Here is a 143,148-nt window from a genome sequence, read left to right as displayed (position 1 = left end):
AGAAGGAAACATCCAAATTAACGAACATTTTCCTAGTTTTTGGATCAAAACACTTATACCCCTTTTTGTTAGTGAGTAGCCCCAAAAAAACACATTTGACTACCCGCGGATCAAATTTATCTCGGCTATGGGAATGTATATGGACAAATAAGATGCACCTAAATATTCTAAGTGGTAAATTAGAAATCAGATGTCTTATGGGATAGATACTTTGAAATACTTCTAGGGGTCTTGTACCCTAAACCCGAATAGGTATCCTATTGATAAGGAATGATGCAGTAAGTATAGCTTCCCCTCAAAAAATTTTAGGCACGTTAATGGTGAACATCAAGGACCTAGAAAATTCTAGTAGATGCTTATTTTTCCTTTCAGCCACCCCATTTTGTTGAGGGGTATCCACACAACTACTCTGATGCACAATTCCCTCACTTTGAAGAAATTTGCCTAAAGCAACTTTAAAATACTCACACCCATTATATGTTCTAAGAATTTGAATTTGGGTTTGAAATTGAGTTTTGACCATTGAATGAAAATTTTTAAAGACTTGTTTTGTTTCAGATTTTACTTTCAAGTAATATACCCAACATAGTCTAGTATGGTTGTCAATGAAGGTAATAAACCATCTAGCTCCTGAAAAATTTTTAATTCATGAGGGACCCCATATATCACTATGTATTACCGAGAATGGTGTTAAATGTCTGTATGATTGAGATGGAAAAAATACACAGTGATGTTTGGAGAATTGACAAATTTCACATTGAAAGGAAGAGAAACCTTTATTATTGAAAAGAGATGGAAACAAATTTTTCAGATATAAAAAGCTAGGGTGGCCGAGCTATAGTGCCACAACAAGATATTGTTTTCACATAAAGAAGCACAAAAGAATTTGCAAACTAGATTTTGTCTACATGAGTCTTCTTTATCAAGATAGAAAATTCCTCCACACTCTTTGGCATTGCCAATCATCTTCCCCGAAGCCAATTCCTGAAATTGACACGAAGAAGAACTAAACTTAGCAACACAATTTTAGTCATGTATGAGTTTGCTAATGGATGAAAGGTTTCATGAAATAGATGAAAATTGAAGGACAGACTTTAGAACCAAATTTTTTAATAAAATTGTTGAACCTTTCCCTGTTACTGTAAGTAACGAACCATCAATAATTTTTACTTTCAAGTTGTCAGTACAAGGAGTATAAGAAGAAGAGAGTAAGGAACAATCTGTCATATGGTCTGAGGCACCAGAATCTATAACCCATGGAGTTTTGTCTTCAGTTAGCACACTGAAGGACTAAGGAAAATTACCTTTCTAAGCAATAGAGGCAGATGGAAAGGATGTTCAATTCAGGAGTTTCATAATGTTTTCCAGTTGCTCTTTATTGAGGGAAACAGGAGCACTTTTGGGTGTTGATTCCTTAGAGGTCGTTTGAAAAGCTCTGCTAATCCCTTGATTTGGTTGTCCATTCTTCAAATGAGGGGTTTTCCATGTAATTTCCAGTAGGTTTCATGAATGTGTCCAGGTTTTTTACAATGGTCACACCAGGGTCTATTTTCCTTTTTATTTCGAATGTCATTTCCACCATTAGAGATATTGGAGAACCGATCGCTTTTGGCTGTAAGAGTTGATGATTCTGATTCAATGACAGAAGCCTCTTGGATTTGTTTTCGCAGCATAACTTCATGAGTGGATGGCAAGACTTCACGTCCAAGAATTCTCCCATGAACCCCATCAAGCTCATTGTTAAGCCAACTAAGATTGCGAAAACGCATTCCTTCTCAATCATTTTTTTGAATATGACACTGTCTTGTGGATAGTGCCATTCATAATCATAAAACAAGTCCAACTCTTGCCATAAGGTTCTAAGCGTATTGTAGTATTACAACACACTCAGATTGCCTTGTTTCATATTGTGGATCCGCATGACAATTTCATAAACCTGAGCAGAATTTCCCAGATCTGAGAATGTCTCCTTTGCAGCCTCCCAGATTTCTTAAGCAGTGGCAAGAAACATATTAGTCTTGCTAATCGATGGGTGCATTGAATTAATCATCCATGACATGATTCAGGCTTTCTCAGATTCCCAGGTCGCAATGGATTCGAGACCTTCTTCTAGTCTTTGCGTAGCTCCCGTCAAAAATCCAATTTTTCCACGATCCAGGATGAATAACTTGACTGACTAGCACCATTGTAGATAATTTTCTCCATTAAGTTTATGAGTGGTGATTGGTTGAGAAGACTTTCTCATGAATATTTGACAGAGAAGTAGATTTTGAAGATGATTTCGCTGGTCCGGAATCACCTACACTGGATGTGCCAGACATGGTGGTTTTTTATTAGAAGAATGTTCATGCAAAGCACTGTTCATGCAAGAAGGTAGGAACCTTGCTCTGATACCATGTGGAAACCGGTAGGTCTATATGATACCTAGCCATTAATTTCATATATTCACATAAGAGGTAAGAAGCCTCTTTTATATACAATTAGTAAGAAAGAAATAATGGAACTACAAAACAACAACTAATTTTACCATACAAAGATTACACATATTTTCAAAAATAGAATTTCCTAAACAGTAGGAAATAAATATGCTTTTTCAGCAATAGGTTTGATCACAAATTGTATTGTTTATGAATATGATGCTAACAATTGCCTTGTCTTTTCTCTTTTAGATGAACCATGAAGATTTTTACCATATTGCCTCTGTCTGTTCTGAGCAAATAGGCTAAAATGTCGATGCTTTTTCAGTGCTTTGAATTTCATGAAATTTGAAAAGAATGAATCAGGAAGAATTGCCATTCTGCCCTTTTACCTTTTATGTAATGCGAACGGTGGGCATCTTCAATAATTAACTTATTTCTTTGTTTTTTCTTTTATCTGATTAAAGAATTAAGTAGCTACTATATTTATTCTCTTTCTCTTTTCATAAATAAATATTTATATATATATATATATATATATTTATATATATTGTTTGGGGAAGGTGTGGATCTCAGTTTCTAGATCTCCCGTGTTGTAGTTACCATATTAATAATCTAATTCATTGATAAAGAATGTAGTTGGTTTGTCGTCTGATGTTCTTTTGGTAGTCCATGAGTCTTTTAGAGACTTCTCTTATTTATTTTCTTAAAACATACAAATGATAAAAGTGGAACTCATTCAATTAGTTGCTTTAGGATGTTTTCAAGGTTGTACTCTATGATATCATTGTAACTAAACATTTTTCCTAAATCTTAAATGAAACCATAAACCTTCTTTGATAATTTTTTTTAGACCTACAAATGGAGGTTCAGCACAATTGCTTGATCCTATGCATCTCTTTGTTTGGTCAGTTCAAATTGGATGAGCCTTATTCGTTTACTGAGGCAAGGATGAAATTTCATTTACTTGTTGTGGTTGTTGAACAACTAAATCCAGGACTTATTTCCTTGTAGTACATATATTCTGGTAAATGCATTTTGTATATGAGATTGTGTAACAAGATTGCTGCTTAGGTCCCTTTTTTTTTTTTTCTTTTTTCCTTTTTTCAGGTATCACTTACCCAGGCCAGGAGTCATGTGAGTGAGCTTGATGAGGATTCTAATGGTTTCCTTCAGCAACGTGTATTGACTCCTTGCACTTTTGGCTTTGTTTAGAATACCAAGTCTTCTTGCTGTAGTAATTTTGGTTAATGCTTTTATTCCTTCGTATTAGTTTTGCATATAAAGTGCTAAGCTGGCTTATTTTTAAGGAGATGAAGTCCTATATACAAGGTTATATTCCTAATCTGGCTAAACTATAGGACATACTTCCTGCCTTGGTTCAAATATATTGTCGCATAGTTGCACATAATTCTTCTTCTTCTGTGACCATCATAGATGTGGTTCTCTATTGCTCAAGTACTAGTTGCAGCCATAGTTGATTTATGTTTTATTCACCTTCTAACTTTGCCTTTTTTGGCTAGGAGACTTTAACAGTTGGATTTATGATACGAAACTAGGTCAACTCACGCCTAAATTCGTATTATATTAGCCCGAATCTCAATTAAGTTCAAGTTCTTATGGGAAACCTTAACCCCTAATCAACTTGTGACTAGGAATCTTTTTATAATGAAGACGCCACAATAGGTGATGGATATCCTATTGATAAGTCAAAACTAAAGCACTCACTCTCTAATGGTGTTTTTAGGTGTTCAAAGGGAATAAAGAGAATTATTTCTCACAAAATAAATTTTTGAACATTATTAAAGGTATGCTCTTCCTCAAAAGTAAGCCCTTAAATAGGCTAGAGTTACAAAACAAAAAACCTTAGAAATTTAGGTTAAAACCTGATGTGATTCCACCCGAACCTGCTCAACCGACAACCCGCTGGGGTGCCGACCCGATACAGATGAAGACCGGGCCAATCACTAGGGCTCAAGTTAAGAAGTTTAAGGACAACATTGCTGCTTTTATCCAGGGAATAATTCATACTTAAAGGGGCTTTTTCATATCCGAAGAGCCAAGACCTATCCTAACCATACAAGTGGTGGAAGCCGATACGACCCGGGTAGCATATTTGGTGCAAATATGGACAACGGCCAACATGAAATGGTTCCAACTCCTTATGGATTCAATACATAGGTCTAAGAGGATATGGAATCAAGTCAATCCAGCTTCAAAGGCATTCAAAAAGGGGTTGTACGGACAGCTTCAAATTTGGCCTATTTTTTACTGTATTTTGTGCTGGGTTTACTGTATTTTGTTGAGTTGGCTTTTTCTTCCTCTTCCAAGCATGAGAAACGTGTGGGACTTCATATTCAGCTCATTTGGCATCCTAAAAAGCATATTGAAGCTGATTTGGAGTTTAATTTGGTCAAAGATTGGTCAAAGTCAACTTAGTCAAAAAGCTAGTATTATAGTTTCCTAATTTGATTCTACTTTTGTTTTAGGAAATTACCATTACTTTTTAGTTTTTATTTATTTATTTTCTAGAACACTAAGTTTAGGAAATTTATTATTTTATTATTTTCATTGTAAATTAATTAATTCCTCAATCAAAATAAAGGAATTAATTAATCCAAATTAGATTAAGAAAGGAGTGAGAATTTCGGCCACAATAGGAAACTACTTTGTATGGCCGGTTTTCCCTTTGTTTTTAGGGTTTTATTTTGTGGATTTGTAGTCTATTTAAAGGCTTATTTTTCAATAACAATGAAGCTTGAATTTTATACAGAAAATTATTTGTGAGATTGAATTCTCTTTGTTCTTTTGAACACCTAAAACACCATTAGTGAATGAGTGTTTTAGTTTGACTTATCAACAGGCCTTCCATCACCTATTGTAGCGTCTTCATTATATACCAAGGTTTCTAATCACAGGTTAGTTAGGGGTTGAGCTGACCATTAGAACTTGGACATAATTAGATCCGGGCTAATATAATACGGGTTTAGGAGCAGGTCGTCCTAGGTTCGTATCATTTGGCATCAGAGCCAAATTTTGTTCAGGTTTGATCTATCTTTATTTGCTTTATTTATTTTTGTGTTAATCTGCAATTTTAGCATTAGGTTAAGATTGCTTCTATCATCATACACGTTCTGCATCATTAAAAAAAAAACAAAAAAAAATTTCATTCCTAGTTGAATTAGGTTTCCTAGTTTTATCGTATTTTTGTTTCCTAGTTTGTTGCTTGTTTTTCATCATTGTTCTTGTTAATTTTAGTTTTTGTTGATTTTTATTTTCTGTTTTAGTCTTAAATATTTGCATTCATTTATTCAAAAAAAAAAACTGCACATTTGTGTTTATTTGGAGGTCACGGGTTTGGTGAATTTTTGGAGTTGGAATTGCAAATTTGTTGTCTATTCTTGCTACTGCAGTTGTGTTTGATATTCAGTGAGTGAAAAGAAAAAAAAAAAAAGAAAGCCGGATATAATATATATATATATATATATGTTTGTTGAAAATTGGTGTTGAAGTTTGTTGCTGGAAATTTCTTGTAACTGCTGCTTTGTTGATTATTTATTCCATATTTGGAGTTTCTGGAGAGTTATTTTTGCTGCTGGATATTTGATTTTGAGTGCTAAATTATTGAGTGCTAAATTATTTGGATTAAAATTAGTTGAAGGATTTGATACAAAAACTTGAATTACAAAGAACAACAACCAACACTTTTCTATATTTTTGTTCTCTTTGATTCTTGTTCGTATTTGAATTTCTTTTTCTAGAATTTTATTCTTGAACTCATAATCTATTACGATCTGGTCCAGTTCTTCACAATTCCAAAGTTTTCTCATTAATTTGCTTTATTTTACCTAAAAAAAAATCGAAAATAAGTATTTTCATTCCGTTCGGTATTTGTTTATTTTTGCTTACTGTTTTGTTGATAAGTTTAATTAAAACATACTTGTGATCTAATTGCTGTGTTGAGAGTGTTTTAATTAGAACTTTGAGATAATTCTTCGAGTGGGAGAAGGCAAGAGAGTGTGCGCTTAAAAGAGGGTAAAATCTGAAACTAGTGTGCAAACACGAGTGTCGAGACCTTGTTTGAGTGAAACACGTGAGGAAGTGAATATTGAGAGGATTTATTTTATTTTTGCAGTATTTTACTAACATGGCAGATTCTAGAATAAGAAGAGGAGACACACCGCTGAGAATTAATGAAGAAGAGTCCGTAGGATTTCATGGTGATCCACGAGCTACCAGGAGTGGTGAGCAAACGGAATTGAAAGCTGTTTTGGAACAATTACAGCGGGTGAGTGCTCAAGTTGAGCACATGAATCAAAGGATGGGAAGGCTAGAAGTTTACCAAGGAATGCCAAACACAAGAAATAGGTAAGAATTCCATGAAGGTGGAGGTCGAGGACGAGGAGGCCGTGAGAGACCGAGAGAGGAATTTGAGGAGGAGAATTTCGGTGGAGACTTTGAGGAAGGCATGGACGAAACCTTTGCTCTCCAAGAGAGAGCTAGCCGAGGAAGGTATGGGCGGGAAGAAACAGATGACAATCTTAGCAATATCAAGCTCAACATCCCACCATTCATGGGAAAAAGTAATCCCGAGGCATATTTGGAGTGGGAAGAAAAGATGGAGATGATATTCGACTGCCATAATTATTCGGAGGGTAAGAAGGTGAAGTTGGCAGCAATGGAGTTTGGCCATTATGCACTCCAATGGTGGACAAATGAGCAAGGCACCCGAAGGAGAGTTGGTGATGACTTGATCACAACATGGCGACAAATGAAAGGAGCCATGAAAAGCGGTTTGTGCCATCACATTACCATAGGTTGCTGCATCAAAGGCTTCAATCTTTGTCTCAAGGAAGTAGGTCCGTGGAGGATTATTACAAAGAGATGGAGATGCTCATGATGAGGCTGAATATGAATGAGGATAGGGAGGCAACAATGGCAAGATTTCTTGGTGGTTTGAACCGTGACATTACCAACCAGCTTGAATTGCAACAATACTTGGAGTTTGAGGAGATGTTGCATGTAGCCATTAAGCTTGAACACCAATTCAAGAGGAGGGGTTCAAGCTCACGGTTTGGAAGGGTTTCATACAGCGAGTGGACGAATTCAACTAGTTGGAAGAACAATTCAATGTTCGAGCCAAAGATAAAACCGAATCAAGATGAAGGAAGTGTTACTCGGCCAAAGAAAGATAATCAAGCCGACCTTGTTCAAGCACACAAATCTGATCCTAAACCTTCAAGATCAAGAGAAATAATTTGTTTTAAGTGCCAAGGACGAGGACACATCGCAAGCCTATGCCCGAATAAAAGGATCATGGTGTTGAAAGGCAATGGTGAGCTAGAATCTGAAAGCGAGGAAAGTGAGGATAAAGCCGAGCAAGAGGAAGAGTACTTAGAGGATGAGGCCGAAACTTTGAATGTGACCAATGCCAAATTCAACTTGGTTTCTAGGACAGTACTTGCTGTCTACAAGGATGAGGATCAAGTCCAAAGAGAAAACATCTTCCACACCTGATGTGAAATCCAAGGTAAAATTTGTAGTATGATTATTGATAGTGGAAGTTGTACAAATGTAAGTAGTAACATTGTGGTTGATAAATTAGGTTTAACAACAATTAAACATCTCAAACCATATAGATTACAATGGCTTAATGATAGTGGTGAAATGAAAGTGAATAAACAAGCCAAAGTAAAATTTAGTATAGATAAATATGTGGATGTTGTTTTGTGTGATGTTGTGCCTATGCATGCCGGACATATTCTATTAGGTAGACCATGGCAATTTGATAAAGATGCTACTCATTTTGGTCAAGAGAATTGTATTGTTTTTAAGATTAATGGCAAGAAGGTTAAGCTGGAGCCATTGTTCCCAAAGAAGGTTTTTAGAGACCAATTGCAAATGCAACAAATGACGGAAGCGGAGAAGCTCAAGGAGAAGGCTAGTATGGCACCAACGGTTCCACCATCCAATCAAGAGGGAAAAGGTGAGCTTGCTCTCCAAGGTAAGTCTTCTAATACTCAAGTTGTGTGGAAAAATTTTAATAAAACCAAGAGTGAGAAATTTGGTGCAAAAGCCAAGAGTGAGGAAGGTGAGATGGCCGTGAGTGAGAACAGAAAAGGAAAACAAGAAAAGAAAAATAAAATTTTTTATCTTAGCTTTGGTAATGTTAATAAATTAATTATGAATAAGAAATCATTGCTAACCATGAATTTTAAAGATACTTATTTAAAGATGTCTTTATTGCATAGAACTTTATCTGCATTGGTGAAAGCTTTACTTAGTGGAAAAGATTATTTACTAACTTTAAAGAAAGTAATTTTTGCTATAATGAGCATCTATTTTTAGTTGTCGTTGTGATAGTGTTTGATCCAGGAGATTTGCGCTTGAGGAAGGAGAGGTTTCCCGAGCAGCAGAAATCAAAAATTATGCCGCGAGGAGATGGATCTTTTCAAGTTTTGGAAAGGATCAATGAAAACACCTACACGCTTGATTTACTGGGTGAGTATAACATGAGTGCTGCATTTAATGTTGCTGATTTGTTCCCTTTTTCTGCAGGTGAGGACAAATCCTTTTCAAGAGGAGGGGAATGATGTGATTCCACTCAAACCTGCTCAACCGACAACCCGCTGGGGTGCCGACCCGATACAGATGAAGACCGGGCCGATCACTAGGGCTCAAGTTAAGAATTTTAAGGACAATATTGCTGATTTTATCTAGGAAATAATTCATACTCAAAGGGGCTTTTCCATATCCGAAGAGCCAAGACCTATCCTAACCATACAAGTGGTGGAAGCCGACACGGACCCGGATAGCAGTTTTGGCGCAAATATGGACAACAGGCAACATGAAATGGTTCCAACTCTTTATGGATTCAATACACAGGTCTAAGAGGATATGGAATCAAGTAATTCAGCTTCAAAGGAATTCAAAAAGGGGTTGTACGAACAGCTTCAAATTTGGCCTATTTTTTACTGTATTTTGTGCTGGGTTTACTGTATTTTGCTGAGTTGGCTTTTTCTTCCTCTTCCAAGCATGAGAAACATGTGGGACTTCATATTCAGCTCATTTGGCATCCTAAAAAGCATATTGAAGCTGATTTGGAGCTTAATTTGGTCAAAGATTGGTCAAAGTCAACTTAGTCAAAAAGCTAGTATTATAGTTTCCTAATTTGATTCTACTTTTTGTTTTAGGAAATTACCATTACTTTTTAGTTTTTATTTATTTATTTTCTAGAAAAATAAGTTTAGGAAAGTTATTATTTTATTATTTTCATTGTAAATTAATTAATTCCTAATTCAAAATAAAGGAATTAATTAATCCAAATTAGATTAGGAAAGGAGTGAGAATAAAGGCTTATTTTTCAATAAGAATGAAGCTTGAATTTTATATAGAAAATTATTTGTGAGATTGAATTCTCTTTATTCTTTTGAACACCTAAAACACTATTAGTGAATGAGTGTTTTAGTTTGACTTATCAATAGGCCTTTCATCACCTATTGTGGCATCTTCATTATATACCAAGGTTTCTAATCACAGGTTGGTTAGGGTTGAGGTGACCATTAGAACTTGGACATAATTAGATCTAAGCTAATATAATACGGGTTTAGGAGCAGGTCATCCTAGGTTCGTATCATTTAAAACCGGCCACCAAAGAGGAAAGGCAACATGTTGGTCGATTCTCACACTACTTTCCTAAACTAAGTTGTATTAATTAATTCCTTTGTTTTGAATTGGGAATTAACTAATTTATAATGAAAATAATAAAATAATAACTTTCCTAAGTTAATTTTTCCAGCAAATAAACAAATAAAAATCAAAATAAAAGCAAATTTCTTAAAATAAAAGGCAATGTTCAAATTAGGAAACTAGTTGACTAGTTTGACAACTAAACTAATTTTGACCAATCTTCAGCTTGTTTGAGCTCCAAATCAGCTTCCATATGCCATGTAGGATGCCAAATATCATTAATAATGATTCCCACACATTGTCTCTTGATTGGAATAAGTCAAACTTGCTTGAACAAGAAGAAAAGTCAAAGATAACGGCTAAACATCACATTTTTGGCCAAATTGAGATGTTGTTCGTACAAGCTGGTTTTAGGTGCTTTTGATTCTGCCTTGACATGATTCCATGGCCTCTTGGTGATATCCATTAAATCCAGGAATTGTTGGATCCATTCATTGCTGCTCGGAGTCCATATTTGCACTAAAACAGCTACCTAGGACCGTAACGGCTTCCACCATTTGGATGCTTAAAACAGGCTTTGTATCGTTCGGGTAATGACAAGCCCTTTTGAGAATTGATTACTCCCTATATAAAGGTAGCTAGTTTTTCCTTGAATCTCTTGGCTTGACCTCTAGTGATTGGCCCAGTCTTCATTCATATTAGGTCAGCACCCCAGCGGATTGTCGGTTGTGCGGGTTCGGATGGATTCTCATCATTTTGTTTTCAGGAAAAGCCTGTATAAAGAGGGTGCTGCTAAGTAACTGTCACCAAGAACTTTATGGAACTACACCAGCTAGGTTCTTATTCTATCTAAAACTTCTTTATTATAAACTTGACCAACTTCATAAGATAGATACTTCTAAGGAAATGGCGGTTTCTATGAAGAATTGAATTGCACTTGTGGTTGTTATGAATTCTAATGTGCACTAAATATATTTTTTAATCTTTTAAAATAAAATAACAGGAAAGTCAGGAAGAAGTCACTGACACTGAACAAGTTGAAAACTAGTTCTCTTTGACATCTACCCAGTTCATTTATGATGGGTAACTTAGCAAACCTTGAAAATCCATGGGTTGTACATGCCATTTTGGTTACACTTAAGAAAAAAATTCCTTCAAACCCATTTTTTTCATTTTCGGTAAGAATTTTTACACTTTCAACGGGTTTCCAAGCAATAAAATAATGCACATCTTGATGTTAAAGAAACCTTTGAATCTCCATTGAAGTTTCAATCCTTCCTCCATATTTATATTATATATATAGATACATATAAATATGTTTATACTTATATATAAATATATTCCATACCCTTTTCCTCTTCTCAAAATTAGGAGTTATCTACTGTAAAAAAAATGACAAAAAGTATTGTCAGCTTTCTACTAGATAATTTGGCAAGGTTACTTACTTAACAAGTAGATTTGCTTCATGGGTTGAAGATAAAGTGAAGATTATTCAAAAGGATCTCACCATGATTAATGCTTTCCTGAAAAACTACAAAGCAGTATAGAAGGACAATGTCGAGGTTCAGGATATTGTTGAATAAATCAGGGACGTTGGTATTTACATAATAGTTTTGAAGACCAAAATTACTGGGCACTTAGATGGTATAAGCCCTAGCAGTTAACCATCACAAGCAAGTTTGTCTTCTGTAAGTCCTGCCAGACCGTGGGATGGATGCACAATGAGCTTCCTCAGTTATCTCCAAATAGTAAAAAGCAATGAGTGGGGACAAATTGTATTGCTTTGACTTGTAGTTTCACATTATACTCGTGCTCCTTAACTGCATATAAGCTCATTCCATTAGGTTACAAGTCACGTTGCAGGTAGGGATGGGGGATTCCAAAAGAAACCAGAAGCACTACTCATGGGTACCTTCCAACTCATTACCAGAAGATCAAGATGCTCCTGAGTGACTGCTTTTTTGGTTTCTATGTGATCCCTAATACCGTTCCATGCAACTACAACTTCATAGGAGTAAAACATAACTTGGAATCAGGTTCAAAGTCAAGTTCAAGATTCAATGAAAGTATTACCATGAATACCACAGACCAGCTATGATGCGAATCCACCCGAGACTGCTCGACCAACAACCCGCTGGGGTGCTGACCCAATACAAATGAAGGTGGGACCGATCACTAGGGCCCAAGCCAAGAGGTTCAAGGACAATCTTGCTGTCTTCATACAAGGAATAAGTCATAGCCAAGAGGGGTTGGTCACATCTAAAGAACCAAGGCCTGTTTTACTCATACAAGCAATAGAAGCCAAAACAGGGTCGGGTGACGTTTTTGGTGCTAATAAGGAGGCCGGGTTGTATGAATTGGAACCCCATCTTTATGGGTTCAATTCATATGGAGGATGAGTCATAGAAACCAGCCAAAGCAGCTTCAAAGCCGACCAACAAGGTGGTTTGCGCACAAGGAGAAGGAAAGGCCGGATTTGCTGTATTCCTTGCTGGCTTTACTGTATTTTACTGTATTAGCCTTTTCTCATACTTCCAAGCAAGGGCAACGTGAGGAACTTCACAATAAGCTTATTTGGCATCCTAAAAAGCATATTGAAGCTGATTTGGAGCTCACTTTGGTCAAAGATTGGTCAAAATCAAATTAGTCAAAAAGCTAGTATTTTAGTTTCCTAATTTTATTCTACTTTTTGTTTTAGGAAACTACCATTATTTTTAGTTTCTATTTATTTATTTTCTGGACAAATAAGATTAGGAAAGTTATTATTTTATTATTTTCATTGTAAATTAATTAATTCCTAATTCAAAATAAAGGAATTAATTAATCCCAATTAGATTAGGAAAAGGAAAGTTTCGGCCAAGGTAAACTTCTCCATTGTATGGCCGGTTTTTCCTAGGGTTTTTAGGGTTTATTTTGTTTCTTTCAAAGCCTATTTAAAGGCTTATTTTTCATTAATAATATAACTTTAAAACTTGATTTGATTAAGAAAATACTTGTGAGATTAATTATCTCTTTGTTCTTTGAGAACACCTAAAACACCATTAGAGAATTGGTTGTTTTAGCTTGACTTATCAATAGGTTTTCCATCCCCTATTGTGGCGTCTACATTATACCAAGGTTTCTAACCACAGGTTGGTTAGGGGTTGAGGTCCATTCCATTAGAACTTGAACTTAATTAAGATCCGGGCTAGTATAATACGGGTTTAGGAGCAGGTCGTCCTAGGTTCGTATCAAGCTACTCCTTTTCTGGATCTCACTAACCTAGAGGAGGGATGTAGCTGGGTTGACTATTAGAATACTTTCTCCTCTACCTTAGGATGTCTTAATCTATTCCTCTCTTTAAACTTATGTTTGTCTCATATATATTCGTCTGCAGTCAGGACGTCCGAACCAAAAGCATAGTCCTTTTGTGAGGAGATTTCTTAATCGCTCAATTAAATGGATGGCCCATATTAAATTTGGCCTATCTCAACTATGATGCACAAGCTTTCCTCCCTTCCTTTCCCATCAGGAGCCACCATTCGGAGGAGAAAGAGAAAGAGTCGTCGTTCGTCCAAGAAAGAGCCACCATTCATCCTAAACCAATGTCCATCTGAAACCCATCGCCCAGAGCCACTGTTCACGGGGGAGAATCACCCATCAAAGAAGAAAGAGGAAACATCCATCAAAAGAAGAACCCAGCAAAGGAAGCTTTAACTCTAAGAAGAAAATCGAAGAATAAGGTAGAGGACCATTTTTTGAGGTTAGATTTTTCCCTTTTTCTCCTTGTATTGTATGGGTTTTCTATTTTGCATGGGTTTTTTTGTTTGTCTGTATGATATAGGTTTTATGTCTTTATTTTTCCTCGATTTTCTTAATGTGTTCGAATTTTGAATGGTATTTGCTAATACCATTTGATGTCATCAAGCTTCTCGATTCAGTAAATATGTAACCTATTTTCGGTATTTGATTATTTTTTTTTTTAACAAGTTTACCCTTACCCTTTTCAGTTCCTTCAGAAAACCTTAGTTTTTGCATAACATAATCAAAATAACTATAGGTCGTAAAAAAAAAATGTGGGCTTGCTATTTGGTCCATTATTCATCTTTTAGTACAACCATTGAAAAGGGTATCTGCAAGCAATTTAAGACTCAACTCCGTAATTTCAATGATAAGACTTTTGGGAAGCAAGCTGGTGCCTTTAGCTTTTCACCATATGGGCAAAGGATAAATGATACCCTTTTTTTTTCAATAAAAAAAATGGTACTGGTAATTTGGTACTTCAACAAATTTTGATTCTAGTCATTTTAAATATTTTTGAAGATGTAAGTTGTAAGTTGTTAAGATGTAAATGAAGCTGTTTGCTTAATAGATCATGTGTTCAAGCCAAGCCAAGCCATGAATGCCTAGTTAGCGATAAATCCTACTATCTTCTTCCACTTGATAACAAAAATATGCTTTTGCAGCAATGGGGTCAATGAAAGTTTTGAAGCAGAGTGGATGAACATGGATATAGCTTAGCCTAAGACTGCTAAGAAATCATCATATGCAACATCGAAACTCATGGGGCATTTGTCAAATGGACCTGCTTCTGAGGTCCTTCCGTCCAGTGGATATGGTGTTTGGAAGGTGAAGTTGATGATTGATACTAAACAGGTGGAGGAGACATTTTCAAAGCAAGGAAACACAAAGGCTTTGATTGAGAAGATGAGGATGGTGACAAGCTCTGCTAGTCTCAAACCAAGGCATGCCAAGAGCTTCAGAGATGGGGGTTGAAGGCCTAGCTTCTTCAACTTGTTTTAAGGTTCCTAATTGATAATTTGGAAGTAAAGCAAAATTACAAAATGGCTTTGAAAAAGGAAACATGGCACTTCATATCTCTCTGTCCCATGGGGATTTCCTCGTTGGGGGCCTATAAATACATCTAGGAGCTATAATCTTTGGTTGTTCTTTATGTTTTTAACAATATTTTGGTAATCAATGTTTGAGTGTATGTTGCACATATAATGGAGGAAAATGAAGGTCATCGGCAAAAATTCCATCTAAGACATTGTATAACCTATTATCGTCCCTAAACGTACTTTGTTGAGGCACAAATTATGGTAGTAGATTCATCCATTTTTTCCATCTTTACGTATTTTGGAACATTTAGGCCAAAAGCTGATAAAATAACTTCTAATTAGATAGATTTAGCAAGTCAAGCAAAAATAAAAATAAAGGCAAAGTGCATTTTAGTATCTTCTATTTTTAGCCTTTTTAAGTTAGGGGTCTGTAAAAAAAAATTTTACCGATAATATCCTCTACTACCCAAATTGTTAAAACAATATGGGTTCTGTTAAAAACTAGTCATGTGAGTTGCACGTGGCAACTAAATACAATTTTTTAATACTTTCTTGTTTTTTCTGAAAAATTGAAAATGGAAAAATGTTTTTAAAATCAAAAATCTAAAACTCATCATTTCGACAGAAATGAACCTTGCACACCTAGGGATTTAGGGATTTTAGTTGCTGATCTCGATTGAGTTGAAGAAGAACAACATTGGGCTTTGACATGTATGTATGAATATTAACATTGGGATTTTGGGATTGATTTGCTAATCTTGATTAATTTAAGGAGAGGGTTACAAAATCGTAAAGCTCTGTATCTACAAAAAAAAAAATGCAGGATTGTGACAAGACGTGGTATGTATGAATATTAGCTTAACTTTATGCAAAAATAAAGGTGCTGGTTGAAAATGTAATCATTTTCTTTCATGTTTGCATGTGGGTTGTTTGGAAGGCGTGATGATGTTTGATTGGGTCGTGTGGGTCACAGTTTATGGAATGGGTCTAATGTCTAATTGGGTTGTGTGGGTCACAGTTCGTATAAAGCTTTGCTAACACCATGTATTTTCACGTATCATTTTAATTTTTTTTTATTTAATTTTTTTTTTGTTTGTTTGTATTTTTTTATGAATGGATGGTCACACTAATGATGATAGTTATTGTTTAAGTCATTTTGATAGTAAAAGCATGACACTGTGGTATGTTGTTTACAAATTACAAGTTAAGATGTCTATATACATATGTGTGTGTGTGTGTGTGTGTGTGTTGGCCATTTATTAATATTGTGTTAACAGCATATGCTATTGGAATAAAAAATGCTACAATAGTGGTACTGGTCCCATTATGTTTTCTTTAAGTTAGACATGGGTTGGCAACATGTAGTTAAATGTTGAAAAATGATAAGAAAAATGTGCTGGTCCCCATCAATGAAGCGGTTGGATGGGGCCCTTATTATTATTATTTTTTTGACTACTAGTGGCAATATTAGTAATTTTACTAAAATATTTGGAACTTATGTATATTTGTTATTTGAGTAATATATTTGAAACTTATGTGGCTGTGTATTGCATTGTATTGTATTGTATTTATGTAGGTTTAATGGATTTGTTTTCAATCCATATATGGTATGGTGGTTATTTTGGCTTTAATCCAGTTAGAAAATATAAAGGTGGGAAGGCAAGAATATTTGAAAAGTTTAATCCTGATACAGCCAACATAATTTACTTGAGAGACATGGTAAAAGAGATGTGGTACAATAAGTTTAAGTTGTGCTATTTACAGTCTCATAGCATATTACAGTGGGGTGTGAAACCATTAGAAACTGATGGAGATGCATTGAAGTTGGCTGAGTTGGGTAGTAAACATGGAGCGATTGATGTTTACATCGAGCATAAAGATATAGATGGAAATGAACAAGCAGATGGAGCAGTACAGTCACCATTGGATGAGCCAGTTCTTTCACCATTGGATGAAACAATTGATTCATTGCTTAACTCACCAATTGACGAACCTGTGGATGATGAAACCAAGAGTGAAGGCCATAATTCTGATATTAATGTTGATGCAGAAGAAGATGATGATGCTTGGTTGCATGAGAGGGTTGAGGATGAAGAAGATGTTGATAATGAATGGTTATATGAGAGTGATGAGGATGAAGAAGAAGATGAGGTCCAAGGGGGTAATGGTGCTGGTACTTCCACTGGGACTGCATAAGGTAATGGTGTTGGTATTTCTACTGGGAGTGTAGGAGTTAATGGTGCTGGTATTTCTAATGCAAGTGTAGGAGTTAATGATGCCAGAAAAAATGTTAGGAATTGTGCTGGTAGGAAAAATAGATCAAATGGTGCTGGTAGTTCTTCTGCGAATGCCAAGGATGGTCATGCAAAGGGTAGTAATGAAGAGACTGTTGGTGTAGCCCCTGCATCTGGTTATAAGAATGGTAAGAGTATGGGAGAGGTTCATTGGGATTCTGATGAGCTTGTAAGTTTGGCAAGCTCAAATAAGGATAGGGATACTTTGACAATCCCTACTTATAGTTCAATGGGTGACCAGTTGGAACTTTATGTTGGAATGAAGTTTTCTAGTCAAGCAGCTTTTAGAGAGTACTTGGTGGATTTTACTTTGAAAGGTGGTTACAATAACAAGTTCATAAAAAGTGCCTCGCGGAGGATTACAACGGTTTGCGAAGGAGCCTGCCCTTGGAGATTGCATGCTTCAAACATGAAAAGGGAAGAGACTTTCTAGATCATAACTTTGCAAGAAGAGCATACTTGCAGTTGGCAGCTGAATAATAGGTTGGCTAATTCAAAGTGGTTGGCTAAGAAATATTTCCATACATTTAGAGAAGATCCTAAGATGAAACCTACACAGTTCCAATCTGATGCAAATCTACCCGAACCCGCACAACCGACAACCCGCTGGGGTACCGACCCGATACGGATAGAGATCGGGCCAATCACTAGAGCTCAAGCTAAGAGGTTTAGGGATCCCCTTGCTGCCTTTATCCAGGTCATAATCCATTCTCAAGAGGGTGTGTCTATTCCCAAAGAACCAAGACCTGTTTTGAGCATACAAGTGGTGGAAGCCGATACAGGCTCAGATAGCAATTTTGGTACTTTTTAGGAGTCCAGACAGCATGAAATGGTTCCAATGCTTCATGGATTCAATACTATGCTAAGAGGATATGGAATCAATTCAAGTCAGCTTCAAAACCATATAAAAGAGGGGTGTGCATATAAGGAGAAGTTTGGACAGTTTTTACTGTATTTTGTGCTGGCTTTACTGTATTTTGCTGAGTTGGCTTTTCTCTTTCTTCCAAGCAAGGGAAATGTGTCGGACTTCATGGTCAGCTTATTTTGCATTCTAAAAATCATATTGAAGCTAATTTGGAGCTCAAATTGGTCAAAGAATGGTCAAAATCAACTTAGTGAAAAAGCTAGTATTTTAGTTTCTTAATTTGATTCTACTTTTTGTTTTAGAAAATTAGCATTACTTTTTGGATTTTATTTATTTATTTATTGGAAAAATAATTTTAGGAAAGTTATTATTTTATTACTTTCACTGTAAATTAATTAATTCTTAATTCAAAATAAAGGAATTAATAAATCCAAATTAGATTAGGAAATGAGTGAGAATTTTGGCCACTATAGGAAACTACTTTGTATGGCCGATTTTCCCCTTATTTTGTGATTTTGTAGCCTATTTGAAGGTTTATTTTTTAATACGAATTAAGCTTGAATTTTATACAGAAATTAATTTGTGAGATTGAATTCTCTTTGTTCTATTTGAACACCTAAAACACCATTAGAGAGTGAGTGTTTTAGTTTGACTTATCAATAGAACTTCCATCACCTATTGTGGCGTCTTCACTATACCAAGGTTTCTAATCACAGGTTAGTTAGGGGTTAAGGTCAGTCCATTAAAACTTGAACATAATTAGATGCAGGCTAATATAATACGGGTTTAGGAGCAAGTTGTCCTAGGTTCGTATCATTTGGTATCAGAGCCAAATTTTGTTCAGGTTTGATCTATCTGTATTTATTATTATTTTTTTTTTATTCTACAATTTTAGCATTAGCTTAAGGTTGCATCCATCCCATACACGTTCTGCATCTTAAAAAAAAAATAAAAAAAAAATTCATTCCTAGTTGAATTAGGATTTCCTAGTTTTACCGTATTTTTGTTTCCTAGTTTGTTGGTTGTCTTTCATTATTGTTCTTGTTAATTTTGATTTTTATCAATTTTTCTTTGGTGTTTTGGTATTAAATATTTGCATTCATATATTCAAAAAAAAAAAAAAAGGGTTTGCGGCAACATATATATATATATATATATATATATATAAAATAAAAAATAAAACTGCACTTTTGTTTTTGTTGGAGGCCACAGGTTTGGTGGATTTTTGGTGTGGAATTGCAATTTTTGGTGTTGATCTTCGCTACTTCAGTTGTTTTGTGTTCTGTGAGTTATTAAAAAAAAAAAAAAGGAAGAAAAAGCCGAATTAAAAAAAAAAATTTTCGATTTGTTGAATTTGGTGTTTGCTGGAAATTTCTTTGAATTGCTGCATTGTTGATTATTTGTTACATATTTGGAGTTGCTGGAGAATTATTTGTGCAGCTGGATATTTGGATTTTGGGTGCTTAAATTATTTGGATTAAAATTAGACAAAAGAATTGATACAAAACTAGAATTACGAGAACAACAACCAACACTATTCTTTAATTTTGTTCGAATTAATTCTTGTTCGTGTTTGAAATTCTTTTTCCTAAATTTTATTCTTGAATCCTTAATCTCTTACCATCTGTTCCGTTCTTAAAAATTCTAAAATTTTCTCATTGATTTGCCTTATTTTGCCTAAAAAAGCCGAAAACTAGGATTTGTTAATACATTCGATATTGCTTACTTTTTGCTACCGTTTTGTTGATAACTTTAATTAAAACATACTTGTGATCTAATTATTGTTTTTTGGGTGTTCTAATTAGAACTCTAAGAGAATTCATTGAGTGAAAAAAGGCAAGAGTATGTAAGCTTAAAAGAGGATAAAAGCCGAAACTAGTGTGAAAACACGAGTGTCGAGACCTTGATTGAGTGAAACACGTGAGGGAGTGATATTTGGTGAGAATTTATTTTATTTTGCACTATTTATACTAACATGGCAGATTCAAGGGTGAGAAGAGGAGATCCACCTTTGAGAATTAATGAAGAGGAGTCCGTAGGATTCCATGATGGTTCCCGAGCTAGGGGAGTGGTGAGCCAACGGACATGAGGGCTATATTGGAGCAATTGTAGCAGATGAATGCCCAATTTAACAACATAGATCAAAGGATGGACATGATACAAACATCAAAAAGAGGGCCAAATATAAGGTTAGATGCTTATGAAGGCCAAGGTCAAAGGTCGAGGAGGCCGAGGGCGACCAAGAGAGGAATTTGGAGGAAATAACTTTGGAGATGACTTGGATGAGGGGTTTGATGAAATTTTTGAACTTCAAGAAAGGTCAATCCATGGGAGACTAGTAAGGAATGTAGATGATGATCTATGGAATATCAAGGTAAGCATTCCACCTTTCATGGAAAAAAGTTACTCTTCCAATCAATTATATAATATTATAATAACAAAAAATATATTTTTAAATAAAAAATAAAAATATTATATTTTAAAATAATTTTAATGTTGATTAATATTTTAAGAGGATTATAAATAATAAAAAATAAAAATAATTTTGAAAAAAATTATAAAATATAAAAATAATATGTAACAGACTATTTTCTTTTGACTTAATATAGGGAGATGGCGACTCTGTCCTCCCGTGACATTCTTCTGCAGTTTCTTTCTTCTTTTCTCTCTTAATAAAAAAAAGATAAAAGATTTCTTTCTTCTTTTCCCTCTTAATAAGAAAAAGGAGAAAAGACTTGATTAGACAAATTGAAAATAGTAGAAATTCCCATATACAGTTATAAATGTAAAGAAATAAAATAAAAATTGTAATGAATCGGATTGGAGTCCATTAAGAAAATTAATTTATGCTATCCAAAAAAAGAAAATTAATTTACTTTATCGATACAAATTTTAAAAAAGAGAATAAAAATAAAAATATGGTAAATATATTATCATAGCCACACGGGCGTAATTCCTGTGGACTTACGCCTGAGGCCAGCCGTCCTCTATATATATATATATATATACACACACACGAAAACAATAGATTTGCCAAGCCCTAGCTCTCTGTCTGGACACAAGTATGGCGACACTGGTGAAGAAGATGGAGAGTTGTGGAGTAGAGCCAAATTGGTTGCATCTTCCGAGGGAACTCATCGAATCAATTCAAATATATTTAAATAATATTTTTCATTTATAAAATATAAATTTAAATTTAAATTCAAATATATTATTTTAATACTTTACAAATAATTAGTTTTTATATATTAAATACTTATAATATAATTTAATTATTTATTATTTATTATTATTATTATTATTTATCTTATAAATACATTTTCACATTATAAGGTAAATTATTTATGGAATTCAAATTAAAAAATATTTACCTATCTAATTTTTTTCATTTATAAAATTCAAATGCATTTATATAATATTTTCTATTTATGAAATTTAAATTGATATTTAAATATATTTTTTGATTCTTTACAAATAATTAATTTTTCTATATTAAATTCTTATAATATAATTTAATAATATTTATTATTATTATTATCACAACCTAATTAATAATAATTTGGATTTAAAAAGAAGTGTATATAGATACCTACCATATATATATAGTTTCGCTACCATATGTATTAGCGGATACGTTATAATACATATTAGCATCAAATTATATATAACTTATAATATGCTGTATGTATTTAATTTTAATATTACATATAATTTGATTATAATCTACATTTAATGTGCTATATATTGATTATAATATTACATTTAATAATTTGACAATATTCATTATAGTAAAATTTTATATATATAATACTATAAATATATATTTATTGTTTATTTAAAATTTATTTAAAAATAAAATTTAATTTTATATATATTTGGATATAACCATAAAGGTCAAAAAAAATTATATTTTTTTAATCAATTATTTAATATTATAATAATAAAAATATATAATTTTTTATATAATCAATAAAGATAAAAAATTTCATACTTCTAAAAATTGCTCCATTTGATACTGATTAATATTTTAATAAAATCATAAATAATAAAAAAAAAAGATAATTATTTTATTGATAATTTTGAAGAGAGATTGGAGTGATAATATACTGACAAGTAGCATAAGAATTTTCTACTTTTATATATTATATAGATTTTAAAAATGATGTATAATAACTAATTATATTCAAATCTAATGATAACATGCAAAAAAAAACGTTTTTACTAACTATTTTACTTTATATATAATATAAATAATATACATATATAATCCCATAAAAAATAATTAAATAATAATATTTAAGTTTTGATATTATTATATGTTATATATATATGTTTACATACAAAACTTTAAATTATATTATATATATTATTTGTTATAAAAAATAATTTAAAATAATATAAAACGATAAATTAAAAATAAATAGAAATTCGATATACTTAAAATGATAATAATAATATGTAACAAAAATTTTAAAAAAATGTTCATACATTAAATCAATTTCAACATTGCTAATTTCTAATTTATCATCAAAGTTTGGAACCTTTTAAAATTTTAGAACTGAAACTTTAAACATGCACTGTGTTTTGTTAGTGTTAATATGGTTGACAAAATCAACCTCTCCGATTATATTTAAAACCTTATTTAAAAATTTTATCATTATTAAGTATATTTGGATCTAAATTTTTTTCAATTTATATCGTAAAAATTTGCCAAAAACTAAAAACTTAACATCTATATATAACATTATTTAATTATAAAATTCAAATGCAGAAGTATTTACATATCTAATTTTTTTATACGCATATCATTTTCATATCTATTTAATTTTTTCCATCTATAGAATTCAAATTCAAATATATCTATATAATTTAATTTATATTCAAATATATTTATATAATATTTTTCATCTATGAAATTTAAATTCAAATGTATTATTTGATTCTTTGTAAATGATTAATTTTCTTATAATATAATTTTATTACTATTACTATTATTATTATTTATTCTATAAATACAATTTTACCTTATAAAGTAATTTATTTATGGAATTCAAACTCAAAATCAAATGCATCTATAAATTTAATTCAAATTCAAAATGTGTTTATATAATATTTTTTATCTATAAAATATAAATTCAAATTCAAATATATTATTTAATTTTTTGCCAATAATTAATTTTTCTGTATTAAATCATTATAATAATTTAATTATGATTATTATTATAACTTAATTAGTAATAATTTGGATTTAAAAAGAGATGTATATATATATATATATATATATATATACAATTTTACTACTATACATATATATTATGATATATATCAACTTATAATTATGATCATCGTCAAATTTTATATAATCTATGAATGGTATATATTTTATATCAATATTACATTTTTTTTTCCTTTAGTGTGGCTGGGCCCAGGCTCCTCTACCCTTCAGGATTCGATCCCGAGCACACACAGGTATATATTTTATATCAATATTACATTTTTTTTTTTTTTTCTCTAGTGTGGCTGGGCACCAGGCTCCTCTACCGTCCAAGATTCGATCCAGAGCACACACACAGGCTGGGATGTGGAAACTCTGCCACTTGCGCTCCACGGCAAGTTTTTATGATCTATATCAATATTACATATAATTTAATTATAGTATTATATATAACACTATAATTAGATTTATATATATAAAAATATTTAAAATATATTCTATTAGGGGATCATATATATATGTAAATACAATTTATATCTCATATAATATGATAATAATAAAAAAAATATTTTATTCTTTCAATTCATCTCACAAATATATAATATTTAACTGAGCAACTTCGAATATATATTTTAATAGAATTATAAATAATAAAAAATAAAAATAATTTTTTTATTAATAATTTTGAAAAAAATTAAAAATATAAAAATAATTTCTAACAGATTTTTTTTCTTACATAGATATAGATAGATGGCGAATCTATCCTCCCGTGACGTTCTTCTGCAGTTTCTTTTTTCTTTTCCCTCTTAATAAAAAAAAAAAAAGGAGAAAAGATTTGATTGGACAAATTGAAAATAGTAGAAATTCCCATATACAGTTATAAATGTAAAAAAATAAAATAAAAATTATAATGAATTGGATTGGAGTCCATTAAGAAAATTAATTTATGCTATCGAAAAAAAGAAAATTAATTTACTTTAGTGATACAAATTTTAAAAAAGAAAATAAAAATAAAAATATGGTAAATATATTAGCCACACGGGCGTAATTCCTGTGGACTTACGCCTCAGGCCAGCCGTCCTATATATATATATATATATATATATATACATATATATGTATACACACGAAAACAATAGACTTGCCAAGCCCTAGCTCTCTGTCTGGACACAAGTATGGCGACTCTGGCGAAGAAGATGGAGAGTTGTGGAGTAGAGCCAAATTGGTTGGATCTTCCGAGGGAACTCATCGAATCAATCATGAAAAAACTACTTTTGGTCGACAAAGTTCGCTTGAAAGCGGTTTGTAAATCTTGGAATAAAGCTGCTACCTCCTACCTGTGGTCGCATCGCGAAAAATCTCCGTGGCTGATTCTTCCCCAAGAAAAAGTAGAAGAAGAAGAAAAGGACGACGACAACGATAACAAATGTAACATCTTCCAAGGGGAGGATGATCGTTTTTATTATTCCTGCTTCATCAATTTTGCAGATCAGGAACAAAAGCGTTACAAAGTGAACATGTACAAAGGGCTGGGTGATGATTATTATGGCCCAAGGTGCGTGGGATCGTCGTATGGATGGCTCATAATTTTCGACCAAACGTCCCTCGGTTGTCTCTTCAATCCATTCACAGGTACTAAAATTCAACTCCCAATCAAGGCTGATGATACTCTTGTGGGTAAAGCTATCCTTTTGTCCGATCCATCATCCTCTAGTACCAAAAGCTTTACACTTGTAATTTACTATGGGTTTTTTCATCACCTAGCATTCTGTATACATAAAGGGAATGGAGAGTACAAATACATAATAAAGGATAAAGCGTGGACTAGATTTGGTGGGGCATTCTATTCCGACATAATGTGCCACAATAACAAGCTCTACGCATTGCGGTTTTCGGAGTGTTCCAAAATTAAGTTAGAAAACAATGGCCAAGTTGAAGTTTGGGACTTTGATGATTGTTTTCCCAAGAAAGTTGCGACATTTAAACCTCCCCTGCCCTTGCCACATGGATTCTTGCCTCCGTCATTGGATTTTTTTCCTGTTTCTAGATGCAAATTTTACTCTCATATGCATTTGGTGGAATCTTTGGGAGATATTTTGTTCGTGTTCCTCGAAAGTTCTAGATCTGGTATTGGTCAGGATATCAAAGAGTTTTTTCATGTTTATAAGTTATTGGATCATGATGGGAAAAGATGGGAAAAAGTGGAAAATTTAAAGGGTCAAGCATTGTTCATAGGTGAAAATCAAGCCATATCATTATCTGCTGGAGAGTTTCCAGAATGGAAAGAAAATTCAATCTACGTCACTTCATATATTCCTCATGTCAGAGTTTATAACTTAGACGAAAAAGTTCTCAGGAATTTGATAGAATACTTTTTTGTGCCTCTTTGGATTGTTCCTTGCTGTTTCTGATGGATCGTAGAAGCGAATTGCTTTTTTTCCTATTATTTTAAAACAAATTAAATTATGGTATGGTTTTTGTGAACTTCTTTTTTAAATTTATTGCTTGCTTTTATAGATGCTCGTATTGGTAATTTGGTAGTGTTCAATGTTCGTTTTATTCCTCTTTTATACTCAAAAAACCAAACAAATTAAACTATGGTGTAGTTGCAGTAACTTCTTTTTAATTTTATTACTTGGGTTTTAGAGATGCTTGAATTGGTAATTTGGTTTTGCTCAATGCGTGTTTTATTTTTGTTTTTGTACTCTGTTCTCCATGTGTGGAAGCAGGTTTACCATTCACAAACCATGACCAGAAGAAGTTACCAATTATTAATAGTTATGAAAGGAAAAGATATGAAGTAGGTTTTTACTGTTATTGTTATTATTATTTTTGGTTGTAACATGGAAGCTAAAGTAGCTTGAGTATCATAAACACACTTATCATCATTCACTCTGTTATATTATACATACAGAGTGCGTCTACGGTCAGGACGACCTGACCAAATTGTATCCAGACCAAAAACATGGTCCTTTTGTGAGGAGATATCTTGACCGTTCAATTAAATGGATGGCCCAGATTAAATTTGGCCAATCTCAAATTTCTTTCGGAGGAGCCGCCATTTGTCCACAGAGAGAAAGAGTCGCCGACCGGAGGAGAAAGAGAAGTAGCCACCGTTCGGAGGATAAAGAGCCACCGTTCGTCCTAGAAATCCATCTGTCCGAAAACCATCGCCCAGAGCCACCGTTCACGGCGGAGAATCACCCATCAGAGGAGAAAGAGGACATATTTTTGCTGCCGATGATTTTGTGTTTGTTTAAAAGAAGGTTAATATAAAATACCCATTTGCTTTATTGGTTTATAGTATTAGATTTTAACTTTATTTTCTTGTTTCTGATTCAGCTTTCAGAGAAGAGAAAGGTAACAGTTAAAGATTTCTGTGGGAAAACTTTGGTTTCTATAAGGGAATACTACAGGAAAGATAGTACACTTCTAAAGGTGATAGTTATTTTCTGCATTCTTGATTTTATACCCTTTTTCTTTTGTGTATAAGTTGTATTCTTTGATCATTGTTGTGGTTGTTTTTTCAATTGTGAGACTTTGATTATTAGCAAAAGGGTGATTGGGTTTCATCAGTGAGCTGGGAATAACACTTTTCTGTTTCTGTTTTGTTTAATTTGACTGTTTCGTATATATGGGGAATTTTGGACTAGTTTTACTTCTTTCTTGAAGTGACCAGCTCTTGGAACTTCTGGTTATGGAGCTTGCTTAGTTTGCATTTGTGTGGAAACCTTCATCCTTCTTCAATCTCTTCTTTAGAAAAGGGGCTGAAGATTTTTCTCAAATGTCAAGAATGGGGGTGTTCGGCTTTTGTTTAAATATTATGTTAGTTGACCTATAAACTAGTACCCTGTATTGCAAGATCCGGCTTAAAATGTGTTCGTTCTGGTACATCATATCATGATATAAATTTCTCGTTCTGGTACATCATATCATGATATAAATTACTTCTGACTTCCTTGCGACGTTTTCATTTCTGCTGTGTTTAAATTCGATAGAAAGAAGTGAAAATAAGGAGTCTTTGACCAGTTACTTCAATCTTCAAAATTTCATAAAATATTTGTAATTTGCCACTTTGTTGTTGCCCTTGATTAGACAGCAATGCAATGTGGATTTGGAGAAAGTCTTGAAGTGAGACCTTATCAAAATCTTGAAGTTAGACCTTATTCAAATATATCAATTAAAAGATGAATTCTAAACACAAGTCAATGAAATTTTGAATCCTTAGGATAACTATGAGACTGACGCTCTTAATTGGCTATTATTTTTATATTCCTCTAAGAATTAGCCTTGCTTCCTTTGTTAGTTATATGTATGTAAAGGCAGGACTTTTGCTTTTGTGACGTTCTTATTCCATATTAAGAGGAAAAACATGAATATCAAGGCCTACATGCTATCCTAAAAATCTTCAGATCCATCGACCCTACTCTTTTGAGTGATGAAATCTATCCGATATTTTGTACTATTGTTTGATTGATTCTCCTCTTGCAGAATTGTACAAATGTTTGTTTTTATGCATTGTTATATTAGCAGCCCCATCTCAATGGTTTTGTATTGTATATGCATTTTAAGCTCTTCATTTTGCACTTAAATCAATGATTTATTGTAGACTCCTTTCGCTTTTATAGGTATATATGCATGTATTGAGGCAAATAATAGTGTTGACTATTTATACTCTAAGAGCGTATGCATGTATTTCAAATTTTGTTTATCCTCAGGAATAAGCTTGACAAGCTTGACAGAGGAACAATTGGCAATCTTCAAGAAGAATGTTCCTGCTATAGAGAAAGCGGCAAGGAAGATGGAATCAAAGATCATGTGAACGTCGAAACCGTATTTGTATACACGTTTCACATGGCAAATTACCAAAAGACAATGCCTTTTGTCCCCTTTTTAAAAATTATTTTTATTTTTTATATTTTTGTTTGGGAAAAAAGAAATAGTGGGCATTAACTGTTATGTTAGGTGAGCTACCTCTCTTCTGAGCTGTTGAACATCGTGAATGAGTATAATGATGATCAAATTTTGACTTACGTCGTGCCTAAAGAAAGGTGCTTTACTTCATTCACCTTTATTATTATTGTTATTAATATTTTTGGGACAAAATGCGGTTTAGTATCCTCTACTTTTAATATTATTTAGTTAGGATTTTGTAAATTTTTTTTTTTTTATATAGATAATACTCTCTACTATTTAAGCCGATAAAACAAAATGGTTTCTCTTAAAAGTTAGTAACAGGACTTGCACGTGACATCTAAATTCAATTTTTTTAATATTTTAATTTTTTTTAAAAAAAAGTTGAAAATGGAAAAATGTTTTTTAAAATTAAAAACCTGAAACTCATTGTTTTAACAGGAATGAACCTCGCATTCCTAAGGATTTAGGGATTTTTTTCAAATCAACAAAAAAGAAAGGAAAAAGAAGATAGGCCTTTCGAGATGTTTTCAAAGTGAAGAAGAAGAGAAGTGATATGTCTTTGAGTAGCTAGATTTATTCAACGGAGTTATTATGCAACTGTGAAAGGTCACGATCTGTTGTGGTGAGAACGTCAATGATCACGATCTGTTGTGGTGAGAACGTCAATGATCAGTGCCAATTCTGGAAGGAGGTGTTACCAATGTGATATCCATAAGATATGTTCTAGGTTTGAAAGGCAATATTGGTAGGGGATGTTTTGTGTCGATGGAGTATAAGGCAAATGCCAATCTTGTAGATGATGATTCTGATTTAGAAAAAAAAATTTGATTCAGGGATTAGGGAAATTGTAAAAGCTAGCCAAATGAAGTAATTTAATAATAATTTTTGATTGGATACATTGAGATTGAGATTTTGATTCTCAAACATGGAATCAGTATACCATTTTTGAAGCTTAGAGTGCCTGTAATTGTTACCCATTTATATGTGACTATACAATTAATAAAATGTCAATGTTTGTAGAATGTTGGAGGATGTAATTTTTTTAAGTGGATGGATGCACCTATATCAGATAATGCAAAAGATGTGATTGATCATTTAAGGGGGAAAAATTAAAAAAAATTAGAGGATGAAATTTAAGCCTATAAGCAACAAAAAATGTATGACAACAGAACAATAGATGATTATAACGCAGAGGTGGACAAATGGATGTCGTAAAATACGTATATGGAGAAAAATTATAAGGCAGAGGTGGACAAATGGATGCCGCGAAATAAGTATATGGAGAAAAAATGTTCAAAACTTGAGGGCAAGGTCAACAACTATGTGATCATAATTAGGAAGCTATACTTTGTAGTAACAGGAATTGTGATAGTTCTTATGTTGTTGCTCTGGAATGGTTGTAGTTGTGGATCTAAGACAAATAGAGGTTATATGTATTAGAATTAAGGGTGGCTTGTATAGTTGTGTAGGTGGCCTGTAATTGATGTATTTTTCTTACAGTGGTGTATTCAAGTTGAAATTGGACAATGGATGTTCAACATACGATATAGATGATCTTGTTTACTAACTTAATGTTGTTATGTCATTTGATCATAATTTTTGGCTCAAATTGTTTATATTCATGTGTATTATAAGTATAGTCCAACTAAGAAGTATAGCAGCTTATTCGTATTAGTATTCATTCCAAGCAATATAAAACCTGTTTCAAATTGTTCATATCAACCATTGGTCAATAGACTTTTAAGCATAAAATCAAAGTAATTGCTGTTGTATCTTAAGTAATGGGAAATTTCAAACTAAATTAATTTAAATCTAAATATAATGGGGAAATTATATAACTTGAATTATTTGAATATATAGCACAAAATATGTCTATACATATAATAAATATGTCTATGTAAAAGGAGCACATAATATGTTCACACCTATGCTAAATGTAACATCCCGTCCCAAAGTACAACGGAAATTTTCCAACTTTGACCGAGGTTGACCGTTGACCTAAGGGGTCAAACGTTGACTTTTTGACTCGGATGGAATTCTAGGTTGACTGAGGTACCGTTACGAAGTACACGTTGGCACGAGTTCGTAGACTAGTAGCACTTTGAAAACGGAGCTACGGTTTGAAAGTTATGATCAAAACAAGTTGAGGTCCAAACTGTCCAAGAAGTGCCGGAGTTGACATTTTATTTATGCAAAGTTGAGCTTTGACTCATGCATGGTTGTGAAGTACTCGTCGATACGAGTCCGTAGACTAGCGGCACGTCCAATTTGGACATGTGGTTTGAAAGTTATGGACTTGTAAAGTTTTTCAAATACTATATTATTTTAATATTATTTTTAAACGTGTAACGATGTACCACGTGTGACTTAATAAATGTGACCATGTGTCACCATGTTGAAATGCCACATGTCAACCATGTTTAATACCAAATTATTTTATTATTGTTATATTATGTAATAATATTATTTTTTTTAATATCATTTAATTATTTTATTTTATTTTATTTTCCTTTTTCTTTTTCTTTTTCTTTTCTTCTCCCCACGTGGGAAAAAAGGCCAGGGGCCCATTCTCCTTCTTCTTCTTCTTCCTCCTTCTTCTTCTTCTTCTTCTCTTTTCTTTTCTTCTTTCCCTCGGGTCCACCGGCCTTCACCAATTCCGACCACCACCTTGCTACACGCGCCGGCCAGAGATGAGCGGAGGGAGGAGGCGAGCTCGGCCGCAAAATTTCACCGTCACCGGCCTCTGGACGCGCCAAGATCGGGCCGGAGAAGCCGCCGGTCGAAAATTTTCTCTCTCCTCTTTTCTTGTGTTTTCTGGCCAATCCAACTCAACCCATACCTCTATTCCACCATTTTCGACCCCTCTGAGTCCATTTCCGGGGTTAGATTGCCCAAAATCCCCACCGTTTGAGAGATCCCTCAAGTTTAAATTTGGTCGAAACTTTCCGGCCACCGCCGGTCGAATTGAACTCAATGGAGGTCGGTAATGTGATCCTCATCTCACAAGCTTTCCTTAGACATATAATTTGTCAATTTTGGATAATGTTTGTGTTAGAACCCCCGGGTACCGGGTATTATTTACCCGAATAAAATATTAATTTATTTGACTGTGTGTGAATTGTGTTCTAGGAGCACGGGTGAGTCGTGGAATTGATCCCAGGGAGGATCTTAGGTTAATTGCGTGCTCCAGGTGAGTGACCCACCTTAAAAACTATTTTGGGCAATTAATTATATTTATGCTGTGTTAATTTGATATCTGGAATTTATGCTCATGTGGCGTATTTTAAATATAATCGAGAAAAAATATTATTTTATATATATATATATATTTACCCATTAGTGCTAAACGAAATATTGGGTTGTTAAGAAATTTCCGATTATTATTTTATTATGATTTAATTGTATTTATTACACATCAGCAAGGTATTTTCATAAATTAATTGTGTCTGGATTTTTATATTATTTTTGGGCATAATTGGTTTAAATATTTTGTGAAAATATTTGTTTAATTTGATGGTTTAATTTTATAATTATGCCCTTAGTATATTATTTGTTGGACCTCGTGTTACGAGAAAAATTATTGTTTTATTGTTATCGATGTTTTCGTACCGGGTATGTTAAAGCAAAATATGTAGGATGGTAAATGTGAAAATTGGTATATTTCCCATGGTGATTTTGGAAAACGATACGGTTATAATTAATTTAATAATTATTTTAGACGCACTCATACAGTATTGGTTTTCTGGTATATATGTGGTTTAGCGCGCAAGTATTATGTCTCCCATGAGTTGCCATTGGACCGAAGGCAGGCAAGTCTTATATATTGCGCATCAGCCGCCCCCCTCCTTGGCCGGGATGACGGTTTCAGCAGCGGTACTGTCGGGACGCCGAAGTGCCATTTGCAAGTTTCTCTCTTTAATCTCCCCGCCAGTCGGTGCTTGGGACGCTGGATATCGAAAGGCATCACTGGTATATAGTGTGGTGCGTCAAGTATACATTTTTGGATGGAAATTTCAAATCCCAAGTGTTCAAAATTATTTATCATATTTTATTACATTTTATTTATAATTGGGGTGTTTATTTATTGTTTATTAAATTAATTGATCCCTTGGTTTTCGGGAAGTACGAATATCAAGTTTTGTGAAAATGTTTTAAAAGGGGAACATTTCCAACGGAGTGAATAGTGAGGGTTTTGAGAGAAAGTATTACCTTCAAGTGTTTATTTATTTATTTATTTAATTGTTCGGTATTGATTACTTAAATCCCTTTAATTTTTATATTATTAATATTAAAAGTGTTCAGTAGTTAGGGTCACTCACTGAGATGATTAGCAACTCACATTTTTAAATTCGGTTCCCCTAGGTCCAGGTTGGGAGACGTTGTTTGTCCGGGGCGAGCCCAAAGTCTTAGTTCGTTGCCGAAAGTCCAAGAAGTATTTCTTCCATTTTTCCTCTCCATCTTGTATTGCTTCTTTATCTGTCATCGTATTAATTTCATTTTTATTTGTATAATGCTCTGTATACTGTATTGGACATGTAGTTATTATTTATGCACTGGGTTGCTGTTATTCTTTGAAGTGCTGTAAATTTGTGTATACAAATTGTAGTAATGTGGGAGAAATAAGAGGACGATTATAGAAGTGTGTTTTCAGTGCAGGAAATTTGTGGTAAGTCCTACCCTTAGGGGAGGTGCTGCCGGATTTTCCGTTGGAAGGTTCCGTGGTATTTTCCTGGAATTAGGGCTTGTCTAGGGTTCCGGGGAGGAATCTTGGACGGGTCCTGACACTAAATATGTTCCACACATGTGATAATTATTGGAAAATATATTAGAAAACCTTGAACATCAACTAAAATCCATGTTCAACTTGGCTAAGATAATGATTTTCCTCTTCTTTTGGCTTTGCCCTTAGAAATCTTTCTAGAAGATGGTGGTTGGGTACTGCTTCTTGCCTCTGTCTTTGTTGGTCAAAATTGTTGGTCATCAATGGAAATGCCTTTACCTACACTTCCTTTTCCTCTTGGTCTCCCCCTGACTCTCCCTCTTCCTCAAGTTTCAGGTGAGTGCCCTTTATCTATATCTATATTATGTGTGGCAATCTGTATAACATACTACAACAACAACAACCAAAAAAAAAAAAAAAGTTGGTTGTGTGATGATTATTTAAAAGCAACAATTTACATCAATGGCATAAGCCGTGCAGGAAATTTTAGCACAAATTACAAAGTACTTATAGCTACAGAAGGAACTGTAACTGCAGGTGCCATGATGGTTGAGTTCCCACTTACTATGTCATTATTATTATTGTCTACCTACCATAAGCAACAAAAATGTAATAATTACTCATAAGACTACACATGTAACAACTGCTCATATTCTATAGATTAGTTTTAATATTACCATCTTAGTTGTAGTTGCGGCCTCATGGTCATACTATTTCCCAAGTTGCAAGGTTTATGGTCTCTTCCTAGTAGCTTACTTACATGAACTTTTATTGTGTCCCCACTCCTAACAGTTTTTGCACCTGACTGTTGGTCCCCTTGTAGGCTGTGCATTGTCCTTCTCGGATGGATCTTTCCTTCTTACTCTTTTTGGCCTTCCAACAGCCTTTCTATATGGGAGAGGCTACATAGGGTCAAATGAGGTCTTTGTCCACATCTCTAGTCCACTTAGTTGGAAAATAATAGGTTTGTAGACTCTCATGTAGGCAACTGTACTGTATGACGGGTCAATGTAGTCAGCTAGGTCATGTTTCATAAAAAAGATGCATGACACAGCATGCTTACGTGGGACACTGCATATTTTCCACTTTCTACAAGTACATGAATGTTGTTGCAAATTGACCACAAATCTATTTAGATGATCATCTACCTTCAAAAATTCATCACCAGCCCAATATGGCAAACAATTCCTACTATCCACTTTTACCTGCTCTAGCTTCTGTAGAAGTAATGGGCAAATCTTGTAAGTATATTTTCTCATACTCTCCCTATTCTCCCCCTTCCTCAACATTAGCTTCTGTCTTATGTACTCTAACATGCATATAATGGGTTTTTCTCTCCTCCTAAATCCAAAAGTTAAAAAACTCACTGATATTATTTGTCAGCAGATCACATTTAATATCCTCCTTAAATGCATGTCTACTCCAATGCTTCAGATCCAACCTTAGCAACCATTCAACTGCATTCTTTTTTACCCTTTCTAGAACTTCCATTTTTATTACAAAATCATGTGCATTGCTTGCCCTAGCTGCATCCCATAGCAAATCCTTAAACTTCTTTCCTCTATAAAGCTTATTGAAGTTTGTATGGAGGTGTCGCACACAAAAACGATGGTCCACATCTGGCATAAGCTCTTCAATTGCAGGAACCAGACCCTACAAGTGGCTCACACAAATAAAATTCAGGTTATTAGTAATAGAACATAATGAATGCTGAATTGTTCGTTAAAAAAAAAAAAGAAAAAAATAACAAACAAACAATGTTACTAATAAACAGATACTCAAACAGAACTTAAGAAATGATTACTAATACCTTTTGTTGATCACACATGAAGGTAAACTTCTTATCTTCATCGGCATACCCAATATCATCCATTAAATATTTAAGGAACTAAGTCCATGATTCCTTATTTTCATTCTCAATCACAGCATAGGCTATTGGATACATTTTCTTGTTCGATCCCTTCCAATAGCTGACAACAGTTGTCCTCCATACTTACTTTTTAAATGGCATCCATCCAATCCAATGAATGGAATGCATCCAGCCCTGAACCCATTTTTGCATGCTGCTAAACAAATATAAACTCTTTGGAAAATATATTTTTCACTTTTTCTATTTATTTTCAGCATAATAGTCCCACAACCTACTGTACTGTTGAGCCACATTGCTTGCTACCTGCGGATTTGCCTTAGCCCCTGCCCTATATGCTTATGAATTTGATATGCCAACTATAAAATCCTGTTTCACCTCGGATTGTGATACAAACCTAGTATGACTTGCTCCTAAACAGATATTATTATATTAGCCCGGATCTAATTATGTTCAAGTTTTAATGGATTGACCTCAACCCCTAACCAACCTATGATTAGAAACCTTGGTATAGTGAAGACGCCACAATAGGTGATGGAAGTCCTATTAATAAGTCAAACTAAAACACTCACTCTCAATAGTGTTTTAGGTGTTCAAATAGAACAAAGAGAGTTCAATCTCACAAATTAATTTCTATATAAGATTCAAGCTTAATTCTTATTGAAAAATAAGCCTTTAAATAGGCTACAAAGTCACACAATAAACCCTAAAAACAAAAAGAAAAATCGGCCATACAAAGTGGTTTCTTATGGTGGCCGAAATTCTCACTCCTTTCCTAATCTAATTTGGATTAATTAATTCTTTTATTTTGAATTAGAAATTAATTAATTTACAATGAAAATAATAAAATAATAAATTTCCTAAACTTATTTGTCCAGCAAATAAATAACTACAATTCGAAAAGTAATGGTAATTTCCTAGTACAAAAGTAGAATCAAATTAGGAAACTAAAATACTAGTTTTTTAACTAAGTTGACTTTGACCATTCTTTGACCAATTTGAGCTCCAAATCAGCTTCAATATGATTTTTAGGATGCCAAATAAGCTGACCATGAATTCCCACACATTTCCCTTGCTTGGAAGAAAGAGAAAAAGCCAACTCAGCAAAATACAGTAAAGCCAGCACAAAATACAGTAAAAACCAGCCAAACTTATCCTTATGTGTACACCCCTCTTTTAAATGGTTTTGAAGTTGCATGGAATTGATTCCATATCCTCTTAGACATTGTATTGAATCCATGAAGCATTGGAACCATTTCATGCTATCCGGACTCCTAAAAAGTACCAAAACAGCTACCTGGGCTTGTATCGGCTTCCACCACTTGTATGCTCAAAATAGGTCTTGGTTCTTCGGGAATAGACATGCCCTCTTGAGAATGGATTATGCCCTAGATAAAGGCAACAAGGTGATCCCTAAACCTCTAAGCTTGAGCTCTAGTGATTGGCCCGGTCTTTATCTGTATCGGGACGGTACCCCAACGGGTTGTTGGTTGTACGGGTTCAGGTAGATTCGCATCATTCCCCTCCTCTTGAAAAGGATTTTTCCTCAAATCAAAGTCATCACTTGCAGCAAAATGAGACAAATTAGCAACATTGAATGTAGCAGTAACATTATACTCACCTGGTAAATCAAGTTTGTAAGTATTGTCATTTATCCGCTTGAAAACTTGAAACGGTCCATCTCCTCTCGGCATCAATTTTGATTTCTACTGTTCGGGAAATCTCTCCTTCCTCAAGTGCAACCAAACCGAATCCCCAGGTTTAAAGACAACCTGTTTTCGACCTTGGTTAGCATTCCTTACATATTGCTCGGTCCTCCTTTCAATATTTGCCTTAGTCTTCTCATGAATCTGCTTTACAAAATCAGCTTTTTATTTTCTATCTAGATTAGCACGTTCACTTAAAGGTAAATGTGTTAGATCTAATCGAGTTAAAGGATTAAAACCATAAACAATTTCAAAAAACACTAAATTTAGTCACTGAATGCAAAAATATATTATAAGCAAATTTAACATGTGGCAAACATTATTCCCAAGTTCTCAAATTTCTATTAATTAATGCTCTTAACAATGCAGACAAAGTCCTATTTACTACTTCGGTTTGTCATCAGTTTGTAAATGACAAGTAGTTGAAAATAACAGCTTAGTACCTAACTTAGCCCACAAAATTTTCCAAAAATAACTTAATAACTTAGCATCCCTATCCGAAACAATAGTCCTAAGCATTCCATGTAACCTCACAATTTCTTTGAAAAATAAATTGGCAACATTAGATGCATCATTAGTTTTATTACATGTAATAAAATGTGCCATCTTAGAAAATCTATCCATAACAATAAAAATTGAATCCTCACCTGTCCTTGACCTAGGCCAAACCAAGAATAAAATCCATAAACAAATCCACCTAAGGATGAGAAGGAATCGGCAAAGGATGGTACAATCCGTGTGGCTTCAACGTGGACTTCGTCTTTCGGCATTTCAAGCACCTTTCACAAATTCTCTCAACATCCCTCTTCATGTTAGGCCAATAAAAATGTTCTTGCAGCAAGGATAAAGTTTCAGAAACACTAAAATGTCCCATTAAACCACCTCCATAACCTTCCCGAACTAATAACTCCCTAATGCTACAATTAGGCACACAAAGTTTATTTTTCTTAAACAAATACCCCTCAAGTATGTAAAATTTATGAAATCCATGTTTCAAACAGGTTCTAAATATTTCTCCAAAGTCATTATCATGCTCATAAAGTTCCTTTAATTATCCAAAACCAAGCAATCTAGCATTTAAGGTAGAAAAGAGAACATACCTTCGGGATAATGCATCGGCAAGCACATTTTTCTTACCTTTTTTGTCGCGGATCACATATGGAAAGGTCTCAATAAATTCAATCACTTGGCATGCCTTCGGTTGAGCTTCCCTTGACCTTTAATGTGCTTCAAAGATTTATGATCCGTATGAATCACAAATTCTTTTGTCATGAGGTAGTGCTGCCACATTTCCAAAGCCCTCAACAAAGCGTACATCTCCTTGTCATATGTCTGGTAGTTTAGTGCAGCTCCATTTAATTTCTCACTAAAGTAGGCTATGGGTCTTTCTTCTTGCATTAATAAAGCTCCAATACCTACACCCGAAGAATCACATTCAATTTCAAAAATCTTAGAAAAAATTGGCAAAACTAATAAAGGTGCATTACATAATTTTTCTTTCAACAAATTAAAAGATTTTTCTTGTACATCCCCCCATTTAAAGCCAACATTCTTCTTTACAACTTCATTCAAAGGTGCTGCGATAGTGCTAAAGTCCTTGACAAATTTTCGATAGAAACTAGCCAAACCATGAAAACTCCTCACTTAGGTGATAGATGTTGGTGTCGGCCACTCCTTGATTGCTTGAGCTTTAGATTGGTCAACTTTAATTCCTATAGCACTTACTACAAATCCTAGGAAAATAAGCTCATCTTTGCAAAAGTCACACTTTTTCATGTTAGCATACAACCTTTCTTTCTTAAGAATATTTAAAACTGGCCTAAGATGGTCTACATGCTCTTCCAAGTTTCGGCTATACACTAAAATGTTATCAAAGTACACAACCACAAATTTACCAATAAATGGACGCATAACATGATTCATAAGCCTCATAAAAGTACTAGGTGCATTAGTTAAACCAAAAGGCATGACTAACGATTCATACAACCCATATTTAGTCTTAAATGTGGTTTTCCATTTGTCACCTTCTTTCATCCTAATTTGATGGTATCCACTCCTAAGATTAATTTTAGTAAACATGCAAGCACCATGCAATTCATGAAGCATATAATCTAATCTAGGAATTGGATGTCTATACTTAATGGTGATATTATTTATAGCTCTACATCAATACACATTCTCCAAGAACCATCTTTTTTAGGCATTAATAAAACAGGAACATCATATAGACTCATGCTCTCATGAATATAACCTTTATCAAATAACTCACTTACTTATTTTTGTAGCTCCTTTATTTCTTCGTGATTGCTTCTATATGCAGGTTTATTTGATATGGCAGCTGTAACATCCCGTCCCAAAGTACATCACACGTTGAGCGAGGTTGACTGTTGACCAAGTGGGTCAAAATTTTGACTTTTTGTTTCGGGTGGAATTTTGCATTGACCTAGGCACCATTGCAAAGTACATGTCATATTGAGTTCGTAGACTAGGAGCTACCGTTTGAAAGTTATGAGCAAAACAAGTTGAGGTCCAAATTGTCCAAGGGTTGTCGGAGTTGACTTTTTGTTCGTGCAAAGTTAAGCTTTGACTCATGCATGGTTGTGAAGTACCCATCGATACGAGTTCATAGACTAGCGGCACTTCCGATTTGGACATGTGGTTTGAAAGTTATAGACTTGTGAAGTTTTTCCAAAATAGCATTTACTATTCATGAATCTGTATGTATGTGAACAGTGATGCCACGTGTCATAAAAAGTGGACCCACCTGTGAGTGCATAATGGCACCCACGGGCGTTTTGACTGGTTGAGAAGGGGAGGGAGGAGAGAGAAGGAGAAGGAGGAGAGAGAAAGAGGATAGAGAAAGAGAGAGAAAAAGGGGAAGGACCAGCCAACCACCGTTCACCCATTTTCGGCCACCAAAACAGTACATGCACTTGACCACCGTGACCCACCCATCAAAACCGACCGCCCAGCCAAAAATCACCGCCAAATTGCTGGCGACGCGCTTGGATCGGAGTGTTTTTCGGTAAGCGGCCTGTTTCCTTCTCAGGCCGATTTCTCCCAAACCAGACCTCCAATTGCCTCACCACCGGTCCCATTGAGTCACCCATTCCCCGATCTAACCTCCCACCAAAAATCACGACCACTGGCCACCGAATGAGTCATCGGCAGCAACGAGTTCCGGTGACCATGGCTGCTTGTCGAGAAATCAATTTTCCGGCGAGTTCCCAGTTGCACCGTCCATTCTTTAACACTAGTTTCGACCTTCTGAACCCAGATCTAAGGTTAGTTTCCTTCAACTCACGGCGGTTTGTGAGATCCGAGGATCCAAAACTCGACACCTTTCCGATGAGATTTCGGCCACCACGGGTCCGACCTCCAGGAAGTAAGACCATATTCATAATTCTCGCTTCACAGGCATCGATTCGGTATATCATTCGTAAATTTTGGTTGTCATTTGTGTTTGCTCCCTCGGATACCGAGCATTATTTACCCGAATAAAATATTAATTTATTTAATCTTGTGTAATATTGTTATTCTAGGAGCATCTGTGAGTCGTAGAATTGATCCTATGAAGGATCTTGGCTAGATTGCGTGCTTGAGGTGAGTGATCCACCTTTAAAACTATTTTGGGGTGATTAATTATGTTTATTTTATGTTAATTTAATATTTAGATAATATGCTCATGTGGTGGAACTTATTTATAACTGTGGTAAATTGTATTATCAATTTCGGTGATTTCTTTTATATATATATATATGCTTATTGATGCTAAATGAAAGTTTAGTTTATTAAGAAATTCTTGATTATTATTATTGTGATTTAATTGAATTTATTACGCATGAGCAAGGTGTTTTCATTTAATTAATTGTATTTGGATTTTAATATTATTTTTGGACATGATTCGATTTTAAATATTTCAAGAAAAATATTGATTTAAGTTTGGTGCTTTCAAATTATATAATTATGCCCTTGAAATATTATTTGATTGATTTTATGATTTGGAACAAGTTATTTGTATATTATTATTGATGGATTTATGCTGGAGATATTAAAGAAAAAAAATATGGGATTGTGAATTTGAAAAATGGTATAATTCCCACGGTGAATTTTGAAAAAATTGGGTTTTAATAATAAACTTGGTTATTTATTTTAGACACACTCATATAGTATTGGTGTTCTGTACTGTATATGTGGATGAGCGTGCAAGTTATAATGTCTCCCGTGAGTTGCCATCGGACCGAGGACAGGTAAGTTCTATATGGTGCACATAAGCCGCCCCCCTCCATGGTCCGAATGACTGTTTAAGTAGTGGTGCTGTCGAGACGCTGAAGTAACCGTATGCAAGTTTTCTCTCTTTAACCTCCCACTAGACGATGCTCGGAACACTGGGTATCATAGGACATCACTGGTATATAGTGTGATGCGTCAAGTTTTATTTTCAGATATAAATTTCAAATCCTAAAGTTTTAAAGCAGCATTTAAATTAAATGTATTTAATTTGTTTTATCACCTATTTCCAATTAGTATTTTCTAAAATGTATTTATTCATATTTTATGCCACTTATTTTAAAACAATGTTTTTAAAATGCATCTTGCCATATTTTTATTATATAGATTGATTGAATATTTCAAAATGAATTTTATAATATTTTTTACCACTTATTTTACATGATTGTTTGTAATTATTTAATTTGACACTGTTTATTTTAATTTATTAAATCAAATTTTATGAATCATATATTAAATTTCACTTTTATGTTATATTTCTTTAATGCAAGTATTTTAAATTATTTTATTGTATTTTATTCGTATTTGGATTATTTAATTATTTATTAAAATAATTATTCCTTGATTTTTTAGGCATAAAAGATTGGGTTTTGCGAAAATATTTTAAAAGGGAAACCTTTCCAACGGAGTAAGTGGTGAGGGTTTTGAGAGAAAATATTATTTTCAATTAATTATTATTTATTTACTTATTTATTCTTAATTAATCAAGTGTACTATGATTATCGTTACTATTATAATTGTATAGTAGATAAGATCACTTATTGAGATGACTAGCATCTCATATTTTTTTAAATTCGTTCCCCTAAGTACAAAGATTGGTAGACGTTCATCCGAAGTGAGTTTGACCTTCGTTGCTGTCGTATTTCGAGGAGTTCTCTTTCTTTTCATTTATTTCTATTGTAATATTTCTTTCCATTCTTTATTGTATAACTTTCATATTTAATAGTATCCTATGATGCTTGGTATACTGTATTGGATATATTTTATTAAATACTGCATTAGTTCCCTGTTTAATTTATGGAAGTGCTAATTATTGTGGAGTTAAATTGCAGTAAGGTGGAGGAATAAGGCGGTACATATAGAAGTGTGTTTTCAATGCAAGAAATTGTGGTAAGTCCAACCCTTAGGGGAGGTTCTATCGGATTTTCCATTGGAGGGTCCGGTAGGGTTTTCCTGGGATCAGAGCTTGTCTAGGGTTCCGGTGAGGGATATTGGATGGGTCCTGATAGCAGTCCCTAGAACAAAGTCAATTTGATGTTCAATCCCTTTAATTGGTGGTAATCCCTTTGGAATTTCATCCGGAAAGACATCTTCAAAATCTTGCAAAAGAGAAAGAATTGAACTTGGCAATTTAAGTTCTTCAAGGTTAGCTTGATCATTAAAATAATTATCTTTATAAATCATGACCAGCAATGGTTTCTTACTCAAGATAGCTTTATTTACATCTCCAAAACTCAAATAAAAATCTTTATTCTTTCTTTCTTTCCTTTCTTTCCCTCTCTCTCTCTCGGCCACAACACACTTTTCCTCACTCACAGGTTTCTTACTATAGCTTTCGGTTTTCTAATTTTTTTTTTTTCACTCCAATTTTGGCCTTCTCTTGGTTTTTCCACTCAAGTTGGGTTTTAGAACACTTATCTGGTTGGTCTTGCATAGCCTGGACTCCTTGGATGGGTGTTGTTGTCGTGGGGGCCATACTAGTCCTTTCCTTGAGTTGTTCGGCCATCCTCCTTTGTTGTATTTGAATTTGATCTTTGTACACCTCTTTAGGAGTTAATGCCTCCAGCTTGACCTTTTTACTTTTAAATCTAAAAACAATATTATTCTTTCTACCATAATGAATAGCATCTCTATCAAATTGCCAAGGCCTACCAAGTAAAATATGTCCCGTATGCATAGGCACAACATCACACAAAACCACATCCACATATTTATCAATGCTTAATTTTATTTTGGCTTGTTTATTTACTTTCATCTCACCACTATCATTTAACCATTGTAATCTATATGATTCTGGATGTTTAATAGTTGTTACGCCTAATTTATCAACCACAATGTTACTAATTACATTAGCACAACTTCCACTATCAATAATCATGCTACAAATCTTACCTTGGATCTCACATCGAGTGTGGAAGATGTTCTCTCTTTGAATTTCATACTGATCGTTGTATGCGGCTAGCACTCTCCTAGAAACCAAGCTTAATTCAGCATGGGAAGCATTTAAAGTTTCAGCCTCACCTTCAAGCTCTTCCTCCTCCTCCTCTTGCTCGGTTTCACACTCACTTTCTTCACTTTCCAACTCTAGCTCACCATTGCCTTTTAACACCATGATTCTTCTATTTGGGTATTGGCTAGCAATGTGTCCTCATCCCTGGCACTTAAAACAGATAATTTCTCTTGATCTTGAAGGTTAAGGATCAGATTTTACCTTATTTTTATGTGTTTGGACAAATTCGGCTTTAAGCTCCTTTCTTGGTCGATTGGTGCTTTCTTCTCCCACCTTCAGCTTTGGCTTGCTTTCATAGGTAGGATTGTTTCTCTAGCCACTTGTAATTGATCTTCTGCTGTTGGACACTCCTCCAAACCATGAGCCTATACCCCTCCTTTTGAATTGATGCTCCAATTTAATAGCCACATGCAACATTTCCTCCAATTCCACATGTTGTTGCAATTCTAGTTGGTTGGCTATCTCACGATTCGAACCTCCAAGGAATCTTTCCATGGTTGCTTCTTTATCCTCATTCATGTTTAACCTCATCATAAGCATCTCCATCTTCTTGTAATAATCCTCCACGGAGCTACTTCCTTAAAATAGGGATTGAAGCCTTTGATGCAGCAACCTATGATAATGTGATAGTATGAACCGCTTCCTCATGGCTCCTTTCATTTGTTGCCATGTACTGATCAAGTCGTCGCCAACTCTCCTTCAGGTGTTTTGCTTATTGGTCCACCATTGGAGTGCATAATGACCAAACTCCATTACTGCCAATTTCACCTTCTTGACCACCGAATAATTATAAAAATAAAATTTTTTATTTTTTATAAATGTATCTAAAAATATATAAAATTTATTATTAAAAAATGATAATAAATATATATATCATTATTTATTAATGATAAATAATTATATATTTATTATATTATTATTATAAATATAATTACTATGGATGTGAAGTGAACAGTTCATTAGTTAAATATTATATATTGAGGATGTGGAATGAAAGAATAAAGTATAACAATAATATCTCACTATATATATATATATATATATATATATATATATATATATATATATATATATATATATATATATATATATATATATATCTAAAAAACCACAATAGCATAAAGTCCACAATTAAGGTCCATAATCATTCTATCATACTACAGATCATAACTGTATATATATATATAATATGGTCTCTGCTGTGTTTAATATTTAGATCAGATCATTTTAAGAGTATTTTCAAAGCTTAAAGATATAAATAAATAATAAATAAGTTCATAAATTTAAAGATGCATAAAGAAAGATAGAGACGGCTTTCTCAAATCAATCATTCTCCAAAATGATTTAAAATCTCAATTCAAATATTAATATATTTTAAATAACATGATCCACAAGTTCACTATGAACTCATCAGAGTTAAAAACCATCTAAAATCTTATCAAAATTGTGAAATCACACATCGGTTGGAAAAGAGAACAAAGCACTCCTTATAAATGGGTATGGATACATTTCCTTTGGGACGTGTTCCCATGAGGGAAGTAAAACCGTGAGGGGTAGGATTGGGCTCACCACCTAACTTCCAAAACGGACAATATCCTGATTGGGCCTGAAAGGGCCAAGCCAGTGGGACTGGCAGGTGAGGGGTAGAACCCCTAACCATTAAGATGCGTTTTGATAAAACCGTACGGGCTGGACCCAAAGCGAACAATATCTCATGCGGGTGGTCTAGGCTGTCACAAAAATTCACATAAAATAATAACATTTATATCTAAATGTTGATATTCATATATGCATAAAGTAATCGTTTAAATCAAATGATATATACGTAAAATAATCAAACCATATATATTATACTACACGCCAAAAACATTTTTTAAAAAAAATATAACCACTCATTGTACAGCAGGTGCTCACTCTTGCTTTCCATCACCTCAATGCTCAACACAAATGCCTATAACATAGTAAAAATATTTTTCAAGCTCCAACAACTAAACCAAAAACATTTGTGTACACTAAATGTCTTATAATAATTTGTATAGCTATAAAATTACATAAATTGGACATCAAACCTGTCCAATTATACTGCGTACCCTTAGGATCCGGTATTCAAAATTGGGGCTTTTCATCCAAAGGCTAATTTTTCGAAATTGAACCTTCTAATGGATCCTAATAATATCTAATTTTACTAATCCAACTTCAAGTTTGTCCAATTTGATAAATCTCATTCAAATCCAGTCTAAATTTATCTGGTATTTAACTAATTGATCCAAAAATGAAAATTTTATCAAACGATATTCAAAATTCAACAATTTTATATCAACGGAAAGTCCAAGAGATAAAATACACAATGGTGCTCTCACCTCAGTCCAAAAGTGTCTCTGGTGGCCGGAAAACTCGATGGAAATCTCGCTTAACTCCCCATTGATGTATCTCTCAAACAGTGAGAAATTTGGGCAAATAGAGCATGAAAATAAGTTCAAAGGGTTTGAAAATTGGGAGAAGGGTGTATGGGTCGGCCTGAAACGGCCAGAAAACACAAAAATTTGGCGACCCACTGCACCAACCGCCGTCAAATTTGCCGACTTGATTTGGGCGCGTCGACCTGCCATTCACAGTGAAATTTCATGGCCAAGCTTGCCGTCGTATGGGCTTCCCTCTGGTGTGGCATGTGTAAGAGGTTGATGGCCGGAATGGGCAAAAATAGCAATGACCCAGTTGGATGGTAAACTGATTCAAAACGATCCAGTTCGGATTCACGAGTCTGGAAAAGAATTTTTCAAGGTTTGGGGGACAAAATGGATATTTAAGCATTTATCTCCTGTTTAACATGCTTCCCAAGGCTTATACAGAGCCTTGGACTACTAACAGATAAAAATTTGGAATTGGTTTGGACATTGACACTTAAAACTTCTCAGACCTATGACTTTTTATCTGTAACTTAAAATTTGATATGTTGACAACCTATGAACTCGTATTGATGAGCTCTACACCATGAAACTTCAATCAAACAAAAATTTTGACCATAGAAAAAGTCAATCTAAGACCCACATATAGTCTACTTAGTCAAACCTGATCAACCTTATGCAACGAGGTATTTTGGTACGGGTCTTTACATAAAGTATATAAAATCTTTTATAAATTATATAAAATTTGATGATAATATGTATCATAATATATAAGTCGACACATATAGTAGTAAAACTATATATATATATATATATACACCTCTTTTTAAATCCAAATTATTGTTAATTAAGTTATAATAATAATAATTATATTATCTTATAATGATTTAATATAGAAAAATTAATTATTTGTAAAGAATCAAATAATACATTTGAATTTGAATTTCATAAATAAAAAGATATTATATAAACACATTTTGAATTTGAATTAAATTTATAAATACATTTGAATTTAAGTTTAAATTCCATCAATAAATTACTTTATAAGGTGAAATTGTGTTTATAGAATAAATAATAATAATAATAATAACATAAAATTATATTATAAGGATTTACTATGAGAAAATTAATCATTTGCAAAGAATCAAATAATACATTTGAATTTGAATTTGAATTCCATAGATGAAAAATCAAACAAATGAGTTAAGATTACTTTTTGGAGGAAGCATCAAACAAATGAAATTCGATATCTAAAGGGTGACTAAGCTTGGCAATTGCCTAATCAAACTTAAACTCTATCTTATTATATTCATAAACCGATTAAGATTATTTATTAAAAAAATTGAGTTAGGGTTCGGGATGGTTTTAATATAATGTTTTATCCCATTTTATACCTGTCAAAGAATTCAATTTTGTAGCTTATCATTACTGTTCAGATTAACCAAAAAAAAAAAAAGGGAATAAAAGGATAATATTTAAATTATTTATCGAGACAGATAAAATAAAGTAGAAAGAAAAAATATAGAAAGGAAAATAAGGGAATTGGTATTTTTATTTTAACAATTTTTTTTTGTAAAAAATTGAGACCAAAAGAAGGAAAAGAAAAAAAAAAAAAACTTTAATAATTGGTCTGATATAAATGTTTACTGAGGATAATTTTGTAAACAATTTATTTTTTGTTTCCTTTATTTTTTTTTATTGTTAAATATCCAAACAATAATTATTGATAATGTCCATGTGGAAAGTATCAAAATTAATGAAAATTTGAAATTTTTAGATCCGATTAGGAATTAAAATTTTGAAATTTATTAGAAGATGAAATTTTTCTGTGCTTGAATGGCTTTAAAAAGATGAAATTTTGAACTTGGAAATGAAACTAAATCTTACAAGGTCGAAAAATACAGTGAAAAATAAATATTATAAAAGAAACATCATTTAAAAATTTTCTGAAAATGAGTTTTACGTATTTTGTTAAAAAATATTTTTGTCTTTAAATTTTAAAATATAAATTAATTAATTATTTGTAAATTTTAAATATTTTTGTATAAATCAAATACTTTGAAAAATAACTCACAGAAAATTAAATTTTAAAAAATTAATTTTTAATAAATTAATTTTTAAAAAGTAGTTTGTTTTAACATTTTGATACTTCCCGAAACAAACTGGGCCCTGAGATGTTACATATAGAAACTTTTGATACAAATAGACATCACTAGTTTCATAAATTACTTACATAAATTACTTATAAGTACAATTTCTTTCAAATTTATCAAAATTTCATGCATTGATACTTGACTATCCACTACAGTAGAATATTCATGTGGTATTTATCAAATTTTGCACGTGTGATATATATTTTTTCTATTTTTTAAAATAGATTCTAAATACTATCATTTTTTTCTTTCTCATTAGACTTATTATTTATTTTCTAGACATTCTTCTTCTTCTTTTTATGGTAAATATAAAGGCCAGATATTCAGTTCATGAGACAATAATTCATTCATATGAATAACAAATCTTATTATCTTTATTATTATAAAAAAGAACATTAATACTAACCAATATCAATCATCTTTCTAGTTTACCCCAAAAAAAATAATAATAATAATAATCAATTATCCTTCTATGCACATGTCATCCTCCCTTACACATGTCAAAGTGTAGTCAACTTCAACATTACCCTTTTCGTAGTGAAGTTTCTAGCCCAAGGTAGAGGCCACCAAAATGAGGGCAAAACAGAGACAATTTGACATACCAGAAAGAACATCCTCGCTTTAGAGAAGCAATATCGATCATCCTTCTATGCACATGTCAACAGATTTCTTTACAAACTTTACTCTCTAAGATCAGCTATGAGTCATATCATTTCTTAGAAGTAGTTTCTGGAATTATGTAGAATACAGAAGAAGGAAATTCAAACCCACTCACTCAGAGCTTCAGAACCTGCTCATAAACTCGCCGCTGCTTAGTTGCCTCTTCATTTCGGTCCTCTTTCTGAATAGTTTCCTCAGCTATCTTTAAATCCTCATCCTTTTGAACAGCTTTATCCTTTTGGAAGTTCTTATAAAGAGCTTCCAAGCAAGCACTCTATTTCTTAGTAATTTTCTCATCTGTAAACATTTTAAAGAAGTTTCGTCTTCATATCAGCAATAATAGTCATGTAAGAAACAAGTTATTCTTGTTTTTCTGAGGACAAAACTTTTTGAGAAGAATTTGTTTCTTATATGACTGTTTTTGTTGACATAAAGATGAAACTTCTTGAGGATGTTCAAAAGTGGAGAAAATTACTGGAGATAGGGTGCCTGTTGGAGAAGGTCTTTAGAGGATGAGAACGCATCTAACGAGGATACAAAAGGAGCTGAGAAAGCTAGTTAAGAGGATAAGGTCCTTAAAGAAACGGCTTGTTCAACTGTTTTTGCTGATATGAGGACGAAACTTCTCCCTCCCGGCCTTGTCGACACCGCTTCTTCTATCTATTACAGCGGAGATGATGGCATTAACGACCCCTTTCATGGTGGGGACGCCAATGGATCTGATAAGAATGGTTTGGATGATGTGTTTTTGTATTTTGGGTTTGGGGGCTTGGGAATTTGAGGTGGTTTGTGGGGGCAGGGTTGAATTTTAGTCCATGGGTTCTTGCAAACTTGGATGTTTTTTGTTTGCTTGAAATTGGTGTTTTTGGTTTTTTGTGGAGTTGGGAAATGCAACTTTTTGTTCATCGTTTTCTCCGGCAATTATTTATAAGGAAATGGATGGGGAATTTCGTTGATGGGTTTCTGTGGGTTTGATGGTTTCTTTTTGTTATTTTTATGCCAGTTGTAATCTTTGTTTTGGATTGGATTGGCTGTTCTATTTTTGTTTTTGAAAATATAGCAATAGGTTATCTTCATCCAACTTCAAGTGCTTCAGATTTTTGTATATAATTTTCACTTGTTTCTAATTTGTCATTCTGTAGTTGTATACTGCTGACGTAATAATTTTAAGCTGCTATATTATTCAGATTAAGTTTGATTTGTGATTGGAGATGTTTGGATTTTTCTGTAGTAATTTGGTAGATTTTATTTTTCTTTTCTGAAAAATTGTTAAAATGTTTTAATTGAAAGCCATGATGTGTAAAGGTTTCTTTTATTACCAAGTTTGTCTTTTCTAATGTAGCAATTCTAATATTTGTTTCAATATTCACGAGAGGATGATAATGGAAATATTTCTGAAGAATATTTATTAACAGAACTTGAAGATGCATTGCTGAAGCAGCGGCCAAACTGTGTGTCTGGCTTTGGATTGAGAAATCAAGGGACCATCGTTATCAAATCCACATTCAGCATCGATTAAATGAACTTGAAGGTAACTTTTCATAAGTGCTTTGTATTCATGTGCTGTATGTGTTTACTATAAGTTTTGTCAGTAATCTAAGTGAACTTTGGTCTTACGTTTGTAATTTTCTGGAAAAATAATGAAAATATGAATTTGAATACAGGATGCTGCCATAAAATCAAGATGATTAGTTTTTTTACAGTGTGAACACTTAACTACCCTTTCTCATTACATTGGTTCTACTTCTAAGTTTCATGTCTTGAGCAGTGTAACCATAATTATTACTGTACTTACTAAAATACCAAACGGAAAAAAATTATTACTTTAATTCAAGTTTTAGGTTGGAAGCTTTCTATATGGTTCCTTATGTGTTCTTTCTATGCTGTACATATGTTAGAGTTATTCAAAACCAAATCTCAACTTTCTTCAGCTTCAAATTTTTTATTACCATAACTATTTTACATTCCCACCACCGCACAATTAAAATTTTAAGCTGATAATTATGTGGTTTGGGCAGTTGGGGTAGGAAATCGAAGGAATATTCCAGTGGCTTTGCTCTGGACCATGTCAGCTTCAGTATGTCAAAAAAAGACCATCAACAATAACATGGTTCATATGTGAAGAAAGCAAAGTTGGTTCAAAAGAAGAAATAGAAAGGGTTCACACGTAAGGCAAGGCTTTACCAAACTCTAAAACAATTTTCGTTTTACACAAAATGGTGGAGAAACTAGCATGAACTTTGATGTCTATCATCCTGGAAGAACTGATACCAAGGCTTAAACATTACTTTCTTAACATTGCTTAACAATGAAGCAACCCTTAAATCATCTTGGAGTAGTTTCACCATGGCTAGACATGTTGTAATTCTAGCTTTGATAATTCACCATGTGGTCTCGCTTTTTCGTGCTTTCTTTTAACTACTTTTAACCATATATGAACACTTCATGCGTTAAGCCGGATAAAACATATCAAAAACACACCCTTTGGCTTTGTAGTGTTAGCCTGAGGTTTACAAGCTTCTTACGCTAAGTCACATCTCCAACACATATTCCATGGTACTTTTAGAATGTGGAATGTAAAGTAATCATAAAACTTAGAAAATGAGAACAACATAAGATGAGCATTATATATTGGTGTCTACACAAATGTTTCAGATTTGGTTTGGGCATTCACACAAAGAGCAGTAGTATTTCCTTATTGATTTTTGTTTTCTTTTCAAAACGGGATTTATATATCTCTGAAAGTATATGATATGGACAAGGCTACCTATGAGTCTATGAACGCCACCAGTAGTTTCAAGAGGAATTTGTAGAAAAAGAGGGTGTTGGATTGAAAGCCTTCTACTCAGAACAGGTGAGGACTTCATGAGGCTGTGCCTCTTCTCTTCCAACACCCGTAAGATCAAGGCAATACAAGTAATGCAAGATGATGATGTTGATGGCTGCAGCTGAGCCAAGTGTTGCTAAGTATTTATTGTCTACATTTTAAATGGAAAGAATATGTATAGTATTGAATTTGATGTTGGCATAAATATCTAATGGATTTACAGGGCAGGGATGACTTCCAAATAACCCTTCTTAGGGTACTTGAATCTGTCACAGAGGAGTCAACTGTAATCCTTGAAAGCCTGACGTAATTATCCATGAAATTCTCCCCAGTTTGGCTGTTCTATATAAGGGCAATAAGGATGGTGAAGCCATCCTTATTGCCTGAAAATTTTGTTTGAAGTTATGATTGTCTTTTTGAATGAACAATGTGAAGATGGGCGAAGTTCAAAGGATTTGGAGTCGATATCCAATAAATATTTCCTCCTCCTCTACCCCTCCTTGATTGAAGATGAGGATCCTATCCCCATGTATGCACAGAAGCTTCTTGTAATGCTGATTGAGTTTAGTTACGTAAAAATATTAGATATTCTTTGAGTTTTTGCTTGGGGATCTCTCAAGTGCATATGTTAGTTACGTTAAGCTTTGCCTAGGTCTTGCCTCTGCTCCAGAGATGGTATCCAAGTTACTTTCTCAGTTGGAAGGATTGAAAATCTTCTGGAGTTTGTATATGCAAAGGATATGGAAGATTTCCTAGAACCAACCCATGGCCTGTGTAAGGCTTTTCTTCTACGTTCTGTGAGCGGTCGGAAAGGCTTCATCTACAAACAAAAGAACCTGCTCTTTTATGTATGGTTCTTCTGAAGTCATTGGACCAGTTGATCAGCAACAAGATTTAAGAGATATTATGGACTTCGTCAGCAATGCTGGCTTCTTGCTAGAGTTAAGTGCTTCCCGTGAAGCAAATGTGGGAGATATGGCTTCTGAATGTGTTGTCTTGCTGCTCAAGGCAGCTCCTAGGGAAGCTACTACTGGTCTGCTTACTAATCTTCACAGGGTCAGTGCAATCATCGGGTCATGGAACAGGGGGATTTCTCACTTTCTGGTGGTGCAGCGGATGCTACATGCGATTGGCCATTCATGTAAGCAATATCTGTGTCGTGCAATGATATTGTCGATATCCATACCAGAGATTACAAAGATTGAAGCAATTGTCTCTGAGCTCAAAAGTTCAGGCATATCTGGTTTAGCCAATGCTGCTTCGCTAGTTGAGGTGAAGTTACAGCGCCTACCCCGTTGCATTTGAAATCCTAGAGGTTTTATGTTTGTTTCTTTTTTTCTTTTTTCTTTTTTCCCTCTCTAGTATGTTTTCAAAAAGCAATTTTAGTTTTCAGGATTCACTTATTTATATTTTGCATGCAAGCAACAAGCAAATGAAATTGACTTTTGAGAAGGGCATGAAAGACTTGCTTCCTGAATTCTCTCTAAGGGGTCAATAATTCGCCAGGTGTGTGTCTTAAAAATTTTCTGCATGGAGTATTATTAGCATTCATCCATCTTCTCTTTGGGCTGTCATTGTATAATCAATGTATACATTGTATCTTAATTGACATTATTCGAGCATATCTTTGTTTTTCTCCTCCGATTAAAACGTGCCGTACACTTTGCTATTTTTTAATCTTATTTAAATTATATATATATATATATATATATATATATATATTTTTTTTTTTTTGGGGTGGGCCAAGATGTATTTATATAGTTTGTCAAATATATATATATAGCCGTACCTACTAGAGAGTAGAGACATCCGGATTCTATGTCCGATCATTGGAATGGTCCCATGTTCTTACGATGAAATTAAAAAAGATAAGGGACCCATGATTTTCGGGGAAGCATCGTCCTTTTTCTCGTCGTTGTCAAGGTTATACTTAGTAGAATCAAGAATCCATGTGACCAGAAATGTTTGCAACATGAGACAACAACGTTTGGACATTGCAAATAACATATTTATATATATTTTTATATACTTCTTACTGTTTAGTTAAAAATTGATTGTAGTTCTTTTCTATTGGCTAGACTGCCTCTCATTGTCAAAGCCAAGATCGGGAATTTACTTTCTTTTGTTTTTTTTTTTGTTTAGTTAAAAATTGATTGTAGTTCTTTTCTATTGGCTAGACTGCCTCTCATTGTCAAAGCCAAGATCGGGAATTTACTTTCTTTTGTTTTTTTTTTTTTTAAAAAAAAAAACAAAAAAACAAAAAAAAAAAACAAAAAAGGCCTTGAAAGCTTCATTCTTTACATGGGGTGCTTATTTCCAGGAATTTCTAAATTATCTTTGAAAATAATGAAATGAAAGCAATAATATGAGAGTATTCAAAAGACCCTTTTTTATGCTTGTAATCCATTCATAAACTTTTTCCCACCTAACAACACTATTCTAAGAGGATCCAATGCCTCATGATTTCCAAGTTGTATATTTCACCGAGTTGCTTGAGTAGGCAATAAAGGTGGTAATTTGACATCCTAGCTAATTAACAAGATTGGGGATCTTAGGTCATCAGATTATCAGAAAATCAGGGAGAGCCAAGATCACGGGCCAAAAGGTGGTAAATAAAAAAATAAAATAAATAAACCTTTTTTTTTTTTTTTTTTTCACCAAACAATTTGTTACCCAAACTTTGTCTCTTTGCGTAACATTGCCAACCTGTATTTTCTCATCATCATCCACTTTCTACTAGCCATATGGCAGATGGACCCTACCTAAAACTTCTAGTCATACAACCCTTTAAAAGCACCAAATCATAACATTTCCACCCAAAAGCTCCTCCTCCATAAAACCCCACTTCCTCTTTTTCTTTTCTTAGCCAAAAAAACTAAAAATCCTTTCATTTTCACAAAATATATATCACTCTCTTACTAAGTGATTAACTTTCATCATTAGAAAAATGGCCTCTTTTTGTTTACACTTATTGCTCATCATGATCTTCTTAGCATCCCCTTTGCTTTCTTTACCTTCTTCTCAGCCTAATCCTAAAGCTTCTAGTTCTTCCAGTAACACTATCTCTGCTTCACCAGCATCAGCATTATCTTCAAATCCTCAACCAACTCCATCATCTGCTTACCAAGAACTCTCTCCTGACATTTCTCCACTTTTGCCTAAATCTGGTGCTGTGCTTCCAACTCCAATTGGATCCTCTATACCCACTATTCCTTCCAACCTTAGTCCTCCAAATCCGGACGATTTGGTTGCTTCTGGTCCTTTTTCTGCTCTTGCACCATTTGGGTCTATGCCAATTTCTTCATCACCAACTATAAACTCGGTTCGATCTTCAAACTTTGCTGGTTTTGCAGCTTTAGCAGCTTTTGGATTTATCCATCTTCCTAGGATTTGAATTTTGCTTTTGTGGGTTTAAAGATTCATTTATATTGTTGTAAGTTCTACTTCTTGTTTTCTTTTTCTTTTTATCTTCCATTCTTCATAGAAAGCATATGTAATTAATTGCCAATAATATAAAGAACTTTTTGTACTTACAAAGTATGTAATTCCTAAGTGTTTGAGAACTTCATTTTTTTCTTTTTTTTAAAATTATTTTTCTTGTTTATAAATTTGCATTTAATAGCTAAGTTGTTCGTGGCGGTCATAGACTGTGCTTTTCTTGTGACTTTCAAATTTCCTGCTCCAAGTTTGCATGTCACATGAGATGTCACGTGGTTATCATTTCAACTGCATGTGACACAACTAATGTTTATGTCTCTATTGAATTAGATATCAGGCACATGTTCCTACAAATAAGCTCTGGTTTTAAGTGGTATATTAGGTAAACCTGCTTGTCAGTTTCCACCGTTGGAATCTTTTTCTTGTTTTTTTTTTTTTTTTTAATTCTTAGTGCAAAAACTCATGTAAATTTTGGCACTGCAAAAAGGATTACATTGATCATCAAGAAAGGAACGAGGAACTATTTTCAAATTTTCAATTGCTTTCAACTGATTACACAGTTATTTTTTAAATTAAAAACATTGTAATATTTAAATATGAATAAAATTTCATAACTTGAAGTAAAAAATTCAATTGATTTAGTTAAAAACTTTACATAATGACAGCTTCGAAGGGTTAGGCAAGGCAGTTGCCAACTAATACGATTTAAGTCTCTTTTCCGTAATTGTCTAGAGATTTTTAGATTTCATGTACCAACAATTGGATTTAATACCACACTCTTTCTATGCTTCACTTGTTCATGAAAATTTGATCAAAGATTATATCTAACTCTAACCTACTGCTATAAGTTTTCATTTTCATTTTTTTTTTTTTTTTTAAATGCTTGCACATATGTTGCATTTCATAAAATTTAAAGCACTCCTCTTCTGCTTTCTTTCCTTGTATATTTGTTAAATTGTTTTTTTCCAACAAGGAGGAACTAACTAGAAAGACGACTGCTCAATACACCTCTATGCACCTCCCACAAAATTTCAGGGTGTATTAAGAAGATACGAAGATAATAGTTTGAGGTGTGTTTAGAAGTAAACTGCGTTATACATCCCATAATTTTCTGTGCGGCGTATTAAGAAATAAGAAGAAAAGGACCATGCGGAGTGTTGTACGTTTAGTAATACGACAAAAATAAAAAGTAAAAAATAAAAAAAATTTGTGCGTATCTACGTACAACAGCATACAACAACGGGATGTAACCAGGGACAGTGGTAATACTACAAAGAAAAGAATGGCCGTGCACATGCATTTTGGATCAAGACCGGTTCGTAGCTACAGTGTTTATCTACTAACAAAACTAGAATTACAAACCAAGTCAAAAGGCCAACCTAGGTGATTGTTGCGAGTACTGTTGCTATATCATACAGCCCAATGGCTCGATGTAGGCGAAACTACGAAACGGGAATTGGTTGAACGGAAAGATCGCTGGTCAACGGAATCAACTTCAGCGCCATCTGGTCCATTGCTTTTCCCCATGTTGATCCTTTCTAACAAACATTTCAGTGATTCCACCACTTCGGACATCGGCGGTCGGAATTCCTTCACAGGCTGTCCAAGTTGCAGTCATACAAATACAAAACAAATTCAAATTGGTTTATGATTATGATAAAAGGCTAACAGGTGAAGGTACTCCTTCTCAGGTTACTACTTCACAAAGTATTTTTATGGCAATAAGTTAACAGTTTTACAATTTACACTTTCAATGTGATCCTAAAAGCATAATGTATGTGCGTTAATACCTGTATGCAGAGGGAGACAATATCAGCAAAACGGGAGAGAGTTCTGAAGGAGAATGTTTTTTTAATGCCTGGATCTACCATCTGTTCCAAGCTCTCACTGTCATGAAGCCTGGATGAAGCCCATTTCACCAGTGACTGCTCTTCCCTTGCTCTTGAACTGTGTCAAAACAACAAATTGGAATCATAAACCAAGACGCAGAAGGATGCTGTTGCAATTATAATTAGAATAATTAAGGGGACAAAATCGTACTTATCAAAGGGTTTCCTTCCCGTTAGTAGCTCCAAAAGCAGCACTCCAAAGGTATAGGTGTCACTTTTTGAGTTATCAACTCCTGGTTGACCATGTTCAGGTGCAACGTAGCCACTGTCACCTATAGCAATTTCTGAAGCCTGTTTTCCATCATCAAATAGTGACATTGATTTTTACATTGTTTTCTCAAGTGCAAAAACTGAAAAGGTTCTTTAATTATTTACCTTAATTTTGACTGTTTTGCTTGTAAGAAGCCTCAAAAAGTGAAATTCATTTATACTCATTGTTTTCTCAACTGCAAAACTAAAAAGGTTCTTTAAGTATTACCTTAAGTTTGACTCTATTGCTTGTAAGAGGCCTCAAAATAGCCAGCCCGCTGTCACAGATACGAGGTGTAAGGTCTTCATCAAGTAAGATATTGGCAGCCTTCAGGTTGCTATGAGCCAGAGGAGGCGAGAAAGCAGAGTGCAAATAGCTGAAATCGTCGTTTGCCAAATAGTTAAAATAAGAAAAGAAAAACTTTAGATAGGATTAGGGATTACTACTTCTGATAACAATTTGAGATACTCACTCCAAAGCCTGAGCAATACCAAGTGCTATCTGAAGACGGAGGCCCCAGGACAGGGGCTTGAAAGCTCCACTATGGAGGGCATCATCAAGAGACAAATTTCTGACACACTCGTATACAAGAAGATGCTGTCCATGCTCTACACAATAGCCGACAAGTGATACAATGTTGGGGTGTCTCAAACGTGAAGCGGCCCAAACAACTTCCAGGAACTGTTCTTCTTCATTAAAAGACAATGATACCATATTGATGTTTTTCACTGCCAAAATCTGGAATAAACCATTCAAAACAATTCTTAGGACTTGTATGATATCGAAACAAAATATAAGTTGCAGTAAAATATATTTAGTTAGTTTAGGTTTATACTTGTCCATCCGGAAACTCAGCTTTATAAACAGAACCAAGAGATCCTTCACCAAGAAGGTTTGTTTCACTAAAACTGTTTGTGGCTGATTGAAGCTCTGCTACAGTGTATAGCTTTGCTCTCACTGGGAATTTGAAATTCTTAGAGAAACTTTTTCTCCTAGACGTTTTCTCAATTCTGCTATGGTTAGCAAGGGGAATCCGTCTTCGACCTAATATGGGTGACCTGAGATTCAACATTTGCGGGCTCTCTTCTGGTGCAGCAGAAGAATTGTCTACAAGAGAGAAGAAAGAAAGTTAAAAAATGAATTAAAATCATAATATACAACTTTATCTTTGAGGTTTTTTGTAATATAGACCTTTTTGACAGTTCTCATTTGATGTTATCATTATTGTTTTAACTTCCTTAACTTTTGAAATTATCCAATCATAAATCGATATGTTAACTCATCACTCTTTATAAAATATCATTAAGGTTCTACTTCTCTATATATCATAAATATGAGTAACGTAAATACATATGCACATTACACTACATGATCAGAGCAAACTCAGACAATAGGTCACCTTTTGCTGTAGTGATTGTAAGAGAATGCGTTGAGCTGTCACAACCTAAGTTTTGAAGCTTTTGTGCACGGTATCGGTTGAGCTGAATTGCTAAGTAGAGCGCTGCACATGATACGACTAGAGTTCCTCCACCAACTATAAAAGCGATTCCTCCGGGGCCAATCTTTTTCTTGTGCCCACCTTCTTTGGTGGAGGGATAGTTCTCGATGGCACTTGACTGCGTTGTTGGGGGAGCACTAATATTCTGTTCAATGGGAACCGTCTCTAAAGGGAAATCCCATGGTGGAGAGTTATCCCCTACGTGGAACTTATTTCCCCAAATCCTAGTAAGACGTGAAGAATGGAAAAATAATCAATGCAACTGTCGAAATAATTTTAACCAGAATTCAAGCAAGCTAAGGTAGAGTAACTAGCACAGAAATTTCACTTACCATAAATTTGGTATTGACTGAAAATGCTTTGGAATGATGCCACTGAAATAATTTTCTTGTATGTTCCTGTCAACAGAATAGTGTAATAAAAAAATCAAAGGAACAGTTTGACATAAGTTGCAAAATAAACTATGGAGAAACCTACAGGTCAATCAGTGGAAGCTCGGCCAGATACATGACCGATCCTGTGAATTTGTTATTCTGTAAATATCTGCAGATATAAACCAACTCCCGAATGAATCCAGCATAATATATGACTTGCCAGAAAGACATCAATCAAAATATAAAACTTACAATCCAGTAAGATTAGTCAGTGATCCAAATGAACTTGGTAGATCTCCAGTGAAGTTGTTATATGACAAGTCCCTGTATAAAATGAGTGTCAAACATTTAAAATGCATGTCATTTTTCAGCTTCAAGACTTCACACTTTCGTATTATAGTTTTATATCTCAAACAGAATAGAACTGCAAAAACTCAATCCAGTATGGAGTATATATAATTGTACAACACAGTGATTGAGAAATCCTGTTGCGCATCTTTGTAGTAGCTTCAACTGTGTATATGAATACATTTCGTCTCCAGAATGCAATACTGTCTGATTTGATTACTTGGATAACACTAATTTGGTAGATTTCTCCAACTAAGGAGGCTACACAAACCGAAAAATTATTGAAATTTGAGTGATGTTCCTTTATTATTGACCTCTATACTTCGTGGCAGATTTAGTTTGCATTTACTTAAAATGTTATTGTTAACTGCCTTCATATTTTTCCAACTTCAAAGTTAACACAAAATACAAAACCACTGGGTTGGGAAAAGAGCATACATCTGTCTTAGATTCCATAAGCCAGTAAACACATTGCCGATGGGTCCAGATAACAAATTGTGGCTTAGATTCCTGTAATAAAACAATTACAGATTATAAATGAACCGTCATGTAAAACTCGATCAAAATAGGTATAAATGGAGCAAGTGAACAAAAAACTCACAAATGTCGAAGTTTTTTCATCATAGGTAAAGAGTGGGGAATATTTTGGGTAAGAGAGTTGCATGCCAAATTTCTGCAATATGAAAAGTTCAGGTATTAGAAATGAAAAATAGAAATAGATTATATAATCTTCAACACATGACGTGGGAAAGGAATTAAACAGAAGAGGCATCCTGTTTACATATGAGTGGCATTAGGGGGTAAGCCATATGGAATTTGACCCAGAAGATTATTGGAGCTAATGTCCCTGAAAGAGGAAACCAGAATAAACATTAGCAAACAACGTTACACTAAAATAGATGTTAAAAAGCAGAAGCACTTACAATTGCTTCAAATTATGGAGATTGTAGAGCAGGCCACCAAGATAACCAGTGAGGTTTAGTCCAGGTAGTTTACTGCAACAGGTTAGAAAGGTGACTTTTGGCGAAGTAGTTTAAGTTAAAACATAAAACAGAGCGACAGAGTTATGCACGTTACAGGTATATAACGGAGGACCCAAAACATGACACTCCCGTCCATGACTCCTCACAAGGATCTCCACCTTCCAGTCTCCATCCCTTCAGCTCTGATGGCTGCTTCAAGGTCCTGTACAGATCTTGAAGAGCTGTGACTGCACAGAGCACCGGGTAGTGGCGTAAACAAACCATTTCTGAACTTTCAAAATTAAGAATTTACTGATTGTGAATTTAACACTGCCTATGGACACTAATGACAAGAAGATGATGCAATATTTGCAAAATTATAATGTTTCTATTAAAAAGAAATTATTTACCAATGACCAAAAATAAAGAGGGAATTTTGGCAAAAATACCCTTCTCTATGTCGTCATAGAAACGATAAATCGTGTCTTATCAAAAAATCTTCTGCCCTTTGCAAGAAATAACGACTTCCTTGTTATACGTAAGCGACAGTCGTTTGGAGAAAACAACCATCGTATACAGAAGACCAAAAAAGAATTTTCCCATCAAAATTAGAGCGAATCTCCCTCCAAAGATCATTTCTAACCTTTCGGTTTGGTTTCTAAGAAAATACAACATCGAGAACTTAAAACTATGCCATTTACTCAAAATTTTTGCTCCAAACGCGAAGGAAAAACAACGTTATAGTTCTAAACTTTTTTCTTAATATTTTCATTTCCACTTTCTCGTTAACCAAACAGAGGATAACGAAGAGTGCTCGGCAGAGTGCAAGAAAATAAATAAAACAAAAAATTAATCGGAATTACCATCAAGCATATCTGTATACGCCCAAGCCTGTGATGTCAGAATTGCCGAGAAGACAATTACAGTGCGCCACAGATACAGATATTGTTGTCCCATTTCTCTAGAGAATCAAATTGCAGCTTAGTCAGCTACTCTCTGCGCTTTCCTAGAAAGGTCAAAAGAAAGATTTGATAAACAGTTAGATCAAAAGAAATACGATCGCACAAACAAACAGCGCATTACAAGACCGCCGCCCTATAGAATTCCCGATCAAGAAAGAAACAGAGGGAAAATAAATACCAAAAAGAAAAAGGTATTTTCTCACATTTTCGCTCATTTTCTTGGAAAGCATACAGAACAGAGAGTATTCAAGAACACAATTCTAGGAAATCAGAGATGGAAATAATCATTAAAAAAAAAAAGAAGAGAGATTGTAATTCAGAAATAAATCTGATTATCTTAGAAGACCTTTCAAAACCAAACGGCACCACTCACAGAGAAAAGTTGAGCAAGAACTTAGGGTTTGGATTATGTACGTAAATTGAAGGAAGCAATTCTTGTTGTCTAAGAGAGAGAGAGAGAGAGAGATTGTAGAAATGACAGGGTTTGGTATGTGTGCAACAGGCGTCTTTTGCAGAGTGAGAGACATGGCGGTGGATGATATTTGAAAAACAAGAATCGCTCAGTGGCGGAACTCCATGTCAGCAAAAAACCGTTATTCGTTAGTGGCACGTGCAGCGGGCAAGAGTTATTAATCATCTTGTGGTCTCGGCCTCATCGTAAGACAATGAATCTCTTCTAATGTGTTTGAAGATCATTGGTTGTAGCACAATCGGCTGGTTTATCTGGGCCTTGTGGTGAGATGGATCGCTAGATTCCCATTTACTTGGGCTGAAATAACCCCAACAAAAAGCCCAATATCAGCCCGTGATGTCCGTCATGTATTGCTAGTGTGGTTTCCCTCAAGCTCTGTCAACAATGGCGGAATCAACGAACCAGGCTAGCAATGGAGGAGAAGAAGATTACATGGGTGACCTCTCTCAGTTCCTCCCTCCGGAGGCCACCGACCCACCAAAATCCTTACCCAAAAAGGTAAATTCAATGCCCCATGCTTGAGAACTTTGTATAAAAGAATCACCAATACCAGTCTTGAGGTCTCATTTTCATGTCGTTCTGGCTTTATTTCTACTTTTTCTGCGAAATAAAGATTGTTTCTATTGTTGTTGGTTTTTTAGGTGTCCAATAACAAAACCCTTGCCGTTCCATCCTCCAAGAAGAAACCCAAAACCCTAAACTGGCAAGAACAACGCAAGTTCGAAAGAGAACAAAAACAACGTGAAGAGGATGAGCAAACCTTGGCTAATATAGAAGCTCCAATTCCACAGTCCAACATTGGGTTCAGACTGTTAAAGCAAATGGGGTACACCCCAGGTGCAGCCATAGGCAAAGAGGGCTCGGGTAGGGCAGAGCCGGTTGGGCTCGAGATTCGACGGTCGCGAGCGGGGATTGGGAGGGAGGACCCACATAAGGAGAAGAGGAAGAAAGAAGAAATTAGGGCTGATACGAAGAGGAAACATGAGGAGACTCTAATGGAAGAGTTTGGATCGAGGCAAAAATCACAGTGGCGGAGTAAAAAAATTGTAGTTCAGTATAAGAAGGCAAAGGCAGCTCTGGATCAGTTGGAGAACAAAGAAGTTGTGGAGCCAAAGAAGAATGAAGATGAGGAGGAAGGGGGTGAACAGGAAGAAGATGAAGAGGAAGAGATAACAGAAGAGGTATGTAAATATGATCAAGCTCTGGTTTGGCTAAATTGTGTTAAAAGTGATTCATCTTTTTTGTTTCTGATGCAAACTGAATTGTTGGGTTTATGATTTAGATATTGCTAGTTTTTTTATACAACAGATTTCATAGTTGAATAATCAGCATCATCAGCTATTAGATTTTCCTTTTCTTTGTTTTTTAATTTTAAAAAAAAATAAAAAATTTATGGGTTTCTATAGTTATTATCCAAAAGCATAATGGAATTTGGAGGTGTTGGCATTGAGAACCAGTTTTGTGTCTCTCTCTGTTCAAACGTCAGAAATATTTATGAAAGATTTTGGCATTATTGGTTTGCATTGCCAAGGCTTTTATGTGATTGGCATATAAAACGTATCTAATTTATTGAAGTTATTGACCTACTTGGAGTTAAATTTTAGTTTTCTTGACAGTTCTGGTGGTTAATTAAAAGGTATTAACGATGTAATTGGTGGTTTTCACTGACAATATTGTGTGGTTATGATTGGTTTTTTTTGGCTGGATGCAGGATTTGCAGGACATATTGATGAAACTGAGAGAGGAATTTAGATACTGCCTCTTCTGTGGATGCCAGGTAAGTAAATATTTCAAATGAAGCCCAATATCTTATATATATATATTTCTCAAACTGAAAACTAAGCTGTGATTGGCAACAATACAGTAGTTCTGATCGCCTCATTATAATTGTGCTGTTTGTTTCAGTATGAATCAATGGAGGCCCTCTTATCCAACTGCCCCGGAAATGATGAAGATGACCACTAAAACTTTGGCTTTTGTTGAAGAAAGGAGCTCGTTTCGAAGTAATGCAGCCCATATTTGGAGATTGAACGACTTTGCTTCTGAGGGAAAGATTTTGCATTGTTCTTTCATTCTTGCTAGCAGGTGATCATATGATTTGCAATGATGTGTTTCTAGGTGCAAAAAAAAAAAAAAAAAAAAATGAGCAAGAAGAAGATGACAAGGTTATTCAACCCAAAATGAGTAGGGAGAGGCAAGGGAAGATTTTTGCATGATTCATTTTCATGGGACTGTGTGTAAGCAAAAATGGCTATCCCATGAACTATCAAATGAGCAAAAATGCCCCGTGATGAATAAATCATATAATATGCCCCGTGATGAATAAATCATATAATATACCAAGTTACACAAAGTGTAGAATATTTTGATAGCATGAGTTATACATGTATTCGAATGTGAGAATGTTCATCAGCAAGTTAAATCAATGTTGATTTGAGAATTTTATTTCTGTACGTTTTGTTGCAGCTATGAGCAATTAAATTATCAAAGAGGAAGGGAAAGCATCCCACTTCATGTAATCTATTAAGCAAGCAAGATCTAACCAGCTGCAATAACAAGGGAAAGACTATCATATCCAAGATGTTTCTTGAAATTTTGATAAGTTAATATGATTATACAAGAATTAGATAACGAAAGTATGCAATATATTTTAGTCATTTGTTATTTATATCGATCGAAACAGTTTATAGTTATTATTTTTGAGCGTGTGCATTATTATGTTAATAGTCTAATTTATTCTTCTACTATTATTTAACGGTATTGCAAAAAATTCAGTTGCAGCTACCAAGCAGCCGGTGCTTCTTCCAAAAATATTTATCAAAGTTGGAAGGAATAACACCCCTCAATATTATTTTTATTATTATATCTACCCAAACAAAAAATGGTTAGGAAGAAATAAAGATGGGTACTCGAATGTTACTAAAAGCAGAAGACCGCTAAAAGCAGCACCAATCGTCTTATAATTCCAAAATAAAAAGAGCGTGCTGGAAAGGCCGACCTAGTCTAACATCTTGATTGCCGGTTATTACAATTCCAAAATAAAAGGAAAATGCTAGTCAGGCAGAGCAAGGCTAACATCTTGATTGTCAGTTTTTACCCGCATACAACACATCTTAGAAGTCCAAAATACAAGGAAAGTGCAAGTCAAGCCTGCTAGCATCTTGATTGTCAGTTTCTACAAAAACAAACACAAACCCATCAGTCAGGTTTGAGTTCATCCCGACAACCAAAAGGGCATAACATTTACTTGCCAGAGTTACCAAAGTGACCGGAGCCAATATAAGAACAGGAGTTGGACACCGGTAAGGAGGCCGAGGGGACACTTCAAAGTGACCAGGGCATATTCTGACCCGCCGAGTCGTAATCCCTGGAGTGTCCTAGCTCCATAAACTGCCTCCTATTCTGTTGAGACAACTCAACCTCACCAGAAAACTGAATGGTAAGAGGCTGCAACATTTGACCTAGGCCTAGATTTGGAAGGATCTCTTGTGAACTGCTGCTAGTAACATTGTCCTTGAAGCCCCAAGAAGTGGTCAGGAAGTGATTCACAGTCCCACCGTGAGGAGCTGTTGGTTGAACCACAGGCACCCCTTCGGCATTCACTGAGGAATGCACCACAAGACCTGATGGTCGGTCCCGGGAGGCCCATGGTTGGTTTGACAGAAGAGAGAGAGCACAGCTTGAATCTGTGACTCCTGAGATGCATTCTCCAGGAGAAATCCCCTGACCAGAGAAACTGCTCCCACCTGCTGAGCCTTGAAGGAAAAGGTCAGATGGAGGACTCTCAGAGTTGCTTTGCCATAGATTTGGAAGCAACTTTACCGCAGTATTGGTGCTCTGATTTCCAGGTACCCGCTCAGATGTCCTTGCAAGTGTCCATGCATCCCTCCCAGCAAGCCTAGGGTATGCACTGAAGTCCATCAGAAAGCTGCCTCCTCCAACTCCAACTCTATTGCTGTTTTCTGTAGTACATAATTTTCTAATCAAATTTTTATCAGTAAGATGGCATGAAACTGAAAGCTACATTTTTATTTTATTTTGTGACAATAATGTAAAGCCAATTACTAAATGATGTTAAATTAATGATCAGGTTATGTCTGACCAAAGATAGGTGTACTAAGTCGACCATAGCGCGTGGACAACAATGACCCTGGTGGTGGCTTTCTCCGACGTTCATTATGACCAGCCAGCCGCCTACGGCAACTACGTTTTCCTTGGTCAAATTCTGGAAGCTGATGAAATCTGAGCAAACGCCACAGGGGGGAAAACAAATGAAAGAAAGCTGATAAGCTTAATAAACTTGGTAATTATATAGTTCATTTGGCACAAAAAATCAATCCAATAAATAACGTACAAAATAATTAAATGAAATTCTAGGTTTGCATTTTCTAGAGGAATGTAAGATGGCATGCTTTCTACTTGCTCAAGGAATTAGATTCATAGCATTCTAAGAGCCAAATAAGGATATTAGTTGGGTGTGTCTAATCTCCTTTAAACCCCCACCAATCCAAGACATCTAGCTGGTCCCAAACTTTCATGTGAGAACCAGGGGCTATTTATGTCTGTAACTCCTCTCCCAAGAGAACCATGCTTCCGCAGACACTGACTCAGTGTACAGGCCGGTCCACAACCCAATTCCTAAAGCAATTAGATGGCTGAATCCACTCCCTTTTAAACCCCCATATTTTCCATCATACCTGATATAGTACCTTTACATAATGTGACAACACTAGCTCAGTATTTCAAATAAACCTCAGCATGCTTCGAATTCATGCTTTACCAACCTCCTTAAAAAGAAAAGGAATAAAAAAACCCAAAAATCTTTAACTTTCAAAGCTTGTTGTTTGACTAGATTAGTCATATTGACTGTCATTCTTCAAATACTAGGGCAAGCCTTTGTGATATATTTCTCAATTAGATGAACTTCAGTGGTTAGTCATACACAGGTCTCTACACTATGCAGACATGAAACCTTCCTAATGCTACCACCAACAGCATTTTAACAAAAGCCCAATTACAATTAAGCCATTTGCTGATAAAGCTAAACTTAATATAGACTAAAAACCTTTCAAACATAACTTAAGAAGCATCCTTACGGAAAACGAATAAACAGAGGTACAGTTATCGTTAACCAACCACCATGATGAGTAGATACATATTAGTTTAGAAGGATAATATTAAATCTTCAAGAGAATGAAAGAAATAGTACAATATGTATAAATAGTGCTGTCACAGTGATGGAAGAAGGTAAAGCTGTAATGCCATACATGCCAAAGTAATTAATGCAATCAAGCATGGAGCAAATTCACACTCATTTGCCTGAGTAACTGATCTCCATTTTATTTCTAGTGGCCTCAATATAATGCTTGCTTTTCAATTTATTATAGTCTTGCTTGATATTATCCAGGGTAATTTCAAAACTCATGTACAACTATAGGAGGCAAAACACGCTATGCAATAATCTTGTCAAGAAAAAATTAAATAATTTATGCTTAACTTTCTGGATTTACAAAATGCTTACTATTGCCTTAAATTACTGCTATCCAAGCACATAAAAAGCATAATTGCACTTCAATTTGACAGACAAAGCATGGCAAAAATCGAAACTCCAAAAGATCATTTCAATTTGTGTGATTCCCAGGTTTGCAAATCTCTTCCTTCACCCACCACCAATTCTGCATAGCAAAGTACACATGCAGAGAAAATGCAAAAGATCAACTTCGATTAACATTACTTACATATATAACCCAAACTCATTGCTAATATATATAAATTAACTATTTCTGGTTATATTAAACCTGATTGCACCAAATTGTTTACGTTAATATGAGAGAGAAAAATATACCCCCAAATCTAGGGCAAACCATTTTTTATGACAATGCATATGCAAATAAGATTTTGGGCATTTATGATCTGTATCTTCTCAAGTATATATAATTAAAAAAATAAAATAAAAAAACTTTAGGCAAATTGCTGTGTATTCAGATCACATGTCCAAAATCATCCACCCATTATGATTTTAATCAAAGGAACCTCTAAGCAGTACCCGTCCAGTGGTAAATTTATCTTCAAACACCATAAGATGCATGGTTAATAAGCCATAAAACCTGAACTTCAAGCTAGGCATTTTGATGCACTAGCAGGGTGTTTGTTTTTAATATTTCCATGTAAGTAAACAATAAGAAAAAGAAGGTGGCACTTAATGTTGCCTAAAGTGTTTTTGAAGATTGTCTGTACCATGCATATATATAGTACAGGGAACAAGGGACAGGTTCTTAAATATTATAAATAAACAAACCTATTCATACACAGTCCATCTTTAATGCAATCCTACCAACACAACCATAAATAACCAAACCTAAACAATTAAACAAGAAAGAAACAAACTAGACCCATACCAAACTATAAATAGAACCAATAGGGCACCTACAACAATAATTAAATTCACTAAAAGTCAACAACTTGTAGAAAATAAGGCACAAGCATTATTCCCCCCAAAACTTAATTACCAAGCACAACGAAAACCTGTAAACACCCTATCGGAATCAAACCATGCAGTAAACATCCAAACAAAAACAAAAACCACCCAAATCCAACCAAGATTACCCAATCCACACCTCATTAAAATAAACCAAACAAAAACCAGACTAGGCAACTAATTAGGTGAAGAAATAATCCATCCCCAAACCCCTCCTTCACCCTCTCCAAATCAGAAGCAGCTAACTTCAGTACTAACACAAAAACCGATTTAGTAAAAGTTGAAAATTATAAACACAAACACGGCAGAATAAAACCAACAGTAAAAAGCAAAAGAAAATGAAGAACAAAAAAAGGGGGGAAAAAAAAAAGAGAAAGAAAACCACTGCCAATACCAGTTCTGGAGACATAATCCTCTCACGTGAGAAAAAAAAAAAAGAAAAAAAAAGAAGAAGCTTCAAGTGTAAGACGTTTTAAACACTAGCACAAAATTAGAAACCTAAAAATGAGGAGGAGTAAAACAATAACGTAAAAAAATAAAAAGCAAAAAGCTTGACTGACCGGCTACACTGTTGGCAAAACCTCTGCTCCAGACCAGCAACGATGACTTTAGGGGTTTTGGAGTGCATGCCGCAGACCTTATGTCTGCAATAATAAGCTTTTGCATCACTTAGATCTACCTTGCACCCCTCAACCTGACACCTCGGCGGCTGACCCGTCTGAACAATTCCGGCCTTCACCTTCTTGGACGGTCCAGGCCCAGAGGAAGACGACCCGGCACCGGATTTGGATGGAGTTCCAGGACCCACATCCTCAAAGTAGATTTTCTGTCCGAATTTCAAGCCATTGAGTGACTCAGTTGAGGAGTTCGGCGGTGAGGAGGAAGAGGAGCCCCCTGACTCAGTCATAGAGCTACAACCCATTTCCATATGGGTGACCACTAAAGCCCATTCACGAAAGTTTCCAGGGGTCAGAATGAAAATGATCTAAAAGAGCAAACTAAAAACTACCAAAAAAAAAAAAAAAAGGATGTGTGTGTGTGTGAGAGAGAGAGAGAGAGAGAAGATGATGGTGAATGCGGGAGGGATAGTGAAAAGCAGAGACACCTAACTCTGGCCCATGCCAGCTCTGAGGCTCTGAGTGAGTGTGGGAGTGTGTGGTACACTGTTTTGAGAGTCTGTCCGTCTGTCAAAAATAATGGAGGAAAAACCCACCAAAAACACAAAAGCAAAATTGGGAGAAACAGAGTGAGAGAGAGAGAGAGATAGAGAGATGGACATGTACTTGTACAGAGCTCTGGGGCAGCTTTACGAAGGTCCTTTTCTGTTCTCATTATATAAACTCAGCTGTCGTTTTAGAAAACTTTCCTCTCTCTCTCTCTCTCTCTCTCTCTCTCTCTCTCTTACTCATCAGCCCAGGAGGACCCAGCTAAAGGCAATTTTCCTTTTTCCAGGCTGCATGAGGCGCATTGGTGGTTTTGTAAAATGTCCAAAATAACCCCAGCTTTTCCACATGTAAACAAGGACAGGATCTCTGCTGCTCTAATTTTAGAATGCTTCTTTTCAATCTCCTACTACGTTTGATACAATTGGTTAGAAATAAAAATAAAAAAACTAAAAAAAGGCAACAACTTCATCAACAATCACTGTTCATTTAGTTTTCGCCAATTTAGTTTAAATTAAGGTAATGAACGAAGATGGGTTATTTTTTTAGTTTTGGTGAATAAAAATGGGTTATTATTTTAGGTAGCTCATGATAGCTTTTTTTTTTTTTTTTTTTAGGGTTTTCCCTCAATTTTAGTCACAGCTTCAGACCCGCTTTTCTTATTTTGTCTTTTAGGACTCATAAAAAGTGTCAGAGTAGTATAGCTCAAATAAAATTAGAAAAGAGGATCTTCACTGAAAATCCAACATGTACTGGTATTATTTCTATTTCCAATAATAGTATATGCCATGCAGGGTAGGGAGGAAAAAAAATGCTCTGAAGCTTTGTTTTTCATTTTAGGATTTTTGACAAGTTGAGAGGTAGTTCCTTGTATGGATCATGTGGGTCATTTCCATATTTTATCTTATTTGTTTACTCTGCTTTCTTTTCTAGTATGTATTTCTGAATCTTTTTTGACCCACTTGACTCTTTTTGGGCATTGGCATGAGGCAAACAGATTAAAGCCTTAGAAAATGGCAAATAAGCATGATCTGGGGCCTCTTAATGAAAGTCTGTTTCACTAATTCCAATGCCCAATTTGCTAGGTTTTGTTCCGCTTTGTAAAGGGTATAATTGTCTCTTAATCTTAGTAATCAAATATTCATTGCCTAAATACCCAGTACTACCCCTGCTGCCTTCCCAAAGCTCTCATTTCCCTTCTTTTTCTTTGTCTTTTAATGTCCACTAATTTTCATTGGAATTTGGGGACTTAAAAGAGTAGGATGTGACATTTTTGGCTACTAGGGGGCTTTGGCACACATGTGGCATTTATTAGTTTAAAATAAGGTTGTATTTTAAAATGTCAATGATACACTGTAGTATCAATTTTTTTATTAAATTTTGGTAACTAAAGTATTAAATTGATAAATTATTTAAAAATTATAAAACTAAAGATATTAAAATTTTGATAAAAAAATTTAATTATACTATATTTATTTTCGATGGAAAATTGCTTGGGGTAGTTGTTTTCAGTTCCGGAAAAGTATAAACCTGAGGGCTAAAAGGGTTAAATATGAGGTTGGGATGCAAATTTTGGTTGTTTTAGTTTGGTTAGAATGGTTAGCCATGTTTGGAAAGAATTTTTCCCTTCTTTTTTTATTTTTTGGTCTTGCTTTTCAAGAAGGTATTATGCTTGGGTTCATTATTTCCAGTAGCCTTTGTAAGAAACACCCTATATTATATTATATAAAATATATCAAAACACATAGAGCCATACACCACCAGCCAATGACCCGCTTCATGATCATGGCCTAGACCCTGGAAATTATAGCCAGTAGGCTCTGTATCAGCACAGCAGACTGTGGCCCTCTTTTACATAAAAAGCTAAAACTACAGCTTGGTTTACTGGGAACCAAATGTTTTTAAGGACTGGCAGGTGACAGGTTTCTTTGGAGTTGATGGTCTTAGGGGTCAAAAAGTTTTAAAAGGAGGAAAGGAAAAAAAAATTATATAGTGGACAAACCAATTATTAACAATAGAAGCCAATGCTTCTTCATGCTAAAAAGGGGGTTAGTTATTAGTTGTTATGACTGTTCTTTTTTGCTTTTTTCTTTTCTCTTGCCGTATTTGGTATAACTGCTCTTTCCATTATTTTCGATTATTAAAAATAAATAAAAAATAAAAAAACTTTGATAACTTTTCTGATTCTGTGTACTGCTATGTGCATAAATGATCTTGTTTTCCCCTGAAGAAACACAAGGATAAACTAATCTCTATGGATATTTTCATCCAAAATCCTTAATCATTCGATAGAAATATCTGGTTTTGCTATACTTTATACTACCCTAAATTTTTATGTTTTACCACAAGTAAAAGTTAATCACTTTTGTAGATTTTGTACACCCATTTGATTTGAATGTCTTTTCACAGTTTTTAGCAACATCCAAAAGAATCCCAAGAAGTATAAAAAATAAATAAAGAGACCATCCTCCTATTTTAAGCTCTAGATTCTAGGTTTCTAGCCAAAGGAACTCTTTGGATGGGATAGATTCGTAATTTATATGTGACTTGTGATGTGCTTGAGAGCATGTTTCTTTTTGTTATTTTTGCCTAAAATTAGTGGAGCATGTTGCTCTTAAGAAATAACAATAAATAAATATTATTCAACAAAAAATAAATAAATAGCATAAAAGGCAATTGGAAGAGATGAGTATCAAGTCCATTTTGGCATAAACACAAGAAGATACCATTGTACAAGAGAGATTAGGCATCCAAATTAAAGTTTCCCTTTTGATGTTTGACCTAAATTTACCACTTATTTTTGGATTTCTTTCTTACACACTTCTCTGAGTTAATTTCCAAAAAGTTGGCTGGGGATTTTATTGACCCTTCAATCAATTATTCATGCTCTAATGTCTCCACTAACAAGTATTTCCTTGTTGACACCGAAAGGTCATTCTCACCACAAACATAGTTTTTTTAATTTATATATATATATATATATAACGAATTTTTATTTACATAAAGTTACAAACTTTCATGACAAATATTATAATTTGATTATATAACTTTTAAACAGTAAAATACATATTTCGCGCTCTTGCATGTTGTACATTTTTCACTCTGCTTTTCTGATTTGATTCTCCATCTTAGTTATACATGCTTGCAATAAACAAAGATAGAAAAGTATCATTAATCTTCAAAGCCCGAAAAAAAAAAAATTATCATTAATCTTTAATGTGAATTTCTCAAGCAGAATAAAAATAAAGTGAATTCAACTAATTATGTCGGGATCATTTTACAAGTTACAATTCCACATACAAAATGCAGTGTCTAATTTGGGCAACCTTTACCTAATTTTGTAAGAAACACGGTAAGCATTGTGTTAAGTGTCTATATATATATATATATATATATATTTTTTTTTTTTTCCTAATAGTAGACAAGATTGATATAAAAGGTTTATCATTTTTGAGGCCAACATAAGTGCAACTCATCCTATAACCCAAAGAAGTCAAAAATAGGAATATGATTCTAACCATACAAATATACAAAAGCCTTGAGTTGGAAATGAAAGTTTTTGAATTAATCTCACACATAATGTTACCATTTTCTAGAAATAGGTAACACAAACATAAATAAAAATGTCAAACACAATTCTACATATACATTATTTTTTTTTATTGGATAAATTCTATTTAGACCTTCTATAATTTACCCTAGTTATATATATATATATATATATATTTATACCATGGTTTTAGAATTCCATCATTAACCTCTTTCTATTTTTCATAATCTATCAAAATACATTTATATATCATTTTCTATTAATTAATTTAAACAGTAACTGTTAAAATTAATTAATAATAACTTTAAAAAAAATAAATTAAAATGAAATTAAGACAAAACCAGTAGAAATAATCTAAATGAAATTTTTTCGTTTTTATTAAGTGTTTGATGTCAAATTTAGATATTTTATCTCAATTATGTGTTATTAGACACCATATGTATGTGCAGTGGTAATTTTTTTTTTCAATATGGATAAATATATGAAAAAAAATTGATGCAAAGATAGTTATTGGTCCATAACATATTTATCGATCCTTGGAAAAAAGTACAATGTCGTTTACAATAATTGGGCAAAGGTCCTGTCAGAGGTCGACTAAAAGTCACTATATATATTGTTGCTTTGAGGAAGACACTGCCATAGCCAAACCCCCCACCAATCCCACTTTCAAACATTTTCATAACTATTTTGCCTTTCAATTCCTGACCTAAAATCCAACAAAACGAAACCTACTCGATACTATTAACCTTGGATCATAATGGAGATGGTTGGGAAATTTTTCATTTTCAATATTATTATTATTATTTTCATATTTACTGTTTCTCTTTTCATGATCAATCAGTTAGCTTTTCGTTATAATGGCAACTGAAACACACAAAAGACTTGATTATGCGACTTAAAATGAGTACTTTATTTTTGTCTGCTCTAGGCGTTTGGCATAGATCTTGAATTTTTTTATTTTTTTTTCTTTTTATCTAAGTACCCATATATATGCTACCCCAACCCCTCTACCCAATTCATGGTTGGAACTCATACGCAGATGGCATTGGTCTTGAAATAAATCTCTTTGAAATTTTAAATTTATTTTTAAGTTATGGAATGTTTGGTAAAAAAATATATATATATATATATATATATATATATATATATATATATATATATATTGAAATTAACTAGTTTTTGAGAATTAATTTTTTAAAATTTAGTTTTCAAAAAATATATATTTTTTTAAATTTTTTTTATAATATATGATTAATTATAAAAAAATAGAATTTATAAGTAATTAAATAAATTTATATATTAAAATTAAAAAATAAAATAATATTTAAAAATATATATAAAATTAATTTTTCAAAAAATTGTAAAATGATATTTTTTTTAAACTATTCATATTTTTTTTCATTTTTTATATATTGTAAGATTTATTTTCTACTGAAGTCCATAAATTTTTTTTTTAAATTATCTAAAAAAAAATTTATTTTTCTAAAAAATTTTAAATTTCTACTACATTTACAGTTAATTAATCACCCCGTGAATGTATTAGTTTGAACTTTGAGCAACAGTTTGAACTTTGAGCAACAGTGCATGGCACTTTTTAAATGCTTAATTTTTAGTGGCAAGTACAGACTTCATAGAGCTATTCAAACTAGTCAACAAAATTTTCACAGCACCATATATATTTATATAATATATACAATCTTACTTTTTTTTGCTGATATAATATATATAATCTTACTTAAAACAAAATAGTACTCCCCTTTTCATGTCATACAAGCTGCAACTCCAATGCCAAAAACACACCCATTTTTAGTATTAAACAAAAAGGGTTTTGCAAAATTAACGTCAATTCTGAATTTGTGAAACCAAAGAAAGAAAGAAAGATGTGTGTTCCATAATCTCCCTACAAATCAACTTGTACCAACTTCAAATTGATTACTTTAAAACTATACTTTTATCATTCACATGCAAGTAATCCGGGATTATTGTTGGACATTCAGGTTGCTCGGTCGCATGCAAATACCTGTCGCTTAGCTAGAAATAAAACTGGTACAAGGATAAGTTAATTCCAGAATTAGTTAGCAAGCTCGAGTTAGGTCCAAATTTCCAAATGCAACCAGACAAGGTTTGAAAGGACCTCTTAATCTAAAGCCTTCCAGTTCAGTGAGGAAAAAAAATCAGATTTCTATATAGTCTTGTATAAATTGTTGACACATAATAAAAAAAAATGAAAAAAAATTATTGATATAATTTAAAAATACAGAAGTGATTTAAAATTTAAAATTTTTTATTATATTTTTACCACATGCTAAAAAAATTCTCGTTTAGTGGACCACAGTTTCAAGTTTTAACGGTGTGGAGCTCCATAGGCTATTGTGCACCCTAGTAATTTGGGTCAATAAAGCCAATTTGCACCTCTACATTGAATCCAATCACTGGGCCCATGGATTGACCCAAAGGTCCCCCATAAAAGAATTGACAATGCACCAGAAAATCCCAACTCTATCTGCGGCTTTCAACTTTTTCCTCCACAAATCGACAAGAACGAAACCAACTTCTGATTTTCATTTATTGGCTTTTTCCCCTTTTGACACTAGCAAAAGCCGCATATTTTCGAAACTAACCCGGATGATAATATTGGTAAAGTTGACAAGTACGATGATCGAATCGGTTTTACTATTTCCACAAGAAGTTTGGGTCAAATACACACGTACAGCTAAAAAACAAAATCTATTGAATTAATCTATGTATTCAAGGCTGGTTAGAGTGATCAATCTCTATGTTTTGCAGGTGTTTAAGAAAAAAAAAAAAACAAAAAATTAAAGCTATTTGTATGGCTCTTCATTTTTATACTTAGTTTTTTAATGTTTTTTGTTTGGTTGGTTTTTTGGCTCATCTTCATGTTGACTTTTTGGAATGCCAGAAAAATTGTCTATTGCCATAACATGCTCAAAACGTGGTGAAAAAAGAATTTTTGTTTAGATTAAGATAAACTTTATGTGACAATTACATAAAAAATGTCGTTCAATTTTCTGTTGAAATTACACAAAATTTATCCTTATCAGAATTATATCATTTAGGCACAGTGGAAAGCAATTTCGCCATCTTTGCTTTTTTTGAAAAAAAAAATAATAATAATAATTTCAAAGAGGAAATGATTGTAGTATAACATATTTCCACACCACAAAAGCACAAACTATTACGAGTTGTTTGGAATCCCTGAGTTTTAAGGTACATGCATGAAAGGAAAACAATGGGAACATATATAAGAATCAAAATATTGTACTTGATGACCAAATTGAACGATTCTTTTTCTTTCTTTTTCTTTCAAAGTGAGCAACCCATATCCCTTTAAAGGCTTTGATGGTGATTTCCAGACATCTGCTAGAGACCCCTATCTCAATCCTTATCATGTCCCACCTTTTCAGACCCCACTCCTTCAAGTGCAACTGTTAGAGAATATAAGAAAGAAAATGTAATATAGGCTTCCAAAACTGAAGCACATCAAGTACTCCCAACTCCCAAGCACTCAACGCTCCAAGCCCCAATGTCCACTATCCATCTTTATGCCCATTATTATCCATCAATTTCACAATGCTTGTACCCGAAAGCATTCTTCCAATATTCACCCAACCAAAAAAAAACAAGGGAAGAAGAAGAAGAAGACCAAGAAAGCAGCATCCTTCTAATGAAGATTTCCTCATAGATGTAAGATTTGATTTCCGAGGAATATTCCTCTTCCACTTTATGTTCAAAGTTCAAAGACATAATGACATGGCAAACACTAAAGGATGCCATTTTTCCAACTAAGTTCTTAGTTTTTAAATATTTAATGAGGTGTTACTAAATGGCATTTGTCAAGTCAGCATATCTCTTATGATCATAAGGTTTTAAATACTTCCCAAGAGATCAATTCTATCTCTCAATGAGGAGCCGATACATCGAAATCCCGGGAATCCTTAAACCTTGAGCCATAAAGGGCTCTCTTTTAGCCATATACAAGCATTACTAATAGAAAGAGAAAATTTAGCTAGCTTGCGAGAAACAAACATTACAAGACCTTGGAGAAAAAACACAGGTAAAACGGCAAGATCCATATAAATTCCCAGCTTTATTCGAACTGATCCAAGCGTGAAACATTCTGGCATTCGAGGTTCCAAGGATTCAATAATCAAATTCACGGCTTGCAGGGAATCAGTTTCAATAATTCCATCATGGAACCCACAACCCACAACAAAAACACAAGCCTCCTTAATTGCAAACAACTCTGTAGCAAGAGAAAAAATATGATGCTGGCATTGGCTTCAACATTACACCCATGCAACATTATCGGCTAGAACATTGTAAACTTTAACCTCACATCTTTTTTTTTTTTTTTTTTTTTTTTTTTTTTTTTTTTTTTTTTTTTTTTTTTTTTTTCCTTCAGCTATTACTTCTACATGATATTTCAACATACATGGGTACAAGGATCGTATAATATCTGAATTTGAAAAGTAGACAACCGATGACAGGCATAAGCATTGCAAATAAATGAGTGCTATTCGATGCAACTTTATTCGATTTTTGTTTTGGCTGAAGTATCAGAGCGTATTGAGTTATCAATGTCCCAAAAGAGGCTGAGACTGAAGACATACATCTACATGGGTCATAAAATGGTAACGGACAAGGCTACAAAGCCTTTACTGTAAAAATTCCAACTCCTTGTACCATTTCTAACCACTCAGTTTCTTCCTTCTGCATTTAACAACTAATTCACATGTTACACTGTTTGACCAATTGGAATGTTCGTCTCTCCAGAGCTCGATTTCGTATATTCCTTCATATGTTCTCAGTCAACAGGCACACCAATCCAAATTTATATTATTTCTTAGGAAAATATGAAAATAAGAGAAAGAAGAAGCTTTTCAAATCAGGAACAGTTAAACGAATGTAGTATAACAAGTATTGTCTGGAAGGGGAAACAAATCTCTGGTCACTTACACAAAAAGTGAATAGCAGAAAACTAGAGAATATTTTAAAAAAATACCAATCAAAATCCTTCATTTGTAAGAAGTGTAACCCCAGAAATTATAACAAGGCAATGCACAAATCAATAAGTGACAAAGCCTTGCTTCATGCTTTATGAACCATCCAGCAAAAATGAAGGTAAGCAACAATTGCAACAGCTAATCCATACTCATTTGCACTCAACTCCAGCTTCAGCAGCCCGGCGAGGCTTGTTCTTTCGCCTACTACCATTTTGTCGGAATCCAACAGACTTTGTTGAATCATCAGCACTAGGTTTTGTTTCAACACCTTTTTCATCTTTGACAGAATCTATAGTTTCTTTTACCTGTGCAGATCTCTTCCTTTTTCTTCCATTCTCTATAATAGGTTGATATTTCATACTTTTGCTAGAAATATGATTCTTTAAATCTTCAGGATCTTCTTCCATCTTCTCATTTGCTTCTTCTCGTTCAATATCATCCTGCAATGGTTTCTGCGGTCTTCCTCTTCTCCTGTATGCTGGAATTTTTTCATCATCACCACTTCCGGGATCTTCACGGACAGCGATAACAGCATGTTTCTTCCCTTTTCCTCTACCTCTACCCATACTAAAGAAGATCCCTTGAAGAAAATTTCAGCCAACTACAGAACAGTTCTGGAAAAAGAAAGATATGTTTTCAGATTCCAGAAGAGTATATTTAATAAAGAAAAATATGCAAATTGCAAAGTTTATGAGGCAGAATTACATATAAACCATACTACAAGCAAACTAAGATTAATGCAGATCCTTATGATGCCTACTATAGATTTGAGAAAGACACCTTTTAAGACATATCATTTGAAAAAAGCAACAACAATAGAGCAGGACATATCCTCAAGCTTAATAAAAATAGAAAGGAATACAAACGAAATTGAAAATGGACATGCATCATGAAAATATAATTTTATTTATCTAATTTCTTAACCTCTGGTAGGTAGGGTACTGATTAATTTCTGCAGGAAGGAAAAGGAAATGCAAGTTCAAAAATCATTTTCTTTTATATGACTCATGCAGTTTCCAAGAAAAACAAAACAGATCATATTAGTCAAGCCAAAAGATTATATTAGGTTCACTTAAGTGAATGTTGTGCTACTTGGGTGATGGGTCCATCCAATTAGCTATCTTCTCTTCCCACCTTTCTGGAGAACTGATTTAGGAGTTGGTGAAGCCGGTTGAGAAACAAGGAAATGTCTATAGAAGCAGGAGCATATGGCATAAGGAGACAGATATTAGCATAAAATGGATTCAAACAGCATATTTCAACAAAAGATTATTCCCCTTGTAAAACAAAACAATCTTAATCCTAAAAAGCACACATACCTTATGAACAAATATCTGAAGACAAAGGGGACAACCAATCCAATTTTGCAAATATATATATATATATATAACAAATTCATGCTAGCTTCACTTCAACTATAACATATAAATCCATGCCAGTTAACCCCAAGTTTGGTTGCTTAGAAACTGTGAAAGAGAAACCAGAACTGAATTTTAGATCTTAAATCTTATGTGGTTTCTGTTTTGGTGGATTTAAGAATAAATACACAAAACCTAAACCCAATCACTCTTATTGAAGAAGACTTTGATTAACCGATGATTGAAAATACCAATCTACTTTATTTTCCTACATTATATCATCACTAGCAAAACAAAACACTAACTTTCATTGAGAACCAAACCGTTTGATAAAACATACATCCAAATTTTTTGTATCCAACAGAAAGAGAAAGACAAAGAAAAACGAAACTGACCTTACAATATGCATCCACTTGCTGCATCCTCTTCTCAAGACCCATTTCCCATAAATCTGATTAAACCAATCAAGAAACCATTAATGAATCAAGAAAACCAAACGGGCTTGTTTTTAAAAGTTCAAACAGTTAAGAAGCAAGATAGGCCAACCAGTATTGAGAACTACAATCTGAAAGAAAGCTAATGAAGACCCAGATCAGAAAACTATAATATTAAAGAGAAGCATTAGCATAAAAATTGAAGCTTGAAAAGATTAACCAAAACCACGTTTGAGTTTAAGAGTTTAGCCAAAGGTAAGAGACCTAGAGAACTTGAAAAGAGACGAAGTAAAGAGGAAGAAAATGGTAGGAGAGATTTTTTTTCTTATCTGTTAAAAATAATGATGATAATAATAATAATAATAATAATAAAACAATAGCAAAAGTGCAAGTATGTATTAAATGCAGGAGACAATATTATATACATTTTTACTACTCATACTTGAAGCCACCTGTTTGGTAGTTACCAATCCGCGACTGCCACAATCACGAGGCGCATTAAACTCCGACCAAGAAAACAACTGGGTACTATAGAAAATGCGTATAAAAGATTTATAAATTCAAAAAATTCTGACAATGATTCTTTGGCTTTGGCACCAAAAAGAAGTAACAAGAAAATTTACAAACATGAAATAGAAAGATAATTAGGATTTATAATTTTTATTTGACGCATCCAATCGGGAACATAAATTCCAAATTATAGTGTTATTTTTTAAACGTGCGCGATTTAGTTACTGAATATTTGTGACTCTACATAAATTTTCGTTTAAGAAATCACAAATAATTATTGCTTTTTTCCGAAGTATGCTATGCGGGTTCATTGAATGTTGTTGATAAAGTTCAGTTTCCCTTTTTTTTTTTTCTTTTTTTTTTTCTTTTTACACAAAATAAATCTGACGGCACTACTATCCCAAACGTGGTTTGCATTGCATATAAATGTTATTCCTTTTGCCATCTAGATATTTTTATTATTATTAAATTTGCTTAACAATACCAAGTATTTTGCTTGTCATATCAATAAATTAAACAACTTTAATGTCGTTATGGTGACAACTTGATAATTATTAATATTATTATTTCCATCAAATTTGATTTCAATGCCCATTTTGGACATCATTTCAATATGATTCACATTTCTCTAAAACGAAATAATAACATTCTATAGATGTTTCTCACAATTTTAGTGGAGCTCTCCTCTTTATCTGAGATGAAACTTAATTTACGTGGGACTACTATCATGTAAAAATTTCAATTCTTAGAATTTTAGGCTGGATTAAGCGGGCGGTATGCTAGTTAGAAGGGGGAATTTGGCCCAATACCCCTGGCCCAATACCCCTGTAGGATCGAGCTTCATGAATTTTGCCCTCTCAATTCATTTCTTTTTTGATCTACCCCTTAATATCCCTTATAACCCTCAAACAAAAAACAATTACTTATATATCCTTTTATTTTTAAAACCAAACAAAAATAAACTATTCCTTTTCTAAACGTCTTTACACTTTCACAAATACAAAAATACAAAAAAAGCAAACAAACGGCTTTATACACGAACACACAAATACAAACAACCAAACCGAAGCTGTCGTGGAAAAGACAAACATTAGGATCTCATCTCAGTACAGGGAATAAGGTAATTGGTTGAATCTTTTTCTTTATTTGTTGCCGTGGGACCGGTGTGGGTTGTTTTTGTGTGGATTTGGCTTTATGTTTATTTCTTTCGTTGCCGTGGAGTGGGTTTTTATTTATAATTTTTGTGTTTATATTTTTTGAAGATTTAGGATAGATTTATATTGGGCATTAGTAGGAAATGAAGAGAGGAAAAAAATGGGACCGGTTTGGCCTTGATCAGTGGCCGGAGGTGGAAGAAATAACCCGGTGAAGAATCGGGTCGGTAGTGGTTTAGGTGGGTTTATTTTTTGAAGATTTAGGATAGATTGATATTGGGCATTAGTAGGAAATGAAGAGAGGAAAAAAATGGGACCGGTTTGGCCTTGATCGATGGCCGGAGGTGGAAGAAATAAACGGGTCAAGAATCGGGTCGGTGCTGGTTTAGGCGGGTTCGGGTCAACCCGGACAAGGGTTGAAGATGGATTGAACGACATGTCGTCTGGGATGAACGACACCCAGACGACACGTCGTTTTTTTTTTTTTTTTTTTAAATTTTTATAAAAAATGTTTTTTTTTGGGTATAGATATATATATAGAATTGAAGATAAGAGAAAGAGAGAAAGAGAGAGAGAGAGAGAAATTAATTAGAGAAAAAATGAGAGAAATACTTTATGATTATTTTTTTTGGGTATTTTTTGGAAAAGAATGAGAGAAAGAGAGAGAGAGAGAGAGAGAGAGAGAGAGAGAAATTAATAGTAATTCATAAAGGAATGTAATACCGTCAAGAATTCCCTATTAGATTTTTTTCCTTGTATTCATATACAAAATAATGAAATATATTATGAATTTTGTGTCACAAATATGTATGAAAACTAGGATGGCGTTTATTTGATCCAAAAAGCATAAAAGCATCCTGTCTAGATAAAGGTAATATGTTTTAACGGTTGTTGACTAAGACCAAAAGGACCCTTACAAGCAGCAACATCAACATACCCATCCTTTCCACAAATTCCAACACATGCTGAAACCCTTAAATTACCATAATATATATATATATCAGAGAGAGAGAGAGAGAGAGAGAGAGCAAAAAGAAGTGAGGTTGCCGACTACTAGAAGACTGCACTTTGTTCTACAAATAAATAGAAAAGAAAAAATGCTTATACATGTCAAAACTCTCCAATGGGGAATAAACTGTATAGTATCAAAGTGCTCTTCCTCTGCTGGCTAATGCTATTGCTATGGATATGTTAAAACTAAAACCTCTCAAGTGTGCATATAATCACAAGAAGCACCCTTCTTGCAATGACCACTCTCATGATACTTGCAAACTCTCTGTCCCTTAAACGGAGGCCTTGAAGAACCTCCCCCTCCCCCTCCCCCTCCATTACCAAACGATGACTGCCTGTTCCAAGGTTTATTACCCCCACCATAACCAGAATCCCCACCGTGAGATCCTCTATCCCTCTGATTTGAGTATCTATCTGCATTATGATTCCGTTCGCTTCCCCATTTCCCTTGGTTCCCTGTTGGTGCGCCCCAACCCGGATTTGGATTTCCTGGTGGTGGCCCTTGACCAGGAGAAAAGAGAAAAATACTTTATGATTAATTAGAATTGAAGTTGAGAATTCCAGAGTTAGTACTTTCTAAAGGTATAGATATATATATATATATATATATATAGAGAGAGAGAGAGAGAGAGAGAGAAAGAGAGAGAGAAGATCGATGCATAAAATTTTAGGTACATGGTTAGCTAGAAGCAAACACGCAAACACTTTATCCCCACAAAAGAAAAAAATAAAAAATTAAAGAAGAAGAAGAAAGAAATATTTAGATGGCATGCACACTGCTATACATTAAATGTTCAGTAAATGTTATGGCATGCACAATATCCTTAGGAAGAGAGCGTATGAAATTGAGGATTGCGGATATTTATACATGTATGTATACATAGTTGACAATGTTGTTAAAGGTAGATAAAAGTTTATTAATGTTGTCAATGTACATTTGTAGGTTGTACTTTATAATGGCACCAAAGAGGAACTTGCGACGTCAACCGAAGAAGGGAGTTAAGAAGGTGGAAAGTAAGAGACGCGGTGGTAGCACAGCAGCAGCACCCGACTCTAAGCGTCTACGTACTACTAGGAAGAAATCCAAATCTGAGACGGAAAGCACCAAACTTCGAGGGCACGTTCCACTTTCCTCTCCCCCATCTGATACGGTAAGTTTTATATTCATTTAGGTTGTTTTGTGCGGTAAATGATAAGACATGTGACAGTATTTATTCATGAATGTGAAAACTGAAGAAAAACTTCACCCGATGGCCATCGGCAATTGCCGATAGGCCATCGGGCTTTTTTTTTAGTTCATTGTAGGTTGATTACCGATGGTTTCATCGGTAATTACCACTTGTGCAAAAATGTGAACCCATATGTCTTAAGATTTAGTTGGAAATTATTATTATCAAGTTAGGGTGGAAAAATAGGGTATGATTAAATCGTTGATGTCAGTTCCATTTATGTAATTCATATTGCAGCCCATCGATGCTCCAAAGGAACGGATGTTGCAGGATGCCGATATAAATAAAGGTAGGGCACATTCATTCGGGAATCCAATAGGGGCGAACAAAGTAATTACAAGTGTCCTCACAAGTGAGCAGCTCGAAAAGTATAGACAAACATGTTTTGGACACTTACTTGACATGAAGAACCTCCGGTTCTCTGGTCAGTTAGTGCATCACCTGCTTTGCAGACAAGTTGAGTCCAACAATCCAGAAGTACTGGAGTTTAACTTCGGCGGATCTGCAGTGCGGTTTACGAAGTGGGAATTTGCACTCATTAGTGGGTTAAAGTTTTGTAGGTACCCTTCGATGTATGATTTGCAAATTTCCAAAGGAAATGAGCTGCGCACGAGGTTGCTAGATGACAGGAGTGACTTGAAACCGCCCGAACTGGAACGACTATTCAAGGATACACTTTTTGTGGATGATTGGGATGCTGTTAGAATTGCGTTACTATATTTCTTAGTTCATGGTGTACTCGGAATGGATCCGAAGGTTCAAATAAAAAAAAAATTCATTGATTTGGTTGCTGATCTCGACGTATTTAATTCCTACCCTTGGGGCATTCTGAGCTACAAGGAGACGATCAACTCATTCCACAATGCATTCCAGCTACGAGGACGAGGACGTGCAGTAAAGAATATATCACAGTATTATGACCTAAAAGGTTTTCCATTGGTGTTTCAGGTACGGTAATATATTTAATACATGTAGCGTTTACTTAAAATTTATATTTAATAACCTATAATTTGTATTTTGTAGGTGTGGGGGTTTGAAGCAATCCCTGATTTTGGTAACCAATTTGCCGACCGGTTGGAAACCCGTTGTCCGAGGATCCTTGGATGGCATACTCCAAGGCAACCGAACCATTTTGCTGTCCATAATTGGTTCTCCTCCAATAGCAATGTAAGGCAAATTTTGTTTAGACTACATGGTACGACTACATTCAAGTTACATTACCATAGTCAGTTTCCAAATTTACTTTTTTTTCCTTTCTTCATTGCATGTAGTATGTTGTGCACTGGACGTTAGATGCTACCGATGAGGAGAAGACTATGGATTACTGGCGAACAATAGCAGTTGACATACATGAAGTTCGCTACACGTCACCACCAATTGTAGCACCAATAGTTGGCGCTAAAGATGTTAGCGCTAAAGATGCGTCCAAAGCTGGGGAGCATTCTAGTGGCCCTCCAGATTCTAATTTCAGGGCATGCAATTGTTACTTGCACGCAAATTTGTATTTCATATGTTGTACTAATATATGTTGACTTATGTTTTGGATATTGATATTGATTAGCTTGCTTGCTTGGAGGCAAAAGTTGATGAATTAAATAAAGAGATGGTAGCGTTAAGGAAGATGCTTAGTTCTGTTATTGACCAACAAAAGCATCAGGTATCATTTAGACAACTTAGTATACTTTACTTTAGTGCTGCAGCATTATTAAATTACATATTGTAATTCAGCAATTATTTGTTGTTAGAGTTTGGGAACTGCAAAAATAATCATTGTGTTTTGCAGGCCGAGCATCATATGCATAGCCATTCACCGTCATCTTCGGTTAGACCATCATCCCCTGTGGCACCGTCTGTTGGAGAGCAAGCTGAAGAATTTGATGCACCCATAGACGGTTCCAATGGTAGGAAGGAGGATGATGATTGTACTACACCGTTTGAGCCTATCGTACCTGGAGGACCCTATGTGGAGGATTCCTGGGCTTTGGTGCCATATCGGCCTTTACATTTCGGGTGGGATATTGGTGCTTCAGCTGACAGTCCACATCATGACCAATCAGCTGAGATTGAGGTGGAAGATCGGAAGCATAACGTTGGTGATACAAGCCGATTCGGTCGAGTTTACCACTAGTCACATCACGTCATCTCTCTTTACACCGACCCGTGTAAAAAGAAGGTCAAATTTAATCTTACTCGACCTATTGATGCATCAAAGGAGAGGGCGTTCGATGAGTGGTATAGGGTGGCACCGAAGGAAGCAACCGTGTGTACATCTTATATGACGATGGGAAAGGAATTTTTTGCTGAGCTACTGACCGATGAAGGATGGTTGAATTCCGATGTAAGTTATATGTTTTATGTTCATGCAAAATCATTGTGGTCCTATGTTTGGAATGATGTTTTATTTATCACCTCGCACTTGTTACTTATTTCCTTTAATGTGGTTTTGCACCATATTGACACTATTTTGTATTTCATACGAAAAAGACGGTTTGATAATGAGAAGATGTTCACCAACACCTGTGCCATATTAGACGTGTTATTTTGGGTAAGATGATGGGATGTTACTGCGTTGCTTAATGTTATATTGATGATATTTTATATTGTATATATTTCATTATTTGGCAGTCATCCATCAAAGGGCGTTATCCCATATGGAGCGCATCTCGTAGCACATATTCATGTGATGCGACCCTTTGTAACTATGTGCGTGGGAGGTCACCCAAACCTAGCGTGTCGTGGCGGATATGTGATTATGTAAGTCCATACATATATTGAAAAAAATTCTCACTAAGTTTCCCATTTTGTGGATAATGATGTTATGTTCTAATTTGCAGGTGTATCCCTGTCAACAATGGAGGCGCGCATTGGTTGGCAGCATGTGTGGACTTGAAGGCCCGGCATATTGATTTATACGATCCAAATATGGGAAATAAATATGTCCAGAATAGAGAGTTGAAGAATGCAGAATGCCTTACGTATATGCTGCCTTACCTATTGAGGGATGGGGGATATTACGGGAAGAATCCGGACGTGTCTCCCACTTTAGATCCATTCACGATGACCATGATCAAAGATGCACCCCGCCAAGATAATGGGTATGAATGTGTTGTCATTTCAAACAACTTGTATTGCTGCTGTTTTTTATTGTGGTTACGTGTGAAAATACATGTAGTTGGTTTTCATTAATACTAATCATTAATGTTATTCTGCAGGGGTGATTGTGGCGTCTACGCTCTGAAATTTATTGAGTACATGAGTAGTGAGGAGAACCCTTCATTTGGTCCGCAAGACATTATGTTTTTTAGAAAAAAATATGCTGTTGATTTGTACTTTAATAAACTTTCAATGTAGATCGTATGTTTAATGTTATGACGGTCTATACTAATGTTATACTAATGTTATCTTAATATGCTGAACCTATCTTTACTAATGACAACCGTTGAAAAAAAAAAGATAAAAGATAAAAAAAAAACCCTCGGTTGTGGTAAAAATTAAAGGAAAGATGATTATCGATGGTGCATTGATAATTCCCGATTCACCATCGGTAATTACAGAAACGCTTTTTCGTAACCAACAAATAAACCCTGGAAAAATTACCAACGGTTTCGTCGGTAATTTCCAAATGTGTACAGTCCATCAAGTTTTACCAATTTGTTGGGCCCCATAAGTTCCATAATGTGTATTGAATGCAAAAACATGGCAAATAGGGATTCTAAAATTGTACTAAGGAGAGAAAATCCCAAAATTTCATAAAAGTATATCAAATTTTGCAAAAACATTGATGACTGTTCACCCTCGGTAATTCCCGAGGAAATCGTCGGTAACCACTAAATTCCTTCAAGAATAATTACCTACAGTTTCGTCGGTAATTCCCGAGAGTGTACAGTACATCATGTTTTGCCAATTTTTTGGAACCCACAAGGCCCCTAAGGTGTGTTGAATGAAAAAACATGCAAAACATGGATTCTATAATTGTACTAAGGAGAGAAAATCCCAAAATTTCATAAAAGTGTATCAAAGTTTGCAAAAAATAAGTATACTGTTCACCCTCGGGATATTACCGACGAAACTGTCGGGAATATACAAATGCCCTCTGGAAAATGTACCGACAGTTTCGTCGGTAATTTCCCGAGGGTGTACAGTAAAGCATATTTTGCCAATTTTTTGGACCCCACAAGGCCTGTAAGGTGTGTTGAATGAAAAAACATGCAAAACATGGATTCTATAATTGTATTAAGGAGAGAAAATCCCAAAATTTCATAAAAGTGTATCAAAGTTTGCAAAAAATAAGTATACTGTTCACCCTCGGGAAAGTACCGACGAAACTGTCGGGAAAATTCAAATGCCCTCTGGAAAAATTACCGACATTTTCGTCGGTAATGTCCCGAGGGTGTACAGTAAGCATATTTTGCCAATTTTTTTTACCCCACAAGCCCCTTAAGGTGTGTTGAATGAAAAAACATGCAAAACATGGATTCTATAATTGTACTAAGGAGAGAAAATCCCAACATTTCATAAAAGTGTATCAAAGTTTGCAAAAAAATATTATACTGTTCACCCTCGGGAAATTACCGACGAAACTGTCGGGAAAATACAAATGCCCTCTGGAAAAAGTACAGACAGTTTCGTCGGTAATTTCCCGAGGGTGTACAAAAAAGCATATTTTGCCAATTTTTTTTACCCCACAAGGCTTCTAAGGTGTGTTGAATGAAAAAACATGCAAAACATGGATTCTATAATTGTACTAAGGAGAGAATATCAAAAAATTTCATAAAAGTGTATCAAATTTTGCAAAAAATATGTACACTATTCTCCCTCGGGAAAGTACCGACGAAACTGTCGGTAATTTTTCCAGAGGGCATTTGTGGTTTCCCGACAGTTGTGTCGGTAATTTCCCGAGGGAGAACAGTAAACTTATTTTTTGCAAACTTTGATACACTTTTATGAAATTTTTTGATTTTCTCTCTTTAGTACAATTATATAATCCATGTTTTGCATGTTTTTTCATTCAACACACCTTAAGGGGCTTGTGGGGTAAAACAAATTGGCAAAATATGCTTACTGTACACCCTCGGGAAATTATCGACGAAAATGTCGGTAATTTTTCCAGAGGGCATTTGAATTTTCCCGACAGTTTCGTCGGTACTTTCCCGAGGGTGAACAGTATACTTATTTTTTGCAAACTTTGATACACTTTTTATGAAATTTTGGGATTTTCTCTCCTTAGTAAAATTATAGAATCCATGTTTTGCATGTTTTTTCATTCAACACACCTTACAGGCCTTGTGCGGTCCAAAAAATTGGCAAAATATGCTTTACTGTACATCCTCGGGAAATTACCGACGAAACTGTCGGTACATTTTCCAGAGGGCATTTGTATTTTCCCGACAGTTTCGTCGGTAATTTCCCGAGGGTGAACAGTATACTTATTTTTTGCAAACTTTGAGACACTTTTATGAAATTTTGGGATTTTCTCTCCTTAGTACAATTATAGAATCCATGTTTTGCATGTTTTTTCATTCAACACACCTTACAGGCCTTGTGGGGTCCAAAAAATTGGCAAAATATGCTTTACTATACACCCTCGGGAAATTACCGACGAAACTGTCGGTACATTTTCCAGAGAGCATTTGTATTTTCCCGACAGTTTCGTCGGTAATTTTCCTAGTGTGAACAGTATACATATTTTTTGCAAACTTTGATACACTTTTATGAAATTTTTTGATTTTCTCTCCTTAGTACAATTATAGAATCCATGTTTTGTATGTTTTTTCATTCAACACACCTTAGGGGCCTTGTGGGGTAGAAAAAATTGGCAAAATATTCGGAACTGTACACCCTCGGGAATTACCGACGAAACTGTCAGTAATTTTTCCAGAGGGTATTTGTATTTTACCGACGATTTCTCCGGGAATTACCGATGGTGAACAGTCATCAATTTTTTTGAAAAATTGGATACACTTTTATGAAATTTTGGGATTTTCTCTCTGTAAGGATTCTTTTCACATATACCAGGTTAGGCCATCTGCCTCTGTGCTAATAAGCCTTTGCAATTCAAATTTTTTTATGATGCTGAAGAATGATGCCTAAAATTCACACAGCAACATGCATCTCTAGCCGTCTTCGTGCTAAGATTTTCAAATTTGTTCAGAATGCTTTGAAGCAACCTGTGTGTCCACCGTTCTTGTGTCATGCTTTCTCTTGCTTCGTCTCTTTGATCTAGATGTGCGGGTCTTTGTAGGATGCTTTACAGCATGCTCTTGGATGCCCAACACTACATTTTCATTGGTAGGGAGTTCAGGAGGGGCATCAGGCCATGGTGTGCGTTTTGATGGTACATTGACATCCAGAGGAGGATCAATTATCCATCTGTAAAGAGACCACACTAATGTCAAATGCATGTGCATAGGAAGAGATTCTGCTAAATGAATTTTAATTAAATAGGAAATTGACTGTCATGATTTTTGTGTGTCAATGATATATATTGAAATTTAGATGGCTTGATGAGGAGTGGGGGGAAAAAAGCATTTCCATATGACAAAATTATTGACTAAAGGTAAAGATTTGCTGAACCAAAGTAAAATAAAAAAAAGCATGCTACATAAAATCATAGTACAATTATATAAGTCAATTGTTTAAAGGATTGTAGTCAAATTGCAAGTAAGAAAGCCCTTGGGAATGAGGTCAGAGGACTGAACAGAAATACATTGAAATGCCACACCAATACCACTTGACCACTTGAAACAATGCAATGACATTCACTTGAAAAGAGAAGTTGAGCATCATTGTCACATTCACAGGTAGGTTACTAATTTTAAGTTCTACCCATGTGTGATATTCAAAATCACAATTTCACAGCCACAATTTTATGCTTTGAAAATAAATTAGAGACGCATAATACTTAGAAATTGAAGGATATAACAGCAGAAAGTTTAACATGACAAGATTATTACAAAACATTTCTACCAATTGTATATGATCATTGGCACTGTTCACTCCATCTATGCTTCAAATTTTTTAAACAATCATGACAGCTTTCAGAATGCAAAAACCATATGCACTATAAAATGGAAAATGGATTGGAGACACAATAGGAAAGAAGATATGGTACCTGTAGGGCCAAACCATAACCGCCATTCACATCTTGCTCGAAATAAAGTAACTGAAAAATGAAGCAATTAGATTATAAATTTAATGTCACACCAGCAACACAAAAGAAAATGCAGATGCAGAGAGAGAGAGAGAGAGAGAGAGTTCATAGTCATCAAACATGGTATATAAACAATTTAAATGCAAAAATATGAAATATACATACCTTAAATTTGCCTTGTGCATTTGAAGTAACTCTTTCTACAATACCACACTCGGCTTGTTGCTCGTTGATCGTAACACCAAAGAAATGAGCATTTTGCTTATCCACCTGCAACAAAACAAAATCAACCAAACGGAAAATTCCAGAAAGAATGAAAGTCCATGATAACAAACATGAAAGCACCTTTCCACTAACTGATGACAGAATGGAATGTATCCCTAGTTGGCTGTACTCCATCCAGCATCATATCATCATACATATCTCTCAGCAAGAAATGTCTACCACCACCGTTATTAAAAAAAAAAAAAAACCAAAACACAACTTTCACAATTTCTCTTTCACAATTTCTCCCAAAAAAAAAAAAAAATTCCCAACACCACTAACAGAAAATCAAAATTAGAGCTGTTGCCTACCTGTTGCTTCTGCTTCTGCTCCTAGGGCTCTCTAAAATCCTGCAGTTTTCTCTCTGAGTCGCCTCTTCACCATCTCCTTCAAAACACGCAGTCTCCACGCTTACAATCCGGCCGATTCATGAAAGGAAACAGAGGGCTCCTAAGGTCTGGTTATGGATAAAGAGATGGAGGGGAAAAGTCGAAGAAAGGAAAGAAAAAAACATATAAAAAAAAAAAACGCATAAGGGTATTTTGGGATTTTAAAAGATTGGAGGGGTAGATCAAAAAAGAAATGAATTGAGGGGGCAAAATTCATGAAGCTAGGTCCTATGGGGGTATTGGGCCAAATTCCCCTAGTTAGAAGTGACTAAATAGTTGTTCTGACATTGGGCCGTAAAACCTAGCTTAGTTAGCCCATTAGCTCTTGGGCTTGTAGGGCCCAAAATCAGCATGCTGGATGGTTGGGCCACTTCTCACACTGACCTTTTTGTCCGCTGGGAGTGGAGATTCAAGACCTGACAATTTATGCAAATTACCCTTTGTAATGTTCGAGGGAAAATATAAATTGTCTGTAAAGCTTCTTGAAGAATGGCAAACGGAGCACAAAGAACCCAAATGTGATTCTCTAACTCTTTTTTCTTGATATAATTCCATTTTTCAGTTGGATACAAATAATTCAAGCATAATGCTCTCCTCTAGACTAGAATTCTGATCACTCATCAATACTAAAATGACCTCAAGTTAGTCTGTATTAAAAGTATACAAAAGTCAGTCAAAATTTGCACTGAAGTATTACTTAAATCATTACATAAGCTTTAGCCAATACAAAACGTAATGGACTTTCCTCATAGTCACAATAAAGAGAAAACATTACAGAAATAAACAGCTAAAACAACAATTATCTGTTCTTAAATCTTTTTTGCTGCATATATAGGTACTATCTAACTTGACTAAGTTTACAGCATCAGGATCATGCTTACGGTTAATGAATATATCAGCTTGAAAAGTAGCAAAACCATAAAAGTAGGATCAATAAAGATTTTTAATTAGCTGGAATAAATTTTTTCCTTTAATTCTTTCCAAATTTGAGGGCCACTAGGATGATGATTTACATACTGCTTAATAAATATTTTATCTGAGCATGCAATAATTGTGCTCAAGGCTAGCATAGGTTCTGCTGACCCTTGATCTACAAGCCAATTATACATGGAGCATCTAAGCTTGACTCTTTCAACTGTGTAGGAAAGGTATGAAGGGAATGTTACCAGAGATGATATGGGATAACCTAGATCATTTAAAAGAAAACCAATCTTCATTTCAATCACATTCTTTGTCTGGTTGAGGATTTGAGGGGATGTTTTAATCATGTTGCAAACATCTTTCCGATCCAAACCAGCTTCCACTATACAATCAAATCTCTCCTGAAGCTCCCCTCCCTTGCCTCGAAATGTTTTGGCTGCTGTTTTCATTTCATTTGAGTTCTCAACAAATCCCAAGTCTAACAAAAATTGGTTTTTCTCCATCTGGGATCTAAGGTCCTCTCCTGAGTTTGGCAAAGGTTTAACTCTCATTCCCATAACCCAATTCTTCATTTCTTGTGGATTCTCCTGGATATAACTACAAAGTCGCTTCTTTCCGATATTCAAGTTAGCAAGCAAGCTGTTAGTCTTCTTCAAAGAACATGAGCCAAGCAGTAAGGAGTGAGAACTTACAATCTTCCCAATCTCTGTAACCTCCATATCAATCTCACTCAGGAACAAAAAACATTTACACATATTTGATACAAATTGTCCAACTCTAATCTGCGGAAACCGGAGAAACATCGTACATATCTGATTCGTTGTGGAACCAAATTTCACTAAGAACCCAATTAGTGAATGTGTCTTATCCCCTGAACCCTCAAACAGGGTATCAGGGTGTTGCCTGATTAGTCCAACCAACTGCTCGTTGCTACACCCTATCTTGCTAAACAAACATAGAATCCTAATCATCCTACTCCAGTTATAAGAAATCTTCTCCAACAGATTCCCCTCGATCCAACTGTTTTCAAATCCCAAACTCTTCAGTTTCTCTAATACTTTAATAAAATCCGCATTTACATCCCCAGTCAAAAGGTAAGGACTAGCAACAACAAAATTAAGTATTGAAGGCTGGCTAAGACCCAGTTCTTCATAAGCTCGAAGTTTTGATAGCAAAACTTCGGAATCATACTGAAACACCTCTGTTGCTTCCTTATAAATCTTTCCTATTGCATTACGTTCAAATCCATAATTGCACAACACATAGTAATTGGCAAGCAACAAATGATCATCACTCAAAAACATAAAATCACGGGGAAGAAGAGGAACATACTCGGATGGTTTCAAACCCAAGCTCTCAAGGAAAGGTTCAAATTCATTAATTGGGTGATAACGCAAAAACCGGGCAATCGACCGCCCAATCTCCGCTTTCTGTCTAGCCTTTTTCAAGAGCTTCTCAAGAAAATGCGGCGAGTTCCTGCCCATATTTTCTGCATCCAAAAACTGTAAACTTCTAGTAGAATAAAAATACTCCACCAATGCATCTTGGGCTTCCTTCCGTGTGGATAAACAAATTTGACCAGCATTATCGCTATCTGATTCATACGGATTTTCAGTTTGAACAGCTCTTTTTGCTCCGTAAAGTCTAGTTTTTTGGGTAATGAGGGAAGAAGACCCAATTAGCAAAACTGGGGTTTTTGATAACTTAAGTTGATTTTCAGCAAAATTTGAAGAAACCCATTTGAAAATAGACACTGCTCTGAGTTTCTGCAAGTGGTTCATGACCAGTTTTGACGAGGTTTTGAAGACTGAGAGATTGTAACAGAACCAAAAAGACTGGCTTTTTAACTGCTTGAGCTGAATAGAAATGGATATTCAGGGTCCGGAGAAATCATACCTTCGACTTTGATGAGTATGAAGGGACAAATCATATCCCCAATAGGCTTTGGAGCTTCAACTGCTGCTGAATCAATGGCAGCGGTAACGGCATGGGAGGGCGTTACTCACCCAATAAGAACCAGAAGGGTTTTTCAGTGACGAGTCAAACTGAGGGTTTACTGGTCTTTTAGCCGTACGGTATATAAATCCCAACAGACCTGGATAATTTTGGCCTTTAAAAGGCAATGAATGGTGTTTCTAGACCACAGACTTTGAGACCGTTCACACTTTATTTTCCTTCTCTTTTATTTTCTTGAAAAAGTAACTTCTGCAGATATATATATATATATATATATATATATATATATATATATATATATATATGTTTTTTTCTTTTTTTCTTTTTTTTTTCTCTGTCGCAGAAGCAGGTTTATTTTTAAAAATTTAAAGGTGGTTTATCTTTGATATTGTTTTGGCTTAGTGTGTATATATATATATATATTGGCTTTATACAATTGAACGGATTTTCTAAAAAGTGAGTATTTGAAATAATTATCATTTTTTTTTTTCTTTGAGAGTCAATTATTATTACAGGTCAGGTTTTTCTATTCGAAGATGCAAAAAATTTGATTTTATTATTATTAATTTTTGAACAGAGCTTCATATTCTAGAAATTTGTGAACATTTTATTTTCTTCCATTTACGGTGATTTAGTGTCAAGAGAACAGGATAAGTTAAACTTGAAAGGAAGCAGCGGCCTCACATGGTTATATGCGTACGACAAGATACAACGTGTATGTAATAACATAGCTAAAATAAATAAATAAATAAAAAGTGAAATAGATGGGAAAAGATAAAAATAAATTATCTGTCACATTTATCTTAGTTTTGATAAATAAAGCCAATCAATATGGATATTATTGACATAGAAGTAAAAAATACTTCAAAGTAGCCAGTGCCAGTTGAACGAAATTAAATTTTCAAATTAGAAGCAAATTTATTAGGCAGCGGTTCTGATCCTGCAGCCACCAATAAATATGGGAAAACAAAAATTATAGCTGCATCTATAGTAGCCTGCTAAGATAGATCACTGAATAGATACATAATTTATAGACTGAAAAGTCTAGAAAATCTAATTAACGTCCAACCAAAAAAAAAGAACTTACTGTAAACTAAAACATCAGTACAAACTATCCCTATTATAAATAACCAGGACCAGGTTCAACTATCTTGTGCCAATGTTACAAAGAACCAAAAACAATCCTTCTACTAGAAACCCCTCCGCTATTGAAACAATGGTTTTTTATGCCATCTACAAATTTTGAATGCCTATACCAACAAAAGATTTCAAAGACGGAAAAAGACGAGGGCGTCCTGCAAAAGCCAATGTCAAGGTGAGTTAGAAGAGGTGTGAAACTACAATTAGTGTTGGTTGTAAAGAACGAAGCTGGACTAAAAGGGAAGAAAGAGTATTCAATATTACCATGTTCCGAATTTGACATATATCATTGTTTGGGGATGTAATAAGGGTATCCTCCCATTCCCATAGGTGTTGTTGATGGTAGTCCAAAGGAGTCTTTCTTTAACGCAACTTGTTGTGCATATGGAACCTGATTCTGCATTGCGTATGGAGCAGATGCTGTGGGAGGACTTGGGTATGAAGAGTCAGGGTATACCATATTTTGAGGATAACCATAGCCAACCGAAGCGGTGTTGGCATAAGCTTTTCCAGGCTGTGGATATCCACCAGCCATTGGCAAGGACATTGGAGCCATTGCTGCAGGTAACTGTGCTTGCATTGTTCTGCCCTTGTGGGAATCAGCAAGCTTGACAATGAGATTTCTTCCCTGTAATCAAACATGATGATGAAACAACTGCTTCAGTGTGTAAATACATGAGAAATAATACTTGCACAAAATATCAGAATGCTATTTTCTGTAGCATGACATAGAATTCTCATATAGATCCAAAGGGCTCTAGCCCTGATGCAATTATTTGGGTTCAGGCGCCTTAAGAAGCATTTCTCTGGAAAACCCCATCCCTACACCTTTTCCAGCTATGTACTTCTTGTTCTAGAATGTTATCTGTGCGATTGCAATGTACTTGTGGGTGAGAGGAGAGGCTTACACCTGCTTGGATTTTAGTTGGTAGCTCAAGGCATTATGAAACAATACTAAATACTTTTTTAAATTCAAAAACCCAACAGAAACTTTTATTGAGTAAACATGTCATGCTACTTTTCCTTCCAAAGCGTGTCATGACCAAGAAAGCTATAATAAACATAACAGAGACATAACATAATAAATGACTTACCCCAAGGGTCTTTTGTGGATCATCTATTGCCTTCTTAGCTGACTCAACTGTCTTATATGTAACAAAGCCAAACCCACTACAAAGAAAAATGACAGTGATTCTTCTCAACAGGTGGCTATTGCTTAGAGAGAGACAAAAAAAAAAAAAAAAAAAAAAAAAAAAAAGAAGGAATATTTTCTTCAACAAAACATAGAAGGTTAATGGTATTATACCGTGATTCATTACTATCTTTGTCATATGCAACTGAACCTTCTTCTATGTCACCATGCCTTGCAAAGAAGTTGAGCAACATCTCACTTGTAACCTCAGGTGACAAGCCCCCTATATAGAGCTTCCTCTGGGCAAGATCAGGGGTAGTACTTGTCCCACTTAAGCCCTCACAAGCTAAATTACAAACAGCCAATCGACCCTGGAATGAAAATATTTAAGTAAACAAATCACGATTAAAAAAGAAAGCAAACCCATATCCATAAAAACAGTCATAATGCAAAGGAACACAAAAGCAACAAGGCTTTGGCTCACTGGGAAGGGTGGGACAAGTCTGTATATTTTTGTTAAAGAAATTGCCAAGCCTAGGAGAAAAGAAAATACAAAAACCACATTCTTTTGTAATTTTAATTCTGACATTTGCAAGGAGAAGGTTTACAAACATGACAACAAGAAACAAATTTAACTGGAGAGAGAGAGAAAGCCTGGGTTGAGAGACCTCAAGGAAATTTGGACGATAGTTAGAAAGCAATTTCCATAAGGAAATTTTCTACGATAACTAGAATCCATACACTTGCTCAAGAAAAAGCTCAGCATGCAACAACAAAGCAAAAACTTACATCAATCAACTTGCTAGGCGCTTTCAATGCTTTTTGAGTTGAATCCATATGTTTATAGGTAATGAAACCATAACCACGTGATTTTCCAGTTGCTTTGTCATAGATCACAGCCCCTTCCTCAATTTCTCCGTGCACTCTAAATGCCTGGAGAATGCATGTCAAAACAATATTCAGCACTAAAAGGCACACAACTAAAAATTATTCAAGAAATCAAAAACAATACCATGAGAAGCTATTCAGATGTAAAATTGACTCTTAAGATGTAATAGTGACAAGCATGACACACGAAACACAATCAGTAATGCACTCACATCACACAAGGTTTCTGAAGTGGTATTCCAGGCCAAGCCACGAACAAAAAGCTTTCGATGGACAGGGTCTGCACTGGCAATACTTCTAATTTCGTCTGCAATAGAAGGATATTGGGAACCCCTTTATGCCTCAACATGCAAACAAACACACATGCACAGGGTCAATCACACAGCATACAAATGGAAACAAACTTTTTACTGCCCCCTCTCACATGCAAAATGCTAGTGCATTGAGACAAGCAAGCCCAATCACACAAAGACAAAAGGATCACAGTAAAAAAAATTTGAAGTTCAAGCGTAGACATATCATATAGAATACAAAAACTAGTGGGAAAAAAATCACACAATAAAGAGTATGTTTTCTGTTGTTTCAGTGCTCGATGGCTTTAGAATCTTCAATAGGATTTATTTTGGCTTGGGAAGAATATGAATTTCAAAACCATTTGAATGGAAATTTAGTAGAGTGGGAAACGTCAACAAGGCCTTGCTATGTTTAATGGCTCTGAGGTTTTGCTATACAGAGTGAAAAGGATTAGAAAAAGAAGAATGGTTGGTTAATTTATGCATAAAAAAGTACAGAGTAGACTCTTCACAACTAGAAGTTTGAATGGAGTGTAGCAATAAAAAGAGAACAAGGTCTAAGAGAGATCTTTCAGCTAAAAAGCATATTTCTATTTCTAATGCTCGAAAGGAAAGCAATTTCTCCTCTGGAAAAACCAGTGATGGAACGTTTAAGTTCATTAAAACAAAAATCTTGACATGTCTTTAAGATTTATTTTCCCATCCCACATTTTAAAACAGGAAACTAGTTCTGTCAACTATACCATCGTTTTAACCATACCCAATGGAACCAAGGTGTAAAATCCATGGCAAGCCTTCTTTTTCTTTTTTTCTTTTTTTATTATTATTATTGTTGCTATTTTTTAATTTCTGGGTCAACATATTCTCAGTCACAGCAAACATGATTACGGACACAGCCTCTAAACGAATTGTAATAAAAAGAATAATAATACTAATAATGAGTAAGAACCAATCCAAAACATAAACCTCAATTAAAGCTAATTCATTATTGATTTGAATAACTATTCAGATTCAACGTTTTCAAAACGACAAGAGAGTAGTGAGTAGAAACAAGAACCAATCCCAGCAATCCAAACTCATTAAAAAGTATAAATTAATGGAAAGAAAAAGAGAGAGAGATAGAGAAAGAGGGATTGAAAAGTACAGTTTGGCAAGAAGATCCACAAGCTGGGGCTTAGCAAGAGGGTCAAGCAGCGTCCGCAACTCTTCCACTGTAGAAACGTCGTCGTCAGCCGCCGAATCCCCTAGCTTTCTCTTCTTCATGTCCTCCATTACTCTGTTTTTTCTCTGCTTCCTCTCTGGGTTTTTTCCTTTTTTTTTTTTTTTTAGCTTGGCGCTCGCTCGCTTTCGCTCTGACTCTCTCTCTCTCACAGCAAAAGGACTGGTTGCGGAGTGCGTGCGTGCGTGCGGTTTTGATGAGGCTGTTCGCTCCGTGTTTTTCGGTTTCTTTTATTATTATTTTGTGTTCATTTTCTCTTGGGATTAGGAGATAGTTTCATCAAAAAAAAAAAAAAAAGGAAATAGTATTTAATTAGCCAATAGCTACTAAAGAAAATATATAAAATTTTAACGAAAATGGGAAAAAAAGGATTTATTGCATTGAATTAAGTACCATAAATCAATTTTTAAGTATAATATTTTTTAATTATTATTAATTTTTTTGGAGGGTAATATTTAATTGTTATTATTACTTAATAATATAATAATTATTATTATTATTTACTTTTTGTTTTCTCTCTCCCAACTCTTTTTTCTAATCTCGTGAGACTATCCATTTGTCCTTTTTTTCCCCCCCCTTTATTTCTCTTTGAATAGAAGCATGCTTGAAATTAATCCTTCTTTTTTTTTTTTTTTTTCAAAAATACCTTTTTTTTTTGCATGCTTGAAATTAATCCTTTTTTTTTTTAAATAACTTTTTTTTTTTTGCATGCTTGAAATTAATTCTTCTTTTTTTTAAAAGACCTTTTTTTCACTTAAATATTATATAATTTAGCTTAAATTAATATGATATTCAATTTTATTTTATTTTTTAAACTTATTGCTTAATTTAAAACTTTGTGTTATATTGAAAATAAGATTGCAACACAACACCCATTGATGTAGACAATATTGATCATAAATACAATGACAGTTAAACCATTGATTAGCAGTTAGCACTGATCTTTCTCCAATCATGGATTTCTCATGGAGATCAAATTTCTATTTATCAATGTTTTTCTTTATTTTTATTATTTTTAATCTCATGAGCTAAGCTTGCGAGTCTCGTAGCTTGTCAAATATCATTTTCAGTTGTCCCTCTTGTTCTTCAAGCAACAGCCGTAGTTTGTGCTGAGTCTGACCAACAAATTGATTAAAGTAAATAATACTGCAAAAGTTGCTAATTAATTAACTTAATTAAGCATAATCAGCTTGAAAATTATCATTAAGAACCATGGATTCTAAAGTATATACAAAGACCATATACAATAATACCTCTAGCTGGTCATGAAGATGCATATTGACTTGTTTCATGGTTTCCTTGATTTGTATTAATTCACTGTCAAATTAAAATTAAATCAAGCCAATCAATTGTTGATATTATAGTGCATGGTAGTATTGCCTATTAAAAAAAATAATAATAAATATAACCAACAAAGTGAGCAACAACATATTTAATTGTATAAGTATACATATAATTATTCTTTTGCTCCATATATATATATATATATATATATATACATACATAATTAAGGATCTATATTTGTTTACATAGATTTTAAAAAAAAAAAAATCTCTGTTTATATTTTAAATTAATGGTAAAGTATATATATATATATATATATATATATATTGGTGGATATGGTAAAGGTATATAATACTTTGGAAACATGTTTACATTAATTAATAATTTAAAACTAAAGTCGTAATTAACCAAGTAATAATTCTTAACAACCGCCACAACGATATATATCCAACGTAATGTGAAAAATATATTTCTCATGCAAAACTATATATAATGCAAAGTTAAGAGGTGGTTTTATACGTTTTCATGTGGAGATCAAGTGTGTCATTTGTAATCGTGCATTTCTCAGATTTTCCTGCAATGCCGACAGATTCAATATTGAATCATATAAGTTTTTTGGTAAGGATTTAATCTTATATGTCTACCAAGCAAAGAAAGAGCGTTGATTATATATATATATATATATATATATTATTCCGTAAATAATTAAGCCATATAAAAATATTGTTCTGGTAAATTAGTCTCTTCCAAATAGTTAAATAAGAATACGTTGTATGTAACAAAAAAAGAAATTATTAGAGATAAATTTTCAATTACAAATTTTATTTCATCCTATAAAAATTATGATAAAATTAATTTATATTCAAGTATTTTATTAAAACTTTAAACTAGTATTTAAATGTCCATCAGTTTTCAAACAAAAATGAGTTCCTATAATATTGTTATGGAATGCATGAGGAATTGCTTTTCTCGTTATATATTTTTGTCCTAGTAAAATCCAAACTCTCCTATATACATGAAGATCTTATATAATATGGTATATAATATGCATCTCATATGAAACCATAAACTGTTAGCCACTTTCAAAGAAGAACAATATATATATATATATATATAAACTTTATAAAGCAATTAAAGGTTTACCCTGTCTATATTCTGATATATACTTTGAAGTGCGATACATCTGCAATTCCTCAAGCAGGGAAAAATATATATATATATATATATATGAGCCACATTAAATAATCAGAAATCAAAATCAGCTTTAGCTAGAATTGATGATCAGATGAAAAAGGTTTAGCACTTAAAGCAAAATTAACCAAATAAAGAAAGCAGTGTTTAATAATATGTAGATACCTGCAAATGGCTTTTGACATGCAAGATGTTCAGCATATTTGAGTTCATCAGCTTCAGTATTGCCCTTGGAGTTGCCTCTGTTTATATATATAGATACACACACACACACACACACACACACACATATAAATATATATTCATGAATATTTATTATCCATTATTAGTAATTTAAACAATAATTATATATGTGGTTCTAGTAATTCATACAGAAACAGTACTCTCCAATAATTTACTCACTGTCAGCGCCACCGAGGGAATTCACACACTCCACAAATCGTTCATGAAGATCTTGAGTCCATTTGATACGCTGTTTACTTCTTGAAGCTCTCCTGGAAGAAGAAGCAGAGTTAGCAGCAGAAATTACATCCCCGTCGTTATTAGATTTTGAGCACACTTTCTCCGGCAGCTTATCAGAAGAGCAACTATTCTGCTGATCATGTCCCTGTAATTAAAGATCATAATGATACCAAGTATAACAATTATACGCTAATTAATCTAACACAACATAGAAAAAAGAATAAAGTAACTAAGTTAAAATTAATAAATTACTTGAACTCGAGGATCCAATAAGACAGGTTCCTCATCACCATTGTCTAAGAACTTGTCCTGTTTGTAGTATAAAGTAGAAAGCGCTGATCGATTTGGCAAATTATTGGATGAGGAATATTTATGAAAGTACTTCTCACAAGAACCATATAATAAGCCATAATATTCATAATTACTTTGATTTTGTTGATGATGGTGATGCAAAGCAGCTAATTTCCCAGAAGATTGACAAGATGGGATTTGTAAATCATGATATTCTTCCAGCAACTCCGAGAAAAATAGATGATGATGATCATCAAAATCATGATTATGATCTTGATATTGATCATATATTTGATCAATATGAATGTTATGTTGTTGATGAAAATCGACCATGTAATTACTTTCAGACTGTGCAGCTGCAGTACAAATTGCAGAAGCTGCAGCTAATGATGATGATGATTCCATTCCCATGCCGGCTGCTGCTGGAGCCATTTCCATGTTGGACCATTTATAATGTTTGATAGAATTGAGAAGAACAACGCACTTCTAGTTTTGCTGATAAAATATTTTACATGCTTGATTATTATTATTTTATTTTTTTCTATATAACACCAATGTTGTGGCAGGTAAAATATGCCGTGCTTTTTTTTATACGTAATATACCTCATATGTGCTCATCTTATCACTTTAGCTGTTTTTTTTTTTTTTTTTTTAAAGGAATTTATATATACACACACATATAAACAGTAATAATTTAGTTGGATATTTAGTATACTTTATTATAAGTTATTCATAAATAACTTCGGTATATAATATATGATAATATTAACTGATAATATTTATTTTTATTTTTATGCTTTAATATTAAAAATCTAGTAAGAAAAATTGAATTTTTTAATAATAATCTATTAAATTGTTATATGTAAATAATACTAGATTTTTTAAAAAGTTAAAAAATTTTATGCTTTTAGTTTTTATTTTTATTTAAAATTGTGTCACATAAATATCATATATTATAAAATGAGCTAGATAATCCATTAAATCATTATTATATGTATGATTAATTAATTATTTTATAAACTTAATACACAGATACCTAAATACAAGTACCTTGCTCTGCCACAATTTGACTCGGAACAATGACATTGAATTATCGCAATAATTCTGAGTGTGTAAAATATATGCAATGTCAAAAAATTAAAGAATATTTTGAAATTATAAGTCATAAATAAATTATATTAAAGAGAAAAAGAATCTAATAAAGATTGCAAAATAATTTTATTAAATATCTATTCAAGTATATATGCTTTTTTCATCATGAAATTATTAAAGGCAGATTATAATTTCACCTTTTTACTCGCATACCACCTGGGCCGTGAGTCGTGAAAATCTAGATCTAGTACACTTGTACTTCATTTGGTTTAGAATTGTGTAGTACATTATAAGTTTTTATTAAGTTAACAATCAAAGGAATAAATCCTATATTACCAAAAAAAAAAAAAAAAAAGGACTAAATCCTACCCAACCAGACAATAAAAGAAAATAATAAAAAAAGACCATTACTTTATAAGAACAAGAGAGAAAAAGGACACAATTATAGAAATTAACTAATTAAATTTTGTCTGCTTGTATGTACGGGATATTGGAAGTTTTCTATTTTTAGTTAAATTTACAATAAATATTTTAACTAAACGGGAGTAAAGATATAAATCAGTCACGTGGAATCGAATATTAGGATTTTAAGTTCCCATATGATTTAGGAGCACTTAAACTCAGTTTAAATTTGTAAAATTTTGAAATATCTTATTTAAAATTGACTTGGCTTTTTCATGGAAATATGGAATTTGGCTTAGATAAAGTTGGTTTGTTATAATACAACAATTTAAAAGTTTGAAAATTTTATTTTTTGAATTTTTTTTTAATACTAATTATTAATCAAATTCATTTATACTATTCTTCATCAAATTAAAATATAAAAATTGTTGCTTATCTATTATAAGTGCATATTCGATGCATTTAGGTAATAACATAACTTTTATATAAATACAAATAAATAACAAATTCAAACTATTCATAAATTATTAATAAATTTCACTTGTTGTTTAAGATTGGATTGCAAATTTTATTTCATGTTCAAGATTAGTTGATTATTATTATTATTATTTTACAAGTCGAGTTCCAACTTATTTTCAACTCTAAAAAGGGGATTTTATGCTACTAATGTGCTGCTTAGGTAAAATAATGGCTTACATCTAAATTTAAAGATAAAGTAGTTCTTCCCATAATAAAAAAAAAATGAAAAAAGGAAAAATTGTCAACTTAAACATAATTAAGCATGTGTGCACAAGTGGAATAACGACAAAATTGGCTCTATTGATCTGAAATTGATGGATACATAGTAGCTAGCTAGGAATCCAATGATGATGATATGGCAAACAATGACGACACTTTCGTACAAATGATGCATCTACCTCGTCATTTTGAATTTTACTAGTCATGTTGTTGACCTTCGTTTTTACCATTGGCCAAAAGAAAAATATATAAATAAAGGAACAATTTTATTTTCAATCTTTTTAATTTTACCACTATTTTACTTAAATCTCATAGTTTAGAAAAATTATCATTTATAATTCTTTGGTTTTCTAAAACTATCAAAAAGGACTATACTATCAGTTTTAGTTTATTTTCACTAATTAATTTTAATTAATTAAAAGAAAACATTATATCCTTACAATGTTATATAATTATAAAATATAAAATTTTAATATCTTTTTAATTTTTAATTATTAAAATTAACTGATAAAAATTAAGAAATAAACTTATTTTGATAAATATAAAAAATTAAAAAAAATTAATGATGATTTTCAAAAATAAGGAAATTTAAATATTATAATAACAAAATTTGTCCATAAATAAATTCTAGCCTGTGGGTCCAGCCCACAAATAATTGGGATGAATTGGCTGCGCGCCATGACATGAATTTCACCTTTCATTTCCTGGACCAGCCTTTTTTTCTGGTTTTAATTGAGTTAATCATTGAGTCTTTGTATGTATAACTAATATAATATATTTTTTTTAACACTGGGTTGCATTCTCAACCCAGGATCTTTAACTAGTGGAGAAGGGCCCGCTACCACCAAATTGTCTCCTCGTGGACAACTGCGATATCTGGTAACGTACATTTGTTATTTCAGTTAAAAGAAAATTGTAAACCAAAGAAAAATGTAGCACATATAAAAATGTATGTATACATATATATAGTATATCCTTCTACAACCTCAACAAGCAAGACAGTGCAACACATATCCTTTTGTATTTTACTTGGATGATATATATGTTTGCAAATAAAGGAGATCCTTATAATTTAATATTGGAACCATCCATCCTCCTTTTCCCACATATATATATATATATATATATATCATGAATATATATATATATACATGCAAATAACAACGGTTCCATTGAGGCAGGAGGAATCTTAGTCCATGACACTATACGTTATAAAGACACAAATCAATATTACTTTCGTTCCCAAAACTAACTTCTAGTTAAATTTCAGTCTATATCATTTTTGTAGTTAATTTCCCTGTCAAACCAATTTACACATATATAAATTAAAGATATTAATTTCTTTGGAAGTAGGAATTATTACTAAGTTTCAATGTATATGGCTTCAGGTTTGTATTCTAGTCGGAAAAGACGTTGGCTGTGATGCCAATCCCTAGTTTACTTCCAAATTCATACATTTCAAGTTTTCAAATTATTAAAAAAGAAAAATTTTAAAAATAAATAAATAAATAAACCAAATAATTTGAAGTTGCAAGAATTTAGAAAAACACGTGGACAAATAGAACCTTGAAGTACATATATGTATAAATTGCTAATCTCAAACCCAATACATCCCATATACCAACATAGATTTCACAGAGTGGAAAGTCCTAAAAAAAAGCATGATTACACGAAAAGATGAGGATAATGAGTAATAGTAACAAGAAGTTATATTGTTACAACAAAACTTGCCTAAAAAAAGAAATTTCTGTCAAAACATACGAAGAGCCAAGTAATTTGGCATTTGCTAACCCACCAAACTTTTATGATCATTAGCTCTGGTAAATGAATGCATGCATGCATGGTATGTATATGAATAAATGCACCAAATTGCTTATTGTTTTCTTCTTACTTCTTAAACATCCTTCTCCTCAGTTTATGCTTTTTCTTTCTTTCTATCACCAAGATATAAGACTCTTGATTCTGATAAAAAGGGAGTGAAGTTTTGTGGGGAGCTGCATGACTACTTTCTTTTTTGCCGGAAGATTGAACAGTTTGCTGTTTTTTTTTGTTTTTTTGGATCTAACTTATCTTAGAGGGGAAGTGTGTATTCCCTGATTCTTCAGCAATAAAAACTTGAACTTCATCAAGACTATTTGATGGTGAACCATGTGGGGATGTTTTATCCATGGTCTCAGCCTTGAAAAGACTGTTGCTTGTTTTTTGTTGCAGATCAAACATCATCTTTAGCTGCTTTCCTTGTTCTTCGATTCGAAACTGTAGATTTCGCTGAATCTGTTTTACAGGAGCAAGCAAGTGAGATTTTTATACCGTAGAGCATATATCACTCGTCCTAAACCACCACTTTTTCCTATTGTTTTTATGCACATTTTGTGTTCTCATTTAGTCCCCTCTATATCATCAGGACAGTCCAGTGTTTTTAATTACTTTTGACATTATTTTGTAGTCTCTATACCTCTAATTGCTCATGAAGACGCCTTTGGACATCCAATTGCAGCTGCAGTGCCTCTCTAATTTGTAAGCCACTGCCATAAAAGTTCACACCATAGTGTTGTGAGAGAGTAGCAGCACTAGAAACAAGAAAAATGTTTGAAAATCAATGCCTATTTGAAAAGGGTAGTAAATTTTCTTTATATTTATTTGATTGAGAAATCGAAATAGATAAACATATTACGTCTTGACATCGAGCTGGGGTGAAATGTTGATGCTGGTTCTTTTTTCAGATTTTCCTGCAGAAGACAATATTCAGACAAGAGGTGTTGATGAAACTTGCCAGTTAAAAGTGTGTATAAACTAATCAGAGACTGATGAACATATTAGAATGGCATAATTTTATGGTAAATACTTCAACCAATAATTACCAATTGTAGTTTATAACAACCAAAAGAAGTTATCTTCTCAAGAAATAAATATATGAATGCCAGGTATATCCAGACAAATCAGACTTTGCAGTTTAAAAATTGCAATAAGTACTGTAACAGTAAAGGAGATTTTTAGGTTCCTTTTCATGGCCAATCAATGATACCAAATTTAGAAGAAGAGTCTCAAAAAGAAAAACAAAGAAAGAAGACAAAAGAACTTTGAATTGTCAGAAGAAAAAACCAAACTCTCATTTCAGATTATTTAAATACAGTTTACAGAGACCTTTTTGTCATATGTTGTTGAGCAACTAGCATAACAAATATATAGGCAAATAAAATAACATCATCTGATCCATTACATTTGTTTAGTGTTTTATGTCCCTTTAGAACAGGGTGAATAGAACGTCAAAAACTAAAAGCTGTCCATTCTGAAGGAGTTATAAAAACCACAAATTATTCTGATTGAGGCTGGCCAGTTTTGTATTACATGGAGACATTACAAACACATATTCATGATTATCTACCATCAATTCCAAAAAATGTTTAAACTGTTAGGAAATGAAACCAACAATGAATACCAAGCCAAACAGAACATACACTTAACATTTATAATAGAACCATGAGTAACTCAAGATTGAACACTTAGAAATAATGAATGAGATAGCTATGGCAAGGGTCGAACACTTAGAAATAATGAATGAGATAGCTATGGCAAGGGTCTACCTTCTGAAGGGCCTGGCAGATATTTCGCAATTCGATATTTCTATGATTAGGAAAAGGAAACAATGAATAAGAATATTAGAAGAAATACATACAAGTAACCCTCAAAATATTTTGAATTGAAATTAATACCTGCAAATGACTCTTCACATGAAAGATTGTCAATCCCTCTGACTCCATCAGCTTGAGTATTGCTTTAGGTGTTGCCTCTGCAATCAGTCAACAAATAACTAGCATAAAGTGATTGCTATTTCATTAATGATATTCACAATCATTATTATGAAAATAAAAATTACTCACTCTCAGCACCACCAAGACGATTTACACATTCAACAAACTTCTCATGAAGATCTTGAGTCCATCTTATTCTTGTTTTGTTCGAGAGTACTGCCGCAGATGAAGAAGAATTAGCTGTAGTAACACAACCATTTCCGGAGGAAAATCTTGGAGACTGCTTCTCTTGATGAGGGGAGGAGAAACTAAGGTGTGCAAGAGGAGAACTGAATGAATTGGAATAGACCTGTACAATAAAATTAACATCATAAAATAAAAACCAAATTTCTCAATGATATAAAAAATACTAAAATTTTTCTCAAGCAAAAGAAGAAAACTTTGTAGAAAAGAAAGAAAGATACATACAGCGTGATCTTGATTTTCTATAAAAGGAACTGAAAAGTTCCTTCTGACAGAGAGTGCATTATCTTCATGCAGCTTATGTTGCTGGTGTCCAAATAGTTTACCCTCTTGCATATTGCTGCATGAAATGTGATTGGATTTTTCAAATGATCTATTTGATTGGAAGCTACAGAGCTGAGGTTTCACACTTGGTTGCAAAGAGTTTCTGAATTCAAATTTTGGATCAGCTTGGTCGGCTGAATCACTATAACAGTTGTCTCCAGATGATTGGCCAGAAGGGAACTGTCCCTCACAGGTTCTAGAGGTATGAGATCCCAAAGCAGGATATCCAACAACTTGACATTCATACTGTGGAAGCCCCATACAGCGTTCAGTTGCATAAAAAGCTGAAGTAGGTGATTCGAAACGGCTCATGATGGTTGTGGAGGGTTTTCCGTGGCCAAGATGTTGAATTTGTGAGCCTCCCTGATCCATGGTTGGTTGCTGTACCCAAACTCCCATGTTCCAAGGCTGTTGTTGGACACCAAAATGATGGGAAGAACAAGTCGTGTATTCGAAGTTGCAATCCGAAATTAGTCCATGGTTTGGTTGATTTCTTTCTTGGCAATCAATCCTGTTATCGTTCATTTACAGATGAACAAAAAACTGCAAATCTCCAGCACTCCTTCAATAAGAACAGCAAGAACAGCTGGTTGATGATCAATTTTCTTTGCCAGCATCCAAAAACTGTATCAGAAATTCATTAACATGAATTCTTTTAAACAGCAAAAGAGCCGCGCAACATACGCGCAGAATAAGAAGAAGAAAAACGTTGGATAGGAAAACAACAGCAATATTGAATTCAGATATTAAACTGAATATTAAACCAGGGAAAAGAAAAAATTCTGTGATATATTCTACAAAGAAAAAATTCTGTGATATATTCTACAAAGACTTGAGGTTTAAGTTTTGAATATAAATGTAGAGAAAGTAATATATAAGGCCCTTTAAATTATTCCTAAAAAAAAAAAGAAAAAAAGAAAAAAAAGAAAAATTATAGGAATGACCAATGCTATATTGATATGACCAAAGTAAGAAAAACATTTTTAGAAGAGAAAAAATATTTCCCAAGATAAACAATTGAATAAATGTAATTTGTCCTAACTTTGAAAAATATTGAGCTTCAAGATGTTACTGCGTCTAATCTTTAAAAATAAAAAGAGACAAATAGATCTTAAAAACTACTTGTTAAGATGATTCCCCAAATAATAGTATTTTATCTTTCAAAAACTTGTAGTTGGGAATAATGTTATATGGGGCATCTGTTGGCTTCATAATTTATTATTGGGATACTGGCATAAATTCAATGAATAAACAGATCTCTTACCATTCTGACAACGGATACAGATGATGTCACTTTAGCCAACCCAAAAAAACTATATAAAATAAAATACAAATTTTGTCTCAAAAGAAAATTTTTTTGAATGCTCTTCATTCCCATTAGATTTTGCATCTTGTAAAGTGGGTATCTGAAATTACTAGAAAATATTCATGCAGTTTCTTTTTCTTATTTATCTAAAATTATGGTGGACTTGTAAAATTCATAATTAGATTCCCCATCTTGAGAAAGATCATGTATGAACAAGATCAACAAATTTCATCCACGAGAACCAACTTTCAATGGATATCAAATAATTATTCAAATGATCAGAATCTTGATGGGTTTATTTCAATGATCAGAAAGAAAAAAAAAATGTTCCAAATTTATCATATATCAGTTATTTAATTTGTCTGATTAATTATTTGATTGTATTAACTAATAAAACTATAGAAGCAGAAGCTCTTATCCACTGAATCATACACTTACAATACTATAATGGAAATTCACAGAAATTAATTAAATTTTTACTCCTCCAGTTTGGATATTTGTACACGAGAATTTCCACGGCATATATAAAAACAAACAATAAATCAGATAAAATGTCTTATTTTAATCAAATTAACAGACTTTTAGGATAAGTATACAGAGTGTCAACGAACAAGTAAACAAAATATAAGAAAACAAAATATGAACTTCATTACCTGGCATTTGGATTATAGTAATAAGCTCGAAGGCCACAAAAGGGATAATACCTTGTAAAGGATGATTAAGGTCACAATCACTGCCTGGGAATGTCCGGATGCTTAATTTTTATTCTTTCAAAATCAATATCTATTTTACTAGTCTGATTATTGAGTACTTTAAAATTTTGAATAACATTAATGAACTTGTACCTAGCTTAAAATGTTAATATCATTGAGAAGAAATAGAGAATCAAATTTGTTTTAAGTGTAAATATTTAGGTGGCGGAAAGCTCAATTCCTTGGCAAAATTTTTCATTCTCTTTTGATTAAGACTGAGGAATAATTCACATAAAGAAAATAGAAAAATATGAAACAAAGATTTGTCACAGAGGAATCATCAGCTTTCATTTTTAGGCGGTACTGGATTAGTCTAAAGGGTGTTGACTTTGTCTTGCTCCTAAAATCTTTTGTCATTACCACATTATGAAAAACTTCAAAAAAAAAAAAAATTTTAAATTATACCATTCACATTTGAGAAAATGGAAAAAAAAAAATGAAAAAAAAAAGGGGGCCTGAACAAATTGTTTCCATTTTTAAACCAACGCAAACACTAGTGTGTTTCAAGGATAAATGGAAATTGGCCAAACACCCCCAACTTGAGAGTTGAAGATCAGAACCGTGTTCCATGTCTTAGTCAGATGAGAATTCAAAGGTGTAGAAAAAAAAGCAAAAGCACTTTGTGGAAATGTCATATGTCGAAAATAAATATAGGCACCCTATACTTGGGATAATTGTTCTCTTCCATCCATTTTCCATTCCTTCTGCTATGGTGCATTGTACAAAAGCTCCATAATATTATTTTATAATGGTGTTTCTATTTTTACCTTTTTTATTAAATTTATATTATTGAAGGGATTGCTAAGATATTCCATGTTCTTTATGCTCTTTATATCCTACAGTTTTATAGATATTGTGCAGATTCTAGACCTTATACAGCATGGTTCAGTGAAATATTACAGAGCTATCTCTTACAATGTTCTGTACCTACTTTGGATAAAGAGTGAGAGGGGGAAAGATTCACTCAGAAAGCTAAACAGTATCTAAAATATTATGAAATAAGGTTTTGGTTGGTAACGCATTGGTTTTGGGTTTTTAATTATTTTCTACCAAACTGTTTATTTGTTAGTGTTAATTAATGATAGAATTAAAGTTGATATGCATCTAAATTAATGGGTACTGTTTAGCTTTCTCAGTGATCTCTAAAAATAATGTTTTTTTAACTGTGTGCAATCGATCATATTTTGTTTGAAAGAATAAATAATGTTTTCTTTTTCCTGAAAAAAAAAAAAAAACAAAAAAACAAAAAAACAAAAAGGTAAGGCAGAAAAATAAACTTTGCGCGGGTACTAAAATGGACCAGCTTGATTTGCACCTTGGCCGGTTAATAGACAATCAGACCTGTATTACAGCTATCTGTGGAAATCCCAGATGGCCATTGGAAAAAGAAAAAAAAAAAAAAACTTGTCTCCAAAAAGCAACTTAAAATAAGAAAATATATACAAGATGGAATTTATGATCATCATTGCAATGTTGAGAGCTGAGAACATCTTCCAGATTTTCTTCTTTAATATAAATATTTTTTAATTTGGTAATTGGGGTAATGCCGCAATATTGCATGTCAATAATTAGATATTTTGGAAAGGTAATTAATTTAATTAACTTATACTATTTTAAATGAAGAAAATAAAAGAAAGAAAGAATCAATTCTATATTAAGGACAAAATTTTCAAACTTTTAAAATATATATAAATAAATAAATATGTTATACATACTCCTCGTGTAGTATTGTGAATATGCATCTCATGTCCAATCATATATCATTCATTCTTTGGCCCTTTTCTGCAACAAGAAAGAAATGCTTATTGACAGTTCAATTTGCCTAAAAACAGCATGCATGCCCACCAAATGATTTTCAGGTTGAAAACAATGATTTATTCAGTCTCCACGTCCCATTGGCACCATCGAAAGGGAAAAGAAACTTTTTTTTAAAAAAAATTCTTTGTATTGAATAACAAGCTAAGATACAACTAGATATGCATTATATATGTAATTAACAATGAAATTAAAAAAATAAAGCTGTACACGTACAAAGAAGATAATATTGATTTTTAGTGTGTAATTTTTATGAATAAATTATCAGAAAAACATTGGACAATGAACTTTATGACCCTTCAAAACTTGAAGGGACATTTCTTGAAGAGCTTTTGCCTTTGTCTTCATTCTTCAATGCCATTTTCTTCACATGTGGGTTTGTAAGCAACCGGCCATATTCAGATTTCGAAGAATCTGACCCTTTCGTATTCAAGAGCTGAGACATCTTTGGCTAAGGTAGTTGCTAACAAGGTGGTAGGTTTTTCGGGTTATACTAGGCATATGGATAATGTACATCTCAAATCATGAAGATTCAGAAAATGATTTTGGGACTTAATTAGGTGCTTGGGAAATCTATTAATTTTGATAGTTGAACCTTGATCTGTGGCCCCAAAAGAAAAAAGAAAAGAAAAATCAAGATCTTGAAGATTAAAAAAAAAAAAAAAAAAAAGGAAAAAAAAATTAAGGATTTAACTACTCTAATTTGTAGGCTTAAAGGAAACAAAAAACTTTTAGGATTGCAAGTCTTTATTAAAGTTGTTTAAATCTAATATTTAATCTTTGACCATTTATTTTCTAAAAAGTACCAATTAAATGTGATTTTTTTAGAAATTATTAATCAAATTTAGTTTTCAAAAATATATATTTGGAGCTTGGAACTACAAGGAAAAAGAAAAAGAAAAATCATCAAACATTTCAGTTTTCATAATTAAAAAGATTGAATAGTAACATAAAAGTGAAATGAATGTATACAATTTAAAATTTTTCTATTTTTCACTCCATATATGTGAGAAAATCTATTTCTATCTTTGTTTATTTATTTATTTTGTAAAATGTTTATCTTTGTTGCTTATAAGCAAGGTTTAAAAAATCAAAAAAAAGGAGCAAAATTTTTATTAAAATTTTCATATTTTCAAAGGGAAGATAGAAAATCTTGCTCCCAAATAGAAACGGTTAAAATTTTCTATATCTCTATTAAAATTTTTGATATTTTTACAAAAAATTTATTGAAATTTTTGTTGGATATTTATATCAATTCATTCGCAATTTTATTAAAAAATCTATAATTTTAATGAAATTTTCAAAAATTTTCAAGAATTTTATTAAATTTAATTTTTTTAATTTTTAGCAAAAACTGAATAAATATTATTTGTGTTTAACTGTCTACTCATTTATTATTATTTTTTTACCATAATAAATTTAATATTTTGATCAATATTATAAAGAGATATAAATTATAATATAAACAAAAATACAAATATGCATGTAAATAAATAAAAAATATTATATTATAAATTTTAAAAAGTAAAAAAACTTATAAAAATATGCAGAGAATATATTTTTTACAAATAAGTATTAACTTATGAGTACTGTATTAAACTCAACCATCAAAGGATATTAATTTTACATACAATCAATCAATATTATATAATGACTATCAAATAGGGACAATCACATTTAATATAAATTTTATATAATTAAAATATTAACAAATATATGTAAAATTATCAAAGAAACACAGCCTTTAATAGTTAATTTTTATATTTGACATCGCAAAATGAGTACGAGGGAAAAATTAATCATTTTCAACCATCCAAAAGTTTTGAGATGATATTTTATAAATATATTTATATATATATATATATAATTATAATATTTGTTTTATATATCTTAATTAATAAATATTTTTATCAAATATTTTTTTAACATATTTTTATTGATAATATAACATATTTATAACCATTAACACTTACTATATATATTAATTGATTAAGAAAAATATAAAATTCATTTAATATTTTTACAACTTTTATAGTCAATTTTATAATTAATTGATTAAACAAGCTAATTCTAGAGGTTTTATAAAAAAAAAATTATTAAATTTTATGATTTTTATAAGTTTTTATTGATATTCGATAATTTTCAATATTTTCATTGATATTTTTGTATTTTAGATTTTTTAATATTTTTGTCAATAACAATTTTTTAAACCTTGCTTACAAGTAAAATTAAAATACAAATTCCGAAGGTAGAGGGAAAATTGATCCGGAATATAATATTCTTCAAACGGAAAGAAAATTAATTAGTCTTTAGGTTATTTTTAAATGATTAGGACTTAGGAGAACAATACAAAATGAAAAATATATTTAAAATTATTCTTCCAGGAAAATTAATCAATTTATAGGAATCCAACTTTGCAAGCTCCAACAAGCTATAATTTCTGCAATATTATATATATATATATATATATATATATATATGTTATTAATATTTATAAAAAATAAAAAAAATAAAAATAAAAATAAAAATAAAGATAAGAAGAGAGAGAGAGAGAGAGCGAGCAAAGTTAATGGTCCATGCAACAAGGATCTAAAATTGTATCCACTGAAGCAGGCATTTTCGTTACAAACTAATTAAACGTATGATGACTCGAATTATTCTGATGGACAATCTTTTTTTTATTTTTTGAGTGGTTGCTTTCGACACTTCATGAAAAAGAACAATTCTCTTTGGAGCATGAGCCATTCCTCCATTAAAATAACCTATTTCTATGTCCTGCTACATTTAGAAAGACATCAATTCTCAAAATTCTCCCATTCAGCAAAAAAATCTCCAAATTCTCCCAATGAGGCATTTTAAGAAAAACCAAAACATATATATTCTCTATTGGAATAATTTCAAAACTTGTCACAGATATGTTGAATTTTATTTTATTTTATTTTTTTTTTTTTTACATGCCTTCAAGCATGCATGTCAGAACTAAAAATTTACTTTTTAAATTGGTGCTATACTGTACCAAGTTGTTTAGGAAAAATGAAACTCAATAAAAGCTAATAGAGTTATGCTACATCATTTTACCACCCCAGTTTAATAAATAATTTGGTGTGTATACCATTTTCGTTATTTAAAAAAAAAAAAAAAAAGGCAACCGGATAGTACCATTATTAAAACGCTTATACCCAATAGGGGATCAATAACAGAAGATTTATTAAAACCCCTAGAATGTGGTCAAAATATCCCTACCATAACTTTAAACACATCCATAAACATAAACTCAACCAAGTTCCTTAGCACACATATTTATATCACCCTAGATGAGTTTATAACTAAACGTTTACTTATATAGCCTATCGAGCAAGGACATCAAATTGTGCTAGCCAATTAATTTATTGTTGATTGACAAATGATGTTTTAATATCATGAAATATTTTGATGGCAATAAATCAATGGCATTTCCATGATTCATGGAAGAACTATTCCTTGAGAGGAAAAAAAAAAAAAAAGGAATATAAATATATATATTCACTTTATTAAAATGTGCTAGTTGTTTGTTTTTAGATTTGAAAGGAGGGAATGCAACATATATAAACATTCCAAGCGTGTGCTATTTAACTCAACCAAGAAAAGAATAATGGGAAAGTACATAATACATATATGATAAGGAGTATTTGCTCACCAATTTGCCAAGCAGTTGGGCCCTCTTGGCGGTATCTTGTCTGATGAAATTTTGGATGAGTTTTTTTTCTATATTTTTTCCCCTGATTTAATTCATTTTATATGATTTTAATAGTCAATTTTGCTACAATAGAGATTATTCCTTTCGAAACTTTAATTCTCCTTTCTTTTTTATTTTCTTTTCAACCAAATCTGGGTAACGCCCACTCGTGTTGGGGGGTGATTTCGAGTCAAGCACGCTTCATTTTTAGATTTAAAAAAATTATTTATAATCCAGACAATAATAAATAATATGATGCAAAATAATAATAATAATAATGAACACAAAATCTGTTTTCAGCCCAAAAAAAATAATAAATAATGAACACAAAATCTGTTAGTCAAATTCGGTCCAGCCCATAAATTAGGACCTAGACTTTCAATTGGTCCAAAAAGCCAGTTTAAGGCCCATTTAAAATTATTTAGCTCTAGTTCATCCAATCTAAAACTTTTAGTGGACATCCAGTGCAACCTTAGCCCATTAATTATATGAGCTACTACTGGAACAGGATCCAAAGTCAGTCAAAGGCTTACAAGTTTTGGGTTGGGTTTGTATGGTCGGTAAGTTGATCGAATCCCTTCCCAGCCCAAATTAGCATATAAGGCAAAGAAATTAATTGAATAAGAATAAGGACGAAGGAGGGTTTTCAATGTTTTACTAGTACGTGTAATATAGCAAGGTTAAAATAAGAATAGGAAATTTTTCTATATAACATATTGTTCTTTAAACAAAATGTATATAAGATACTTCGAGATCCGTATGTATATTACTTTACGCGTGAACCAAAACGCTGATGCAAACGCATGACCAACTCTAGAAGCACTTTTGAAACTGTGCATGAAACCATCAAATCCATGGATGAAAACGATGTGGGATTTGGATGGTATCATGTAGAGTTTGTCGATAAGCTTGCCATGTGCAAATGATTGATGGGTTTGAAGTCATTTGAAGCTGGAATTCTATATGAACATATTCCATTTTCAGTAATGTTTTTTCAAAGACCTTCAAAAGGGTGATTAGAATATGTAGCTTTAAAATTAATCATAGAGCTATTAACTTATACTCCATCTTGGATTACACAAGCAAAAGGTGATGATCATATATATATATATATATATATTGCTTTGGTAGATGGGCTTGTTTGTATACCTTGAAACTGATCTCCTTTTTGTAACCAAACATCACTAATTGTTGGTGTGTTACTATCATTTTGTATAGTTTTGATGCAAAAAGTTATTTCAGTTACAACATTGCGTTTTAAATTAATCATCCCAAGATTTGTCTTTCAAAGTTCAATTTCTTAAAAATAATTCCAACCTTACAGAAAGTAAATGAATTGAGTTGACTTTTTACCATATCAACGAAGCATGAAAGCTCCTTCCGTGGTTTTTTTTTTTTTTTTTTTTTTTTTTAAATAAAAATTCTCTCATTGAGTTAACTGGGGAAATGGGTTTTGAAATTTGAATTGCTCTAGCAACCAAACACACATTTATTGTTTATTTTATTTTATTTTGACTGAGTAATTGATCAATCATCAGGGAAAAACAAAAAATAAAAAAAGAACTTCAAAAACACACAACGAACAACATATCTGAGTTTTCAAAAACACATTATTACTGTACATACAGTACATATGGAGTTTACAAGTTATTTTACTTATCGATAGTATGAATAAGTTGCTCATTGCTTTGCAAAAAGTAAATAGAATATCATAAAGTGAAAAAAGTTAAAGATGTCACCATGTTCACTGGGCCATCCCTGGATATTGTATGTATTTTTGCTGAAAAGAACACCACAGGTGCTAACAGGTTTTTTTTTTTTTTTTTTTTTTTTTGAAAAAATAAAAAATATATATATATAAATAAAAATTCATCCAGACCCTTGGCATTAAACATTTTAAACTGCCTAAATTATATAGAGGCTGACTAGGACTGTTGGAAGGGTGAGATCATTTTGATGTTGTTGAAGTGGAAAATACCAAAATTAAAATTTTAAGGTGTTGTCAAATTAATTTTTCTTTAATTAACTTACATTTCTTCATGTAAGTTTCCCCCAATAACTTACTGAAAAAATATTAATTATTTTCATTGCACCAAATTAATCCTCGTCTTCCTACCCCCCAAGTTGATTTTTTTTTTTTTTTTCCTTTGTGTTTTTGGGTTAATTTTGTGGTTTTCAAATCAACGTGGCGTACTATATAGATTTTGCTTTTCTTTCGTATTTATATAACAGAAAGTGAATGGTGACAGCAGGGAGGTTATGTACCAAGTCAACATGAACATATATGGAAGAGTTTTCTGAAGAAAATATTGCTAAAAGAGAGAGAGAGAGAGAGAGGAAAAAAATTAAAAAAGCCTAAGAATTTGCTCAAGAAACATAGAAAGACGAAATGCTGATTTACATGGGACTTTCCCTGATAGTGACAAGTGATTCTGCGGGAATAAATTAAAGGAAAGGTGATGTATTCCAATCTTCCAACTGTGATTGAATGTATCTTTTTTGTACAGAAAACTAAAGTAATTGGGTTATTTATTTATTTATTTATTTATTTTACATCACTACTATCTCTATTTCTACTCCCACTTTGCTTTATTTCCTATGCTGATGTGGTTTTCTTTTGGATTCATTGGCAGGTCTTGGTTTTAAACAAAACTTTTACAATTATTCCACAACATTTTTACTGAATATTAATAATCAATCTTGCTTTTAATTTCTAGCAAAAATTATTGCATGCATATAACAAGAATAAATAGCAACGTTAACAAGGAACATATATTATTCCTCTTTCCACTAAGGTTTTCATGTAGTTATAATTTATACTATGATTCTCAATTTCTTGGTAAAGTCTATGTACGTAAATAGCTGAGTTGAGCATATCAAGCTTTTCGTCTTCAGTAGTACTGTTGGAGGATTCTATATCTCTATGGTTGTAGTTATCTTTTCAAACTCTTAAGAAACTCAAAAAACAGCATCTTTTGTATAATAGCTTCCTGGAAAAGTGAGAGAAAAATCCAAAGGCTATCTTGAAGATGATGGGATGTTTGGCATAAACCTTTTTACCTGCTAATTGGATGAAGAAATGCTAAAGAGAATAAGAACATACAAATAATTTGGCAATGGAGGACTGAAGAACAAGCATTCAAACCAACAAAATTGATCCAATTAAGCCTAACCAAGAGTAATTCCAGGTAGGAAAGTTGTGCAATCTTTAGGCCAAATGTCACACTTGTAGTGATCCCAAATATGTAAGCAAATAGAAAAATATGCAGGAATTAATAAAATAATCTCATTTTCCAATGCTTACCATTGAGCTTCAACTTATACATATAATTATAAAAGACCAGAGTCCGAACTATTGCACTTTCTAAGAAATTTTAAACATAACATTATCTTTTTCTGTCACTAGTAGTAAAACAAGCCAGATGTCTTATATTAATACAATTTAAGAAGAGCAAGTTACTGATAATGTCTGTGCAATTCACTGGAAAGTGTAGCACCATTAAAATATCTATACTATATATTATGCCATTAGACTTTTGGGTTTTGACTATTTATCTTATTATTAGGAAATAATTTAATCTGGGCCTTCAGAAAAGCGACATATTTGGAAGCAAATTCAAGTCTTTTTAAATTAATTACTTAGCTTGATTTGTTGCTTCACTGTTTATCTGGTATATATCTCATTCACGGAGTTAGACTAAATTAATGTCCCAAAAGTCTTCCACAAAGACCATGCACATTGACATTGGATATATCCCATTTTTTGAGCATAGTTAGTATTTGGTATGGATAAACTTGAACTCACTTTTGCTCTGTCCCAAATGATAATATTGACATTTTTTTTTTGTCCAAAAAACAATATATGATTAAAAAAACCCAAAAAGTAAAAGAAGCATTTTGGACCAATATACGAAAATATCTTCTCTGTTTTAAATTATTTTTGGCCCATAGATTGGGCTCCAAATATACATGATCAGCAAAACAAGACAATTTTAGAAGTGACCCACAAAAATGAAAATCTTATGCATGGAACTCAACGCTAAGGAGGAGCTTTAGGCTTGAAAAATACAAACTAAAACTGGCTAACTTCACATTATAAAATTCCTTGAGCTTGTAATTTTGACGAAGTTTAAGCCTCAATAGTCGCTGTCGAGTTGCTTGTTGCATTTGAAAAATGAATTGGTCTTGTGTTCTTGGCGCCAGCAATAGATATCACCACAGATTCATTCAAAACGACCCCTGATCATTTCTAAAAACTACGAAAAAGCCATCATTTCAAAAATTAAAACCGCGATCTATAGCACAATGCCTTTTGTTTTTTTCCCAGCCCTCCTTCAAATTCCAATTCCACATCCGTATAGCCAAAATCCATAAAGGGTAAAAAAGCCACAAAAAAGTTGATGGCACTCCTTTAAAAAACCTAAAAGTCAAGGGGCAAATTGGTAATCAAGTTTCTTTATAAGTCCAATTTCAGTAAGGGTCCATACCACGATAAATCCAAAAAAAATGGTTGGACCATCCAATCTTAAGGCCCTCCACCCCCATCAAGTTTTCTCTCTTAAGTTCCCATCTTCTTCTTCTTCTACCATAAGCTCCATGGAAATCAAACAACTAGCTCACACTCTCATTTTCTCCCACTTGTGCCGCTTCATTCGTGCACTATCCAAGGCCAAGTCCAAAGCCACATCCCTTCTTATCAATTTTCTCAAAGAAAACAAACCCATGCAATTGCTTTACACAACTAGGAAAAACATGATCAAGAACAAGGAGAAGAACAAGAAGGCTAAGATATTCTTCGGCTCCTTCAGGCTGCACTATAACTGGTGTTCTTCCACTCATGTCTTGCCGGTGCCGGCGCCGGTTTACGACGGGTTAATGGATACCCAATTTTACTACGATTCCACGTGGCATTCGGTAATCCCGACGATGTCGGAGCAGGTGGTCGAGGATTGTCCTGAGTCTCAGCTTTCTGGGTACCTGGAATGGCTTGAAAAGAAGGACGTTCATGATAAGACGACGTCCATGGGTGATCAATCGGAGGCCGTCGTCGATATCAATGAGATCGACCGGAGAGCCGACTTGTTCATTGCAAGCTGCCATGAGAAGTTTATGTTGGAAAAGCAAGAGTCTTACCGGAGATACCAAGAAATGCTGGCAAGAAGCATGTGATATATGGGCAAATTATTAAGCTTAGCTAGCTTAGTTCTTTGTGGTGTTTGGATATGGTTTATTTTGTTAAAATTCTCCTTTCCTAAAATTCTCTCTTATTCTGTGTAAAAAGAAAAAAAAATATCATGGGGTGTGGGAGTGAGGAAAGTGTAGTGATTGGATGGGATTGAGAGGTCAATTAATTAATTTCTTTTCTTTTTGGGATTTTTGTATTTATTCTCATGATGGTCTTTTTTTTTTTTTTTTTTTTGGGTCTTTTGGAAATGGTGGGGTTAATTTGGAGAGAATCGCAGATGATCATAATTATCAGGGATTTGGGTTTTTGTGCAATTCTTCTCCTATGATCATGGTGATGGAGATTGGAGGTACTTGAGAGGCATCTCTCTTTTGTAGAACTTTTGCTATCAAAATCCTTATTTTGAATATTTTTGGAACTTTCTTTCTCTTTTTTCACGAATTCACCAGCTTATTATATATTTTTACATATGTTTTTTCTGACACCTCTATTGCATGAGCTACTTACTTAGTTGACACCTCTTTACTCTCACGCACACACATTTATATATATTTGTAAGAGAAAATCTTAATCAAGCTAGCTCGAGGTTTGAAGACAAGGTGCTACAAATTCACTTGTGTGATTGAATATTTTTAAAATTAATTGAAACCTCATATGTGAATTCATTTTAACATGCTGTCAATTTTTGTTTTTAAATCCCTGTTTGTTTGGACCACCTTTTTCAGTTTAAAAATTTGGGACAAGTTACCACTATTTGGGGTACACTGTCTGCTATGAATTTGTTCCAAATTATGTATGCTTTTGTCTTGTAGTTTTGTACATGTTCTTCTTATTAAAAATTAAAAAATATAAATATATCAATTGTCAGGGGGGCGAGAGAGAGAGAGAGAGAGAGAGAGAGTCTAAAAAACTTTCACGCTTCCAAGGGACATGAAATCTGGATTTTTCAACTACTACCAGTCACTTTTTAGACTTACGGTTTCATAAAGCTCATCATTCTGGTGATTTTCGTAATCATTGTGGTGAAATATGCAATAAAAGTTAAATTCAAGAAAGGACTTGTCAATAACCCACGCATATCTCCGCTCAACTGCCCCAGATCCTCATCACTCTCCAATGATAAGACTCGAAACCCACTAATATCTGGAGTACACAAGCCGTATATACAGTCCCAAGTATCAAATTAAAACTATATTACATTGTACAGTTTAGAAATATTTTTTTTTTTATTACAATTGAATATTTTTATATTTATATTTTTATAATTTTATAAAAATAATTAATTATAAATAAGAAAAATTTCAAAAATATATAATGTAATATATTTTCAAATTAATTCAAGATTATAGCTAGCCTTTAATTCAGTGCCATTATATCCAAATTTTAGTAAGAAATAAAAATACATATATTATGTATGGGAGAATAGTGATTCTGATAGGACAAATATATATGATCTGCGGGCTATCCATTCCAGGTCAGACGACAGTTTACTTATCTGGTTGTGGAAACTTTTAAATTTAATTAATTCTTTTATAAATATAAAGACGTACGACAATGGTCTTGACATATTTATTTATCATGTAGTTTTTTAACTTTTAATTAATTATTGGCCGAAATCACTTAATAAATGCCAAACTTATAGTTCAAGGGATAAGACTAGAAAAACCATCTTGATCTGAATGTAAAAGAAGTTTTTTGAAAAATGTTTTCAGATCAGTGAAAACAGTGATCATATAAAACATCTTTTCTAATTCCTATAAATACGAATCCAATTTTTCTTTTACTGCGTGTTTCAAAGTTCATTTTTAGTCTGTCACAGAAAAAAAAGCCAGCAAAATTCCTGGCTCTCCTCCAAAAAACCTAGAATATTCATTGAAAATTGATGAAAGAAAAAAGGTTTATAAACTTATAAATAACTCACTTGATGAAAAATGAAAATTTTTGATGATTCTCATGCGATCAACCAACGAACACATGCAAATGATGACATAAGAGTGAAGAGTAATTAATCATATATATTTATGTACTGTATAATGATATAATAATTAATTAAAAGCTGGGGATCAATGCTTTCTTCCCGTTTTCTTCCTTAGCATGACGGTGTTTCAGACAAACCAATAATTTATTAGTAATTAATATATTCATATAAGTTAATAGACAAATTTATAAATGGATAAATAAGAATAAATCAATTAAATACTATTATATTATTTAATAAACAAATTAATGAATTTTTGGATAAATCTAGTAATTTAATAATTAGGACCCTTCTTCTTCATACATGTCAGCAAAAGTATAGATATCGTGGTCTTTGCTTTGCTTGCAGTAAAGTGCAATGAAATGCTTTTATTCTCTGGTTTTGCTCAACAACACTAAAAATCTGTTTGATGATTCGAATAATTAAAATTCATCATGATTTTGCCAGGAAAAAAGTCGATGTATAGGTTATATATCCTAGCCGCAATGATGACCACTTTTTCATAAATGAAATATTATGATATATTTAATTAGTGGAGGAATTTTGGAAATGTACAAAATTCTAAAACTACAATTATTTGATATATATATATATATAACTAAAATTTCTTATAGTTTAAATATGACCCCATTTATTGCATTTTTGCCATTTAATAAATAAAAAAATATACTTTTTAAACCTTCTAAAATTTGATAATGGATTGAAATCCATTACCATTTAACATTTTATAAAGGTACTTTGCTTGCAGATCAGTGCAAACCAAAATTTAATATTGAGTTGGTTAAACCATATAATATTTTATATTAAGTCGTTTTTCTGGTAAAAAGTTTCTTTTTTTTCTTTTTTTCGTAATTGCCAAACTTGCGAGCTGCTCAGCAATTAATCCAAGATTAAAAAAAAAAAAAAAAGGCTTAAGGTTCTCAAAACGAAGTACTTTAATTTTCCAAGTCAACTTTCCTAATCAACCGACGAAATTTGGTAAAAATAATTAACTTTAAAAAACATCAAGAGGGCATTAATTTTTACTTTTTTTTTTTTAATGAAATTAGTTGCCGATATTTGAGCCTCTATGTCTGATTCCAGCTTTGTTTAAAATAAATAAACTTCCACGAAGAGACTATAATTCAGAGGGCATGTGATTTGACGCATAACAGTTACATTGATTTGGACAGCCAACTTAGATTCGGACCCATAGCTTAGCGTAGAAAGATGGGGGTTTTGGCTCCACTTGCGTTCGGGACTTCACTAGAAAATATAAAGCTTTTTCTAACGCTACTCATATATATATATATATATATATATATATATACAATTTTCAATTACTTAACTAATTTTTCATTTATTTGTTGGGATCGAGTTCGTGCTGAGCTCTCGGAATCCCTGAAAAAATTTACATGTAAAAGTATATGGAATTAATTAATTCATCAACATTCTAAATCTAGATTTGTTTATGAAAATTGAATATATATATATATATGTATGTATATATATTAATTTAAACAAATTAATTTACTTTGAGCTTAATTAATTCAATTCTTGAGCTTGCCAACCCCTATATATATATATAATTGTAGTTTTTTAAGGTCCTTAATTAAATTCATTAATTAAATTTTTTTTATTTAGTCCAATCTCTAGCTAGGATTATCATCAATGTAGATGTAGATGAGTCAAGATCAGTAGTCAAGCATTGAAGCTTTATGTAGAGAGTGAAAGAAAGTGGGTAAGGCATCAATGGAGCTATATCCTTTAGTCTATTCTTTGTTTCTTTATTCCAGAACTCCTTTAGCTGCTTTTAGACGAGACAGAGAGAGAAAGAAGGAAAGAGTATGGAAGTGAGAGCGAGAATGATGAAGCTTTTTTTAACGGGGCAAATATGTTTTGGTTCCCTTGGTCTCCTTATTCATATACTACCCTTTACACATAAAGTGCATTCCTTGGAACTTAGGGGATTTTATTCTTATATTTGGATAAGGGAGTAATACATATAATTGTGATATAGGTCTATAATTATATATATATACTAGTGTTAAATTCATACGAGGAGGATTTGATATTTTTGATGTTATATTCTTTTTATTAACTTTTGAATTTTATATAAGATAAAATTTAAAAATATTAAAATATAATTTAATAATATTAAAAAAAATTATTAAAATTTAATAATTAATAAATATAATTTTAAATATCAATTATTAATTAGTTCATATATAATCTGAAGACCGAACGATATATCCATTATATTTTCCTTATATTTTAGGATCATTAGAAAATGATCACTTTTGGCTCTCCATGTCTAAATCGATCACCTATACCGAATCATGAGGGTCTAGCGTTGAATCCTAGGCACTTATGATCATGAGCTTGATTATTTAATTAGCTGTTAATATATGTGTCTTATGGTTGGCTTTTCTTTTCATTGTTTTTTTTTTTTTTTTTTTTTTTGGGATCCATATATAATATATAAAATAATTTCAGATCGCTTGAGAAAAAACAAAAAGGGGGGGTTAATTAATTAGGAGATTAAAATGTGGGAGTCTTTTGTAATTTCTTGGGTCATAAGATCCTTTCACACCTGTATGATTACAATAATGGTTTTATTAATAGAAAATCATGTGGCAGGAGGAGAATCTGTGTTAAGAGCTGACTATGAATCTGATCTGAGATATTGGTCCAGAAAGGTCGAGGGTTTGGTGAAAATTGTTTGGCATGTGATCTTTTTACGTGTTATCTATGTCCAAGTTGAAATATTATTAAATTAATAAATAAATTAATATTAATTGGTAGGTAGGTCATGACAAAGTATCCAAGTTACCCACTAGTCCACAAACTTGATTGCAAACTTGATTGCAATTGCAAAGCTTCCATGTGGTCTGACCCAATGCTTTGTAGGACCAAGTTCATAACAAATTATAAGTTGTGTATTGAACATTTTCTCAATCTAGATCTCACAACAATTGAGATGTGGTAGAAGCAAGTCTTAAGTCTGTACATTAATTATAATACACATTCTAACAAATTAGTTAGGATATATATCTTTTGACGAAACAGTTTTGATATGTATCCGTTTGTTAAATTATTAAAAGCCGTATGTTAAATTATTACTTTTAATAAAGGCCTTAAGTTAAACTATATCTGCACAAAAAAATAAATAAATAAATAAACTATTAAGAATTATATATTATTTGTGTAAATTTTAATAAATTAAGAAGGACAACAGGATATGCTTAACATAGTTGACAAATATATTATAAATAATTCATATAAATGAATTATATGAACCAAACCATGAGAAATTAAGTGTGATACAATTTTTTAAGTGGCCAGTTATATTCCTCAATATATATATATATATATATATATATAACCATCCACAGAATCTGTACATAATTTGTTATTTTATTTTATATTTTATAAGTTTAGTTTTCTGCTCTATTCATTTAACAAGATTTGCAGGCCTAGGCCACATGTTTTGGTTGGGCTTACATACTAGGACGACATAAGATTAAATTGGGCCTCACCCGTGATGCGGAACACGTAAACTTGAACTTGGGCTTTCATGGCTTCGTAGATTATCATTAAGGAAAGTTATTTTAACGACCAAATCAACTTTATACACCCTCCCTCACTGGAAGATAGTTTCGGCTTTATATAAATTTCACATTGGAATCCAAATGCAGCTATTGCAAGTAGAATTTCCCTTTAATAGGAAAGGGTTTTCTTTGCTTCCAAATTTTCTTTCACAACTCTTTGCATTTTCCCTGCATAATCTATTCTACTACGAAACATATGATTTTATTCTTTACCGGAAGCAATAGTTCACAACCAGCTTACGACCCACGAAATTAAAAAACACTAAAAAAAAATTTGTTCACTTCCTGGACAAAAGGCTCAATAGTTGATAAAAAGATTGTAAATTTAAATTGCATATGCCGGTGATTTTGATCCTAACAAAAGCTTAATTCACAATAACTATGAACAGAAAAAAAAAAAAAAAAATACCCATCACACAGTTATATATTAGCTAATGACTAGTCACCGACATATGTTGAGCTTTTTGAATTGATAAAATATATTCAAGAATGATGAATCACTAAAAGCTAAAAAAATATAAATGCTTCAAGCAAATATAGGAGACAAGAAACAAGAATTACAGATCCCTAAAATTATACAAAGCATGTGGAATAGGGGCAAAATTGAATATGTGAGGAAACTTTTTGGGCTGTAAAGACAACATGTTTGAACCTAAAAGGAGGATGGCTTAGAAGCCAACGCCATACTAGTTGACAATGCAACGTGCACTCCTCATCACTTTCTATCTGTCTCATGCCCTCCCTCTTACGTAGTATGGGGCACCAAACCCATTGCGTGTGACACTAAAAAGAACGCCATGCGTCTAACCCAACCAAATATCCAATTAATTAATTCTTTCTTTTCTTGGAAAATAAATATGTTCTATTTTCTTTATTGACATTCATTTTTGTTTCATAACTTGATTTTGAAAACACAGACACTAGGAGTAATGTTAAAGCAATTATCGTGTGTTGGTGGAATACAAACTTTGAATTCGAAATTCATTTTTTATTTTAGGAAAAAAGACCCACCCTAAAATCATTATTTCACATGACTTTCTTGCTCCATCAGTACAAGTTGGCCAATCTCTATCTATCATGTTATTAGTTAATTTTAATGTTGATTGTTGTTTTCTAATAAATTCCTCTTATAGCATCTAAAGGAGTCTTTATTTTCTATAATAAAGAATAGATTTTAAAGTAGAAAGTAAAATTTTTAATATTCTATAATAAACTCTTTATTTGTATTCTTTATTTTTCTTCTATCAATAAGCATTTATTACTCTTTTTGTATTTTCGTTTTTCTTATCTAAATTATCTATTAAATATTATAATATAGTGATCACAAATTTATGATGTATTAAATTAAAATAATATAATTTTAAAATAAAAAATAAATCTGACTCTATATTTAAAAAGTTAAATTCACTTTTTATATTAAAAAATAAATATAAAATATTCATTAAAAACTTTTTCAAAAATTAACTTTTTAAAATAAAATATATAGAACAAATTAAAAGTTCTTTGAAAATGGAAATGCTCTAATAATTTATTCTGGTCTCTATATTTTGTTATCCAGACATTAAAATTCATATTCTTTCTAAGCAAAATAGGCTGAGAGAAAAATCAACCCTCTAAGAGTCCAGTTCCCACAACAATCAACCCAAGATCTGGTATTTGTCAAAAATTCAAAATTTATATGCTTGTGGAATCTCCTATGCCCTGTGGACATTACATTTACAGAGGAATATAATATCTCCTTTTTCTTTTTTCTTTTTTCTTTTTTTCCTTCCCTCTTGAAATTACATACATTTATATTCGATTCAAGTAAAATTAATTCAAATTAGAAGGAGATGGCTAATCATGAACGAAAGAAGAAAAATAAGTATTGATTTATTAGTGGTTGCGAATTGCTAATAATTGAGAAGATGAGTACCATTTGGAAAGAAATAGTACTTGAAGTTAGACTTTCTTTCGAAGTCTCCGACCTCTTATACCTTTTGAAACTTTCTATTAAGTATTTGTTAAGAGGGTAAAAAACTGTTAGCTACCATGAAAACTGGATATAATCAAACATGAAGGAAAGAAAAATCTTCATGGGGAAATTATTAAACTAAGCACCAAAATTGGATTTTATATATATATATATATATATACATATTGATTTCTTACAAAGTTGCCCTCTCTAATGCTTCCTATGGCTACAATATTCTAGGATTAAGCTTCAGCATAAGATACATTTCACTCGAAAAAAAAAAATTTATAAATTAAGAAACGAAAAAAAGAAAAAAAAAAATCTCCATTATCATAATCTTGTCAGTAAGATCTCTGAATTACTTGTTCTGGGTAGGATTTGGAACGCTTGATGGTGCTTTCCTGAGACTAGGATCCACAGCTTTCTTGGGCTCTTTCATGGCTGCTCCAGCAGTACCAAACAATTTGTGTGGCATTGTGGAAAAGGAAGCCATAGACGACGTCGTTGCAGGAAACAGCAGCCTCCTTGATAATCTTATTTGTCTTTGAAGGATCTGTTGCTCGTGGGAGAGAGATAAAGAAGAGAGAAATAGGATTCCAATTAGAATGGTTGTTGCAAAGAGAGAAACCAAGCCTCTGCAATTGATCTTCATGTGTAGTGTAGTTTTGGTTCAGGTGAAAAAGAAAGAGAGATTTGGGAAAATGGGAATTGGTTGAAATATTATGTTAAAAAGTTGGAAGAGTTGGAGTGGGTTTATAGGAAAAATGGACAATATATGCAGCATGTGTAGGCCACGTGGTGTGTTTAAATAAATGTTGTTTAATTAATTTTATCATATAACTCCTTGAGCAAGCAAGTGTTTTGCTTGTTAGAATCTGCTATCCATTACTTCAAAATTATTAAAAAAAAATTTAAAAAAAAATCTGCTAGCCATGTTTAATAGATACAAAAATTCAAAGGGCAAAGATTTTCTTTCTTTATAGACTAGCCAAGAAAAGCTTCGGAAATAATAGTCAATAAACACACTATTATATATTATATATATTGGCACAGAGAGAGAGAGAGTTTTCAGATTGAACTGAATCATGAAAATTAGCCTTAAATAATATGTATTTCTATGATGTGCATCTACTAGTAAGTAGTTATTCATCAAATATGTGTGATATATTCTACTTAAATTATAATGTATTTCTGTTATTCCTCTTTTCTTCTTTAAAAGGCTAGACTCTTTCTCAGTTGGCTTCAACTACTTAAAGAAGAGTAATATGTGTAGCAATTATATGTACAGTCAATCATGGATGTGAATATATATTATATATATAATCGTATAATTTTTTGGAAGTTAATAAAGACAGATGTGATAGGATAATTCTTTAATTAAGGATTTAGTTGCCCTTTTATGTTATTGCTTGGTTGGGACTTGGAAGCCGCTGAGCATGTGATGCTGAATTTGACTATCACTGTAGTCTCTGAGACCCCTTGTTTTTTTTCGGTCTGTCGTCTCTGATACTTGTTACTAAACAATTAATTAAACTGTATGACACTCATGTGATTCCACAGTACTAAAATCCATAAAACTCATTATCATTGCATGTTCTTCACAGTATACATATCCTCAACACTAATTAGAAGTAAATATTCTTCGAAGTTCAATTAATTAGATGGTTGATTACGATTAGCTGGTTAAAATCTTTAAATAGTTTATTTAACTTAAACATTCTGTCACTTCTTGTGCATTGAAATACTTGGCTAAGTTTTCTACCAAACTTCACCTCCTTAATTTGTCTTCCTTCCTCTGTGTGAATGAGGTGAGCAAACTCCAATGTTTTGTCCATGGAGATCTCTGCCTACTACATATAAAAATATCATGTGTGTGAGCAGAAAGATTTTGACCCAACTAACCTTAGCTGGCTTGTCAGCAAGTTTAGAAAATCCCATTTGGTCCTATTACATACTTTAGTTGAAGTGTCCATTTTCTTTCCCAGGACTGGGAAAGTGGGGATGTGTGTGAAACATGGAATTCATGGCTTAGAGAATATTTATTATGATCCCCACATGATATCCCATGACCAAATCAATTTTCTTCACCAAAAATAAAATAAAATAAAATTACCAATTCAATTTTTTGATAACTAGGATACTTTACAAGAAAATCTGTGGTCCTATAAATATTAAATGTTTACTGATGATGAGCACCAAGGTCAGTTTTATTGTTATAAGCATATAGATGATGGAAAAGATTAAGTGCCTTTTCGAAAATCCAGCCTGCTCCACCCCAAATAACAAAAAGAAAAAAATAAAAATTGCAGGAATGGAATTATCATTATATTAGATGGTAGTGGCAGCTTTCAAATACGAATTATTAACAATGTGTGGAAAAATATGTGGATTTGAGTTCTCGAAGTGGTTATAAATACTATATAACTTTTAGAAAATAAAAATACATATAAAACAAGCGAAGGAAGGCCACAAAGTTAAAGTTAATGGCTATCTTATCTGTGGTTACTTTCAAATACAGTTAATATTAGTTAATGAACACAAGATGAACAACTTTACATACCGTTGGTCATTATGGAGAAAAAATAAGGCTAACAATGAGAAATTTTCGAAGATAGAGTTTTGGTTTCTCAATATTCTTTTTCCATCAAAAATATAAAAAGAATTATCACCAATGGCGCTTTGAAAATTATATACAAAAAGAAAAGTCTTTAGAAATAAATAAATAAAGAGATTCAGATTTGTATAGATTTTATCCCAAGAAAGAAAAATTCTATAAAATAAATGAGAATAAGACAAAAATTGTTGTGGCTTTGGGAAGTATTAAGAAGTAATGAGAAAATTTAATTCTCGAATTATTAAAAAATTATTTTTTCCACCTACCGTTTTATTAATAATTGAAATTTTAGAAACCAAGTTAAATTTCATATTACAAATTATGAAATCAAGGATAAATTTGTTTTTTTAAAAAAATCCATCCAATTCGTTAAGTAAAGAGTCTCAAAATTTACAAATGGGAATTAACTTTCCTATCTGATTCTTGTAGGATTTACACTTTTTCATCTTCAAGTGACTTATTGATTAAGATATTAACAGTCTTCGTGCAACATCCAAAACAAATGAATATCCAAAATAACTGGAAAAAAGTAAACAACTAATCCTTGAGCTACGCGAAAAGAAAGAAAGCGTAAAAGGTTTGCTATCATTAGCTGTATATCAGATTCTTTGTAATTTTGTAATAGTTTTCTTGTTCTTATTTTTTTAAAATTGGATTTTTGCGTTTATAGAAGTCTTAATCACCAAGTTCTGTTGGGTTTATTAACTACTATTTTAATCCTCTAATAACTTTTTTTTCGTGCCAAAAAAATAATAACACATCAAATGTAGTGAAAATGAATTCGTATGGAATTAGCAATAGAAATTTTCTAACATTTATTTACTGTTGTAAACTTGTTTAATTATGGTAATCTTTTAATTAAATTTTAATTTAGTTGTGTCATAATTTATAATTGTGACATATTTTACTATCAATTAGCACCTAGGAAGCATTAATGGGCAACCAGATTTTATTTTTATTTTTTGTAAATAATGGGCAAGTGGATTTGAAAGTCGGTTTATCCATGGGGAAGATTACATTATATTTGTTAGTTAAGATATTATCAGTTTTTTATTATTATTATTATTTTTTGCCCATTAGTACTTCCATTTTTTTTTTTTGGTTGAATAGTACTTCCATAAATATTGAAAGTTCAGAATTTTCCATAAGCATAAAAACTCTGTTTTTATTTGTTCAAGGCTTTTCTCTTAAACCCTTTTTTTCTTTTTTTGCCAAAAGAAAAACATATTAAATGGCAATGCACTTAGCATTCGAATACTGAACCAATAGAAAATTTCTAACATTGTTGGCAGTGGAAACTCGCAAAAACAAAGGTGTTGAATTAACTAGCCAAATCTTGTTAGCAGCTGATGAAAAATATCCAATCATACATGAATTTGTCAGTATATATACCATTTGTGTAAATTTGACTCTTTTAAAAAAAAAAAAAAATTAGTTTATTAATTTTGATTTTATTATTATTATTATTATTTTCTGTAGCAGATCACTGGTGTTGTAAATGACATTTTTGCTAGCTTATATAAGACTTATGAGGGTCTTTAAAAAGACAGTAACACAAATTCGATACCAGGAAGCATTCATTGTACAGTGGAACTTAACTATATAAGCATCAAGAAAACTTGTTGCAAAATACACAACATCAAGGTGACATTTAAAAGATATAGAAGCTCACATTTATTTTGGGACAGATTTTAAGTGATGGTAGGATTCAAGAGACTTTAGAGCGTAATTTTTATATTTGCTTTAATTGAATTTTTCTTGGTTTTCTACAGTAAAAAAATAAATTAATGTTGGAGAGAATTCGATTACTTTTATATTTAATGACGTTTCAGACATTTGTCAAAAAGCCTAAGCCTAAATTTTGACCATTATCAAATTCTACAAAAACGAAAGACCAGTTAAAATGAATAAAGATAATGGAAAAAACCAATTTAAATGAATAAAAATGATGGAAATAGCAGAATGTAAACCCGAACCTCTTCTGGCTCTTCCGTGATCTGCACTCCATGAAATGAACACGAACAAGAACGATTAATATCAGTGCTATAAATTTCAAGCAAAAAAAAAAAAATATATATATATATATATATATATATCAGTGGAATAGATAAATTAATAAAGGTGAATTAATGCTGGGTCAACAGGTAGTGAAAGTGGGTATGGGTCATGGGATGGGTCTGGGTAGAAGGGACCCAACACTTTTTTTTAAAAAAAATAAATAAATGTAATGCACCCAATTCCTATGGGAACAAGAGGAAATTTCAAATTTTATTTTCTTATTGCACCCAATGCTTTTTTTTTTTTCCCAATTGCTTTTAATTTTAAAAATTTTTCTATTCATAAAAAAAAAATATTTTATTTTGTTTGCTTACAAACCGAGGCCCAAAGACAATAAGAATAAGGGGAATTTTGCCCAATATCCCTATTTAAAAGCTTTTAATGAAATATACCACTTTCCTTTCAAGGTTTTTTGTTTTATCCTTTTATTTTTTAATATTTCTAAATTATCCTTTTCAAATATTAAAAGCAAAAATACACATGAAATGCCCAACGAAAAGAGGAAAGAGAAAATGAGAGAATGGCGAAGCAGCTATCGAAAAGTTCTTCAGGAGGAGAGACGAGTGGAGGAAGCATCCTAGGTTCAACAATTAGCCCAGCCATGCCCTTCTCGGTTTTGGCCTCGAAGTCCCATCATCGACGTCTACCTGATCGGCGAGCAGATCTATAGCAAACTCCTTGGTCCTTCCTCCTCCTCCTCTTCTGGGTATGCTTCTAATGGTGTGGTCTTTCCTAGGTTTTTCAAGAAATCTTCAAAATGGAAAAATACAATTAGAATCCTATCATCGGAACCCTAGCTTGGTTTTGGTCATAGGGACTTGCCAAATGGAAGTTTATTTTGGAAGCCGCAGCAAGAGGAATCATCCATGGTTAGATTCAATTCTACTATACTTTTAATCTTTTTCTCTTAATTTTATTGCTTTTCTTGCTTTGAGTAGGGAGAGAAAAAAAAAATGAAAATTTCTTTTAAAAATGCAAAACTTTAGTAGTTAATTTTTATCAAGTTTTCTGAATTCTTAACTATATATGTTTTTATGATAAATTTTTATTCAAGAGGGCCTGATCCTACCAACTGTGAGTAATTTTTCAATCTTTTTTTTTTGTTTTAATTGTCGTTGTTGATTTATAGAATTTTGTTGGCCACTGAGAAAATCTTGGAAAGGGAGGAGAGAAGTTAATTTTTTGAAATATTAAATTTTTATTTTTGAGCAAAAGATATTGATTTTTCTTAGTTAATTATATTAAATTTTGGTCTAAAACAAGGCTTTTCACTAGGGATTTTCTTCAGTATCTAAAAAGAAGTTAGATTAGTTAAACATGGTTTTAGTTTTGGAAAATTTATTATTGATGTTGCTTTTTATGATCTTAATCAGCCTGCAAAGCCAGGGGATCAGACCTATGAGTTCATTTTGAGGTATGCTTGTTCAACTAGATTGCCTTATTAATTGCTTTTATGTGGTTGGTTATGTACTTTGTGATAAATAATAATTCTACAGATCACCATCTGTTCTTTAAAGCCTATTTGATTGGTAGACCTATAAGGTATATTTTTGGGTTCACTGGAACACAGTAATGGAAACTGTATTGAGTTGGGATAGATAAAGGTCCTATGCTGTTATTGGAAGATAGAATTTCTTTTTTGTTCTTTTCCTTCCTTTTACTATAGCTTTATGTTCCAAAGTGTCTTTGAGAGTTAAGGTCTTGGTATGCATGATAGACATGGATATTTTTTCCATGGGCATGTCATTTCTTATTTTGATTGATTCTTGAATCTATGCTAACAAAATTTCTCATTTGTAGGATTGCTACATTCACATCTGCTCCCCAGAGGTTCTAATCATTTTTACTGACAATTTTGATTACCAACATCTATGGTGCCATTTTGTCAAGGGATTGCTTGTTGATGATGTATGTATTTCAAATCAACTATCTATTGTGTTAAAACAAATTCAACCTGTCTAGCTGGATTTACATTTCCATCTCATACTTGTATTTTGTATTACATAAATGGAGGCACAAATACACATACATGATGCTCATGCCTCTACCAACATGAATTGTGCATAAATTATTCAAACTTTATGTTCTAAAATGTAAACAGAACTCTTTTTGATTAGAATGTAGTAGAATTATTTCAGATCACTCCTCTAGTATCTTCCGTTCTATATATATATATATATATTTATTTCGATAAATACATATTTATATATATATATATATGTATATACTGTCATCTACAGTGCCGTTCTTGATCAAACCTTTTTGCACGACAAAATATCTTATGAATTTAAGAACATATTATACACACTTTTATAAAGGTCATATATATATATATATATTTGGCATTGAACAGATCTTGAAGAGATTGGGGCTCTGGAATATCTTAATAGGGTTAATGAATATCTAAATCCATATATTATATTGCTTCTAATATATATATATATATATATATGTCCCATCCCATACATGAACATATAATATGTGCATAACTAGCGACTCCAAATCTTTATAGACCTACTAAAACTCCTATTCCAAATGTACATTGGTCAAAGCATGCCATGTAGACAAATCAGCTGGAAACGAGATGTAAGGCAATCAATGTATCGTACAAGTTCACTTATTTTACTGTAGTATCAATATTAACATGGCTATAGGACATTTGTAGTAAAAATCATTGATTGCAAGAACTACGTACCAGCATAAGTTATTTTATTTTATTTTCTCATTGTGGATTGCATATTTTTGAATATTTATTTGCTAATTACATGCTGATTGTATTAGTCTGTTAGGTTTGTATAGCATTCTAAAATTAGTGAAACTTGATGCATTCTAACTGGTGCATCTTTTACCTTGTGCAATGTCTTTATGAGTCTTTTGAGGAAGAAGCTGGATATTTTCAGTTTGCTACGACAATAACATCGAATGATATTGATGAAATATAGAAGTTTCTTAATGCTGCTGTTGATGCAAGGTATTCACCTTTAGCTTTTAGTAAATTAGTTATTCTAGTCCCCTTGATGATGATCCAAATAGCAATGACCACTTCTTTTTACCCCCAAGTCCAGGTGGTTAGGCCTAGAACATTGGGAAAAAAAAAAAGAAAAAAAAAAGGGATATTCCAAACATGATGTACTGGATGAAACAATTTTAATTATGTAAATATGGTAATCCTGCATTTGGATGGCATAAGCGATGCTAATTGTGTAGAAGTTATTTTCACCAATGATGAGAACCACAGACAAATTTATGTTGTTTGCATTAGTTTCTCTGAATTACATTTAGTCTAGAATATTTGTAATTAATTTTTCACTGCTAGTTGCATCTTAGTGTATAATTATTATTTTTTTCCCATAGACTTTATCATTGATTTATTGCACTATTTATAATCTTAATTGATCATAGTTTACAGTTGTGAGGGTTTGATTATTAAGACTTTGAATAAAGATGCTATATATCAGCCTTCCAAGCGGTCACTAAACTAGCTAGAATTAACAAAAGCATTGTCACACAAAGCAAGGTCATCCCAATTATATGATAACGTCTTTCATTAGCTTCTGACATTTCCCTTATCCCTTTTGTTTCTTCCTCCAAAACATGGTCTTCTTCATTCAAGATAAAGGATTAAACAATACCCTTGTTTGTTACCATGAAATGTATGATACATTTTGCTATATATAATTATATAATCTGGCTTTTGGTTGTATTTTTCCTGTTATTTTAAATTCCTTTTCTCTGGTTCACTCAATTCCACTTTTTGTAAGTCTTAAAAAGCAATGTACCCAATGGTTATCTGTAGAAGTTACAAGCTTATCTCCAAAAGCAACAGAAAAGGATGTTTATGATTTTTTCACTTATTATGGTGCAATTGAGCATGTTGAAATCATCAGGTAGAGTCCTTCTGCACAAATCAGTAGTAGTCCATGGAACCATGACGGCAATAGTGGTTCATCAGTAACAAATCAATACAAATAATTTCCATTGGATGGGAAAGACAATTTAGTTCTCACCAAATTCTAAAATTATTCTGTATAAGGATCTTCATTTCCAAGATGTTTTGTTTCTAGGATCTTAGTGTTTATGAAGATTGATATATGGGCATCACTTATCTCTTATTCAACTAAATCACCCAAATTTCTAGAGTATTCTCTCTTTAGCTATCTAAAATTCTCTGCATTGTAAAACTGGTAATTGAAATTGCCACTATCTTCTGTACTAGGTTCCAACATGTCACGCCTGCTAAAATGACCATATATTGAATGGAAGTCAACTACTTGCACTCGATAATGTATTTGCACAATTTCTATTGTGTCATACATAATATGTATGCTATTTGTTGAGAATATACATCCATTTTTCTTATATTTGTAATTTACCATGTATTTTTGGTATGCTTGCAGAGAAGCTCTTGGTGTAGCAAAAGTTGTAGCTGCAATGATTGGTTTATCTATAATCCTTTTGTTAGGAGTCCTTGACTAGGATGATTGCTTAAATGAGATATTAGCATGAGATACCTTGGCTTGGTTTGTTGTTCTAGAGTGGGCATGGCCAGGCAACTGACAAATCTTGGTAATGTAACCATGATGTCTAGCTGTGTTGCCAAGTTACTTCAATCCTTCTCTCTGAGCTGGCTAGCTGCATTTGGTGTTCTTCAGGCAGCTTATTTCTTTATCCACTACCTGTTTGCAAGTCATTTTTGATCTCGAGATTAGTTCACAAACAATTTGTAATTTTTTCTATTTGCATACTACATCTATCTTGTATGATATAAAATTATATTCAAAATTTGTTAATGTTTCCAAGGTGTTTTTGTCATGCTTCTCTTAATTTGGAATCAATGAGTATGTCATCATTAAATATTTTTTTGGCCACTGTGCTGTTGGTAGTATTTATATTTATATCCTATATACATATGTTTGTCTAAATATTTATATTTATATTAGCCTTTTCAATATGTATGGTATATTTGATGGTTTGCTATCAACAAAAAAATAAAAATAAATAAATAATAGTATGACAAGAACTATTATGTATGAGCCTATGTGCTTGTTGAAAAAATTACTGACAGTTTCCTTCAGTAATTACGTATGCACCATCGGTAATTTACAATTGTCCATCCGACAACTTCGATGATGTATGTTTCCACCAATAACATGCTAAATCTAACTTTATTAATGATCCTCAATAAAAGAATCCACAAAAAAACTTGAAAAAGTGAAAAAATTCCAAATAAAGTTTATTACTGATGGTGCATCGGTAATTACCAAAGCCAACGATTATATCGGTAATTACCAATACCTTATCAATAATTTCAATTTGTCATGTATTTTCAAAGCAAATCATTACAATTCAATCCGACAACTTCGATAATGTGTGTTTCCACTAAGAACATGCAAAATATAGCTTTATTAATGATCCTCAACAATACAATCCACAAAAAGTTTGGAAAAACTTAGAAAATTTCACCCAAAGTTGATTACCGACTGGTCATTGGTAATTACTGATGTAACCATTTGTAATCCATATTAGGAGTCCCAATGTTTGCTGGAAAAATTATCGGCAGTTCCATCGGTAATTACCAAAATCCCGTTGGTAATTTTAATTTGACCATTTTTTGGGTTTTTTCTCTTTAGGATCATTGAAGAATGTATATTGTGCATGTTGTTGCATTTAACACACATTAGGGGACTTGTGGGGGCCAAAAAATTGGTAAAATATGATTACCATAAAGGTTTCGGTAATTGCCGATGTAACCTATGGTAATTTTTCAAGCAAGGACAAATTGATTACCGTAGGTTTCATCGATAATTATCGAAGGCCCTACGGTAATCAAATTTTTATGCCAATTTGAGAACTTTTTCAAAAGTTTTAGGATTTTTTTCTCTTTAGGTTCATTGAAGAATGTATATTTTGCATTTTGTTGCATTTAATACACATTAGGGGACTTGTGAGGGCCAAAAAATTGGTAAAATGTGATTACCATAGGGGTTTTGGTAATTACCGATGAAATCTACGGTAATTTTTTCAACAACTACAAATTGAATATTGTAGGTTTCATCAGTAATTACCAAAGGTCTTATGATAATCAAATTTTTATGCTAATTTGAGAACTTTTTCAGAACTTTTGGGGTTTTTTATCTTTAGGATCATTGAATAATGTATATTTTACATGTTGTTGCATTTAACACACATTAGGGGACTTGTGGGGACCAAAAAATCGGTAAAATGTGATAACTATAGGGGTTTCGATAATTACCTAAATTTGCAAGTGAAATAACCTAAATTTGCAAAATGCTTAACCCATTGAACAATTATGGGAGGGATGGAGATAGGTACACACAAAGGAGTTGCCAAATTCACTATCAGTCACCCTTTGAACCACTTAAGAATAACCTAAAGACAATAAGGACAACAGACCATGACATGGAGATGAGTTAGTATTTGAACCCTTTCCTCCTCATATACATAAATACAAGCTGTAACAACAAAACAGATCTTGAATGTTTAAGTCAGCACCGTGTGAAGGGCTTTACATAAAAGGCAGAAAAAGTAACAAGAAAACATTCATCAAAAAGGCACAGCTCCAAGTTGATTACTTAAAATTTCCTTATGAAGAGACACGAAAATTACAAAAACAGAAAAAAATATGTAGGATATAACTGTTACATACAACCCTATTATGCTTCAAGTGCGTATTTCCTATACATTTTAAGCACTGAATTTACGGGAGCATCATGCTCTTACTGTCTATTATCTGCTCTCCTACCATTCAGCTTATTTTTCATCACTCAAAAGGTAAACTATTTGTTTGGTGTATTCACGTTTTCTTATCTTTGTATTTACCAAAAACTTATAGAACAAAGCGTTTATGTCGTAGTAAAAATAACTATGTACTCCTTTGATGTTTGTATTATAGGATTTTGGGTTGCAACAGATACAGAAAGTGGTGGATTTACAGCTGTTTATAGCTAGTTTGGTGGTTCTTGCTCTCAATGCATCATATAGCTCTTCACAACCTGTGCCCTCAAGGTAATTACTCTTTCTCTTTGCTCCGTGATTTTTTTCTATTTGAATCTGCAATATAGGGGTTTAGTTACTTTAATCATCAGGGTGTGACTTGAAGCTAGCATAATGGCAAGCTATTCAACTCTGTCCACTCATAAAATTGCTTTTCCTGTTTTCCCTAATCCTAAGATGTCAAGAATGTAACACCCCGTCCCGAACCATGTCGGAATTTTTGCACGTTGACCGAGGTTGACTGTTGACTTTGACCGTTGACCAAATGGGTCAAAAGTTGACTTTTTGACCCGGTTGGAATTCTAGGTTGACTGAGGTACCGTTACGAAGTACACGTTGGCACAAGTTCGTAGACTAGTAGCACGTTGAAAACGGAGCTACGGTTTGAAAGTTATGGGCAAAACAAGTTGGAGTCCAAACTGTCCAAGGGGTGCCGGAGTTGACTTTTTTATTCATGCAAAGTTGAGCTTTGACTCATGCATGGTTGTGAAGTACTAGTCGATACGAGTCCGTAGACTAGCGGCACGTCCGATTTGGACATGTGGTTTGGAAGTTATGGACCTGTAGAGTTTTTCAAACACTGTATTATTTTAATATTATTTTTAAACGTGTAACGATGTGCCACGTTTGACTTAATAAATGTGACCATGTGTCACCATGGTGAGATGCCACATGTCAACCATGCTTATTACCAAATTATTTTATTATTATTTTATATAATAATAGTATTTTTTAATATTATTTAATTAATTTTAATTTATTTCTTTTTTATTTCTTTTTCTTTTCTTTTCTTTTTTCTTTTTTTTCTTTTCCCCCACGTGGGAAAACACCAACCCAGCCCCGATCCTCTTCTTCCTCCTTCTTCTTCTTCCTTCTTCTTCTTTTCTTCTTCCTTTCCTTTCCTTTCTCCCTCTCGGCCTCATCGTATTTTTAAATTCCGGCCACCCATAAGCTACATGCGCCAGCCATAGATGTAGCCCAGCCACCGGTGAGCTCACCAGCAAAATTTGACGACCGACCGGCAGGCGACTCGCCCAGATCGGGCCGGCGAAGTAGCGGCGGCGGGTTGAAATGTTTCGGGCGATTTCGCCGTATTCCGGCCAGCCCAGTCCAAATTGCCACCCCTCTCCCCCTATTTTGGGTACTCTGAGTCCAAATATGGCCTCCAATTTCCAAAATTCGAAGTGGTTTGTGAGATGCGAAGGAATCAAAACCGGCCGAAGCTTTCCGGCCATCTCCGGCGGAATTGGGGTCGATGGAGACCGGATTTGTAATCCTCGTCCCTCAAGCTTCGATTCGGTATATTATTCGACTATTTTGGATAACGTTTGTGTTTGACCCCCCAGGTACAGGGTATTATTTACTCGATTAAAATATTAATTTATTTGGCTGTGTGTGGATCTTGTTCTAGGAGCACGGGTGAGTCATGGAATTGATCTCATGGTGGATCTTAGGTTAATTGCGTGCTCCAAGTGAGTGACCCACCTTTAAAAATATTTTGGGCAATTAATTATGTTTAATTGGTATTTAAATTATGCTCATGTGGTACAATTCAGTTATGGTTTTATTGTGATTTAATTTATTTATTATGCATAAGCAAAATATATTTCGGTAATAGTCGTACGTGATACGAACCTAGGACGACCTGCTCCTAAACCCGTATTATATTAGCCCGGATCTTTAATTAAGTTCAAGTTCTAATGGAATGGACCTCAACCCCTAACCAACCTGTGGTTAGAAACCTTGGTATAATGTAGACGCCACAATAGGGGATGGAAAACCTATTGATAAGTCAAGCTAAAACAACCAATTCTCTAATGGTGTTTTAAGTGTTCTCAAAGAACAAAGAGATAATTAATCTCACAAGTATTTTCTTAATCAAATCAAAGTTTTTTTCTTATTGAAAAATAAGCTTTTAAATAGGCTGCAAAGCCATGAAATAAAACCCTAAAAACAAAAGAAAACCAGCCACCACACATAAAGAAACCTAGTTGGCTGAAACTATACTTCCTTTCCTAATCTAAGTTTGATTAATTAATTCCTTTATATTAAATTAGGAATTAATTAATTTACAATGGAAAGAATAAAATAAAAACCTTGAAAGAATAAAATAAAAACCTTCCTAAAGTTATTTTTCCAGAAAATAAATAAATAAAAGCCAAAAAGTAATGGTAGTTTCCTAAAACAAAAAGTAAAAACAAATTAGGAAACTAAAAATGCTAGCCTTTTTGATCAAGTTGACTTTGATCAATCTTTGACCTCTTTGAGCTTCAAATCAGCTTCTAGATGCTTTGTAGGATGCCAAATAAGCTGAATATGAAGTCCCACACGTTGCCCATGCTTGGAAAAATAAGAAAAGGCTAAAACAGTAAAATACAGTAAAGCCAGCAAGCAATACAGCAAATTCGGCCAAATTGTTAATGCTGTCCGTACAAGCCCTTTTTGATTGCATTTGAGGCTGCTTTAACTTGATTCCATGACCTCTTAGGCATATGTATTGAACCCATAAAGCATTGGAACCATTTCATACTTCCCGGACTCCAAAAATGTACCAAAATCGTCACCCGGGTCCGTATCGGCTTCCACCACTTGGATGCTTCGAATAAGCTTTGTATCTTCAAGTATGGACAAGCTCTGTTGAGATTGATTACCCTCTGTATAAATACTCCCAGTTTGCCCTTAAATCTCTTAATTTGAGCTCTTGTGATTGGCCTAGTCTTCATCCGTGTCGAGTCAGCACCCCAGCGGGTTATCGGTGGAGCGGGCTCGGGCGGAATCACATCAGTACGTGATTTTAAGTATTATTTTTCGGGCATAATTGGGTTAAATATTTTATGAAAATATTTGTTTAATTGGT

The 143,148-nt window shown here is 33.1% G+C and overlaps 13 protein-coding genes and 2 long non-coding RNA genes across 40 annotated transcripts; 8 read left to right on the top strand and 7 right to left on the bottom strand.

Moving 5' to 3' along the window:
• The first annotated feature begins 24,415 nt into the window (after positions 1-24,415).
• On the top strand, positions 24,416-28,333 carry LOC125419506 (putative F-box protein At4g17565). Of its 6 annotated transcripts, XM_048465137.2 has the most exons (5): positions 24,416-25,768; positions 26,030-26,100; positions 26,215-26,566; positions 26,643-26,738; positions 28,019-28,333. In XM_048465137.2, exon 1 carries the CDS (start codon positions 24,476-24,478, stop codon positions 25,709-25,711), a length of 1,236 nt encoding a protein of 411 aa, XP_048321094.1. In that variant the 5' UTR covers positions 24,416-24,475; the 3' UTR covers positions 25,712-25,768; positions 26,030-26,100; positions 26,215-26,566; positions 26,643-26,738; positions 28,019-28,333. The 6 variants fall into 6 exon arrangements, with proteins under 6 accessions (XP_048321094.1, XP_048321096.1, XP_048321093.1 ...); XM_048465139.2 differs by having other exon boundaries at positions 24,416-24,932; positions 25,065-26,566; XM_048465136.2 differs by lacking the exon at positions 26,030-26,100.
• On the top strand, positions 26,144-28,333 carry LOC132799056 (RNA polymerase II transcriptional coactivator KELP-like). Its single transcript, XM_048465697.1, has 4 exons — positions 26,144-26,155; positions 26,643-26,738; positions 27,910-27,928; positions 28,019-28,333. Exons 1-4 carry the CDS (start codon positions 26,144-26,146, stop codon positions 28,120-28,122), a joined length of 231 nt encoding a protein of 76 aa, XP_048321654.1. The 3' UTR covers positions 28,123-28,333.
• Positions 28,334-47,954: 19,621 nt separating this feature from the next.
• LOC112488896 (uncharacterized) lies at positions 47,955-52,725 on the top strand. 3 transcript variants are annotated; one of them, XR_007238444.2, is made up of 3 exons: positions 48,033-49,779; positions 50,267-51,215; positions 51,299-52,725. It is a non-coding gene; the product is annotated as an uncharacterized LOC112488896 (long non-coding RNA). The 3 variants fall into 3 exon arrangements; XR_003053152.3 differs by having other exon boundaries at positions 48,044-48,949; positions 49,664-49,779; positions 50,267-52,725; XR_007238443.2 differs by having other exon boundaries at positions 47,955-49,779; positions 50,267-52,725.
• Positions 52,726-53,909: 1,184 nt separating this feature from the next.
• Positions 53,910-54,646, top strand: LOC107432328 (classical arabinogalactan protein 26). Its single transcript, XM_016043442.4, has one exon. It carries the CDS (start codon positions 54,023-54,025, stop codon positions 54,467-54,469), a length of 447 nt encoding a protein of 148 aa, XP_015898928.1. The 5' UTR covers positions 53,910-54,022; the 3' UTR covers positions 54,470-54,646.
• A 1,057-nt stretch (positions 54,647-55,703) lies between these two features.
• LOC107432345 (protein STRUBBELIG-RECEPTOR FAMILY 2) lies at positions 55,704-61,343 on the bottom strand. Of its 4 annotated transcripts, none has more exons than XM_025079683.3 (17): positions 61,211-61,343; positions 60,698-60,840; positions 59,950-60,082; positions 59,796-59,867; positions 59,654-59,719; positions 59,474-59,545; positions 59,311-59,382; positions 58,777-58,848; positions 58,628-58,693; positions 58,483-58,548; positions 58,052-58,374; positions 57,488-57,759; positions 57,125-57,390; positions 56,881-57,028; positions 56,554-56,693; positions 56,304-56,460; positions 55,704-56,112 (listed from the first exon to the last, which is right to left on the bottom strand). In XM_025079683.3, the coding sequence occupies exons 2-17, from the start codon at positions 60,789-60,791 to the stop codon at positions 55,924-55,926; spliced, it is 2,208 nt and encodes a 735-aa protein (XP_024935451.2). In that variant the 5' UTR covers positions 60,792-60,840; positions 61,211-61,343; the 3' UTR covers positions 55,704-55,923. The 4 variants fall into 4 exon arrangements, with proteins under 4 accessions (XP_024935451.2, XP_024935450.2, XP_015898953.2 ...); XM_025079682.3 differs by having other exon boundaries at positions 61,170-61,303; XM_016043467.4 differs by having other exon boundaries at positions 61,143-61,283.
• Positions 61,344-61,634: 291 nt separating this feature from the next.
• LOC107432343 (uncharacterized) lies at positions 61,635-63,721 on the top strand. The gene is made up of 4 exons (XM_016043464.4): positions 61,635-61,766; positions 61,910-62,449; positions 62,980-63,045; positions 63,174-63,721. The coding sequence occupies exons 1-4, from the start codon at positions 61,653-61,655 to the stop codon at positions 63,231-63,233; spliced, it is 780 nt and encodes a 259-aa protein (XP_015898950.1). The 5' UTR covers positions 61,635-61,652; the 3' UTR covers positions 63,234-63,721.
• A 432-nt stretch (positions 63,722-64,153) lies between these two features.
• Positions 64,154-69,055, bottom strand: LOC107432336 (squamosa promoter-binding-like protein 9). 2 transcript variants are annotated; one of them, XM_016043456.4, is made up of 4 exons: positions 68,852-69,055; positions 68,307-68,685; positions 65,371-65,510; positions 64,154-65,230 (listed from the first exon to the last, which is right to left on the bottom strand). In XM_016043456.4, exons 2-4 carry the CDS (start codon positions 68,672-68,674, stop codon positions 64,593-64,595), a joined length of 1,146 nt encoding a protein of 381 aa, XP_015898942.1. In that variant the 5' UTR covers positions 68,675-68,685; positions 68,852-69,055; the 3' UTR covers positions 64,154-64,592. The 2 variants fall into 2 exon arrangements, with proteins under 2 accessions (XP_015898942.1, XP_015898941.2); XM_016043455.4 differs by having other exon boundaries at positions 68,857-69,055.
• Positions 69,056-77,340: 8,285 nt separating this feature from the next.
• LOC107432335 (uncharacterized) lies at positions 77,341-79,736 on the bottom strand. 6 transcript variants are annotated; one of them, XM_025066428.3, is made up of 4 exons: positions 79,388-79,634; positions 79,237-79,292; positions 78,618-78,673; positions 77,341-78,097 (listed from the first exon to the last, which is right to left on the bottom strand). In XM_025066428.3, exon 4 carries the CDS (start codon positions 78,047-78,049, stop codon positions 77,633-77,635), a length of 417 nt encoding a protein of 138 aa, XP_024922196.1. In that variant the 5' UTR covers positions 78,050-78,097; positions 78,618-78,673; positions 79,237-79,292; positions 79,388-79,634; the 3' UTR covers positions 77,341-77,632. The 6 variants fall into 6 exon arrangements, with proteins under 6 accessions (XP_024922196.1, XP_060669016.1, XP_060669017.1 ...); XM_060813033.1 differs by lacking the exons at positions 78,618-78,673; positions 79,388-79,634 and adding an exon at positions 79,718-79,736; XM_060813034.1 differs by lacking the exons at positions 78,618-78,673; positions 79,388-79,634 and adding an exon at positions 79,701-79,719.
• Positions 79,737-86,070: 6,334 nt separating this feature from the next.
• On the top strand, positions 86,071-86,586 carry LOC132799821 (putative ubiquitin-like-specific protease 1B). The gene is made up of 2 exons (XM_060812555.1): positions 86,071-86,274; positions 86,392-86,586. The coding sequence occupies exons 1-2, from the start codon at positions 86,102-86,104 to the stop codon at positions 86,528-86,530; spliced, it is 312 nt and encodes a 103-aa protein (XP_060668538.1). The 5' UTR covers positions 86,071-86,101; the 3' UTR covers positions 86,531-86,586.
• A 2,142-nt stretch (positions 86,587-88,728) lies between these two features.
• On the bottom strand, positions 88,729-94,088 carry LOC107432340 (transcription termination factor MTEF18, mitochondrial). 5 transcript variants are annotated; one of them, XR_009634996.1, is made up of 6 exons: positions 93,236-93,373; positions 90,905-91,398; positions 90,675-90,769; positions 90,495-90,599; positions 90,291-90,341; positions 88,729-89,548 (listed from the first exon to the last, which is right to left on the bottom strand). XR_009634996.1 is itself a non-coding variant. In XM_016043462.4 (1 exon), exon 1 carries the CDS (start codon positions 93,682-93,684, stop codon positions 91,930-91,932), a length of 1,755 nt encoding a protein of 584 aa, XP_015898948.3. In that variant the 5' UTR covers positions 93,685-94,087; the 3' UTR covers positions 91,923-91,929. The 5 variants fall into 5 exon arrangements, 1 of the variants encoding a protein (XP_015898948.3); XR_009634993.1 differs by having other exon boundaries at positions 88,776-89,548; positions 92,149-94,088; XR_009634994.1 differs by lacking the exon at positions 90,675-90,769 and having other exon boundaries at positions 88,779-89,548; positions 92,149-94,088.
• A 654-nt stretch (positions 94,089-94,742) lies between these two features.
• On the bottom strand, positions 94,743-98,735 carry LOC107432331 (UBP1-associated protein 2C). The gene is made up of 7 exons (XM_048465598.2): positions 98,457-98,735; positions 97,232-97,352; positions 96,921-97,064; positions 96,306-96,502; positions 96,094-96,169; positions 95,264-95,627; positions 94,743-95,154 (listed from the first exon to the last, which is right to left on the bottom strand). The coding sequence occupies exons 1-6, from the start codon at positions 98,582-98,584 to the stop codon at positions 95,286-95,288; spliced, it is 1,008 nt and encodes a 335-aa protein (XP_048321555.2). The 5' UTR covers positions 98,585-98,735; the 3' UTR covers positions 94,743-95,154; positions 95,264-95,285.
• Positions 98,736-99,243: 508 nt separating this feature from the next.
• Positions 99,244-102,291, bottom strand: LOC112488895 (myb family transcription factor PHL13). Of its 5 annotated transcripts, none has more exons than XM_060812629.1 (7): positions 101,721-102,290; positions 101,409-101,613; positions 101,172-101,248; positions 100,959-101,007; positions 100,335-100,389; positions 99,785-99,848; positions 99,244-99,646 (listed from the first exon to the last, which is right to left on the bottom strand). In XM_060812629.1, the coding sequence occupies exons 1-7, from the start codon at positions 102,195-102,197 to the stop codon at positions 99,560-99,562; spliced, it is 1,014 nt and encodes a 337-aa protein (XP_060668612.1). In that variant the 5' UTR covers positions 102,198-102,290; the 3' UTR covers positions 99,244-99,559. The 5 variants fall into 5 exon arrangements, 2 of the variants coding, with proteins under 2 accessions (XP_060668612.1, XP_048321556.1); XM_048465599.2 differs by having other exon boundaries at positions 100,959-100,998; positions 101,721-102,288; XR_009634785.1 differs by lacking the exon at positions 100,335-100,389 and having other exon boundaries at positions 99,585-99,646; positions 101,721-102,291.
• Positions 102,292-105,673: 3,382 nt separating this feature from the next.
• On the bottom strand, positions 105,674-109,153 carry LOC107432339 (myb family transcription factor PHL5). Of its 2 annotated transcripts, none has more exons than XM_016043459.4 (7): positions 108,212-109,153; positions 107,873-108,092; positions 107,705-107,781; positions 107,576-107,615; positions 106,666-106,720; positions 106,447-106,561; positions 105,674-106,265 (listed from the first exon to the last, which is right to left on the bottom strand). In XM_016043459.4, the coding sequence occupies exons 1-7, from the start codon at positions 108,833-108,835 to the stop codon at positions 106,053-106,055; spliced, it is 1,344 nt and encodes a 447-aa protein (XP_015898945.3). In that variant the 5' UTR covers positions 108,836-109,153; the 3' UTR covers positions 105,674-106,052. The 2 variants fall into 2 exon arrangements, with proteins under 2 accessions (XP_015898945.3, XP_015898947.3); XM_016043461.4 differs by having other exon boundaries at positions 106,447-106,516; positions 108,212-109,152.
• Positions 109,154-120,074: 10,921 nt separating this feature from the next.
• On the top strand, positions 120,075-121,273 carry LOC107432344 (uncharacterized). Its single transcript, XM_016043465.4, has one exon. The coding sequence runs from the start codon at positions 120,405-120,407 to the stop codon at positions 121,065-121,067; it is 663 nt and encodes a 220-aa protein (XP_015898951.2). The 5' UTR covers positions 120,075-120,404; the 3' UTR covers positions 121,068-121,273.
• Positions 121,274-133,790: 12,517 nt separating this feature from the next.
• LOC132800073 (uncharacterized) lies at positions 133,791-138,134 on the top strand. Its single transcript, XR_009634970.1, has 5 exons — positions 133,791-134,146; positions 134,651-134,691; positions 135,078-135,185; positions 136,148-136,248; positions 137,675-138,134. It is a non-coding gene; the product is annotated as an uncharacterized LOC132800073 (long non-coding RNA).
• Positions 138,135-143,148: the final 5,014 nt, after the last annotated feature.

This window comes from Ziziphus jujuba, chromosome 11 (assembly GCF_031755915.1).
Source record: "Ziziphus jujuba cultivar Dongzao chromosome 11, ASM3175591v1".
Classification (NCBI taxonomy): domain Eukaryota; kingdom Viridiplantae; phylum Streptophyta; class Magnoliopsida; order Rosales; family Rhamnaceae; genus Ziziphus; species Ziziphus jujuba.
Note: the sequence above shows the minus strand (reverse complement) of the source record. Positions and strands in the feature narration are given on the sequence as shown.

Excerpts from the sequence above, each read along its gene's own strand:
- LOC132799821 (XM_060812555.1), top strand. The coding sequence starts at position 86,102 with ATGGGAAATAAATATGTCCAGAATAGAGAGTTGAAGAATGCAGAATGC. Across the intron at positions 86,275-86,391 it reads GCACCCCGCCAAGATAATGG|GGGTGATTGTGGCGTCTACG; the intron begins GTATGAATGTGT and ends GTTATTCTGCAG.
- LOC107432344 (XM_016043465.4), top strand. The coding sequence starts at position 120,405 with ATGGTTGGACCATCCAATCTTAAGGCCCTCCACCCCCATCAAGTTTTC.
- LOC107432340 (XM_016043462.4), bottom strand. The coding sequence starts at position 93,684 with ATGAACCACTTGCAGAAACTCAGAGCAGTGTCTATTTTCAAATGGGTT.
- LOC125419506 (XM_048465136.2), top strand. The coding sequence starts at position 24,476 with ATGGCGACTCTGGCGAAGAAGATGGAGAGTTGTGGAGTAGAGCCAAAT.
- LOC107432335 (XM_060813033.1), bottom strand. The coding sequence starts at position 78,049 with ATGGGTAGAGGTAGAGGAAAAGGGAAGAAACATGCTGTTATCGCTGTC.
- LOC107432345 (XM_025079683.3), bottom strand. The coding sequence starts at position 60,791 with ATGGGACAACAATATCTGTATCTGTGGCGCACTGTAATTGTCTTCTCG. Across the intron at positions 59,546-59,653 it reads CCCCCTAATGCCACTCATAT|AAATTTGGCATGCAACTCTC; the intron begins GTAAACAGGATG and ends TTCATATTGCAG. Across the intron at positions 57,391-57,487 it reads CTGAGTTTCCGGATGGACAA|ATTTTGGCAGTGAAAAACAT; the intron begins GTATAAACCTAA and ends GGTTTATTCCAG.
- LOC112488895 (XM_060812629.1), bottom strand. The coding sequence starts at position 102,197 with ATGGAAATGGCTCCAGCAGCAGCCGGCATGGGAATGGAATCATCATCA. Across the intron at positions 101,614-101,720 it reads TATTGGATCCTCGAGTTCAA|GGACATGATCAGCAGAATAG; the intron begins GTAATTTATTAA and ends CTTTAATTACAG. Across the intron at positions 101,008-101,171 it reads ATGTCAAAAGCCATTTGCAG|GAATTGCAGATGTATCGCAC; the intron begins GTATCTACATAT and ends TCCCTGCTTGAG.
- LOC107432343 (XM_016043464.4), top strand. The coding sequence starts at position 61,653 with ATGGCGGAATCAACGAACCAGGCTAGCAATGGAGGAGAAGAAGATTAC. Across the intron at positions 61,767-61,909 it reads CAAAATCCTTACCCAAAAAG|GTGTCCAATAACAAAACCCT; the intron begins GTAAATTCAATG and ends TTGGTTTTTTAG. Across the intron at positions 62,450-62,979 it reads AGGAAGAGATAACAGAAGAG|GATTTGCAGGACATATTGAT; the intron begins GTATGTAAATAT and ends GGCTGGATGCAG.
- LOC107432331 (XM_048465598.2), bottom strand. The coding sequence starts at position 98,584 with ATGGAGGACATGAAGAAGAGAAAGCTAGGGGATTCGGCGGCTGACGAC. Across the intron at positions 97,065-97,231 it reads CTTCAGAAACCTTGTGTGAT|GCATTTAGAGTGCACGGAGA; the intron begins GTGAGTGCATTA and ends TGCATTCTCCAG. Across the intron at positions 96,170-96,305 it reads AAAGATAGTAATGAATCACG|TGGGTTTGGCTTTGTTACAT; the intron begins GTATAATACCAT and ends TTTTCTTTGTAG.
- LOC107432336 (XM_016043455.4), bottom strand. The coding sequence starts at position 69,025 with ATGTCCATCTCTCTATCTCTCTCTCTCTCTCACTCTGTTTCTCCCAAT. Across the intron at positions 68,686-68,856 it reads CAGAGCTGGCATGGGCCAGA|TGGTCACCCATATGGAAATG; the intron begins GTTAGGTGTCTC and ends AATGGGCTTTAG. Across the intron at positions 65,511-68,306 it reads TTTTGCCAACAGTGTAGCCG|ATTTCATCAGCTTCCAGAAT; the intron begins GTCAGTCAAGCT and ends GCGTTTGCTCAG.
- LOC107432328 (XM_016043442.4), top strand. The coding sequence starts at position 54,023 with ATGGCCTCTTTTTGTTTACACTTATTGCTCATCATGATCTTCTTAGCA.
- LOC107432339 (XM_016043459.4), bottom strand. The coding sequence starts at position 108,835 with ATGAACGATAACAGGATTGATTGCCAAGAAAGAAATCAACCAAACCAT. Across the intron at positions 107,782-107,872 it reads TCGTCTTGGTGGTGCTGAGA|AGGCAACACCTAAAGCAATA; the intron begins GTGAGTAATTTT and ends GACTGATTGCAG. Across the intron at positions 106,721-107,575 it reads TCTGCCAGGCCCTTCAGAAG|GAAAATCTGAAAAAAGAACC; the intron begins GTAGACCCTTGC and ends TGTCTTCTGCAG.